General features: G+C 58.7%; 1 protein-coding gene across 4 annotated transcripts; it reads left to right on the top strand.

Moving 5' to 3' along the window:
* Positions 1–43,747: 43,747 nt before the first annotated feature.
* CFAP46 (cilia and flagella associated protein 46) lies at positions 43,748–132,801 on the top strand. 4 transcript variants are annotated; one of them, XM_047703377.1, is made up of 59 exons: positions 43,748–43,831; positions 44,259–44,383; positions 44,577–44,708; positions 45,241–45,305; positions 46,545–46,709; positions 47,557–47,680; positions 48,143–48,237; positions 49,007–49,117; positions 53,197–53,296; positions 64,227–64,325; positions 65,454–65,644; positions 69,162–69,390; positions 69,507–69,627; positions 70,753–70,876; positions 71,069–71,199; positions 71,707–71,834; positions 72,729–72,862; positions 74,025–74,237; positions 75,411–75,576; positions 75,883–76,032; positions 76,550–76,657; positions 76,906–77,072; positions 84,216–84,347; positions 84,715–84,877; positions 88,870–88,954; positions 90,211–90,349; positions 91,147–91,330; positions 93,717–93,876; positions 94,071–94,276; positions 95,117–95,278; positions 95,895–96,044; positions 99,406–99,554; positions 100,341–100,439; positions 100,763–100,895; positions 101,601–101,747; positions 103,506–103,706; positions 103,790–103,896; positions 104,921–105,097; positions 106,159–106,294; positions 110,446–110,628; positions 111,289–111,477; positions 112,819–112,923; positions 113,000–113,179; positions 113,649–113,819; positions 118,682–118,779; positions 119,206–119,282; positions 119,812–119,936; positions 120,412–120,533; positions 121,300–121,382; positions 122,669–122,830; positions 126,988–127,043; positions 127,127–127,187; positions 127,258–127,293; positions 128,036–128,138; positions 129,170–129,282; positions 130,431–130,512; positions 131,065–131,201; positions 131,303–131,383; positions 132,243–132,801. In XM_047703377.1, exons 1-59 carry the CDS (start codon positions 43,783–43,785, stop codon positions 132,365–132,367), a joined length of 7,746 nt encoding a protein of 2,581 aa, XP_047559333.1. In that variant the 5' UTR covers positions 43,748–43,782; the 3' UTR covers positions 132,368–132,801. The 4 variants fall into 4 exon arrangements, with proteins under 4 accessions (XP_047559333.1, XP_047559332.1, XP_047559335.1 ...); XM_047703376.1 differs by having other exon boundaries at positions 126,988–127,052; XM_047703378.1 differs by lacking the exons at positions 43,748–43,831; positions 44,259–44,383; positions 44,577–44,708; positions 45,241–45,305 and adding an exon at positions 46,234–46,544 and having other exon boundaries at positions 46,638–46,709; positions 126,988–127,052.
* The last annotated feature ends 6,732 nt before the right edge of the window (positions 132,802–139,533 follow it).

Below are 139,533 nucleotides of genomic sequence, written 5' to 3'. Positions count from 1 at the left end.
CAGAGACGGAGGCTCAGGGTGCGGGGTCCACCAGAGAACGCCGGGCAAAGTACAGACCTAGAAGTGAAAACGCAGGAGAGTCTTCAGAAACCGGCAAAGTCGTCCTGTCACGTGGAAGGGCAAAGGGCCACAGTAGCCGTTCTTGGAAAAGAACAAAGTGGGGGGTCACACAACCCGGCTTCAGAGGCTGCTACCGTGTGGCCGTCGTCACAGCTCTGTGGCTCTGGCGTGGACAGACGCGTGGATCGCTGCCACGGGATTGGGAGCCAGAGATCCGCCCTCACACTTCGGGCCAATCGACTTTCAGCAAAGGCACAAAAGCAATTAAAAGGGGGGAAAGGATCACCTCAACTCACGAGGCCAGGAGCACTGGGCAGCCCTGTGTAAAAAGAGGGATTTATACGAAAGGGACAAATTTGATCAAAATGGATAAAGGACCTAAATGAACAAACAAGAATTATAAAACTCTTAAAAGAAGGCACGGGAGAGACTCTCGGTGACTTTGGCTCGGGCAGGGATTTCTCGGACGTGACGCACAACGCACGAGTGATTATGGACAACACTGGCTGACAGAGCCTCAGAAGACAGCGTGTACGAAGCGGGAGACGAGCCGCGGACGGGGGAGCCGCGTGCAAGCCCCGCAGCTGGTGGGGGCTCGTGTCTGGACGCGTGAAGAAACCGCCGCTCTGGTAACCCAGTGCTGTGAGCAAACACTGGGGTAGAGACATCACTGGCAGGGGCTGGTCTGTCCCCTTGACACCCATGCCCACGTTTCCTCAGCTGTCCCTGCGGAACCCCCAGACGCATGCTCGGCGTGGCCCTCAGGTCCCGTTTCTGGGAGAACGGCCTCCCTCCATGGGGCTCCTCGGCCGCCCTCCTCCACCGTGACCCCCAAGTCCCGTTCTGCTCACACTTCTGAGCTCGGTGTCCCCTCCCGCCTCTGTCAGAATGTGGTAGGTTTTCCCTTCCTGCCGGTCAGCTTCGGGGCCGACCTGCCCCTCGGTGGAGGCCTGTGCCGCGGTGGCTGGTGGCCAGGCCCCACACTGTCCAGCAAGGGCAGGGCTGGAGGGCCTCTCTCCCGGGCCTCTCTCCCGGGCCTCTCGGCTTCTCTGAGGAAAGAAGGCAGCTGGGTCCCCTCGCCAGTTTCTGGGCCCTGAGGTGGGGGGAGGGCTGGCCACTGTCCTGGTCAAGTGGCCCTCACACCTTCACCACGGCTGCAGTCCCGCAGGCCAAGCCCCTCTGCACGATTCCTCTCCGGATGAAGGTCCTTCCCAGGCTGGGAGGCCCCCGAGCCCCGCACACGCCCGTCGCTGAGACATTCTCTCTCCTGACGCCGCAAACCTTGGATAAAGATCTCGTCTCCCTTGGGTTTACTTTGTTCGGAGTAATAAAGCCAGATTTAGCCCCGCACGTTATCACGCGTCTCACTTCTTCTTGATGCGTGTGGAAGCATTGGTTCATTCTGCCTGAGATGTGTGAGGGGAGCACACCTGTTTGCAGGGGCCCTGGCGGGACAGCTGGGCTGCACGGTGCCCGTCCTGGCGTGTGTGCCTGTGTGTGTGCACACGTGTGCACGTGCATGTGGGCACAGCTGTTCCCGGCGCACACTGGTCCTGGAGGAAGGACCCAAGGTCGTGAGTTCAATGCAGACATGTGGGTCCTGGGGGAGGGGGCGTCCCTTGGAGCGGTGGCCCGAGGAGAGTCTGCTCCGTGGTCATGAACGTCCACCTTGCTGATGAGAGCTCCTAGGACACAGAGGGGCTAGTTAGGACCCCTTTACGGCCCCTGGCAAGCAGCCCCATCAGGTGCAGAGCTGGCCCCGCCGGGCTCCAGGGCAGCTGGGGGTGGACGATGGCCCAGGATTGTTGCGTTTCTCCCAGGGGCTGGCCGGGGCTCCCATGTCCTGCCTGGAGGAGCAGCCCAGAGCCCACAGTTAGAGTGATTTCCTGTCCACTCCTCCCGGAACTGGGGGCTGCTGCCCCGGGGCTGGGGCCCCTCTGAGACCCTCCTGCCGGGACCCCGGGACCCACTTGCCTCCCAGTCACTGTGGAAGGCCCTCCCTCGGCTGTGAGGGGCTCGGCCTGGTGGGGATGGGTGTGCCGCTGCCCCTCGAATGTTCGAGGCTCGAAGGTCACACGGAAAGCAGAGTCCGAGGACGGTCTCCAGAGGAGAAAGACAGGGGTGAGGACAGAGCCCTTTTGAGAGAAGGCAAAACACACTCGTAATGTATTTCTTAAATGTGAACGCTCTTCCTTTTTAAGCCTGCTGGTTTTTTTCCATTTTCTCTGTTTTGATGACAAGTGCTAAGTTGTCCATCTCCCCCCACAAGTCCTATTTTGGGAGACTTCACTGCAGCTTCCCCGCGACTATGAGCAGTTTTTCGTCCTGATTACAATCTGCTGGCTTTGCTTCTGTGAGCTTCTCGCCATACGCGGACAGCCAGGCCGGGTGCCCCGAGGGCGGGGATCTGCTGTGCCTATACTTGGCCAGCGGCAGGCACCCCCTCCTCTGTCAGAGCCCCACTCGGGTCAGCTGAGCTCCCGCATCCTGCAGGAACCCTGTGCCCCCTCCCCGAGTTCATCTCATGGGGCTCTCGCCTGTCTCTGCCCTGCACTCCGGGCCTCTGGGCAGCTTCCTGGCCAGGCCACTTCAGCCCCTGTCCTCCCAAGGGACGGGGGTCACCATGGCCAGGCAAGTCCTCGGTTGCGGGGAGGTCAGGGGAAAGGCACGGGCCTGGGTCTCTATCTGCTCACAGGCGCACCTGCTCAGGGCACAGCTGCTGGGAGGACTGAAGCCTGCGTTTAGCGAAACGGAGCCTGCCCAGGGGAAGGACGGTCTTGTTTTCAGACCAGTGGGGAAGGCAGACTCATTTGAGCGCCACATAAACCGGACCTGCTGTCCCATTTCAGTCTGCAGGAGCTCACCTGCTGTCAGGATAATGAAGGTTCATTAGGAACCTTGCTGTGTCCTTGCTACACGCAGCATTCTCGCTGGGGGCCAGCGTGGTGGGCAGACGGACTGCCGACCGGCCTGTGATCCTCCACACCCATGGTTCCCACGTGGGGCCCCCGACGGTCCGATGCACAATGTCTTGGGTGGGGTAGACTCACGGCCTTGGCTGAGGGTGAGAGCCCAGTCGTCTCGGGCTGGCAACCTAAGATCTCACGCTGGTTAGCACGGACGAGACACACTCCCTCCAACAGACCCAGATCTTGTTGTGAAAACCGCAGGAGGGACCAGGCGGACGGAGGGGCCTCCGTGAGTCCAAATGGACAGGCCGGGCGGTGGGCCATGGGGGCTGCCTCTCTTCTCACTTTCTCTGGTCACCAGAGTCCCCAGGAAGAAACGCCTCGTAGAAAAGAGAGGCTTTCGGGATGCCTGGGTGGCTCAGTTGGTTGGACGACTGCCTTCGGCTCAGGTCATGATCCTGGAGTCCCGGGATCGAGTCCCGCATCGGGCTCCCGGCTCCACGGGGAGTCTGCTTCTCTCTCTGACCTTCTCCTTGCTCATGCTCTCTCTCACTGTCTCTCTCAATAAATAAATAAAATCTTTAAAAAAAAAAAAAAAGAAAAAAAAAAGAAAAAAAAAAAGAAAAGAGAGGCTTTGGCCCTGATGGGGTGGGTGGCAGGATGGGTGCGGGCTTGTGAGGGGGACAGCACTGGGCCCAAGGAACGGCCCTGGGGTTCCTGCTCCTCTGGCGTCTGCTCACACAGCACACAGGCCAGGTCCCAGAAGCCGGGGAGCCCCTCTCCAGGGGTCCTTCGGAGAAGCTGGCTGCGGGCTCTGGGCAGACTTGGAGGGGAGCAGGTGGAGGGGCTCCCAGGAGCTGTGGGGCGGGGGAGGAGCTCTGTATTCCTGTCGGACGGAGTGGGGTTCGGGGCGTGAGGGGGTGAGGAAGGAGGGGCTTGGAACCTCGCTAAGAGCACACAGCCCTCAGCCGTGTGAAGCAGGATTTCTAGGCGGGAGCCGGCGCCCACACTGGACGCTATGGTCGCCTTGCTGGCACGTCCCCATCTCCCACCCATCAGAAACCTCTGCGGGGGTTTGTACAAGTGCTCGGATCTGAGAGCGATCAGCCCTGCACCCGCAAGTGGCGGGCGCTTGCCAGCAGTGCCTGGCAGAGAAACCCAGGTCCTCTGCGGCACCTCCCCGTGCCCACGGACCTCACGCCCGCCTCCTCCGAGGGACCTCCCCGTGCCCGCGGACCTCACGCCCACCTCCTTCGTGCACGGTTTCCAAGCATACGGAGCCACCGTGTCCATTTGAGAGGAAAGCCTTGTGAGTGCTCACCCTGGGTCCCAGAGAAAGGTCAAGCGTGGGCGAGCACATGCGACTGCAGGCCCATCTGGAGAGTGACCGGGTCAGAGTGGCCGCAGCTGCAGGGACGTGCCCGCAGTGTCCTGTCAGCTCATCATGGGTCTCATCCCAGGGTCCCTCTCCCACGGCCGTGTTCACAAGGTGTAGGCACGGCACCTTCTAAAACCCAGGCCCCTTGGCAGACAAAGCCATCTCGGCACATAGGCCAAAGGGCTGGTGCCTCCCCAGCCGGCGAGGATGCTGTGGGTCAGCTGTCCTCGGTCCCCAGGAGCCCCTACTGTAGGGTGCGTGGGGGCTGCGCTCCGTCATCCCTGGGTTCGGGGCAAACCACTGTGGGTCTGAAACCTGCCAGGGACCCTCTATCGTCCGGGTGCCCATGTCTGGGGCAGCCCCAGAGCAGGCAGGGTGTGCCCCCCCAAGGCCCAGGCAGGACTGAGATGCCCCCTCTGCCCCCACTGACAGGATTGCCAGCCCCCGGCGCGGGGCTGCTCCTGTCTCTGCTTCTCCCTCCAGTCCGCACCCTCCAGTCTCCCAGTGACACTCTGTCCCTGCCATGGCGGCTCAGCCACACAAAGGGCGCTTGGGAGCTCTGGCCTCTCGGGGAAGCAGGCGGGCTGGCTCCACCTGCCGGCCACTCCCGGGTCCGTCCTGCGGCCTTTCATGAGCCCCTGGGGGGAGGGGCGGGGGGCGGTGGTGACCACATGGCACGTGTGGCGGCCCACGGTCCCCGCACCCCAGGGGACGGTGGGAGTCGGCCCCCCTCACCACGCCACTCCTCCTGAGGCCCCCAGGGGCCAGATGCTTGGGAAGTGCGCGCCAAGCACAGCGGTGTGACCACCTAATGGCTCGTCTCTGTGCCGAGGCCTGGCCTCCACCCACCCTGAGCCAGCAGGCCCCGGACGGCCCCATGTGCCCACGCGGACCCGGCCTGCCCGTGCCAGGGTCCTCAGCAAGGGAGAGGCCGGCCTTCACCTGTGTTGGCTGCAGCCTGGTGGGCGGGTTGGGGCCAGGAGCACGGTGACCACCCCCCACTTTCACAGGTCAGGGGATCCTTCCGCGACCTTGCAAAGAGCAGAAATGCCTCCCTGTCCTCGTCGGGAGGCTTCCAAGGCTGCCACGAAGGAACCCAGAAAGAGCCAGGCTGACCTGGGGGCACAGTGACAAGGCCTGCGTGGGGACAGCCGCGAGTGGATGAACCCATGTGGATGGATCCAGTCCGCCCCAGAGTGACCAGCGGCGGGGTGACTAGCCTGGAGGGACACACGCAGCCTGGGACAGGCCCATGCTCACAGGGGAACGGCACCCCCAGCCAGCTCCTGGCCTGTCCGTGTGCCGCGTCACCGCAGACTGGACGGCCTCCGTGTCTGCAGGGCCAGTGAGGGTGGGGCTACGGTCTCACCTGCGGCCCCAGGGAAGGAGCTGTTTCTCGCTCCCAGGGCTGGAGGCAGCAAACTGGGGGCTATGGGGCTGGGGCCTCAGTTTCTCACCTACTATCAGCAGGTGGCCTGCAACCCCGCCCTGTGGGCGACCTGGCACCATCACTCAGTACGTCAGCGTCGGGGGTGGGGTGGACAGAGTCTCCCTGCGAGGTCGGCATCGCGACCTGACGTAGCGTAAGCCACACGCGACGTGCCATCCGCCTTGTCGTATTTCACTGCTTACGAGCAAGTCTCGGGCCCCTCACACCCTGGTCAGCCGGAGGCGGAGGCCGTTGGGTGCCGAGCGTGCCCGCCGCACTCTTCCCAACACGGCCGGCGTGGGGCTGGTGTGCTCTCCCTGACGGCGGGCGCGTGTCTGCACGTGAACCACTTCCATGTTCTCGGCTGGACCTGCAGGGGAGACACAGCCGGACACCAGAGAAACAAACAGCCGTGGGGAAACCGAGGCAGGGGAAGACAGAGCCCGGAGCTGGCATCTCCCCACGTGGCCGCCCCTGACCCAAGAGCCTCCTCCTGGGGAGGGGGTGCTGGTGCTGCGGGCGCCAGGGGGCCTTGCTCTCCGTCTGCGTAGCCCAGGCCACCAGAGCACCTGCCATCACCCGGAGACTCCGGCCAGGACCACGGCGGGGGCAATGACCTTTCACACACAACACCAAAAACACCAGCCACGCAAGACGTGCCCGGTCAGCAGGACTTCATTCAAATTAGACTTCTGCTCCCGAAAGACAGTTTGAAGAAAACAAAAGAAGAAGCCACAGAGAGGGAGAAAAAAATTGCAAAGGACACGTCAGGTCAAGGGTCGTTTTCCAAAATATGCAAAGATCTCTTTAAACTCAAGAGTCAGGGGATAAGCTGCTGATAAATTGCCGAAGACCTTCTCAGGCCGTCACAAAGGAGACACCTGCGTAGCCGAGAACACACGCAAGGTGCCCTGCATCGCGTGTCGTCACAGGTTACGGCAACAAGGGGCCACCACTGCGCCCCTGTTCCAGGGCTCGGCGCGCGCCAGCTGCCCGCGGGGGTGACGCAGCGGGACTCCTGCCACGGCCGGGGGCACCAGCAGGGCACAGCCCTCGCAGACGGCACTGCTGCCGTTTCCTGCAGAATCAAACATAGACCCAGCAGTCGTGCTGCTTGCGGTTTACCCAGAGGAGGGGATGCTGGTGTCCACACGGGAATCTGCACACGGATGTTTACAGCGGCTGCCCAGCCGTCCTGCCGCGGGTAACGGGGAGACGCACTGGGGTCTGTCAGGCAGTGGGGTGTCATCGGGGATAAAGGGAACGAGTGCTCCGGCGGGAACGAGCGCGGAGGGCCCTGACACGCACGGGACAAGGTGAAAGGAGCCAGAAGGAGAGCCCGACCCACCGTGCGATTCCACACGCGCGACGCTCCACAGGAGGCTAGCTCCGCACTTGGGAGAGGGTCCGCGGTCGCCAGGGATGGGGGAGCAGGGAGGACGCTCAGGGCAGCAAAGCCATGTGACAGCGCAGGGAAGGACACCCGTCATTGGACACCCGACAGCTGGAGAGTCTTCAACACTGGAGCTGGGAAGAGCCGGGTGCCTCAGCAGAGCTCCAGGGAGGGGCTGGGGGAGCCGAGCGCCCACGGGGCACGGGCCACGAGGCAGGGGCCCGTGGCCGGAGCACTGTTGGTGGCATTTGCAGAAGTGGTCAGTTCTGCCCTGAGAGCCCCCGGCCCAGCTGTGGCCCTGTGTGGCCCCAGGTCATGCGGCGGCCACAGGGCTCCCGGCCCCCACTCCCATCGTGGGCCGAGAATATATGTAGCAGCAAAAGGTGAGAAAAGCATTTGTTCCTTCTCGTGATGAAATTTTGCCTCTTTTCCTCTGTAAGGGTCCGGAGACGCCCTTGCTCTCCGTTTGCGTGTGCGACGCGTGCTCTCGCTGCGCTGCTGATAAAAACAGGAAGAGCCTCCGACCCCTCGGTTCCGCCAGGAACCCTCCCCCGCCCTGGCTTGGACACCGACTCACCCTCCCCTTCTGCGGCACAGACATGCAGACAGAGCTCATGACCCACACATTTCCAGAAGGTTGTCTGTTCCCAATCCTTTCCCAAATACGATATAATCCCCCCCCAGGATCATGATGGAATCAGGTGATTTACCATCGTTCTGAGGGCCGTGTTCTTTTGGTCGAGCTCTGAGCACACCCACGCACGCCCGAGTGAGCTAAGGGAAGGAAGAAGGCCCATGCAGGTCAGGGGCAGCCACTGGTGGGCATCTGAGGACCACCCCAACCCAGCCGTGCCCGGACCCCCTGCTCCTGCCACAGAGCTCACGGTGGCCTCTTTCCTGTCACACTTAATCTGCCAAGAGTCCGGGTTGTGGCCTGCTGTTCGGACGTCTGCAGCGGCATCACCTGCTCCTGGAGAATGCTTCCTCCTGCCCTTCCCTCCCCGGGGGCCTCTGCAGGGATAGCTGCACTGCTGGTGACAGCCATGCAGGACACTGGAGAGAAGCCAGACCCCATATCTTTGCACAATGACAGCAGCGCCGACCACGAGGGCCTCTGCCAGTGGGGACAAGGCCTCAGGGCCACCCCATCATGGGGAACGGTGAGGCCCAGGGCCCCTGCCCATGGCCACAGGGTAGCAGGCCGGGAAGCGTGGCTAGTTCTGGGTGACCGTGGGCTCCCCACGTGGGCCCCTTGCCCAGTCTGGACCAAGTGTTCTCCCAGGATTAGAGGCCTTCCTGGCTCAGGATCTCGGGACCATGTTGTCAAGCGCCGGTTCCCACCTTTGCTCCCTCAGCTCCCAGACAAATCCATTTCTATCACTCAGGGCAATGCTTCCCCGTAGAAGTGGTGGCATCTCGCCCATCACCTGCCCGCTCCTCTCTACGGTTAGAAGGAAGTTCTAGAACGCTGAACAGCCCGGCCACTCAGGGCTCCCACAGCCAGTCATCTGAGCTCAGGAAGCTGGCTGCGGCCTCTGTCTGCCCACCCACCCTCCAAGGTTTGGGACTGGCTCATCCTTTGTGCAATTAATCACAGTCCCAAATTTTAAATCAGAAACAATGCTCATTCACACAGAATCCCAGTCCCTCCCAATCTGCCCCAAAGTGGTCCCAGCTGACCTAGGAACAGGCTGGGATTCAGTGGTGGACACCGTGGAGACCTGTGCCAGCCCTCCTGTCCCTGGGCTCAGTTCACCAGGGAACTGCCATGAGGTTCCCAGTCCCCGCGAGAAGGCGTCCTCTGGGTGGGAGACCTCCTGGGGGACCCACCACGGGGCAGCACTGTCTTCACAGGAGACTGTCCCCTAAGTCTTGCTCTCGGCCTCTCACCTTAAATGAAAGTTGAGTCCAGATGCGTCGCGGGCGTAGATGTGAAGCAGGTACGAAGCCCACATCTGACAGCGGACTGGTACGGAGACGAAGAACTCTCGAAAGTCCACGTAAAAACAGAGACAATCCAATCGGACAAGCAGGGGTGCGGCGAGGCATTCGGAGAAGGCGACAGAAGGCCTGTCAGCACGTGGACGGCAGCCGACGTTGGGAGCCACCAGGAAAACGCACAGTAAAACCGCAGCCTGTTGGCGCGGCCGAAGCGGGACGTGCCCGTGCCGGTGGGTGCCGAGAAACCGGCTCGTGGCGCGGCTGTGACGTGGCTGGGCGCTGGGACGCGGTGCGGAGCTTCCTAAAGCACCGAACACGCGGTTAGTACGACCCACGGCGGCACCCGGAGAAATTGAAGTTTCCTTCACAGAAAATTCCATGCATGGTATTATAACCTTCTATTTTGAAGATTTTATTTATTTATTTGACACAGAGATGGGGGAGAGTGTGCACGAGCAGGGGGAGGGGCAGACGAAGAAGCGGGGTCCCCACCAAGCAGGAAGCCCAGTGCGGGGCTCGATCCCAGGAGCCTGAGACCATGACCTGAGCCGAAGGCAGAGGCTTCACTGACTGAGCCCCCCCGGCGTCCCCGATATAAACTTTTATCCAGAATCGCCCAAATGTGGGACACCTGGTGCTCCTCAGCCAGTTCAACACGCCGGGACCCCCGCACCGTGGCCGCAGCTGCGCAGCGGGTCCCCCAGTGACTCTGCCGGGGACCATGCTGAGGGATAAAGGCCAGTCCCCGGAGGTCACACAGAGGACTCCACTTATGGGACGGCCTTGAAACGGAAAAATGTAGAAACGGACAGACTCAGAAATGCCAGGGGCTGGGGACATGTGTGCGAGCGTATGTGAACGTCTCTGAGTGTGCGTGTGAGTGTGCATGGGGGTAGCTCTGGGCATGTGAGTGTGTCTCAAGTAAGCCCGTTGTGAACGTATGTGTGTGCATGTGTGAGTGTGCGCACACCTGTACGTGCTGGTGTGTATGCACGCGTGGGTGTTCTCCTTTGTGCACACGTGTGTGTCCACCTCAGTCCAGGTGCCTGGCCTGGGACGGACGACCTCATTATGTTCTGGGGTCAGAGTGCCATCCGGTCGAGAGTGTGACTGCAACAGCGCTGGGACAGGGGAAACAGGACCCTGGTCCGAAAGCGTCCGCTGCACTCAGCGTCCCTGGCCCTGCCCTGCCGCGGCTGGAGGGCGCCGTGCAAGCCTGGAGTGCCCGCAGCCCCTGTGGGTCACCGCGGAAGCCGGGTCCCGGCGCCACACTCTCGTGACCTCCTGCTGTGGGGACTGCAAGCTCCTTCTAAATGGAATGTTCGTCCCCAGAACACACGCAGCGTGTCCCTCGACTAACCAAACCCGAGTGACAACTTGTCACAACTGCAGCCATTGCGTCGAGCAAAGCCCACGCCAACCGGGCTCGCATCCTGGGCTGCGGCTAGCTCGGCTTTACTAGCTGCGACCTACCCACCAGCGCTGGACGGGTAGGGCCCCCGTCTGGAAAGCGGCTTGGGAAGGAAAAGACCGTCCTGCCACGTCAGAGCCTGACTGTGTCGTGCCTGAAGACAAACCGTTCACGACGACAGAGCTGATTCCCGTGAATCCCGGAACTTTGGGGCGTTCCTGAAGGGTGTGGAGTCCCTCACGTCTCTCTGTGTACGTCCCTAGTCTGCCCCATGTGGGGCCATGCTGCCACATGGAGACCGCTCTGGGGACACTGCCCCGCCCCACAGGCCGCGCACCTCCGCACAAAGGGCCTGCACCGTGGGGAGTGAGTTGGGGGGACAGAGCTGGACGGCACAGGGCTGCGGGGCTTGTGGGGAGAGTGTCTCCTGGGCTGGGGGGCGTCCTGTGGACAAAGCAGCAGTGACAGGGCCCAGGGGAGACGCAGCTCGGCCAGCAGTGGCCCGGAGCGCTCGGACACAAGGGAGGATGGTGATGCCGCCCTCGAGAGCCGCACGAGGGGACGGAATCGCAGGTCGGAGCCGTCTCTGCCAGATGACCTCGCAGCCGTCAAGTGCTCCTGGGACGCCGGCGGCTGCCGGGAGAACCTGCTACGGGGAGTGACCCTGAGCACCACGCAGCCCCCCAGCGGCAGCAGCCGTTCCTCTGGAGGACGGAAACGGGGCTGGAGCCGGCTCATCCCCTCTGCTGCCCCTGACACCTCCCGCCTCTGCCGCACGGCCAGTCCCGGCCTCCAGCTCCCACCTGGCCCCCGCGGGCAGCAGCCGTGCCGAGGGCACGAAGACGACCCTGGACGAGGGCTGTGGGGCCAGGCAACCTCTACCGGATGCGCTGGCAGCCACCCTGACCCTGAACCTCAGGTCCTCCCAGGGCCGCCAGGAGCCTGCGGGTCTCACGGTCGTGGTTCTGCTCTGACCGACTTTGAAGGCAGCTCAGTCCCGGAGGCTGAGTGGAACACGGCTGGTTTCTCACACAGCGCTACAGAGAAGCCTGGGAGAGCCCCAGACACGTGGGCCAGGGCCACGGACAGCCACGCGCCCCGCTGAGGGGCTGGCATCAGGGTCGGGTGCCAGAGAGCTGGGGGACCAGGGCTCAGAGCTGCCAGCACCTTCCCTCAGAACTTGGTGGCTAATTTTATCCTCAGGAGTTCTGACGACACTTCCGAGCACACATTCGCACAATAGCCCATCATACAGAAAATGAACACCCAGAGCTTGGCCCCTTCAGAGTTCCTGGTACAGTGGCTCTGTCCCTGACCTGCAGACCCCTCGCAGGAGGCCCCGGCCCAGATGCCTGCTGCCCTCCCCCATCCCTGAGCCTGCACCGCCCGGCCCTTTCCTGTGAGCTGCGTCTTGGTCCTGGGGCCTCCTCTCAATGCCAGTCTCCGTCCCCTGTCCCGTCCCCAGCGCAGTAGAGGCCTCAGGCCTGAGCACATGGGCCTTTCTGTGGAAGCCCATGGTCCGTGGCAGAGCCCACGGTGTTGCTCCGGAACACTGGAATAGGGTTCTTCCTTCGGAGCCTCCTGCTTTTACTTTATTAAAACCCGATACCAACGCTTTTCCTCGGGAGAACACTTCGAACCTTCAGTGTGTCCCGCGTGAATACACACACGGCGTGTTGCGAGAATCCGGGCAGCGGCAAGCTGGAAACCCGGAGCAACAGGCCTGCCCGGGAGACCGTGGTCCCGCGGATGATGGTCAGCGATGACGTCCTAGTGCGTTATGACTGAACACCGTCCTCGCTCCTCCCGTGCCCCCCCCACGGCACGCCGTCTGCACCTGTGTCCTCCCGCAGGCAGGGGCTCCTCGAGCGTGGACAGCAGCGCCCACACCGGCCGCTTGTCTTGCACTGACCACCCCTGGCAGTGCTGGCTTCGTCCCGGATTTACAGATGTGGAAACGGAGGCACAGAGCGCTGCAGGGCCCCCGAGGTCACACAGCTGCTGCGTGAGAGCAGGCAATCGGGTTCTGCGGTGGACGGTCAGTGTCGACAGTACCGCCGGCTCTGAGAGCTGCGGTGACAGCGAGACTCTCCCCCTAACGAGGGTGGAATACGGGCCAGACTGCGGTGGACAGAGCTCCCTGCGTCTCAGAGCTTGGAGCCCCCACTCGCTCATGCTGGGGCTTCTCAAGGGCTCTCTTGGGGCCCAGATGTGGGGACGGCCCCGAGCAGCGGCTGCTGGCTTCACTGTATGCCCGGGAGGACCAGTGGCCGCCGTTCACACTTCGACAGCCCAGGCAGGTCAGGTGGGTACAGGAAGGAAGTGTGCAGGGACAGCTGTTCCCCTCCGTCTGTCTGTCTGCCCACCCATCCCATCTATCTGTCCTGTCTTCCCGGGACCTGTCCCCGCTGCACCCGCACACACATGTGCACACTCACATGCGCAGACACTTCTGCACACACACACTCACCTGCACACGCACGCACACTCCCATCCACGAACACTCATCTGTGACACACTCATCCGCACACACGCACACACGCGTCTTATTTCTTCACAACTGCAGGGTGAGGCCAGACTGAACCCGAGCCCCGCCGCATGGCCAGCAGCAGGGCAACGCCGAGATGGGGCAAGGCAGCGGCCGTGGTGGAGGCGTCCGTGGAGCGAACCCGGAGCTGCTGACTCTCCTCACCCAACCGGCACCTTTTTCCTTCTTGTGAAACAGCGAAGTCACCGTCTGTCGGAAGGCGTTCCTTTCTTGGTTTCATGAGTGGTCACCTGTGAAGCATCACAGGGAAGAATTCCTGAAATCCTGCGTGGTTCTCGGCGCCGGCCCCCACGCGGGTGAGAAGACGCATTTCCACGCCGGCAACATGAAGGTGCAGTTCTGGACACTCACCATCCTTCCGTGAAAGTCACGGCTCCCGTGTCGGGCTGCAGACACTTGGGCTCTTCAGGGGCTCAGCGAGAACCACTCTGGAACAGAGGCCCTGTGCTCAGGGCAGTGGAGACCGTGGCCCCCAGCAGGCCTGGCTGCAGCTCGGTCGGGAAGCGGGTGCTCCCTGCCCCACAGTGAACCCCACATGGGCAGGTGTGTCTGCGGTGGGGGCCGTCGACCCACCATCAACAGGGTGCGAGGTTGCCGTGGCCCGGGGTCCTCACAGGACGGGGAGGAGTGGGCTCACATGTGGCCCCAGACACTCCTGCACTCCGCCCCACGCCCGGGCTCGGGGTGTCCCTGGTAAGACCCCCCTGAACTCAGCAAGTTCCTGGAAGCTTCTGCCTAACTACTGACTTTATGTTTTGGAAGCAGACTAAGGACGTGCTGGAACAGGACAGGAAAGGCTTGAGCCCCTGCGCAGACGCACCGGCAGACAGGCAAGCAGGTGCGGCGGCCCTGCCGTGACGTTAGAATCCCTGCCCTGCGAGGGGCGCGAGCTTGGCCGGCACCACACCCAGCTTCACGCCTGCCCACTGTGACACGGAGGCCTCTGCTCTGATTATCCGTCCCAAGCCCTCATTGAAGGAGCTCGCTTATCCGTTCAGTGGTCAACGGCTTTGGAAATTCTCCCCTATGGTCTCCCGGTCTGTACAAATGAAGCTGACCTTGCAGACGACGCCTCTGGTGTGGTCCCTGGGGTAGCTCACACAGGAGCGGGTCCATCCTGGGCCAGAAACAAGGGCTCTTTTATCTTGGCTGCAGGATGTGTCCGTGGGGCATCCACAGCGCGCCGTGCCCATGGTTCCTGCCGGGCCCTACTGGTGGGGTCAGTGGGGACGCCATTCCCACCCTCGCTTCACACACCCAGGAGCACGGACACCTCCCAGGCCAGGGGCTAACGAGGCAGCCGCTGGGCCGGACAACGTGGGGTCTGCGCTTTGTCCCTCCCGCAAGTGATACGGAGAGTCCCTGGGGCCCTGGGAGGTAGTGTCCTCAGGGACAGAGCCTGGCGGGGCCGGTCTGGGGGCAGCTGTGTCCACAGGGCGCCCTGAGTGGGCGGTGCGGCTGGCCTCCAGCCGTGCGGCGGATCTGGGATCTGTAGAAGCCGCCCAGGTTTGTGCAGCCTCCGGGCCTGTGTGTCGTCTGCCTCCTTGTTAACCATCAGCGACCAGACCCAGGGCCTCCCCAGCCCCTCACCGTCTCCTCCTCCAGCCCGACATGCAGCAGCACCGGGGTCAGGACGCCTTCCTCCCAGCGTGTCGGGGGCTCCGGGCCGTGGAAAGCGGCGTCTCAGCCCAGCAGCTGCTCGTTGCTCAGGACTTTGCAAGAGCTCAGAAGACGGCCAGCGGGAATGCCTGGGGCCTGGCTGTGCTGAGCACGGAGGACGGAAGCCCGTAAAGCTCGTCACGAGAGCCCGGGCTGCAGGTCCCTCTCGCTGTGCGCGCTCAGCGCACGAGACGGTAATCGCCAACTTCTTCTACTAGCTCCGGTAGCTGTGCATAGCCCTGGGGAAGGGCCTCCTTTGTCCTGTGTGGTCTTAGCGCACAGACCTTCACCAAGCAGCTGGGAGTTCAGGGCACAGACGCTGCGTGTCTGGAGTCCATAGTCACCGGGTCCTGGTGTGGGCCGGGTCAGACGGCTGGTCACCGTGTGACCCTGATGTCTTGGGGCCTCGCTCGGTGAGCAGGTATCCCTGCAGGGGGAGCTCAGGGAGGGCTTCCTGGAGGAGTCCTTCCCAGAGGCCGCCGCCTGAGGGAGGTCAGTAGAACCTACGTAATCTGCACTGATGTAAGTGAAAAATGAACCAGCACCAAACACGCCACAGCCTGTCCCATGTGGCCGTGCCTCCCTCCCGGGCTGGCTGGCCCTGTGCCCTCTGCCCTCTTCAGCTCAGTGTCCCCTCCCCCCAACCATTGCCCAGGCCACAGAAAGGAGAAATTCAGGTCTCAGGGCGTAAGGCCTCCCCACCCCCTGGGGACGTGGTCGTGGGGAAGGGGGAGGCCCTGGTTTCCCATTTGTTCTCACGTAAGAAGTCCCACCAGGGCCGACCCTGAAACTGCGACAGTGCGCCTTTGCCGCCGGGTACTACCCGGAATGAGCCACCGTGAGCCTCTGTGAGTGGACCCCGGCTTACCGGCTGTGGCCAGGCCTCACGTGCTCTCCACGGCCCCGCTCTCTCGACAACACCCCCAAACTGCCTCAACCTGGCCCTAGCCCTGGGGGGTCTGGCCCTGCCCCTGGAGTCTGGCTCTATTCCTAGGGGTCTGACTCTGTTCCTGGTGGCTGACCCTGTCTCGAGGGTCTGGCTTCACTCTCGGGATCTGGCTCTGTTCCTGGGATCTGACTCCTCCCCTGGGCTAGTCCCTCAGCCTGGTCAGTCCTGGGGCCCTGAGAAGTTGAAGGGCTGGACAACCAGTCAGGCCACAACCCCCACGGTTTCCTTTATCAGAGGCTCACTAGGCACAACTTGGAGCCAGGCCCACTCTGGGAGGGGGCATGGCCCCTGGGCCTGGAGGCAGGTGGCCAGGTCCAGCAGGGAGACCCCCATCTGAGAAGGTGAGCGCAGAGGGGTCTGGTGCCAGGAAGGCCCGAATAGGCATCCAGGACAGAGTCCCCAGGGAGCAAAACCATGTCCTTTGACCCTCTGCCCGACGTTTACGGGCTTAGGGAGCATTAAAACAGCACCAGTGATTCTTACATAAATGGTGGGAATTGGATGTAATTGGATAAAGATGCTCTTGGAAATGTGTTTATTCGACCGACGACACAATCTGGGCGACGTGCCAGCGGCTCCGTCTGCCTTGGGGACACGTGTGTGGGAGTGGCCAGGCTGGCGAAACGAATCGCCCGGAGCCGGGAGGCTTAGACAACACACACTTGTCATCCCAGAAGTGTGACATCGAGGTGTCTGCGCACTGTGCTCCATCCAGAGACCCCAGAGGACACCCCCGTTCCTTCCAGCTTCCCCTGTCCTGGGTGTGCCTCCCCCTGGGCCCCAGCCACCTGCTTCCCCTCCGCCTCTCTTGGGGACACTCGTCACTGGGCTTGGGACTCCCCTAATTCCTTAACTCAATCACACCTTTACAGAACTTTGCCAAGCAAGGTCACATTCACAGGAGCCGAGTAAGGGTGAGGCCTTGGACATATCTTTTTGGGAGACATTATTTAAGTGACTACGATGTGCCTTAACTGTATTTTGCTATAATAAAACAAAGAAAACATCAAGCTCGCAGGACACCACATGGTGAGATTCCGGCCTCTGCAAGCCCCCTCTGGCCTCCTGCCCTTCCTTGTCCAAGAGTGACACTCAACCAACAGAGCAGGTGTCCTCATGGCACACAGGCCCATCGGCGGGCCCCAAGGATGGAGCAAGGCCCTTGCAGACGTCCGGCTTGGAGCCCATCATTCAGAGTGGCCTGCAAAGTGACAGCCTTGCTCTGAGTGAGTTCCATTGATCTCAAAGGGAACATGGTATGAAATTTCAGAAATGCCACTGGCTTCCCAACTCAGGGAAACAGGCTGCTGTGGAAACACCTACAGAACACGGAGCTGATTCGCGGTGCCCAGCAGCGAGAGGAAATCCGTCACTATGGCTCAGGGTGCAGCACCCAGGTCCTGCTCAAGCCTGAGCCCTGCACCCAGGGCAGCGTGGGGACAAGGGGGCTGTTCACACCTCCCCATCCCAGTCCACTGACCCAGTGCTCCACAGAGCTGGAAACCCGCGGTGAGCAATCCAGGGGCAGGGAGGGCAAGGTGCCCGCGGGACCATGGCTGCTAGACCCACAGCTGCTTCCCTTGCTGTCCCACCCTCAGTCCCCAGACCTGCGACAATCCCAGGGCAGGGCTGCCTCAAAGACGCCCCCAGTCCTTCACAAGCCGGCTGTGCTAGTAATCCTCTTCTCCTCTCGCCACCCGCAAAAGAACAAAGCCGTACTCTTAGCTCACGCTGCACATGGAAATTAATTCAAAATGGGTCAGGACCTAAATGTGATAGCTAAGACTCTTGGAAGACAACACAGGGTGAGGTCTCCACGACACGGGCCACGACAGTGATTTCTTGGACATGGTACCAAAGGCACAAGCAACAGAATAAAAAAAAAATAGATAAATCTGATTTTATAAAAAAATTTAAATTTGCGCATCAAAAGACACTATCCACAGAGTAAACAGGCAACCCACGGAATAGGAGAAAGTATTTGCAAATCATATATCTGGTGAGAGACTAGTATCCAGGATATACAGCAAGTTCCTAGAGTTCAACAGCAACAAAAAACCCAGTGAAAATACAAGCAAAGGCCTTGAACAGACATCCCTCCGGAGAAGAGGTGCGGGTGGCCGATCAGGCCGCGGAAAGAGGGTCAGCGTCACTAGTTACCAGGGAAACGCAGATCCAGACCACACTGAGATGTCACCTCACAATCAGGAGGACAGCTAGTTCCAAAGAAGCTGGAAAATATCAAATGTTGGGAGGAGGTAGAGAAAATGGTGGGAACGAAACACAGCACAGTCACTGATAGGCAGAATCGCCACGTGGCCCGGGGATTCCATGTCTGGGTGTGCACCCAAGAGTGGAAAGCAGGATTCAGGGAGATACCTGCACCCTCACGTTCACTCTGGCTCGGTTCATAAGAGCTAAGCCGTGGAAACAAAACGAGCATCTGTCGACTGATTATGGACAAGCAAATGTGGTGTAGGCATGCCCCGGAACGTTATTCAGCCTTAAAAGGACATGAATTCTGCAACAACGTGGCCGGACCTTGAGGACACTATGCTCCGTGAGATAATCCAACCACAAAAAGACAAACACATGATTGCACTTCTAGGAGGTTCTTAGAGTGGTCAGAGTCATGCAGACAGCATGGAGAGAGGTGGTACCAGGGGCTGGGAGAGGGGAGAAGTCCGGGTGTAGTAGGGGCAGAATTTTGTTTTTACAACATGAAAGGCGTTTCAAAGAAGAACGGTCTGTGATGGCTGCACAAGCTAATGTACTGAGTATCATGGAGTCATACACTTAAGAACTGTTAAGATGGTAAATTTTACTTTATTTTTAAATTAACATACAATGTATTATTTGCCCCAGGGGTACAGATCTGTGAATCATCAATCTTATACAATTCACAGCACTTACCATAGCACATACCCTCCCCAGTGTCCATCACCCAGGCACCCCATCTCTTCCTCCCACCAGCAACCTCAGTTTGTTTCCTGAGATTAAGAGTCTCTTATGGTTTGTCTCCCTCCCAATCCCATCTTGTTTCATTTTTCCCTCCTTTCCCCCATGATCCCCCACCCTGCCTCTCAAATTCCTCATGTCAGAGAGATCATATGATAATTGTCTTTCTCTGATTGACTTATTTTGCTCAGCACAATACCCTCTAGTTCCATCCACGTAGTTGCAAATGGCAAGATTTTGGGTTTTGATGGCTGCATAGTATTCCATTGTGTATATACACCACGTCTTCTTTATCCACTCATCTGTCAATGGAACGGATGGAAACTTTGATGCTATGTGTATTATAGCATAGTATTAAAAAGTTGGAAAAAATCCAAACACCTAGTAAGACACTTGAAATGGGTTTTCAATAAGTGATATGCACATTTTTACAAAGACATTCGTGAACAAATAACAACACGACACATACATCCTATCAGTAATCACATTAAATGCAAATGGGTTAAACACATACTCAAAAGGCAGAGATCAATCAAATGGATTTTTCAAGTGACGCAACTCTGCGCCATCTGCAGGAGACACACGTCAGCTTCAAAGACCCGGACGGATTGATCGCAGAAGCGTGGAAGGTGTGCGCCCTGCAGATGGTGACCTGGAGCAGCCGCACTAACGTGAGACGAGATTGAGTTTAAGACAAAAATTGTTACTAGACAGGAAGAAAGACATGTTTAGGTGACAAAAGCCTCAACCCTTCAAACGCACGCATGCCCCACAGCACGGCTCTGAAGACAAGAGCAACAAATGGCAGAGTCAGGGGTCAACATTCGGTGCAGCACTTGGCGCCTGCCCCCGCCATCTACGCTGCATAGGATGGCCAGACAGAGGATCAGCTGGTAAGTGCGGACGGACAGTACAGAGAGCTGCCTAACGGACACCCAGAAACCCCACCCAACAACGGGAGCCATGTTCTTCCCACGTGTTCCTGGCACGTCCTTGAGAACTCTCCAGACTAGGTAGTAAGTTGGGCTCATAATCGTTCCAGGACATTGGAAAGGACCGAACTTGTACAGGCTGTGTTTCTGACTTGGTGATGGAATGAAAATCGAAACTGATAACAGAAGGAATTCCAAATGTCTGGCCGTTGAACAGGACCCTCCTGATAACTTGGGTCAGGGAGGACGGCACATGACAAAGGCCACGAGATGCCACAAAACCCACGCTCTGGGGAATAGGGGTCTTAACAAGGGGAGAGCGTGAAAACCAGTCATCCAGTCTTCTGCCTTCAGAAGCTAGAATAAGAAGAGGAAGGTCAGTGTGGAGCGAGCAGAGGGCAGGCAGGGTGTCTGCCTTCAAAGACGAGAGCACGGAAGTCCAAGTGGGGAGCAGGAGAACAACGGAGAAAATTAGCAAAGCCAAAAACAGTTTCCCTAAGAAGATCAATGATGCTGACACCCTTTAGCTGGAAAGAGAGGATTCCAGTGACTGGCAGAGCCTTGTGGGAATGAAAAGGATGATAAGGAAATGAGAAGAACAGCCACACACGAAAATAACCCAGGTGAGGACGGACATGTCCCTGGGAAGGCAGCCCCTGAAACGGGCTCGAGGGGACAGAGGATCTGGACTACACTACAGCCCAAGGGGGTGGGAGGAACAGCGTGCAAACCTCCAGACAGAAGCCAGCCCAGGTGGCTTCCGGGGAATTCTACCAAACAGTCAAAGCAGAGTTAATTCCAGAATAAATACGGAGGTCCGAGTCTCACCATTGTCCAGCCGACACCCACAGAGCTCCCCCAACGACGGAGGGCGCGCTCCTTTCCAGAACACGTGGGTGTTCGCGGACAGAGCAGCCTCTGGGCCGGAAGGAAGTCTCAGGAAATCCAGCGTGTTCTCCAACTGCTGTGCAGTAAGACCAGATGTTAGTAACAGAAAGGGTTCCGGAAAGTCTGCAGTGTTCAGATGCCTATAGCCGGGAGTCAGCTTCGTGGAGCTGGACACTTCACGGACAGGAGGAGAATCAGCCCTGGTGAGGGGTGAGCGACCCCCGGCTCTCCTGGGGGAGGGGAGCCATCTGGAGGGGACGTGGGCATAGGCTGGGCCCTCAGGGGCTACCAGGGAGCCGGAGGGGCTGTAGGGAAGCTGTGTCCCTGGTGTGGCCTGAGCCCCAAGAGGGGCAGGTTCCTTGGAGAATGACCACAGGTGGGTGATTAACTCACAGCCCAGGAGTAAATGGACAGAGGCCGGGAGGGTCAGCCTGGCTTGCTGCCCCCTGAGTGCTCTTCTCAGCTGAGGACAGAGGCCCCCCAAGGGGCTGAGAGAGGACAAGGAAAGGGGCTGGCTGAACTCCCTGCCGTGCACCCCAGAAGTGACAGTCACCCCGGGGAGCGCAGGATGTGCCCACTCACGGCCCCGAAGCATGTCCCGTAAATCCAACACTCCCACTTAAACCAAGACGTTCCGGTCTCTTGACTCAAGCGCAAATGTGAGACGTGTGTGAGAAGCCGCGCAGTTCCCGCTGGCGGCCGCTGAAGCCTTTGCCCTACGGACAGGTCACTCGCCGGTAAAGAAGGTAACGAGCGTTCGGATACTCGTGTCCAACTGTGGAAGTCAAAAGCTTCCCCCCAAAACCCAACCTTCCAACCAGGCTGGCTGGCAGCCCCACGGGGGGCCCCAGGGCAGGACCGGCAACCTTCCAGACCCACGGACGCCGGTGGCCCCGTGGCCGCGCGTCCTCGGTGCTGGACCCCCACGCCCTGAGGAGCTTGATTCATTCTGGCTTCTAATTATTTTTTTTGGCTTTGTTTTTATTTATTTCCCTCTCTCTCGTTGAAATAAAACAAGCCGTGCGAGCTGCTGAGGACTCCCTTTCCCGGAACGTGTCCGTGGTCGGCCGGAGGGCACCACGGGCGAAGGATCCACGGCGGTTTCCAGCCATCCTGCTGCAGACGTGAGGCACGAAGCTATTTTGGTTCACAGTAAGAGTTTCCAAACGGGATGTGCATTTTTTGTCAGTGAAGCTTCGGTTCCCGGCGGGGAATGTCGCGCATTTGGAAGGTAAACTCCCGAGGCAATGGTTGGCGTGCACCGGAGCGCCTGGGCCGGCAGGAAGGAGGCGGCCCTCTCGGAGAGCGAGTGGCGTGTGCAAAACTGCCGGGCTTTTAACCGATGAGGTGCACAGGGAAGTTCGAGAAATCCCACACTTCAGACTTGCAGTCGGCTCCCCCAGACGTGCTGACTGAGCACTGAGAACGTTCAAGACTCACCTCCCAGAGGACGCGGACGCCAGCCCAGCCCCGGGGCTGTGGGCACACGAGGCCGATGCCCGGCTCCACCGCGAGGACACGGACGCTGCTCCTCACCCTCCCGGCGGCCAGGGCCAGCTGCTGTTACACAAGTCGGCCCTCTGTGGAGGCTCTCAGCCCCGGCCTAGCACCCGACCTTTCCAAGAGCGAGAGGCCAAGGAGGCAAGGCAGGAACCTTTCTGCAGAAGGAACGTCCAATTACGGCGTTGTTAAGCGGCCTGGAGCTTCAACCCCCAGGAAACACGCTTTGCAGTTCTCCCTCCCTGACACTGACGGAAACGTGTGGACGTCTACGCCGCACGCCCACGGGCGAGGAGCGGGCACCAGAGCCAGCTCCAATCGCAGGAAGGAGCTGAGGGCAGGGCCGGACCACGGGCCGCTGTGCCAGGGCTGCGGCAGGTGCCCCCCAGCACCCCGGTCGGAGGCCGCACCTCCCTGGCCTTTTACGAAGTGTGGACTTGGGAAACACAGGGAACAGGAGGAGTGCCCAGTGGGACACCTGGCAGGATGAGGTGCACATCTGGGCCTGTGTAGTGAGGGTTTCTGCTGTCGGGACACATGGAAGCTCCTCGCGGGCCTGCCGTTTGCGGGGCCTTATCTCAGTCACAGGCTGCCCCACTGAGCTCCCGGTGGATCAGAGTCCCAGACCGGGGCTCCGAGTACACCCCCCGGGGCCAGGATTCCAGCCTTGCGGGCCCCAGCAGAAGCATCCCCGTTGGGTCTGCCACGGCCTGGACACAGCGAGGTCCCCTCACCGGGAGCCCACAAGGACCAGACTGCATCTTGAGGAAGGGGTGGGGTGTCCATGCAAAGGGAAGCATCTGGAAAAGGGAGGGGCCCACATCCCGAAAGTTCACAACCCCACCATTGATTTCCCAGGCCACAGGCTACGGCGGAAAACTCCGGAACCACCGAACTGGGAGAGCGCCCATCTACCGGAACCAGCCCAGCAGACCGGCACCCTGTCCCCTCCTGCTCTGACTCTGATACCTGCCCCCCAGGGTGCCCTTTTAGAAGGTGCCTGCGGGACACTGCAGGGGACGTCTTCCGCGTTGCCCACAGGCAAACCAGCTTCGGGTCCAGCAGACACTGGATATTGTTCCCGTGACAACCCCACGTGGCATTGCAGATGACGGGAGTGTAAGTCCTTGCAGAGCCGGGCAGGAAGCCACCGCACTCTGCCGGTTCTCGGGCTGATCCGGTCAAACCCGGGGCCTCGGATGGGCGGCCCCTGAGCGCTGGCTTAGATGGCACACGGCAGCACGCGGACGTGGGACGGTGAGGACGCTGAGAGGCCGTGCATGGCGTCAAGCTCACACGTGGGACCTGCAGGGACGTGGCCTCGGGGAAGTCTGGGCCAGCAACACGTTCTGGGTGCATCTGTGGCTGTGCAGGGCGTCACGCTCTAAACCCCCCAGAGACGGCAGCTTGCCGGCCTCTGCGGTGACGGGTGTCGGGACAGTTCCCAGGGACTCATCACCCCTATCCCCCGGAGCACCGGCGGGAGCGTGGGCCTGGGCAGGCTCTGAGAGCGAGCGTGTGGTGGCCGCTCCCTGCGGCGGCTCAGCATCAAAGGACACAGCCATGCCGAGGGCGGTGGCTTCGGGACCCACAGATCCGCCGTGCATCAGTCTGGACACACATGTGCACGCGTGGCCGTGGAGCCTAGGGCATGGGCCGTGTCGCCCAACTGTCCTCTCAAATCCCCACAGAGGGGACAGCACTGAGTTCAGACGGGCTTCTGGGCAGAGATGCAAAGGGAAGCGGCGAGGGGAGCCAGTGCCGGCTGGAGCCCCCACATCCTGACCCCACGTCCCACAGCCTTTCCGCGTGTCCCTGCAGTTCAGCCGCCGGCTCTCGATGCTTTGGTGTGGGGTCTCTGCGAAGCCCCTGCAGTCCTGACGTCTTCTTTCTGCTGGTTTGGTTCCTGGGATCATGACTTAACAACTGGACCCCCAGGTGCCCCTAAGTCTTTTTAAAAAGAAGATGGACATCTGGTTGGTAAATGTACGTGTTTGCAAACTCCGGTCTGTGGTGAGCCTCAGAAACTCTGGCTGGGCCTCTGTCCATGTCCTCCAGAAGCAAGAGGTTTGGGGTTAAGCTTTGGGGTGTGTGGCCTCTGCGGTGCTGGTCCAGCGGCTCCAGCCCGGCTCACCGAGAGGCCTGCCTTCCCCTCGGCTCATCAACCCACTGCCTCTCCGGCAGGCGTGTTGCTGGGTTTGTGCGTCCGTTGGACTCGGCTCCCTCTGCACCATCACAGTGGGCAGCAGCAGGGGCGGGTCCGAAGCACGTCTTCCCCTGGGCCCACGGGGTACATCGCATTTGGGGACCGAATGTTCCACCTGCCACGTCACCCCGTGTCCTCTGACCTGCCTCAGAGGCCGGGCACAGGGGTGGAGCTGCGCGAGCGCAGGCTGAGAGCGGCCCTCCACCCCTCCTCCCTTCATCCTCAGAGCACCCTGGACACACTCCACAACCAGCTGCCACCCTCTGAAGGTGGCACCAGCTTCCTGACCACGGCCATGAGCTTGGCCACTGCTGCCCTGTGGCCTCCCGGAGCAGAGGCCCTTCACCGGGGCCCACGCTCGATGGCTTTGTCCACCCGGTGCCTTTCTGAAGCGTGGGCTTGGATGGCTTCCTGCCGGAAAGCAGGGTCCACAGCCCCTCCGGAGGCTGGAGGAGAGGCTCAGAGGAGCCCTCTCGCTGCTCCCCGGTAGCCCACTCCTGGGCCACCATGACCCCTCTTGGCTTTCACTACCGAGGACTGTCATTATGGCCCCACGGAGGCAGCGGCCAGGAGCCTCAGGGACGCCACCCCCAGGCTGGCACCTGCCCAGCCCATCATTGGAGCTCCCCTCCCGGAGGTGGAATTTCGAAGCCCCGCTCCCTGCCCCGAGCCCCCCAGATTTGCTCCGTGCGGTGTTTCCAGTTCCAACGTCTGCTTTCGCACTGCGTGGAGGGCCTCAGAAAGCAGAGTCCCTCCCAATAACTGACCGATAATGAATTTACTTCCCTTCTAGTGTCTCCTCCTGCAGGAACAAAATGAATTCAATACGCAGAATAAAATACTCATGTGGAGCTTTTTATTGGGGTTCGAACCAGCAGGAAGAATGGAGACGGGCCGCAGGGCCGCACGGCTCCGGAAAGGAGGCAGCCTGGAAACGGGCCGCGTGCCGGAGAGGGAAGGCTGTGGACGCCTGCCGGACGTGCTGCGTGCAGAGCTTGCCAAAGCCACGGGGCCACGACCCGCCAGCCAGAGGTTCAAACACAGCAGTCCCCTGAGATCTGCGGGGAAGTAACTCCCGCCCTTTTGGATGTCACAGCAGCTCCAGAACCGAGAGTGGCTCTCTGTCCCCCCAGGTGTCCCAGGACATGCAGACACGACTCTCCTCGCGGTGGGTTACACGGACCCACCACAGAGCATCCGTGTCCCACCCAGAGCCGCCTGTGGAGCCCGAAGCCATCCTGTGTGAGCACCAAGTGGTGGTCCTCCCACCGCCCCCAGCTGACCATCGGTGGGAGCCGCGCCCCCACCGGGGCCTTTGTGGCGGAGTCCTCCATCTTGCACAACCGAAGCCTGGAAGTCAGTGCCTCAGGACACACTGCGGTTCACGGCCACGGCCCTGTGGCACCGCTGGTGGACACCCAGAGGCCCGGAGCTCCTCCTGGGGAGCTCGTGGCTCCGGAGCTTCTCTCCTCAGACCAGATGCCCGAGCAGAAGCCCAAGCAGAAGGCTGGTGGTCAGGAAGGAGCAGAGCAAGCCAAGTGCTTCCTGGCCGCCCGGGATCCCTGGATGCCCGGGTGGCTGCGTCTCCAGCACGAAAGACTTCTTCTGCGTCGGGTCCTGACTGGCTCACGTGGAAGCTCACGTTTCCGCGTCTCCAACGGCGGCTCCTTCAGAAGCAGCCACGGCTCCTCGTCTGGGGGTCGGTGCCAAAGGGAAGGGGGCCCTGCACCTTCCCCTTAGCGGCCGGTGCTGCTGGGGCTCCAGCTCTGAGGCGGGACGGCTCAGGGAGGGCGGAGACACTTGATCTCACGGTGACACACGTCTGCTCAGGTTGCAAGAGGGGAGCTTCGTGTACCCGGGGCGATGTGTTGACCGACGTGGGAGAGGGACCTTTGAGAATGAAAGCTGCACATTGTAATCACCCCCATCCGTTCCTTCAGACTCGAGTCGTTCGTTCCCCATTTGCTTGGTTTGGAGCTGGTGGTTTCATGAATCGGTTTCTTGGTCAGAGTCGAAATTCTCACCGGGTTCGAGGGTGTGATCCTAACGTCCCCAGAGGCCGGTGTCTGCGGGACTTGTCAGGGTCCTTTCCCGGACGGCCTGCTGGTGACTGTGAACCCCGTCCGGGAAGAATCGAGAGCGGAACCGCAGTGACGGACAGAGGCTGCGACGGGGCAGATGTGGTGCGGGTTTCCTCATGACACACGATGCACCAGTGCTTGGGATCATAACCATGAGCAACGCGACTGATTACAGGGACAGTAGGAACATGGACAGATTTCTAGGCATTTTGTATAATTTTGTATAATTTCTGAAAGACCCACATTAGTAACAGGAGCCCAAACAAATACCACCAAGAGACGTCCGCCATGACCGGCAGCCCTGCAGCCCCGCCTCAGCCCTGCCCAGCCCGTCTCGTCTGGCGGTGGCGGGGCCCTGCGGGGTTCACGTGCACCGTCCGGCTCGCCTCCGGCAACGAGGCAGCGAGAGCGCCCGGCCTGTCCCCACATTCTGGCAGGTCCCTTCCCGTGTCCTCACCCTGGTCTCTCGCAGCCGCCGGCCCGCAAACGCTGTGTCCCCGGGGTGGGGGTGGGGGGCTCTGCGTGAGTCCCGCAGACCCTGGGCGCCACACCTGCAGGCCGGTGACCGGAGATGCTGGTGGACGCGGGGGCCGGGGGCAGGCAGGACCCCTGGACAGCAAGGCGGACAGCTGCCGTGACGTGGAGGGTGAGGCGCCGTCAGCTCGGGGAAGTCACTGGGACAAAATCCACTCACAGAGCGAGCGGCACAAAACTCTTACGTTTTTCATTTTCGATCACGCTGCACCCGTGAGCCTACTTGGTATTTGCTTTGGGTGGGGAGGTCACTTAAATTTCTAATTTTAATGGCTCAAAAATATGGCTGCTACTGTTGCCTACTTGTGTGTTTTCTTGGAAGAGACTGGAAGCTCCGCCAAGAGACAAGTAAGTCGCTCAGTAAATAATGGAACAAGGCCAACTACGAATGCTTAATTTTTCACGAGTCCATGAATATTTCAGCAAATAACTGGAGGCTCCTTGTGTTGTAATAACAAGGCCTCGGGGGGCCTGCGGGCAGGGGGGCCGGGGTGTAGGCGGGCCAGGCCTCCTTCCCTTGATTCTCTTGGTGTCATTTGTTTAAAATTAAGGCAGGAGTCAGTTTCATTTTCCAATTCAATGAAGAAAGAAATTTATATTCAAGATGACACCTGCGAGGCATCTGTCCTCACCCCTCCCTGCACGGCGAGGCCTGTTCCGCTCCCAGAAGATGCTGCTGGTGTGGCCACTCCTGCTGAGGACGCGGCAAGCGCCCGCTTCACTGTATCCACCTCGCGCCGCACTGACCGTCGGTGTCACCAGCGGCCCACGTGGGAGCGGCTGCCGTCAGTCAGGGCGAGGGGGACCTGCGGGGACCGGATGGCCTGCTTGGGACGCCCATGTGGGGAAGTCGGTCACAGACACACCTGTGCGCTCACACTCACCCACGCTCACAGATGCACACGTGTGCCCACACACGCACTCTCACACTCGTGTGACACGCTCACAGATGCACAGTGCATTCACATTCACACCCACACTCTCAGATGCGTACGTGTGCTCACACTCACCCCCCCACAACACTCGCGAATGCACACGTGTGCTCACACACGCAGCCCACCATCCTCAGAAGCTGGCTGGCCTTCGCCCGGGGTCCCCACAGCACGGGCTGGCAGCTGGTCTCGCTGTGCGTGGAAACATCCACACTCCCGGCTGGTCTTTGTGGAACTTCAGCCCCTCGTGCTTGCTCCAGGCTTTAGGAATGTAAGTAAAGCCAACCTCCGTCCACCCATCTCCAAACTTTCCAGGACCTCTGCTGACGCCGTTAACTAGTGCCCCTCTCCTTCCTACTCTCACAGCTTGAACGTTAAGAGCCCTTCCTGGGTGTCAGGAGCAGGCTTGTCCCCTGGGGGACAGTCCCCCAGCCGGTTGGGGACACAGAAATGTCTCCCAGGCCCCGTCATCCTCCCACGTACCTAGGGCCTGATCTGGACAGTTGGGACTCACACATGTTCCTCAGGGGATGAGCTGCGGTGTCCCTGTGAGGGGGGCCAGGCCCTGGGACCTCCGCAGTGACCGCAGCTGGGGCTTCCCGCTCGCAGGGGCCCCCGTTCCTTGCATTGTGTGGTGAGAGCATGTCAGGACGAGGCTGCTGACACGAGCCAGGCAATCAGGTGGTGCCCGTCCTTGCCGTGAGGGTGGGCAGCTGAGTCCCTCACCCACTCTGAGTTCTGTCCACACTCCCGTTCGCCTACCTGCTCAGCTGCCTGGCCTGATGGGCGGGACGTGGGACCCAGCGGGTCAGACGCGGACGTTGGGGTCGAGGTGGCTGAGCTGGGTCGCCCCAAGGCCAGGGAGCCTCCCCAGGAGGCGCTTGGTTGTGTAGTGGGCTGGCCTGGCCTCAGGCCCCAAGTAAGGTTCCGAGGGCACGTGTTCGGGGGAAGGGCCTTGGGAGCACAACGGGGCAGGCAGGAGGGAGGTGGGGGAGGTAGTCGGCAGCGTAGACGTGGGCTGCTGCTCTGGCCCCAGGGCCGAGTCTTGCTGGGACCCAGGAGACGTGGAGAAGCCTCAGGTTCCACCAGCCTGGGCAAGGGGCTCCCAGCAGCCCGACCCCCTAGGTGGGCAGGCCAACTGCACTTTTGCGTGAACTACAAAAAGCCACCCTCCCAGGATGATTGCAAAGCATCACCCCGGGGCTGACAGGCCCCAGAAGGTGCTGACGCCTTTGTGCTGGGGAGACAGTCCGCCCTGAGCCCCAGCGGCCAGGCAGGCGTGGCCGGGGAGGATGGGCACCTTCTCTCAGGCGGCTGGGTCCTCTCCGCCCGAGGGTGTTGGCCACGTGGCTGCTGCTCCAGGTGCCTCTTGCTTGGGGTTCAGCACCCAAGAACAGGGCCTGGCCCTGACCGCAGAGATCACAGCCGCCCTTCTGCAGAAAACAAGATGCGCCGGGAAGAAGGTTTCAGTCGGGGCCTCTGTCCACGCGGCCACTTGAGAAACGCCGACTCCCCCGACCTCAGGGGATGTTCGTAAGGAAAACCGTGAGGTGACAACCCAGCTCAATCAGCTCCTTTCCTGAGGGGCCCCTGGGCTCGATAATGGGCTCCTGTAGGCTTGACCGACCCGAGCATCCCCGGGACAGGAGCGCGGGACGCCACCACTTTCAGAACCCCAGGTTTGCACGGCTTGCTAGCAATACCCCTGTGGTGGCCGCCGTCCCCGCACCGGCCGGAAGAGGCAGACCCACCCATCACGCCAGCGTCCACCCTGGTCCGGGCCTCAGTGCAGCTGCCAGGACGAGGGGGACGAGCTGAGTCTCTGGGGCTGGGGTGGCCGGGGCCGGGGCCGCACCCCAGGATCCAGTGAGGAGCTGTCTTCGGAGGGTCACAGCGGCTGGGCCACCTCAGAACCCAGGGACAGGCCGTGGAGGCAGAGCCGCAGGCAGGGACAACACCGTCTTCAGGGCCGCGGAGAGCAGCTCCAGCAGCCCCATGAGACTGTTGAGGAACCAACGTGGCTGCGAACCCCCTGAGCACAACGGGGCAGCCTTGGGATGCCCGGCCGTGGACCTGCAGAGGGCTCCAAGTGCGTCCTCATGGCACACCCCAGAGGCTGACAGGTCGCAGAGATCCCTTCCCTGGAGGCAGCAGCTCACCCGCGGGTTGAGGGGCCCCTTCCCAGAGGCTGGGGGTGTCGGGCTTGGGACTACGGCCTCATTAGTGGGGTCTTCGTGTGTGGAAGCCCCTGCAGGGACCAGTGTCCTCGCTGTGAGCCCACCGTGGGCTGTCCAGGGACAGGGCGGGACCTGGTCACAGGTCCGGTGGCATCTGGCGCTCTCACCACAGCTGGACCCTTCCCAGCGTGAATTCCCGCTGGGAGCCTCGTGAACCTTCACTGATCTGCTCACTAGGGCTGCCTCTCTGTGATGCTTGGGAAGCCTTGAGTGGTGCTGTCCCAGCCTTGGGACACTCACGGCCCCTCAGATGTCCCCAGCACGTGGGCAGACTGTCTCTCCCTCAGGTATGGGGATGGAGGCTGGGTGGGGGCCTGGCGCCGGCGTTGACCAGCTTGCTGTTCTTCCCCTCAGCCTCGCGCGGGTCTGCCTGCAGCTCCCAGTCCCCCAGCAATGCCCTCCCTGGTGTGGCTGCCACCTGGGGTGCCCCAGCCCCATCTATAAGGCCGGGGGATAGCACCAGCCCAGTCCAGCAGCATTGCTCCAAGAACGGACAGCAACCCTGGGTGCCCATGAGTCCTGGAGGGGCACTCGGTCCTCATGCTGGGGTCACCTGCTGGACCAGGGGGCTCCATGGCACGCGCCTCGGGGCCAGTCAGGGCCAGGACGACCAGGAGTAGCTGTGCAGCCCGTCCTCTGGGGAGGGCGCGTGGTATCCTTGGGCCGTGGTCCTGGAGGATGGGCTGCCGTGGTCCGTGTTCGAGGACGGTGGGCTCGAGGCTGACACTCCTGTGCGTTCCCAACTTCGGTGAGTGGAACTGTGGAATTTCCTATTTTACCAAGTCGCTGAGTCTCTGTCACAGCCAACTGACCTTCCCTTTGAGCAGCGGCCTGTGGTGTCTCGCACAGGAAGAGAACAGGACAAGCCCGCGAGCCGCAGGACAGCTGGAACACGCAGCCCGCGCCGTTTGGAGGCTCTTCCCTTCCCACCGGAGGGGCGGTCTGTGTGGACAAGAAGAAGGCGAGCTGGAACCCTTTGCAGCTGGACCTCTTGGAGCCCAGGAGCCAGATCCGGACATCTGGGCACCCAAATATCTTAAAGCCACCCGAATACTCCCCACCTCGCACAGATGTCCTCGCCAGCCTCGGTGTGGCCCCCACACTTGCGCAGGGTTCCCAGGTCACAGATGGAGAGACTCAGGCTTGGCGACTGAGTGAGTGGCCTGTAGCCGCCCGGGAGGCATGAGCAGTGTGGGGCCTACGCCCACCGGGTCTGGCTCCAGAGTCCTCACCCAGGCCACCGTCCCACGGTGACTCCCGGGGCTCCCAGGCTCATGGTAGGTCGGAGTTCTGCCCTGTTTGTGGACCCAACGAAGACAGTCCGGCCTCCCGGTTGGAAGGGGCCGGGCCCCCAACGGCACTGGGCAGGAGGGACGAGGCCCAGAGAGGTCCTCCAGGCAGCACTGGTGCAGGTCCTCGCCGGCTCCTTCTCCTCAGTCCCCGGGCCACGGCCACGGCACCTTCCCAAAGTGCATCCCAGGTCCTCAGACCTTGAGGAGCTCGGGTGTCAGAAGAAGGTGCTTCCTGTCCCTGCCACGCCAAGGACTCCGCGAGCTGTTACAGAGGCCGTCAGTCTGGAAGCAGGGAGCGTGGCCTTCATGCGAACAGAAGCCCTCTGCACCACGGATGGAGGCCACGGACTCAGCCAGCCACGTCGTAACTGGCCACTCTGGACATGGAGGGACCAGGGAGGGGCCGTGGGCAGTAAGCCGGGTGAGAGAGAGTGGCAGACCCCTGGAGGGCCAGGCACACGGCCCTGCCTTCCTGAAATAAGTCACTTTACTTCTTTTCCCCACTTTATGCCTCGGATTCCTTTATGTCACCAAATTGCACCAAGGAAATCTTGAGCATCTTCATATTGTTTCTGACTTAGTGGAAGCAACGATACTCTGTCCTTAGGGCGTTGGAAAATGCTCATTTCTTCCTAATCGATGCAGAGCTTTTAGTCAAGAGCAGACGCTGGATTTTATCAAATGCGTTTCAGGCACTTACGGAAATAATCATTATTTCCTGTTTAAACTTGTTACATGCTGGTTTACGGAATCGGTGTCCGAGGGTTGAGCTGCCTTTGAATTTCCAGGATGAGGCCGGCCCCCCTCTTTCCTGTGCTGTTAGATTTTGTGGGCTGACGTCTTCTTTATGGAAGGTTCTGCGTTGACATTCACGGGCAAGACGGGTTTGTACCTTTCACTTTTCTGCTACCTTGTTGTTTCGATGTTGTTCTGTCTTCATAGACACAATTTGTAAGATTTCCTTCTTTTTCTGGGACTGTTTACACAGCGTTAATTATTAATTCTGTTTAAAGGAATTAATATCTCTGTATTATTGAGGGTCTGTATCCAAGAGTACCCGAGTCCCTTGTCCTTTCTCCAGTCTCCTGGGAACAGCTTTCCTGGGGCGATTCTGTGTCCTATGTCCCGTGGTGCTGGGTCTGTGTCTGGGGCACCGGGCTCTGTGTCCTCCATGGCTACCGGCCCATGGAAAGGCCTCTGTCTTCTGGGTGTGCTCCTCCTTCACCTTTTCCTAGAAAAGCACCATAAAAACAAGGTACTCTCCCATGAGTTTTAAGTTTCCATGAGTTTTAAGCTTAAATCTCTATGCAATTCTTCCTTTGTCATTTATTATTTTCTATATTTGTGTTTTTCCCATTTTTCTCAGCTAGCACCGGGCTCCCTGGGAGCTGGGTTTATTTGGTTCCTCTGCTCTACTCTTTCCCGTATCACCGTGTAACTTCCTTCCTTGTGCGCTCATGTTAATGTCATTCCTTCTAACACTTGAGTTGGATGGTTGATGCTCTGGTTCATAATCAGATATTCGTTTTCCCTCGGGGGACCGCTTTTGGCAGGAACACGCGTGCTTCCCTCCGCTTCTGTCTGAGACGGTCTGTGCGACGGGCTTGTTTTCCTTGGGTCTCAGAGTCGGCCGAGACACAGGTGTCTTTCTAGAGCTGTTTGCAGTTGGGTTTTAATGTCTGATTTTGTTGTCATGATCCAACAAGGTTCTCTGCACTGTTTCAACTTTGGGGACTATTTAAGGGTTTTTTGGGAACTTCACTTGGGATCAATAACAGAACATTCTGTGGAAAACAAAAGTTTCGTTCTCTATGTCCAGCGTAAGACACAGATCTCAACCAGATGTCTCCGGCGGAGACAGAGTCTTACACCTGTCCTCTTGGCCCATTTTAGGTAAGACAGAATATGGTTTCTTGTTGTGAATATTTTCCTTTTTTTTTTTTTTTTTTATGCTTTCTAATTTGATTTTAACCTTGCCCGACAGCAGGACTCTCCCTATCTCTCCCTCCCGCCTGGTCCCATCTGTCCGACCTCTCGGGGCCGCTGGGGTGTTGGTGGGTCTGTAGCAACAGGTGACTCATTTGCTTTGTGTTCCAGTTTGTCTTTTTCCATCAACAGATGAGTTTCAGGCCTGCAGCGTCGATGACTTCGGTCTTACTCTATTTGATGTACTTGTATTTATTGGTTTCATTTATGTTTTATGTTTATTCATATTTTTGTATTTTTATGTGATGCTTTCTGTCTTTATTATCTTTAGCTTTTTCTTTCCCCAGATGATCTGTGACTCTGGTGCTGGGGTTCGTGTGGGTCGCGGTAGAGGCTGCGCCCTCGTGGGAGGCTTCTCCCGTGGCCGGCTTCTCCCGTGGCCGGCTTCTCAGGCGGCTGCGCTGGCGTCCCGGGCGCCTCCTGCTTCCTCACCCCTGCCTTGACTTTTTCCTGGCTTTTCCCCCTCAATACATTTTTTTGCAATAATACCTTTTAAGTCTCTGGGGTGAGGTTGAGCCTTGCGGACAGGAGCCTGGGGAGTGGTTGGAGTCCATGCCCGGCACCCTCGGAGCGAGCCCAGAACTGGGGGACCCTCCCGCCCAGTCATTGGGGAAGGACGCCGGTGCCCACAGCTCTGGGACTGTGGCCGTGGGGGCTGCTTGCCCTCCAGCTCCAGGACACACAGCCCGGTTCCCGCCCTCCACAGCGCCGGTCAGGAGGGACCCATCTCTGAGCGGCTCTGTCATCCCATCCACCCCAGGCACACTGGTGGGGGCTGCTCCCCAGCCCCCCAGAACTTTCTGGAGCATCTGAAATCCTCTCTCCCGGGCAAGGTTGTTGGAGCAGCAAGGCCCCTCCTTCCTGGGCCTTCACCCTGCGAGACCCTCCTGCGCAGCCAGCCTGGTTAGATGGGAATCGGTGCCACACGGACTCCCGCGGCAAGGTCCACACCCTCCCCCTTCCTGAATGAGCTCTCCTTCCCAGCAGCTTCGCCCGGCATCACTGCCCATCCCTCTGCTCGGGAGTGGCCAACAGACCGGCACAGAAGGCCCCCTGATGGCCCCTGTCCCGACCTCCAGATGCTCTGGGCCTCAGCCCCTGTGTGCCCGTGCTCCCAGGCCGGCCTGTCCCGTGTGGTCCCCCTTTCCTGAGAGAGCCAGGCCACCTGGCTGTCAGGCCGGACTCCAAGGCCCGGAGCATGGAGACGCGAACACATGAGTAACTATTTGGGGTCTCCTAAAAGAAGCAATGGCCAGAGGACACCAAGTGAGCTGCTCTAGGCCAAGCCTGGGGGCTCCTGAGCCTGGGGTGGGGTGGCATCCTGGCCGGCATCTGCCCAGCCAGCAGGGAGAGGTCAGAGCATCTGAGCCTCGCTCAGAAACCGCACCCCTCCCCCGCCCATGCAGGGTCTGCTTCTGCCCTGGGCGCAGGGGCTCTGCTCCTCTGCCTTCATCCTTGAGTCCCGGCGCACCTGCGTGAGGCCCAGTGCACAGCGAGGGTGCCCAAATGTGGGCTCCAAACTGCTCAAGCGTTCGGGGCTCTGCTTTCCCACGGGCGTCCCAAGTCTGGGCCTGTGAGCATGAGGGTCCCATCCTGCCTGGGCCTCCCAGAAGTTTCTTCCTGGACTTTTCTGCCTAAAGCGCTGGCTGTGACCCAGAGCCCCCTCTCCCTGAGGCACCGGGCATGTGCTGAGCCCCCGGTGCAGACACGCGCCAGCAGATCTCGCTGTTTGTGGACGTTTAAGGTGGGCTGCCCTGCCCCCTCCGCCAGGCCCTGCTGAGGGCAGTGAGAGAGACTTCCCGTTCGAGCAGGTTCTCCTTGTCTTGTGCTTGCACACGATGGAAACCCTTCTGGGAACCCTAGCCCTGACCCCAGCCTCTTTCTCACCCTCAGACGGGAGCCTAAGGGAAAACCCATCCCCCCGGGGCACCACTGCCAGTGTCTTTGGAAGGCAAGGCCTGGGGTCCCAGTGGTTGGGGGAGGGACTGAGTCCCTCCCACAGGGGTGGGTCAGGCGAGAGACCCTCCTCTAGGTTCTGTACAAACAAGACAACACACCCAAAATGGAATCGCTCACCTCGAGCCGCAGGTCACCAACCCGAACCCAGAACTGGATCCTTAGAGCTGCGAGGCGGGAGCAGCCCGGTCAGCCCTGGGTGGGTCACCTGTCCCACAGGCCCCTGCATCCATCCCCTAAAGAAAAGTCCCCATGCCGTGACCCACCTGCGTTTTGCTGCTGTGACGTCCTCGTCCCACCCCCTCCTGCCTGTAATTCCACGTGCAGACCTCCGGGGGCCTCCTATCTGCTGGGTGGGACGCCCGATTTTGTTCTCTGTCTGTTTCTTTTAAGATTTTATTTCTGTATCTGACAGAGAGACAGAGCACAGCAGGGGCTGCCACGGAGGGAGAGGGAGAGGCAGACCCCCCGCTGAGCAGGGAGCCCAACTCGGGGCTCGATTCCGGGACCCTGGGATCATGACCTGAGCCGATGGCAGACGCTTCACCGACTGAGCCCCCCAGGCACCCTCCGATTCTTGAATTACTGAACAAAGCCAATAAGAGCCTTAAAATTTACTTGTTGAGTTTCATTTTTTAGCAGTTCCAGGAGAAGCTGCTGTTTTGGAGCTTGCGTGGGTCCCTGTGCTCAGCTCCCGGGGCGCCTGGGGTGGGAGGGAGGTGTGCGGGGCGACCTGCATCAGAGAGACGCAGAGGTGTAGTCTGCCTCGGTCCTGCCACCAGAAACAACGGGGGCGTCCCCTTTTGGTGTGCAGGGGAGCACGAGGGGCTGGGGGTCGCCGAGCTGGGTGGCGTGGGTGCCTGCTGGAGGCTCGGCAGCTCTGGGCTCACGGGCGGACCACGCACACGGCTGAAAACTGTTAGAAGTGCCAGTTCCTGGGAACAGCCGCGCAAACTCAAGAGGAGCCACGGAGTGTTGGGAACGTGGCCCAGGCTTCCTGGCGGCGGCCAGGGGCTCATTTAGCCACACGGATTCCGTGTGCCACGTCACTACCCACAAGAAGGGGATGGCAAACCCCGCCAGAGATCCAGGGTGGCTGGAACGGTCCCGCACTGCTGGCGGAAATGGAAACAGTGCAGCCTGTGGGAAGCAGCCGGCAGTGTGGACGGAGCCTGTACCCGTCCCGCGTGTCAGCATCTGCCCCAGAGAAGCAAAGGCAAAGTTCCTGCAAACACACGGGACTGGCAGGAGCCGTGTTCATCGCAGCCCCCAGCAGGAGCGCGGGTGCACGAGGCTGGGAGCACAGCTCCCGCTGGGGCGACACAGCCGTGGACTTCTCGAGTCTGGTGCTACACAGATGTCTACACGGTGACATCACTGTGATCTCCTCAAGGACATGTCCCCACTCTAGCTCGCTTTGTGGTCAGGACACAGCAGATGACATGCATCACATGTGTACAAACACATGTGTGTGCGCACGTGTTTGTTAAGGGTAAGTCTGCCAGTGAGCTCGGTGATTCCCGCCGGTCCTGGGATGGAGCCCTGCCTCGGGCTCCCTGCTCGGTGGGGAGTCTGCTTCTCCCCCTTCATGCTCTCTCTCTCTCATTCTCTCCCAAATAAATAAATAAAATCTTAAAAAAAAAAAAAGAGTGACATGTGATTTTCTGCTGCGCGGGGGTCTGAGCCCCTTACCCCAGCCGTTCGGGGTCAGCTACGCTACACAGCGTATTTGGGAACAAGCTTCACGCTCGGCCACGTGCACAGTGTGGAGAGCACCGTGCTGAGTGAGAAGAGCCAGATGCCAGAGAACATTCGGTCAGGTCTCACGCGGAGCAGGATGCCAGGCCAGCCGTGGTGAGGGAAGCAGGGGTGGATGCGGTCCAGGGACGGGGGCAGTGGCTGGGACGGTAGGGGCCTCCATGGGGGGACCGAATGACCCACAAATGCATTTGTCAGAACTCTGAAAATGGGACGTTTAAGGCCAGTGTGTGTCACTGTAGGTGGATGGTGGCACAATAAAGAGGGGGACAGAGGGCTTGAGACCTTACTGTCAGTCAAGGTTGGATGCAAGGCCAAATGCCCTAATGAGACGGGGATGCGCACATTACTGTGACCAAGGGGGCAACCCACAGTGAAGACCGGACGGCCATAAACACCTCTGCGCCCAACTGTACAGAATCGAGTTCACGGAGCCGGGGGCCTGGACGGGAACCTGCCCACGGACAAACGAAAGCAAAGCCGTGGCCCACTCAGCTGATGGCCTGCACAGCCTCGCAAACGTCCATGGACGCTGGGAGCCGAGTGCGCGTCTGGGCCCGGAGGAACCTCAGGGAGCCCCCAGAGCACACGTGGCCAGGCTCCCAGCACCACAGGAAGCAAGAACACCAGCAGAACACAAACACCCCCATCTGGACACCCGGCTTCTTCAGGAAACTGTTGTACCAGAGAAGAAATGAGAGCTCTCGTTACAGGACATCCAGCAAATGACACGGAAAACCGTCCAGAAAAACAGCCGCAACTCGAAAGTCAGCAAGGTGTCGGCGCCGTGACAGTTGACGTCCGCCACACAGACGGCACAGCTCCGGCCCGGATCCTCCGGACGGTGGTCCGACCTGGGGACACAGAGGTCCCCCTGTGGTTTCTGCCCTGACGCCGGGCCCCGGGAGCGCCCCTGTCTCAGTCACCACATCCCACCCCCGCCCGCGGGGGCTTCTCCCCAGACCCAACCCACTGCCGTGCTGCCCGTCTCCTCACTAATGAGGTAAAGGGCACGGGGCCTCGTACTCCCTCTGTATTTGTGTAGAAAACATGTTTCAACAATTTGAGAATTAAACCAGTTTTTGAAAAGCGATTTTGTTTTTAGGTAATCTCTCCACTGAATGTGGGGCTCGAGCCCACGATCCTGAGATCAAGGGCCGCGCGCCGCAGCCACGGAGGCAGTCAGGCACCCGAGAATCAAGCTTTCGCGCTACGTAACCGAAATGACGGGGCCCGCGGCGCTCGGGCAAAGTGCCACACGCCTGCTTAGTTACATTAACTAACGAGAAAAGGGGAAAGTGATGTCAGCAAGCATCCGACTCACGAAGAACTCGAACACACGGCTGAGTTCAGTAACAGAAGGGGAGGGTAAGAATGAAAGAAAAAATAGTGAAAAACAAATTCTAGGATCAATAAATAAACCCGAAAGCTCATTCTTTTTGTTTTTTTAAAGGAAAATAATAAAGTAGAACCTAGCTAGCCTGACCAAGAAGATAAGAAAGAGACACAAAGAAACAGTAGGAAAAGAGCCCAAGATACAGAAGAGTTGGGAGACAAGCACATGTTCACGTCTGTGCGTTCTCAGGTCTGGGTGACACGGACGCTGTTTCAGAAACACACCCACGGGGCTGGGAGGAACCAGTGACTGTCCCACCACCATGCGCACACCCACGCACTCCCGCACACACCCACCGCCACGCGCACACCCACACACGCACAAACTCTCCTGCTCAGAACAAAGAGAACGTGCCAGTTTCCCAGGGGCCAGTGAGCTCGAAGGGACAGCTGCCGTATCGCGGAAGCAGCCGCGTGTGCAGAGGGACGGGTCCGAGGTCTGAAGGGCCCGAGACCCACTTCCTGCGGCACCGTGAGGCAAGGATTCTGAGGAACTGGTTAGCGGCACCAGACCCTTCCCCTGGGCCCCAGGAGGCAGCAGCCCAGCACCCCCAGCTCGCGGACGGCTGGCCCTGGGCTGAGAACGGACACCCCTGCCGTGGGAGCCGCCGTTAGAGCAGCCCGAGCCGATGCGGGCTGCGGGCCCCTGTGTGGAAGAGGGTGACCAAGGTGCTGATTTGAGGGACACGCAGGTGCATGTCAGGGACCTCCTGCTGCAGGTGGGCGCAGGTGCCGTTGGGAGGCCAGCCCGGGAGGCCCAAGGACCGTCCAGGGAAGGGCCGCCCACGCCGAAGCCTTCCTGTGAGGGCGCTGTGTCCCTGCATGGGCAATGCCGTGCCCTCGGCGGGGTGCGTCGGGGCCGCCGTGGCCTGTCCTCGAGGTGTCTGGGGTCAGAGCACCGGCGAGGAGGAGCACCGGCCAGGGAAACGCACAGCACCCCACGAGTTCCACACTCAGTGCGCAGGCGAGAAAAGGGAAAGAGCAGGTTGGGCCTGACCCGAACTGTCTTCACTAATGAAACGCCATCTAGCAAAGAGAGAGAGAGCTCCGCGTCCCTGTCTTCAGGTTTAAGGCTACTGTGTGACTAGAAGAGTGAGTTTTAACATTTAATGCTCTAGGATTTGGAAAATCTCTTACCATGTAACGTTGGGAGATACTTCCTTGGGGGGAATAAGTGTAACCACCGTGCACACGGTGCCACGCGACCCTCTGAGTAAACCCACGTTCGAGGGCGCTCTGGGAGCACACGGCAGCCCACCGACTGGGCCTGAGCCTTCCACCCCTCAGGCGGTGTGCGACTCCAGAGCCCGAGCGGAACGGAGTTGTGGGTTTCAGAATCATGTCTGGGCAGAAGCTATTTTATCAGATATACAAACACACACACATGTGCCACACACTACCGTGTACGCGCATGGGTACACGTGTGTATGTCCTTCGTCATGCTTTGAATTTTAAATCTTATCTAAGAAAATGTACACTCAACACCGACCAGATATCCGCCCCGGGGTCTGCCTGCATCTTAATCTTGAAAATGCAAAATGAAACCCTGGTGAGGACATCAGCTGGGAGTGTCCCAGGGAAAAAGGGGCAGCTTAGGTTTAACAAGAGAAATGTCTGTTTCTTTTTCATGTAAGACCATCCAGGACTGAGCAGCTGCCCCACAGCCGGGAGACCCAGGCTTCTTCGTCCACGTGTGGAGGTCATCACCTCACGGCACAAAATAGCTGCTCAAGCTCCAGCCTTCATGGCCACGTTTCCACCAGCAAGCAAGAGGAGGACCCACCAAGGGGTTGCTCTCCCTGTGAGAATCCTCCCCTAAAATTGCTTTAAAGTGACCAGATCTTGGTCACTTGACCACACTGGCTACAAGGGAGGTGGGAAGTGAGGTAGCCTTCTGCTTGCCAAAAATCGGAGCCTATTCCTGGGGCAGAAGAAGCGGGGGAGAAGGCGTAAAGAGAGACAAACAGAACATGGAGCAGCACGGACTCCCACACGGTCTGGGAGGCGAGGCAACAGGGAGCGCTAACACTTGAACAGCGCTCAACATTCTCTTCTTCCGTCTGCCCTCCCGGGCTCATCCAGCAGCACCCCGACTCCTCCAGGTGCCAGCGGCTCACAGCTACCCCATCCTGGTGCCCCAGGTCGGTGCTCCTCCCCATACAGCCAGGTCTCAGCTCGGTCCCACTGGCCCTGGGACCAGACGCCTCCACGACCGCCTGTGGTATTCTGCCGGCTCTCCGCTGTGAACGGCGACTGCAGGGAGTTTGGGAGGGAGTACAACCATGTGCCTGGTGCTCCAGGAAAGATGAGGGCCCTGCCTGCCCCCTCTTCCCTCTGAGCCGCACCCTGGTCTCCCTGGCCTTTGGTTCCCTCTGCCTGGCCCAGAACCGGGTGGACACGGACTCGCAGAGAGGGCTCCTGCAGGCCCGGTGCCGCTGCCCTCCCTTGTTCACGTGCCTGCACGTTGCTCGTCGGTGCCCTGGCTCGGTCCTCCTGCCCGCAGGGAGGCAGCCCATTGTGCGCCCACACCACACCGGGCTCCCTGCTGGCTACGTGCGCTGTTTCCACTTCAGGGCTAACAGGAACTGAGCTGCTGTGGACATCCTGGAGCACAGCTCTCTGCGGACACGTCATCCGACTTGGGTAAACCCCTAAAAGTACATTGTGGGGCTTTAGGGTAGCAGCTTGTCTAACTTTATTAAAAGCCTTCTGTTTCTCAGCGACTGTACCACGTTTCACTCCCACTGGCCATGGGAGAGGGTCCCCGTGGGTGTATGTCACCGATACTCATCATGGTCAGTCTCTTCCATTTCAGCAGTCCGCGTGGGTCCACAGCAGACTCTCGTGCGAGTTAGATCTGTATTTCCCGATGACTCAGGGTGCCGAGTGCCTTTCCATGTGGCTCACTCAGTGATCTCAGCTCTTCCACTGTCCAGTGCCTGTCCGCATCTTCTGCCCAGTTTTTGGTGTGTTGTCTTTCCTTGCAGATTTATTGGCTTTTAAAACTATGCCCTGGGTGCAGTTTGCACGTCAGATTTATTTGTCGCGATTATTTTCTCCCAATCTGTTCATTTTCTTTACAGTCTTTCGAAGAGCCGGGGTTTTGTTTTTGATGAGGACAGCTCTGTTCTTTTCCTCAATGGCTTCACTCTTTGTGCCCTAGTTAGGACGCTTCCGTCTGCTCCAAGATGGTGCGCTATTTCCTTTCTGTCCCACACACACGGCCTGTGACCTGGCTCTGACGAGGGCTGCGTGGTGGGGCGGGGCACTGCGTGTCCCGTTGCCCACCCACCTCCAGGGTGTCCTGGCACCATGGTGAGAAAAGACCGTCCTTTTCCCTGCATCAGCATGTCGGCCAGATCAGCAGACTCTGGACACGGGATCTGGTTCTAAACTCTGTTCTGCTCCGCTGGTCTACACTGTCTTCTGTACTGTGATGGCCTTACTGTCACTCTTGAAATGATGGAGTGTGAGTCCTCCAGTGCTGCTGTCCCCCTCACGGTCATCTTGGCCCCTCCAGGTCCTTTGTGTTCCCATGGATATGTTAGGGTCAGCTGTTGGTTTCCTGAACAAGGTCTGCTGGGCTTGTCGCTGGGATTCCACCTCCACGGGAAGGACCGCTCCCAAACCCGAGTCTTCCCGCCCTCGATGTCACCCTCTCCCCACTTCTCTCAACCAGGCTTTGCAGTTGTAGTGCCGGGAGAGTCACCTCTTTTGTTAAATTCGTTCCACACTGGTTTATTTTTGATGCTTTTCTCAATGCGGGGGGCTCTGTGCTCTTCTGTTTGTTGCCGGCATTACGGGTCCCATAAACACCCACGTGCTGGTGTTGGGCCCTTCCTGGCTGACTTCACTTTCTCAGCCGCTGCTGGGTCTGGAGATGCCGCAGGACTCTCTACCTCGCCCTCCCATTAACCAATAAAACCATCAACCTGGAAATGTTGGGTCGGCAGCTCCGGGAGTGCAGGAGGAACAATAGAAATGACCGCGGGTCCGCCGTCTTCCAGCCTCCCCCCCCCCTTTCCTTCACCCTTGACTCTCCTGCCAAAAGGATGTATGCCCAGGTCATGTGTCCATAGGTAACCCGATGCCTATGCAGGAAACAGATAAAAGACCCCCACCAACTCCCTCCCAGTGCCACTTCCCCGATTCCCCTTTCCAGAGTCCGGGAACCTCGCCCGAGGGTGCCCACCTCCTCCCCGCGCGACTTTCCTGGCTCCCCGTCTCCTGAGCCCTGAAACTTCGCCGGAGTTGCCTTTAATAAATCTTCCCTTGCGCCCACCTCGCCTGGTGTCGTGTTTATCCCGCCCATAAAACCTTACAGGAAAGGGTTCGACTGTCTTATCCTTTAGAAACAACCCTCCCCAGAAGACCAAGTCCGTGCCTCACCGCTTTCCATCAGAAGCCAAGTTTCGTGGAAAGGTGTGTGCTCCTCTTTGTCTCCACTGCGGACCGCCCTCCCTTACCCACCCCTCCAGTGCCCCCCCCTCCCCCCCCCCCCCCCCCCCCGCTTCAGAAAATGGCTATTCTTGGTCGCTCAAGGCCTCCCCATTGTTAATCCCAACCGCTGCTTTTCAGGGCTCATCTCACAGACCTCTCGGCCACATCTGATGCAGCAGCCCCTCCCCCAACACCCCTCCCTGAGCTCCCTGGGGCCCTGCCCGGCTCTCCCTCCACCTCTCTGCCCCCAACCCAGCTCTTCCCGCGGCTCCTGGCCGAGGGGTCTCCAAGGCTGGGGGGTCTCCAGCCCGGCTCCCCCCGGGGGGTTGTCCACAGCCGCGCGCGCAGAGGCGCGCAGACCACCTCCTGCCCAGCGCAGGCGAGTCCTCCGCCTCCCAGACGCCCAGACGGAGCGGCCGCCCCGGCTCGGGAGCCACAGCTGGGCTCAGCCGGCCAGCGCGGGCGCGACCCTCTCAGGATCCGAGCCCCAGACCCGTATCCACGGTCGCGGCCGCTGCGCCCGCGGCGTCTCCAGGTCGCTCAGCCTCAGCCCAGGCGGGCCGAGCAACGGTGCGCAGGATCCCGGGTCTGCAGAACGCACGAGGACGCACGGAACGGCCCCGGGCCGGAGTCTGGGCAGGAACAGTCGGGCCAGACCCAGGGGCGTCCCCACCTGGGGGCTGCTCGGGCGGGGGCGCGGGGCGGCTGCAGCATCTCCCCGGGAGGGTGGGGGGAGCGGCGCGAGGCGGGGCGCCCGGGCCAGCGTGAGGCCCCGACGCGAGCGCGCCCTGCCCTGGCTCCGCTCCCCGGGCCGCGGGGCCGCGCGCCCGCCCCCACGTCGCTGGCGGGAACCCGCGGGAGAGAGCGCTCAGGGCGGGGCGCGGGCGGCGGTTCGCCTCCGACTAGTGTGGCCCCGTCGCCGACCCGTAGCGCCGGCCGCGTCCCCTGGTCGCTAGGCAACCACCCGCCGCCGGCGGCCGGAGAAAGCCTGCGGCGCTCGGTGCGGCGCCATGGACCTGGTCATCACGCAGGAGCTGGCCCGCGCCCAGAGCCAGCAGGGTGGGCGCGGGTCCCGTCCCCGGCCCGAGGGACCCGGAAGCCCCAGGGCCCTGCCCCCGGGGAGGCGACACACCCGTCCCAGCGGACCGCAGACCCGGGGCGGCCGGGTCCCGCCTGGGGGTTCCCACTGGAGGAGGTCCGGCCCGCGCCCCACCCCCGCCGCAGGACCCCCGCGGCCCGCGTCGTCGTCCTCCACGGGGGCTCGGGATGCCTGCCCCCTGCTGCGGACGCTCCGGCCTGGTGGAGACTGGGCGCGGGGGAGGGGCGCGGCCGCGGGGGGCGGAGCCGGGTCCGAGGGGGGCGGAGCCGGGTCCGCGGGGGGTGGAGCCCGGTCCGCGGGGGGCGGAGGCCGGACAGCAGGCCCCTCCCACACTGGTCCCCGCGCGCAGTGATGCCACGTGCGCTCTCTCCTCTGCGGTCCCGGTAGATGAGGCCGCCCTGGAGAGGGCTTACGAGCTGATTAAGTCGGCCAACCTCGGGAGGTCAGAGTTTGACCCCATGGAAAGCTTCAGCCCCGATCTGTTTGTTTTGTGCGCAGAACAAGCCCTGAAGGTACTGAGTGCGGGCGGGGGGGGGGGGGGGTCGTCGGTGTCCTAGGAGGGTCGCTGTTTCTGGAACCAGGACGCGGAGCCGCAGAGAGCTGGGGCGATGCAGTCCTCTGGTCTGTCTTCAGAGCCGCTGCCTGCCAGGCTCTCTGCAGACGCCCCTTCTGGGGTGTTCATGGCAGGACTGCGGTGTCTTGCAGATGGGGCACCCCGCGATGAGCGATGACTGCCTCCGGATGTACTTCAAGGTGAAGGGGCCTGTCACCCAGTTCCTGGGCCGAGCGCACCTGTGCCGGGCCCAGCTCTGTGCCCCCAAGTCCACCGAAGACCTGGTGAGAGACGCCCCAGAGGGCAGGCCTCCATTTGAGGGTGACGCTTTGGGGGGCACAGCCAGCCCCCCACTGCACCCCCCACGCTAGGTCCCCGTTCCTAAACAAATGCTAAGGGCCTGTGCCGCTCCGGGTTTTCCCTGAGGCTGCCTTGATTCTCCTCAAAATGTTACGTCTTGTGTCAAAAGACTTACAGTCTCACCCGAAAGTGCAGTCGGGGCAGGCAAACCCTCAAGAACTCCAGGGGAAGGTCTGCCAGCGATTCCTTGTCAGTGGTGGGAAACGGGCCTGTTCCCCAAGTCCCTGTCTGACCTTGGGCACCTGCATGCTCGTGCTCTGGTCGTGCCCAGGACAGCTGCCCTGGACCTGGGCCGGGTGCACGTGCGGGCTCGCGAAGTGTCCCGGCTCCGGCTGCTCACACGCAGGCTCCCAGGCCAGTCCGTAGGCGGCTTGATGTCCACGGACGTAGCCACAATGAATGACTGATGTTTCAGTGGCAAATTCAATATAATGATGCATTTTTATGTTGTTTTAGGAGGAATTTGAAAATTGTGTGACTCAGTATATGAAGGCAATAAACTTTGCAAAAGGGGAACCCAGGTAGGCGTAATAGAATCGGCCGTTTCTAACTGGGATTGGATAAAAGGTCCAGGACCAGGATTTACCACATGCTTCTGCCTGTTGAGACTGGGGGGTTGTCCTTGCCGTGCCCTCGCTGAATGCTCTGTCGCTAACGTGTAGGTCTGGGCCGAGCACACGAGTCCCTTGGCCTCACCCTTTTGTCTGTCCTGTGGTTCCTGTGATCACATGGTTTTTGTCTGTGGGAACTTCTCCCTTGGCTGGTCTCCATGGCCCCTTACTCTCTGGGCCTCTGTGGATTCAGCATCAGGGTCCCTCCCTCCCCGGCCCCCGCTCGCCCACATCCCCTCTGGCAGACGGGCCGAGGCCTCACGTGCACAGCGATTCAGCTGCAAGTCCCGCACACTTTCCTACTGAAGGTTTCCTTCATCAAAAAGAAATGTTCTTGAAACCATTACGTTTGCACGCAAAGTGGTAGTAACTCGACCTATTTGAGTAGGATGCACCACTTACGGGAGGAGCAGGTGTGAATCCCGACTCGCTCCCTGGGTCTCCCGATCAGTGCTCTGACAGTCTCCTCCCCAGGCCCCTGGGGCCTTACAAGGCAGAGCTGGCCTCTCAGAGGGGCCGGGAGCAAGAAAGGCCGATTGACCCCTGTGGGACCCTCACTCAGATTCCTCCAGGCTCTGTCCAGCCTTCAGGAAAAAGCCCACCATCTGAGGGGTGTCCCTGCTCCCATCCTCACCCCTCCTCCTGCCCCACTTTGCACTTCATGCTCAGGCATGGGGACTTTGGTCCCCAAAGTTTCTGCTCTTCTTCTTCTTCTTCTTTTTTTTTTTTAACCTGCCAGACCCTTTCCCTACGCTGCTGTCTGGTTTCAGCAGGATGTTCCTTCCTCCAGGAAGCCTTCCTTGATTCCCTCTGCACTTGCCTATTCTTGTCTATCTCTTGGGAACCAAAGGAGACCTTGCTGGCTGGTGCGTTTTCACAGGGAGCCGATCACTTTTGGAATGATCGAATGGGTGAAGGGATCTCTAGTCCGGCCTCAGGACTCACGTGGCCAGGTCATCGTGGCTGGACTTGACCTGTAGCCTCCATGCCCTTCTGCATAGGCCGTGTGGGTGTGATTGGCCCAGAGCGGCTCAGATTGTGCTCTTGCCATCTGCTGGAGACAGAGGACTCAGGGACTCAGGACTGGCTCGCGATGGGCGCCTGGCGGGCTGGGGACCTGCTCTCAGAGGACCTTTGTGCGCCCTGCAGGTACTACTTCCTGGTGTATAACGCATCAGTCCTCTACTGGCAAATGGTGAGGCCGTTTCTCAAGCCGGGCTATCACCACCATCTGCTCTCCAGCCTCTCCCAGATCGTCAGTGTGTTAAACCAGACTGAGGAGGAGGACACGGAGTGGCGAGCAGAGCTGATGCTGTGAGTCCCTAACCAACGCACACACAGCCTCTGACCGCCTGCCCCTCCCGCTCGCTCCTTGCAGGAGGGTCACGTCACAGCGCAGGGCGGATATCACTGCTCTAATCTGTAGCTACAATTACGTTTTGTGTGTGTCTTGTCTGATGAGGTCTGCAGACGAAATCACAGCGTCCTGATCATGGGGGGTTATAACAAGTCGAGTGCTTGGACTCAGAACACAGGAAATGTGAGCTTGGGTCATAATCCTGGCTTGTGGTTTTAACTTGGTTCAATGAATTGTTAATGGGGTAGACATTTTAGCGACGTAAAACTCGGCCAGGATGGCCCTGTTTAAGGAGGTGTGTGCCTAGTGCCTCACCGGAGAGGCAGCCCCGAGAAGCCATGGTGAGTTATGTCAGCGTGTGATCCTTGTGCTGAGGGGGCCAGGGGGCGAGCAGCCAGACTTTTCCTATCTTTGGGGAGCACGACATGCAGGCCAGAGACTGGGGGAGTGTCTGCAAGGGGGACCCAGAGGACGTGCCCTGAACTTGGAATCCAGAATCTATAGGCTTTCCTTTACCTGCCTTATGGCTGTTTAGGGAGCTTTTAGCAGAAAATAAGCATAAATACAATCTTTCTGAAAAATGCTATTTTAAATGTTCGAGGTAGTTACAGTGCAGACATTTCCTGTCCCTGCTGACAAGGGTAGCGCAGCTCGCGGACGCTGGCGCGGTGAGGAGCCGGCTGAGCCGCGTGTCTTTCTGAAGTTTGCGCGACGTAACAAACGCATAATCACCTGGTTACTGGACATCTGCGGTGGGAAACGATTTTATCCGGTTTTAATATCTAGTTGGTTTGTATTCCCCAGGGAGCTCCTGGACTGTTATCTCCAAGCCGGAAAAAAGGAAGAGGCCGCGAAGCTTTGTGCCACCGCGGCACCGTTCATAAAGGCTAACGTGCCGCACAAACACCGACACATCTATTCCATCATGGTGAGCTGGCATGTGGGAGGTGCGGGCAGACGTGACGTTCTTCAACGTCGTCTTTGGGGAGTGCGTGTAACAACGGCCGGGTCCGTCCACCGAGAGAAAAGCACACGTGCGTCGTGCATCCATTGACAAAAAACCAAAATCTTTGCCTTTATTGTGATCTTTGAATATTTCACTCGTAACAGCATTGGATTGAGAACAGGCTAGCGGAAGATTTGTTAAGATTAAGGAATCATAAACCCCAGAACGTGTACGGGGACCGTCCTCCTCTGCTAACTTGGTGTACCGGAAACCAGCTTAGGTTCTCCATGTAAACTAAATGTAAAATATAATTAACGAAGGGGTACTTGTTTGTTATAAGTATTATTTTAAAAGAGAAATGATTGTAAAATAATAACTAATATCTGGATTTCTACCTAATTATTTGTTTACATCAATGGATAATTCTCATCCATTTCGTGACAGGTGCGACATGGACTGGCGGACGAGCTTCAGTTAGCGGAAGAGAAGAAAACCTCCACCAGCCTGGCTGTCACTTACCACATCAATATGCTGAAAGCGTAAGTGGCTTAGGAGTTTTAGGTGCTGACTCAGGGCCTGGGTGGCACCTAGAGGGGATGTGGCTGTGTCGGGGGGTGGTGACGGTGGAACAGTAGGGAGAGGCCTGGGCCCACAGGATGGGACTCTGCCTCCCTTTACTTAGAAGTGGCCAGAGAGGTGGCCAGTGGGTGAGTGTAGCTTCTAAGCCAGCGAGGAAAGTCGTTACAGAGCAGAGGCACTGGCGGGGCGAGCTCTGTCTGATGGGCCCTTCCCGATGAGCCTTCACACTTGACCTTGACATTGAGCAAAACAGGAGGGGTTGACTTGGATAGCACCCTGACGGTAGTGGTTTGAAGTGGAGGAAGAACGGACTCAGGTGCGGGCAGACACCTGCTAGAGCGGCCAGAGGGGATGAAGCTGGAGGACAGCCGCTGTGTGCAAGGGAAGAGCCGTGGGGAGATCCAGAGCGTGTGAGGCGAGGGCCGTGCGGAGACCCTTGTGTGTCTGAGCAGGGGAGGCACGAAGGGCCCAGCCAGCCTGCAGGTTTGCCCTCCTGTGGGTCTGGTTCCGGCAGAGGCCTGTGCGGGGAGAGAGGGCCTGTTTGGGGAGCGAGGGCCGTAAGGAGGCATGAGAAGTCATCTTGGACAGTGAAGGAATGAGGGAGGAGGGCTTTCTAAGGCCTCAGTTCAGCAGGAAACACAGGTTCCTAGACTTTCTGTCTCTCTTAGGATAATTGGAACAAATCTGACATGATATTTTGGTTTTATTTAACGTTTGAATAAATTCTAGGAAATTGGATAAGAATGAGTTACCTGAAGATGTGGACGCAGTTCTGAAGAAGGCCTACGGACGTTTAAGTTCTTACAATCACCAGCGCTCCCCTGCGGCCCGAGAGGAGGAGTAAGTGTTCGGTTCTTCTGCTGCTCCGTCTACGTGGTCATTGTGCCGTAGCAAGGGTCAGCCCCGGCCGAGTGTCTGCTCTTTGCTTTGGCCTTGACGTTCGTGCTGTCTGGGAGCATTCGGGATACGGAACTTCATGTCATACTTTTAAAATCAAATCCAGCTTCCCAGCACAGGTACGTGTCAAGGTGTTGAAACATCGCACAGCTTTCTGAGCAGCAGCGAAACGTGTCCGCGGCTAGACTCCTCTGCCCGCGGACTTCGCTTTTCAGTCCTGCGCCTTCCTGCGTCCCCTGGCGCCGCTGGCGGTTGCAGACATCCCGGACTGGGTTCCCGGGAGCGGAGAGCTGCGCCAGCGGCTGTGGGCCGGAGCGGGAGCGCGCGCTGTCCCCGCAGGGATGACGGGGCGGGCTTCCCTGTCGGGCCGCTGTCCTGTCACGTGCTCACGAGTGCTGACTCGGAGCAAAGAGCACCAGCCCTACCCTGCTGGGGCGGTGGCTGAAATGACCTCCCTGCTCTGGTCCCGTCTGTGTGCCCCGATTACCACGCGGCGGCGTACTGCTCCGCAGTGGGGGCGGGCCTTCTGAACGACGGCCCTTTGCGTTCCCAGTGATTGTCTCCCCTTCCCCACGCTCCCAACACAGGAACCGTTGCGGCCGCGGCCTGTGATCACTACCAGTGTGTTGTGTTACTCTGCCACTCATTCGTTAATTTTGGGGTGTTACGGGTGGAATTGTGTCCCCCAAAAGACCTAGTCAAGCCCCAGCCCTTGCTTCTGGTGAACATGATTTTATTTGGAAACAGGTTTTACAGAGGTTGTCAGGCTCGGGTGGGGTCACGCTGGGTTGGGATGGACCCTCACGGGTGGCTTGCGTCCTCCTAAGGAGAGGGAGGTCTGGGACGCAGATGCTCACGGGGCAGAAGGCCGGGTGACGCCGGAGGCAGAGGTCGGAGCGTTGTAGCCACAAGCCGATGAGCACAAGGCTGCTGGCGACCGGCGGAAGCTGACAGAGCAGGACGGGTCTTGCCCGGGCCTCAGGCTCCTGGCCGCCGAAACTGTACGAGATGAAATCCTGTCGCTCAAGCCCATTAGTGGCTGGTAGCCCATCCCTGCCGCCTCCGGAAACTCGTCTGGGGGTGTGCTAACCAGTCGCCACGTCACAAGTTACCCCAGAGCCAGCGGCGTAGGACACGCGCGCTCATTGTCTAAAGCTGCCTGCGGACCGGCATCCAGGAGCCGCGGCCATCCGGGGGTTGGCGGGGCACAGGGGCTGCTCTGTCGGAGCCAGCTGGGGACCGCTGACCCGCACACGGGGAGTCGGAATTGTGTGGGACGTGGTCAGGCGCCAGGCTGCGCTCTCCTAGAGGGACGGGGTCACACAGGCTGTGAGCACCAGGGAGCAGGGGCCCCGGGCCTCTGGAGGCCGCCGTGGTAGATTGGATGAAGGGGCCCCAGATGTCTCCTGTCCGTGTTGTCACTTCTGGAGGAGCTCCTCCGCGGCTCTTGGATTTATACAGATTTAATGGGCCAGGGGTGGTGTCTATACATATTTTTAAAATTATTTTTATCATTGCGGTGCCTGGGGACGCAGTTGGTTAAACGTCTGACTCTTGGTTTCGGCTCAGGTCACAATGTCAGGGTTGTGAGATCGAGCCCCTCGTCGGGCTTCCTGCTCAGTGCAAACTCCATTCGTGATTTTCTCTCCCTGTGCCCCACCCCGTGCTCACGCCCTCTAAAATAAATGAATCTTTAAATGGGTGGATTCCATCATTTTTCTCTTATTTCAAATTGAACATGCAGTAGTTACAGGGAGTTTGGAAATGGATCAATGTGTACTTCCAGCATGAACGTCTCACAGGTTTTTAACTACTTTTCCCATAGAAATTGTGAGCCTGTTCCTACATCACAGACTGTCTGCAGTGAAGTTCGTAACGTGGGTTTTCCGGCCCTCTGGGGGGTCGGCCGGAGCACTTCGGGTTAGAGAGACCTGGCACGTGTCTGCACGACTGCCGCGTCCCCTCCCGCCTGCCGTGTTACAGCTGGGCCCTCCCCTGTGGTCTCGCTACTGATGGGGCAGCTCCAGGAAGTTTCTAGAAATGGGACTCTGGGGTACTTGAGACATGCTGCAAAAGCCATGTGGAGCCCACCTGTGAAGACCCTGGCCTCTGACCTCTCTGGTCACCTCAGGGCGAGTCGGAGGAGGGGGCGTGCCACTGCTCCCACCCCTCCCTCTGACTGCTACTGTTTTGTCCTGTGTTTCCTGGCATTTTCCCCCTTTATTAGTTTCCTATATGCTTATTTTCCCCAGGTTTTTAATAAGGGTATAAACCATTTCATTACTGACTCGCAGAAGCTTTTTCTGTTTTAAAATTTGGGCCCTCCAGCTCCCGTATGTTTATCCCTTGTCCCAGTTTGTGTACCTTGTAAGTTTTTAACATTAATTTTTGATGTACAGAAATGTTTTATTTAATCTAAGACTAACTCGAACTCACATTTATCCCCCCAGTCCGGGGCCTGTTGCTCAGTCCTTCCCCAACAGCCCCATGAGTCGAGGCTGACCTGGGTCCCCCAGAAGCCCAGGGCTGTGTGCTTCCCCCCAGCGTGAGCCAGCCTTGGCCTTGTGTCTCCACCTCTCCCTCTGTGCCCAGCAAGGCCCTCCCACCCTCCAGGTTTGAAGATGGTCCTTGCCCCTGCGGTGTCGCTCTGGCTTTCCCTTCCCAGGAGCTTCTGCTTTTCCTGCGTGTGGCCCCAGGGGCTGTGCCGCGGCTCCTGACACCGACAGCTGAGTTTCCTCGGCTTCCCGCACCGTCGGCCTTCGCCAGAGGTGCTGCTTGGGCTGGAGGAGGGGGCCCGTCCCGTGCGGCCTGGGCTCCTGTCCCATGGGCCGCAGCTGCCTTCTGTGTGTTCGCTGGGGGTCATTCCTTGTCTGACGGCCTGCGGCTCCAACTCTGAGAGAGGGGCTCTGCTGACCGCCTTCCACCCGGGCTTCTTTGCCCAGAATTCTGGGCGGGAAAAATGTTCTGTTTAAAACTAAAAAAAAAAAAAAAAAAAAAGGACTGAAACTCCATGATTTGTACCTATTTGGGTTCTCCCTCTTAATCTGTGCACTGGGTCCAGGCGGCCAGAGGTCCAGGAGCACCGAGGGGCCGGATGTCAGGAGGCGAGGTCTGCTGGGGCCCTTGGGGCTCCAGGGGCTGAGCAGGTGGAGGAGGCGGTGGGCCGGGACAGTGGGAACGCAGTGGGGAGGGTGGCGACACTGGGTTCGGTTATTACAGCAGACGATCTGCTTGGGGATCGTGCGAAGACTGCGATGGTTCGCTTGCAAAGGGCAGAAGGGGCTCAGGCTTGTCCCAGGAGACGTTTGGCATGTCTGGAGGCCACTGGGGGCCGCGGCAGGGGGCTGCTACTGGCATCTGGTGGCTGCCGCTGAGGGTCCTGGGTGTGCAGGGTCTCCCGAGCCCAATGAAGAACTACCTGGGCCGGGGTGTCAGGTCAAGGGGGGGACCCGGGCCCGTCCTGCTCCAGGCCTGCACTCCTGTGGTCTTCCACTAGTCTCCGATCACACCGTCTGATCTCCAGCCCGTTGCCCCAGCCGTCACGGGTCCTTTGCACTCCCAGACGACGTTAGCACCAGCCTACCACTTTGTGCAGGGACCGGGACCAGCGATGCCTCCGGATGCGTGTCCCGTGGCCAGAGGAAGAGGCTTTGAGTCAGGAAGTTCGTGTCTGTTCCCTGTGTTGCTCCCACAGCTCTGCTGAGTCAGACAGTGACACCGGGGTGCTGATGGCCGTGCGGGGCTGCTTGTCCCCGTCCCCTTCCCTGTGCTTGTCCCCGTCCGAGGGCACAGGAGGAGGAGCAGTTCCCTGAGCAGACCGAGCTCTTCATTTCCGTCAAGTGTGGCTTCAGGACCTGGTGGGGGCCGGGCCTGGGAACCGTGGCCGTAGGAGGTTTGTTTGGTGTTTATCTCCCGCGTGGGGTTAACCAGCGACCGCTGCTTCCCCGTCGGGTAGAGGAGCACGCGGCCGTGCCCCCGGATGCCCCGACCGACGCGGGGCCCGTCTGTTTCTTCTCTCCCAGAATTCTTCTGCTCTTCGAACTGGCCCGGCTTTCTCTGGCCTTGAAGTGCGAGGAGATGGCCTCCGCCTGCCTCTCTGACCTGCAGAGTGTCCACAGCAGAGTAAGCGGCGGGCGGCTGCACGTGCTCGGGGCGGGCCGGGGCGGGAGAGCGGGTCTGAAGCCCTCAGCAGGGGTGTGGTGGCGAAGAGGCACCGTTGTGCAGGGGTGCGGCCCCTTGGCAAGAGGGTGCGGCTCGTGCCCCCAGTCTCGCCGCCCTTGAAGCCGCGGCCCAGGTTGCTGCCGGCCGCCCCACTACTCACCTGAGGGGCTGCCCAGTGTCTCATAGTGTTCCCGACCCACACCCTGTTGCCAGCCCCGGGACCCGACACTTCAGTCCCGTTCCTCTGCTTTCGCAGAAAGGGCTGAAATTAGCATTTTGTACCTCGTGCTTTTACCCGCACTTAAACGTTTTTTATCTATAGTAAATCCACGGACACAAAAGTACTCGGGAATTGCACTTTCAAGATTTAAAAATATGTATTAAAAATTTCCTCCAACGAAAGATTTGCCTCCTGCCCGAGCTTCCCAAGGGTGCGCGCCCCGGCCTGTGCCTTGACTGTGGGGGCCGCGAGGGCTCTTGGCAGAACAGAGGCTCCTTGGCTGCCCGCTCCGTGGAACGCGGCTCCCCGACACCAGCACCCGTGAGAGTGCGAGAGGGGAGGGAGGGGTTGCCCGGACGCTGGGGCCCTTCTACCTCCGTCACTTCCTGTACTTTCCCCCGAGCACCTGCCGTGTTTGGTCCCAGAGTCCCCGTGAGTCTCAGATCTCGGCTGCTTCTCCGATGTTTGCCTCCAAATACAGCCGCAGCGCAGTGCCCCTCTGCGGCGTGGGTCATGAGACAGTTCAGCTGGGAGAGCAGTCACGTTTGTGGTTCTGTTGGTCTGGAAATTGTTCTGAAAACGGAAGGAAAACGTCACCCGGACCTGGACGATCGGTGGTACTTGGACAGCACTGCCGGTTGGGAGGGTGGGACGTGTGGCAGGGCCGCGTGCCACTGAGGCTGGACAGCAGCGCGGCCAGAGAGCGCAGGGGCCGGAACCGGTGGAGGTGCATTTTGGAAGGACTTCAGAGTTCTTCACGGAGCCATTCCCATCTTCTGTTTCCACACACAGTGGCCCAACCTTAGCACTGGGGTCTCCCCCCGCTCAGGCCAGCCTCAGACAGCGACCTCCCACGAGAGGGCCGTTCCCCAGGGCAGTGCTGCTGCGTGGCCTGTGGTATCCGTGGAAACGCCTAGGCTTCTTTCTTAAACGGGGAGCTCCGGTGCCGACAGCCCTGTGAACCGTGCCTCTGGGACCACAGCCCCCTCTCCTCACTGGCCCTTTGCAATGTACTCCGTATTTCTTGTCCCTGGGGTTTGTGGATACTCTGGCGGACTTGGAGAGGATGTCTTCGTTTTTTAAGTGGAGGATTCTGTGTGTATCCATTAAACAGCCTCGGCGTTATTTGGCTCAGATTTTTACGACCATGCTCGTTCTCATCTGTGTGCGGAGAAACGTGTTAGTTAAGTCTCTTCCTACAAATAGGAGTATCTCCGTTTACGTCGTACGTTTGTCCTCTCACATGGGTACTGGTTCATCTCCGTTTGGAATCGTGCTGTTTTCCTGGTAAGTTGTTAGTCACATTATTACGCCTTGACCTGTATGCGTGACGGTGACGTTTGTGTGTCACTTGGTGATCGTCCATTTTCCCTGTGAGGACAGGGACCCTTGGACTCTTGGAGGACAGGGACCCTTGGACTCTTGGGGGACAGGGACCCATCTGACCTGTTTGCCGCGGTGAACCCCCTTCCCAGCATAATGTCCGGCACTCAGGAGGTGCTCGGCAAAGTTTGTTGACCAGGTGAGCGGATGTGAAGGTCATTACGGTCTCTCTGAAGTGGGCGTGTTCACATTTTCAGGGTTTGTCAGCTTTTTCTTCATGGGGTCTCCCTGCAGGGACGGGCCGCATGGTTGGGAAGTCCACGTGCCAGGTCACTCCCAGGGGGTCAGCGCGGGTCAACACCGAGCAAGAGGGCAGAGGCGTCGTGGAGACGGAGACGACTGAGCGGCAGGGTCTGATAGTTCACCATCCTCCGAGGGGTGGTAAACAAAGACAACCGTGTCATTGTATGATAGTTCAGAAGAACGGGAACCTTTCCTTAAAAACGGGAAAGACTATGAAAGTGACATCGTGAAAGAAACGAACTTTTTTTCTGGCCAAGTTGGAGTAAAAGGTCCTCAAGTCTGAAACAACTAAATAAACCCAGCAAAATATGAGACAAAAGTCTTCAAGGGACTGAACAGTGGAGAGTGAAGGAAGGTGAAACTCTAGAGGTGGGAACAAATGCCACCGGGCCTGACCGTCAGCTTACGCCTGCGGACGCTGCAGCTGGGCTCCGGAGCGGAGCGCGGGTGAGGCCCGAGGCAGTAGCTGCTACACGGAGCAGTGGGTCGCCCGGAGGACAGAGCCGCCCCGGTTCACAGGACAGAGCGCCAGGGAGCAGCGAGCAGCACAAGAGGGGAGCTCTGGACAGCCCCGGGGGCCCCCTTCAGGTCTTCAGCTGGGATCCGACCCGGGCCCGTGCATACAGGACCCGCACACGCCGGCGAGGGAGCCACCAACCAGGAGACTGGGAACAGTCTGACCGGGAACACAGGGCTGAGAATCGTTCCTGGAGTAGAATTTTAAGCAGTTCAATCTAGGTCCTGGCTGCCCGGCCGCCACACACACCCACATAACCACAGTGTTGCTTATGTCAGTAGCCAGTGCCCGGGATCCCAGAACCGCCGTTGCTCTGCAAGCCTCCTGACGTGGTCTCCAGCTCTACGGCTGCTCCACAGGCGCCTGTAGGCCAGGGGTCGGGGCCAGCGCTGCTAGAGTGCTTGCAACCCAGCCCTAGTGCCCAAAGAGATCCCCATGGCTGCGACCTCCCCTGTGGGAGAGAAAGGGATTGGGAGGTCCCCAGCAGCCTTCGCCACCAAGGACCCCAATAGACCTTGAAACAAGAGACCAGCAGCCTTGACTGTTGAGGAATCCTACCGTGTCTGCTGAGGCTGACCTCGGCTGGCGGAGCCCCGTGGGGACGATGACACTGGGCCTTCCCCGCACTAGAGCTGCCGGCCACGTCTCCCTGGCTGGCATTCTCACCCGGCCCCACAGGGGAGGGTCTCTCCCTGCCGGAACTGGACTGTACCGCCTGGAAAAGAGACGACTTCATCAGATGCACAGACACCAACACAAGGCTACAACACAGACGCACACAACAAGGAAACACGACACCACCAAAGGGACACAAATTTTCCAGTAAGGTGCTCCGAAGAAACGGAGGTTTGTGAATTGCCAAAGAATTCAAAGTGATTGTTTCCAGGAAGCTCAGCTACGAGAGAACACAGAGACACAAGGAAATCAGGAAAAACAAGGGAACAAAATGAGAAGTTCAGTGGTGACGAAAATTACTTAAAAGCCCGATGGAGTAGAAATCCTGGAGCTGAAGAACAAACACAGTGAATGAAGCGAGAGGCGTAGTGGGGAGCTTCGGTCGGAGGCTTGATCGAGCAGAAAAGAGAATTTGTAAACTGAAAGGTCACTTGAAATTTTTCCAGAAGAAATGAAACAGTACAGGAAGCCGATGTGAATTATGGGAGCCTAGCAAACAAAACAGTGTGTGCGTCCCAGGAGTCCCAGAAGGCAAGGGGAGAGGAAGGGGCAAGAAAACAGGTTTAAAAAAATAACGGTTGAAAATTCCCCGAGTCTGGAGAAGAGGTGGTCGTCCAAGGACACGAGGCTCACAGGCCCCGTAGAGATTCAACCCAGCGAAGACTGCACCGAAGGATCTTACAGTAAAAGTGCCAGACGGTCTGTTGTACGAAGTATTATTATTATAAAGGAGTTTTGAAAGCAGCAGGAGAAACACACTGATCCGTACAAGGGAGTCGCCATGAGGCCATCGGAGGGTTTGTCAGTAGAGACCTCGCAGGCCAGGAAGGGACCGGGTGACACACCCAGAGCGTGGAAGGCAGAAGCTGCTGGGCAGGAGTGTGTTGTCCAGCGACGCTGTCCTTCAGCAGCGGAGGAGGGAGAGAGACGGGAGCGGAGCGAGTTCTTCACGGGAAAGGACAGGACGGGGATTAGCCAGAGGAAGCCGTGCGCCGTCAGAAGCGTACTGGCGGGAGCCCGGCCCATGCGGTCTGGAAGACAGAGTCACCGGGACAACGCACCACAGTGACTGGGTCATGGGCACGAAACATTAAAATTGTAAATTGTGACGTGAGAAACATGCCGTGTAGTGGGGAGTAGTGACAAGGTAGAGTTTTGTGTGGCTGCAGGCGGTTGAGCCCGTGGCGGACGCTCGCCGCCAGGGTGTTTTCTGGAAGGTTCGGCTGCCCACGGTGCACGCACGTGAGAGAGAAGAGCGGGGGTGGTGGGGGGGAGCACGCCACAGAGGGGACTCGTGCGTCACAAAAGGAGATGATGGAACGGCCGGAAAGGAAGACGACGGTGGTGAGTCGTTCCCTGCTCACGGCGACGTTGCGGAGGAACAACCGACTTCTCCCCCGAAGAGACGGGGTGCTGAGTGCACTGCAGGTCGGAGGCGGGCCCGGCTGTCCGCTGCCCACAGGAGGCCACTTCGGGCCTAGGCGGACTGAAAGCGAAGGGTGGGAAGTCGATCCGCAGGACGGTGAGCGCGAGAGCAGGAGCCGCCACACTTACCCGCAGTTGGAACAGACGCAGCGGGACAGAGAACCGTTCCCTGGTGAGAAACTTCGCCCGGTCAGGAGGCTGGGACCATCGTGTGTCCGTGCGTGCCCCGCGTCGGGGCACCCCAGGGCGTGGGCACGTCTCACCACACTTGGAAGCAGAAGTACATGGCAACCCGGTAACCGCAGGGTCTGCGGCCCTTCGCCTTCCCCAGGGACCTGTCACCCACACAGAAAATGACCGGGGACCTGCTGGCTCGAGCTGTCCTCCAGACCTGATGGGCTTCATAGACGCACACAGAACAGAGGCGACTCACGTGAAAGCAGAAGTGGAAGCAGAGACGGTACCGCCGACACTCCGGGGACGTGAAGGGTTATAGGATGGCGCTGGGAGCAGCTGCGCCCCGATGAGACGATAACCTGTGGGGTCTGTTCCCGGAGACACAAACCTACCGAGACAGAACTGCAAGTCACGACCCTGAATGGGCTGACAACTAGCAAGCAGCTTGAGATGGTAAAAAAAATCCCCGATGAAGAAATGCCCAGGACCAGAGGACTTCACTAGGGAATTACACCAGACATTAAAGAACTGATCCCAGTCCTTCACGGAGTCTTCAAAACAAAACAAAAAAACCCCAAAAACTGAAGAGAAAGGAACACTCCCCTGCTCACTTTTAAGGCCACCACCGCTCTGATAGCACAGCCAGGTAAAGACACTGCAAGAGAAGGAAAGTGCGGGCCGGTGTCCCTCATGGACATGGAGGCAAGCTCAGACAGCGCGTCATGGCGATCAGGTGCCCAGAGCGGGTGTGACTTATCCCGAGGATGCAAGGAGGGACTAGCGCAGGCGGATCCGGTAAATGTGGTGCCGCACCTTAACGTAAAGAAGGGTAAAAACCACGTGGTAATCTCAATACAGGCAAGAAAAGCATTTGTCAGAATTCAACATCCTTTCAGGATAGGACGCTCAACAAATGGGACGTGGAGGTGATGTTATCTCCACAGAGGTCGCCTGCGACCAGCCCACAACTCACATCGTACTCTGTGGTGAAAAGCTAAAAGGAAAGTTCCACTAAAAGCTGTCAGAACTAATGAGCAAATTCAGTAAAGTTAGAAAATTCACAATCAACAGAAAGCTGTTGTTTCTGTACACTGAAACTAACTATCCGAAAGAGAACTTGAGAAAGCAACCCCGTCTACGGCAGCACCACGCATAATGAACTGCTCAGGAGTAAGTTTAACCGAGGACATGAGAAACCTGTGTGCCGAGAACCGCACAGTGTTGCTGGGAGACATTGGGGAAGACACAAGTAAATGGAAAGATATTCAATGTTTATGGATTGGAAGAATTAAAATGGTTAAAGTGCCCATACTACCCCAAACCATCTACAGATTCAATGCAATCTCTATCAAAATTCCAATGGCCTTTCTCACAAAAGATTAAAAAAAAAATCTTAAAACTTTTCGAAAATCTGTGGAACCACCAAAGAGTCACAGCACTCTTGAGAAGGACGAATGGAGCTGCAGGCCTCCCGCTTCTTCATCTTCCCATTAAAAACTATAGTAGTAGGAATTATGGGGTACTGGCTTAGAAATAGAGGCGTAGAGCAGCAGAATAGAGTCGGGAGCCCAGAAGTCAGTGCACACACATAATGTCAACTGTTCTTGGGCAAAGCCCCAGTAGCACACATTGGGGAAGCTGGGCGACCTCCTACAGAGGAGGGCAAATGGACCCCACATTACAGCATTCACAAAAACCGACTTGAGATGGATTAAAGACCTTTAAGACCTGAAACCATTAAACCTCTCCCATATGCATACATAGGGAAAAAACTTCTTGACGTGGGTCTTGGCAATGTTTTGACTTTGACAATGAAAGCAAAAGTGAACAAGAGGGACTACATCAAACAGCAGCTTCTGCACAGCACAGGAAATGGTCGACAATGGAGCGGCAACGTATGGCATAGGAGGGAAGCCCTTGCCAACTGAGTTTCTGAGAAGGGGTTGGTACCTAAACTAGACAAGGAGTTCATATAATTCAGTAGCAAAACCCCGAGTACTCTAGTGAATGAAATGAGCTAAAGCCCTGAGTAAACACTTTCTCAAAGAAGAGACCTGGATGGCCAAGCGGTACGTGAAAAGGAAGTTACCATCACTCACTGTCAGGGGCTACAAATGGAAGCCGTGGTGTCCCCTCACAGCCGCTAGAGTCTGTCAGCAAAGACACAGGTGGTAACAGGTGTTGGCTCCCACCCCCCTTCAGATGCCCAAGGATGTGGAGAAAAGGAAACCCTTGTACACTCGAGGTGGGAAAGTGAAGTGGAAAACCCTTACGGGAAACAGTGGGCAAGTTCCTCAGAAACTAAAAACAGACTATGGTAGACCCAGCGATGCTTCTGGGGATATGCCCGAAGGACGTGAACTCAGTCCCTGGATGAGCTGTCTCTGCTCCCTGCTCGTCAGAGTGCTAGTCACGATAGCCACGACAGGGAGACAACCTGAGCACCAGCGGGCAAGTGGATAAAGAAAACGTGTGTGGGGCGCCTGGGTGGCTCAGTGGGTTGAGCCTCTACCTTCGGCTCAGGTCATGATCTCAGGATCCTGGGATCGAGTCCCGCATCGGGCTCTCTGCTCCGCGGGGAGCCTGCTTCCTCCTCTCTCTCTGCCTGCCTCTCTGTCTGCTTGTGTTCTCTGTCTGTCAAATAAATAAATAAAATCTTTACAAAAAAAAAAAAAAAGAAAGAAAATGTGTGTGTGCGTGTATACGTGCGCACACACACACCACACACACCAAACGCACACAGAGGCAATCCTGCCGTTTGTGACAACGTGCACACGTCTAGAGGTGTCGGCCAAGTGAAAGAAGGCAGACGGAGAAACAGAATAAAATGGGCCTTGCGAGGGCCTGGCGTGCAGGGAGGAGGAGATGTTGGTCACGGGGACTGACTTCGTTGTAAGGTGAATGAGTTTGGAGGTGCTCGTGTACAGCTTGATGACGTGGTTAATTACGCTGTGCTGTATGTTGTCAAGTTGCCCAGAGAGTAGATCTCAGGTGTTCTTGCGAAAAGGAAAAAATAAAATATGTGAAATGATTGACTTGTTAATTCACTTCATTAGGTAATAAAATCCTAATGTATACATATATCAAATCATCACATCTACACTCCACATACACAAATTCGTCCATTATACCTCAATAAAAATTTTTAAGAAATAAAGCGGAACTGACATTTCAGAGGAAGAGATTAGCACTACCAGAATGAAGCCGAGGAGAAACACGGAAATAACCGAGCTCCTGCGACTCGTGGGGCAACTTTGGGCAGACTAACGTGTGCGTAGCCGGAGTCCCCGAGGAGAGGAGAGAGAAGGGCGGAGAAGAAAGGACACCGAGAAACGATGGGTCAGAATTCCCAAGGTGGTCATCTTTAAAGAGGGGAAACATCGGGTACTAAGGAGCCCTCGTAAGAACGACAGCCGACTTTTCGTTGGAAACGATGCAAGCCAAGACATGTGAGGTCAACATCTTTAAAATATGAAAAACAGAAAACTACCTGCCTAAAAATCTACGCTCGGAAAGTATCTTTAAAAGCCAGAGGTAAGGGCGCCCGGGGGGCTCAGTCAGGGAAACGTCTGCCTTAGCCCAGGTCATGTTCCTGGGGTCCTGGGATCGAGCCCCTCGACGGGCTCCCTGTTGGTGAGGAGTCTGCTTCTCCCTCTCCTTCTGAAGGCTCATGCTCTCTCACTCTCAAATTTTTAAAAAATATTTAAAAATTTTAAAAAGATCTAAATATTTTTTAAAATATACAAAATCTGAAAGAGTGAGTCAGACTACAGGAAACGTAGGGGAGCTCTTCATGTGGAGGAAAGTGGCGCGGGAGGGAAGTCTGGGTCTGCAGAAAGTGGGGAGGGGCCCGGAAAGGGCCACCACGGGAGCAGTAGCGAAAGACTGGACTGATATTTAAATCTCCTCAGAAGGTCATTGGCTGTTGAGAGGGAAGATGCCGATGTGAATCCCCAGACTCTGTCCAGGTCGACGGCGGCGCTGGCGCCATCCCAAGCAGAGGCCCGGCAGGAGAGCTCCAGAGACGGGCATGCGGGTCACAAAACGTGTGCGGAGACGCGACGGCGCCAAGATCGCCACGCGCAGCGCTGGAACTGCAGGAGGGCATCGAGGACGGCCGCTGCCTCGCCCTCGGGGGGGACGGTGGCGGCGCCCACGTCAGCCGCAGTGGCGCTGGCCTGAAGGACGCGATGTCCACGGGACGAGTCCAGCGTTAGACCCTCGAACGTACGGCCAGTTGCCTTTTGACAGAGGCGTGACGGCGTTCAGTGGCGGAGGAAGTTGTCCCTTACACGGATGGCGCTGGACCAGCCCGCATCCGAGCCGGAACCGAACGGAACCAACAAGCGCACCGGCCCCCACCTCCCACCGCACGCGGACACGAGACCTCACGTGAGACGTGAGCGTCAGGAGACAACTTCCAGAGCAACAACAGCAAATCTTCGTGATTTGGGGTTAGGCAAAGACTTCTTAGATTTGATGTCAAGAGCATAATTCATACAAGAAGTTGATACATTTTGTTACAATGAAGAACCTTTGTTCTTTGATACTGTTCAGAAAACGAAATACCAAGTAGGTCCTGAGTGAAGATGTCCGCGAGTCCCGTGTCTGACCAAGGGCTGCGCCCCAGAATGTGCAGGGAGCTCTCAGTGCTCCAGAAAACAACCAAAAAAAGAAAAAAAAGAAAGAAAAGAAAAAAGAAACTGGAAAGCTCTGGGTAGGCACTTTCCCCAGTGAAGACCGTGGATGGACCGAAGAATGGACTCTGAGAAGCGCCGCTTTCCCCGTCCTCAGCGCTCCTCTCTGCTCTCCCACTGCACGTGCACTTCCCGCACCCCAAGTCTCCGAGACACCTGCTGTGTGTCCTCCTGTTTTAGACAATTCTCATGCTCTCCCTGGGGACAGCACTGGATCCCAAGCTGAAGGACTCAGTCCCACAGAACTGCTCCCCCACTTTGGTGCCAGTGGCGAGTACAAGGCCCCCAAGGTACCCCCAACTTCTGTCCTTTTGGTCTACAAATGAGGGGATCAAACCATTTTCCAGAGCAACTCACAGAACTCAGGGGAACACGTTTACCAATTTATTATATAATAAAGGTGCGGATGAGCGGCCAGATAGAGACGTAGGGGCGAGTTCGGGGGGGGGGGGTCCCGAGCAAGGGCAGAAGCTTCTGTCCCCGTGGAGCTGGGTGGGCCACCCCCCCCAGTATGTGGACGTGTTTACCAACCTGGAGGCTCCCTGGACCCTGTACTATTAGGATTTTATGGGGGTTTTCTCACATAGGCACGATCCAATTAGTGATGCATTTCTGGAGGGTGGGGGTGGGGCTGAGAGCCCTGAGCTTGTCATTAGGGCTTGGCCTTTATGGGACCAGCCCGCAGTCTTTGGAAGGAAGGATGCCCCCCAGTGCTCTAACACTTAGGGCATCACAAGCGTTTCAGGAGCGCTGTGCTGGAAACCGAGGTGGAGACCCGTGTGCGTTCTGGACCAACTCACGGCGACACACGTCCTAGATGGCTGCACGCACAGACCGACCCCACTCAGTGTGGGAGAGGATGTGGGGACGCCACAGCTCTCCGGCCAGCGGGAATGCAGAATGGCACAGCGCCTTTGGAAGAGCTTAGCGGTTTCGTAGAAGCAAAGTGAGGCCCGCGAGACAAATCCTGGGTTCCTAATGCCCACGCCTCTGCCCCTGCCAAGCGGGTGCTCTCATCCCAACCCTGTCAGGGAGTAAGTGAAAGAAAACGTGTTTTCCAAGTGTTATAATAAGAGTTTATCTGAAGTTGGTGTAATTATGTAAAAATTCGATGTCCAGTGAAATTATCTTTTCTTCCCCACGATTAAAAAGGTATCGAAAATGTTGTTTGCTTTCTCAGTTAAAGCTTTGCATTTTGGGGGCGCCTGGGTGGCTCAGTCGTCAAGCCTCTGCCTTCAGCTCAGGTCATGGTCTCAGGGTCCTGGGATCCAGCCCCGCATCGAAGCCCACTTCTCTGTCTCCCACTCCCCCTGCTTATGTTCCCTCTCTCGCTGTGTCTCTGTCAAATAAATAAATAAAACCTTAAAAAAAAAAAGCTTTGCATTTTGGGGGAATATTTAAAGTTTTTGTTGTATGTCTTTGTATTCTCTTGTTTTTGTTGAATTTCTACCTAGTACGTTAGTAGTATTTTAAAATGGTCTTTGAGGTTAATGAATGTGTGATTGCTTCCTTTAAAAATCTCCTGTATATGCAGAAACTGTGTGTGTCCCGCAGGATCCTGGGAAGCTGATTGAAATCGAGTGCCTGGAGTGTGAACTGGAAGCTTTAAGTCTCGAACGTAAACTTAAAGTCTATGTCCGAGCGGCCGTTGAGGTAAATCCCTGAACAGGAGACGGCATCACTCAGCAGTTTTGTGCATTTCCTGGAAGCTGCCGGCCCCTCGGGTGACGGGGACACAAGGGCACCTGCTGTTTAACGCAGTAGGTTTGGACCAGCAGCCCCGGCCGGGAAAGGAATCCAGAGATTGTTTTAGATTACTCGTTAATGAGAATTTTGCAGCTTAAAAGGAAAAGCAAACGGTTGGCACTGAGTAGTGGGGGCTAGTGAGGCTGAGGCGGGAGCTCCTGGGGTTTGCTCGGGACGCCCCAGAGAGCCTTTGCGCCAGAGAGCAGCGGCGGGCCGTGGGGCTCCATCCTCCGCACCTGCAGCAGGCTCTGCGCCTTCCCTGCTGCCTGGCGGACGTCCGTGTTCCTCCTGGACTTGCTCGCGGGGCTTCTCTAGCCCTGAGCCTACCTGGCACCTGGCAGGAGCCTGACCAGGGCAGCGTCGAGGGACAGCGACGGGCATGGTTTCCCGAGCGCCCCAGCCCCACGTCTGGTCGCGGGCTGCAGCAGCATGGGTGGCCCGAGGGGCTGCAGCGGGTGGCTGTGTCAAACTCAGTCCCTCTGCTGCTGCTTACTGGCACCGGTCCGGGCGCATTGGCTGCCCGCTCGGGAGGCAGAGTGAGGGGAGGCCCTGAGGCTGCCAGCAGCCAGAGGCCGTGGGACCGAGCTTCGGGTCAGTGGGCAGCCCCAGGGGGCTCTGAGGAAGCGTGGGCCGTAAGCCGGTTCCCCACATCCTCAGATGTGAGACCAGAGGCTGTCTGGTGGGAAGGGCGCATGTAGCACAGGACAGAGGAGATGGTCTCTGCGTCGTAGACAGAGCCGGCGCAGGCCACAGTGGTCCCTGTACCAGCTCGAGAAATACACACCCTCGGATGGAAGCTGCTTGTGCGAGAGAAGCACTGAGTGGATGTGCAGGGCCCATTCCAGGCCTTTCAGGGAAGTGTCTTACAGACAAGCAGCCCCTTGTAGGAGTGGGGACACAGGCCCTGGCCAGAGACAGACTCAGACACCAGGCCCCGGTCCCCGCAGCCACCCGAGCCTCCAGCTCCCTGTGGGGGGGGGGGGGGGGGCGGGGTTTGCGTCCTGTCGGCACAGGTGGCCCATGGGTCTCATGCAGGTGCAGCTGAGCATAGTACAGAGGCTCGACGTGGCCCTGCAGCGAGCCGTGCGCCTGGGCGAGCCTGGGCTCATCCACGTGGTGTGCGCTACGCAGTGGAACACGTGTCTCCCTCTGCTGCAGCACAACCTGCGGCGCCAGCTGCGGAAGCCACTGAGCAACATCGCCGACGTCCTGGAGAAGGCAGACAGGTAGTCTGTGCCCCCAAGAAGTGGGTGCTCATGCGGGGAGGCCTGGGGTGGATCCCTCAACACCGGGAGGAAGGTGAGGTCCTACTCATGTCCCCTACTCATGCCAGCAGGAAACTCTACCTACATCAGAAAGGACTTGGCCGTTGGTGACAGGGTCATGAGTGTGCCCTGGGCAGGACAGGGTGGCCCTCCCCACTGGCTGGCATAAAGTTAGGGCCAGCCCGCATCCCGGCACCGAGGCTCTGACTGCCTGCCACACGCGGACGGCAGGATTCAGGGCAGGTCCGACCTCCTCTGCAGACCAGTGCCAGTGCCCTGTTGTCTCCGCTCCACGGGCTCTGATGGGAGAGCCTGCCACAGCCATGGTGTGGTGCCCGCTGGCCATGACACCAGGTGCATCATCTGGTGTCTGGGCACTAACGGGTCAGTGCTGAGGTGTGGGACTCCAAGTCTTCTGTCCGCACTGGGTTGGACACATTTGTCACACACTTGCTGAGCACCTGTCCTGGGCCAGGCACAACAGTAGGCCCTAGAGATGTGCTGTGAGGGTGTACAGCTGAGCACCTGTACCTGCACCTGCACCCACACCTACATCTGTCCCCACACCTGCACCTGTACCCACACCTGCATCTGTATGCACACCTGCACCCACACCTGCACCTGTACCCACACCTGCATCTGTACCCACACCTGCACCCACACCTGCACCTGTACGCATACCTGCACCTGTACGCACACCTGCACCCACACCTGCATCTGTCCCCACACCTGCACCTGCACCCACACCTGCACCTGTACCCACACCTGCATCTGTACCCACACCTGCACCCACACCTGCACCTGTACGCATACCTGCACCTGTACGCACACCTGCACCCACACCTGCATCTGTACCCACATCTGCACCTTCGTCTACCTGCACCTGCACCCACATCTGCACCCACACCTGCACCCCCATTCTTTCAGCAGGCCGGCTGTGTTAAGTGCTGGGAAGATAGTAAAGCAGGGAGAAGAGGGGCGGGAGATGCTGTGAGGCACGCATCTGGTGGGCAGCATCCACCCATCTTCCTTTCATCTACTGGGACCATCTGTGGTGCCTGGAGCTCTAGTCCCTCTGTGTTTGGTGTCGCATTGAGCTTGTCTTGACCTCCTTTCTTTCTGCTCGTCCCTTCAGCTTCTGGCTGCTCCTTCCCTGCCTTCCTTGAGGTTGATTTTTAGAATTCGGCTCCACTTCCTTCGCTGGCTCGTGTCTCCACCCTCCCTCCCTCCCAGGGCTGAGGGCTGCTCAAGGGCCCTAATGCAGGTCCTCAGGCAGCAAGGTCCGTGTGGGCCACTCGCACACCCCTCCCCACGTCCTGACGGTAGAGCTCTGCGGCGCCCCTCCCCACTTCCTGCACCCGCTGCCTTTGTGCTGCGCGCTCATGGGTTTCACGTCTGGACGTAGTGCGATGTGGCTCAGGCATGAACAGATCTCCCTCCCCTCGCAGAGCTGCCATCTGGTCTCACAGCCCGCGGATTTGTTTGTTTGCTTGGTTGGTTTTAAGAAAATGACAGAGGAAAACGGTAGTTTCTCACGTTTACCTACTCCGCTGATCCCACTGGCTCTTTCCTTCCTACACATCCCGGTTCCCACATGCTTTGTTTCAACCCGAAGACCTCCCTGCTGGCGATGCACCTTTGCTGGTCTGAGATGACTTTCCCTCACTCTCCTCTTTGAAGACTGTCGTTGCTGGCTGTTGGGTTCTGGGTTTCCAGGTATTTTCTTCTTTGAACAGCTTGACCAGGCTGTTCTAGTTCTTCTGGCCATCCAGATTCCTGATAAAAATGTGCACTGTTTTCAGTGGGGTCGAGCCCTTCGCCATACATCCCTCTGCTCCTTTCTGTTTTCGGAGTTCTGACTGCGGTACCCCTGAGCCTTTAACGCTCCTCGTTGGGTCTGCTGAGATGTGCAGACACGGGACCGGGCCTCTCACCAGGAAGTATTAGCTGTCACCGTTCGTCCTCCCTCTCTGCCTCCTGGGACTTGAGCTTCGCACGTGCCCTGGACATGGCCCCCAAGTCCCAAGCCTCTGCTCATTTTAAAAATCTACCTCAGTCTGTCCCTCCAATGCATGATGTCTAGGCTGTGGCTGGCTCGTTTGCTTTCCAACGTCGCATGTTCCGGTTCTGAGCTCTGGTGTCTCTGTTCCTGCGGGTTCTCCTCTCCCGAGAGTCCGTATCTGTTCCGTCCTTAATATTGTCTTCCTTCAGGTTTTTAAAATACATTTATATTTGCATTTTAATATCTGCATTGAAGGATTTATCTGGCAAACCCAATGCCTGGCCCTTGCCCTATCCGGACTGTGGGTCACATTTTTCCCCTTTCCTCGCGCATCTCGTGTTCCTTGTGTGCCAGACACTGGGGGGATGTGCCACCAGGCGCTGCCTTCTGCCGTCTCGTCCAGAGAAGCGTTCGTTCTTGCTGAGTTAACCGCACAGGCTGCTGCACGTCCTGTCTCCGGCCCCGCGGAGCCCCTCACCCCGTCCCGCCTGCGGCTGCGGCTGCCCAGGCTGCACGGCGATGGCACCTCCTCAGCCCCATGCTCTGCCGGACTGTTCCTGACTGTCCCTCTGCACAGCGCCCCGTGCTGTGTGTGTGCTGTCGGCTTGCCTCAGTCAGCGCCTCGGCTCAGTCAGCCCTGGACGGGTCTCCCGCTGTGGGGTCTGGGCTCCTGCTGCCCAGAGGAGCGCGATTCAGGGTAGGGCCTGTCCCAAACCGTGGCGCATTCTGGGCAGGGTCTGCAGAACCTGGTTCCCTGATGAAGAGCAGGAACCTCAGTCCCACACCAACCAGGGACCCTCACGGGTGTGGGTGAAGCCACAGGCATTCCTTGCCTCCGTGTCCCCAAGATCACAGCCGCATCACATGGCATTTGCACCTCTGTCTGCGCTCAGTCAGCTCACGGGTCCTGCAGAGCTTGTGTTCAGCCGAATCTGTGGGATTTGTTGATGCTGGTGTCCCAGGTGGTGGCTGTGATGTGGGTCTCCGCCTCTTGTTGATGGAAAAGCTCCGAGGACACTTCTGTGACATGTGCAGACACTGGCAGAGGCGGCAGCCAGAGCGGCAGCCAGGCAGGGCCCTTGGGGGGTGTCCCTGAGCTGCTGAGACCAGAGCAGGGCCCCATCCCGGGAGGCAAATAGCAGACTTCTGTCGCGGGCAGCAGGCAGCAGTGGGCACGCAGGTGGGACGGTTCTGATGACCAGAGGCAGTAGCGGCAGCGTCACGAGCCTCCCGTGTCTGCTGAGCCCCTACCCAGCAGGTCCCACCACACGGTTCCCCGTCCGCTGACCTGCTGCTCCTCAGCCCCAGAGCCCAGGCGCTACAGCTACCCTGCAGGGGCCTCCCTGCTTGTCCCCGAACGAGGCCTCCAGGCAAAGCCAGCGGGAGCCGAAGCACGCTGGGAAGCCCAGGCTCCAGGGGGGTCTCACGGCAGGTCAGCGCGCCCAGGCCTGCGTCACACCATGCTGTCCTTCCCAGCCTCATGGTCCTGCTCCGCTGTCAAGTGCACATGGAGATGGCGCACATTGAGGAGGATGAGGACCGGCTGGAGCCGGCCATCCAGCACCTGCAGAAGGCTGTACTCCTGGACAGCCTCGGCCTCTACCAGGACACGCTCACCAGGGCCTTGAACCGGCTGCGCCTGTGCACCATGCTGTACCAGTGCCCCGAGCGTGCCGAGGACAAGGCCATCATGGCCATTGAGCAGGTGCCGACCCGGGCTCCGTGGGGCTGCCCAGGAACGGGGCCGGCCGAGCAGCCTGGGACAGGGTCCGTTCAGGTGATGTGGTAGCCCGCCCGTCACGCCGTGTCTTCCCGCTGCAGGCGAAGAAGGCTGTCCCCAAAGACAGCGTCAGGAGGAAGCGGGCCCTCCTGGTGAACGCGGGCCTGGCGCTGGCCCCAGACACCTTCCAAGTTGTGCTCGACAGCGAGAATGAGGCCAAAGGTACGCGCTGCCTCGCCCGTGGAGCCCAGCGTGTTTCTGCTCAGGAACCGCCCTGAGCCCCCTGCCATCCGCAGGCTGACCACCCCAGCCCAGCATGTGGGGACCAGGCTGCGCCCCACCCAAGGTCTGAACCCGCCCATCCCGGCCTTGACATGCATGCGGTCTGGGTCTCAGCTCGGCCGCTGTCCCCCAGGACCTTGTTCATGGCGGGACTGACCATCATGCGCTGGAGGCTAGGGCTCCTGACGAGGGGTCAGCAGGGCTAGGAGCTACCCCCGGGGCTGGGCGGAGGGTGGCTTCAGCCCCCTTTGGCGTGCAGACGGCCGTCTTCTCTGTGTCTTCACACCATCTCTCCTCTGTACCTGCTTCTCTGGCTCCAGAGTTCCTCCCTTTTAAGGACATCTGTCATAACAGATTAGGGCCGGTCTCACGATCTCATTTTAACTGGATTGCCCCTGTAAAGACACAAATAAGGTCACTAGGGTCCTGGGGTTAGGGCTTCATCGCATAGTTCTGCCCACATCACTGACGTGCCCAGTGCATCACATCCTGTGGATGGCAGGTTCGTGCCTGACTGGGGAGCCCACCCAAGGCTCTGCCCCCGCGGCTGGCATGCCCCAGCGCTGGGGAGAGGACTGCTCTTAGGACGTGGCCTTCTGTTGGCCTCAGGCTTCTCTGGGGACTGGTGGTGCCACCTTGGGTTTCCACCTTGCCCCGGCCAGTGTGGGGCTGTGTTGGCGGTCCTGAGGGCTCCGATGAGGCAGCGTGCTGCCGGCCTGCCAGTGACCCAGCTGAAGAGGGCCCCATGGCCCAGCCTGGTGAGGCCTTCAAGGGGCTCCTCGGGCCAGCTGCCAGCGGTGGCTGGCGTGTTGGCTGTGAGGGGGCAGCACGTGCACACGCCCTGTGCCACTGGGCACGGCCCACCACCCAGCAGACCGCAGGGTTGGGGGGTGGTTGGGCAGGGGCCGGTGTGAGGGAGAGTCCCCCAGACCGCGGAGCCCAGGCTGCTGGGCACGGTGGCTGTGCTCACAGCACAGGGTCCCCAGGACAGAGATACAGCTCCTCCCAGTCCTGTGGTCCCCGAACATTGTGACGTGAGCCTGGCATCTCCCCGTCTACCCTCAGTGTCCATGGGGAAAGTCAGGGGCCGCTTCACCTACCTGTTTGCGAAGGCACGGCACCACATGGTCAGCGTGGACAAAGCCGCTGGGCACCTGCGGCGTCTGGGGACCGAGAACGACAAGGAGAGGTGGGTGACGTGGCGCGGGCGCGGGCCCCGGCTGGGCCGGGCTGTCAGGATGCATCTGTGGGGCAGATGGTCCTGAGGGAAGCACGTGGGGTACCCGCCACCCCATCGCGGGTCCACCGGGCGGCCCCCCGTACTGGGGGGTCCTGATGTCGCCCCTGCTCACGTGTCCACCTCCTCCCGTCCGGTGAGCAGAATCCAGATCTGGGCGGAGCTCGCCAAAGTGTCCCGGAAGCAAGGTGTGTGGGATGTCTGCCGGGCGGCGAGCCGCTTCTGCCTCCTGTATGACAACGTCAAGGTGAAGAAGCTGGCGCGGCTGAAGAAAGGTACCCGGGCCCAGTGCCTCGGAGCTGCGGGCAGTGGCTGGGCAGGGGCTGTCCGCACGGTGCTCAGTGGGACGGGCTCCCGCCAGAGGCCGGGGTCCAGGTCGGTGCGCCCATGCTGGACCCCAGCTCACGGGGACCCGTCGGGCTGGAGGGCAGGGGCGATGTGAAGGTGGGGGCCGATCTGGGCCGGTGGGCTTCTCGGGAGTGTGGGGGCGGCTCCCTGCAGCAGCTCTGGTCTAGGGGACACTTAGGACACAGGGACGTGCCAGGGGTCCCACGTGGTGGGGGACGTGGGTGCCGCAGGCTTGGGGGCAGGGCTTCTCGAGATGCGAGACTGCGTGAGCCAGACCAGGAACGCATTGTCGGTGGGGGGGGCTTTACCACCTCCCCGGGGGGCCGCCCATGAGGGGTTTCCTCCGGCCCCTTCCGGCCGGGAATCCCTGTATGTTGTTTGCTAGTAGAGACGAGCATGTCCGACCAGAGCTCCAGTGTCGCACTCTCCCTCAGGAAAGAAGAGGAGGGGTGGAGACAGCCCGGCCCAGGACGCCGGGGGCCCGTCGGAGGTCACCCTGCAGAGGCAGGCGAGCCCCAGCCTACTGCGCACCTTTGCGGAAGTGGGCTTCATCAGCGCGGAGGTGCGGTCCTGCTCCGCGGCTTGGGCTGCGCACTCAACCCCCCGACTGGCTCCCGAAGCACCGTGCGGAGGAGGGGTGCCTCCCCGGGTTCACAGATGGGTCACGACCTTGTGTCAATCCACGTCCTTCCGTGGAAAGCCCTTTCTTCTGCGTCTGCGGCCGTTTCGTAGGCACGGAGGCGATGGCTGTGCTCTCGGGGCGTCCCCTCAACGGCGCTCTGCGTGAGCTGTGCGTTCCCTCTGCTCGCGCCGGAGCAGGGCTGGACCCTCTGGGGTTCACTGGTGTGTCCCGCAGTGAGCACATGCAGACCCCAGGGTCGGCGCCGGGCCGGGACCGCGGTCTCCACCGCACCGCCTGCCCCTCCTCCCAGGGCGGCATCCCTGCTGACGTTCCATAGCGTCATCGTTCTTGGGACCACCTTGGCCTGTTCGTCTTGGGGTCAGTGGGGGATGTGGCTGGAGCCCTCACTGGATGGTTATGTCTGGGCCATGAGCTGGGGACACAGGGATGCCTGGGGCAGAGCCCGGTGCAGGGGAGCCGACAGCCGGTGGGAGCAGGAGCGTCCCGACCCCACCCCTGTGTGCGGCCCCTCCACCCGTGCCGGTGCCCTCAGCAGCCACCAGTGTCTGTGCACACTCGTGGGGTGACTGGGGGGCAGACGCTCAGAAGTGACGTCCGAGGGATGACGTGACCGGGACGGTGGTCCTAGAACGGGGCCTCCTCTTCCTGAGACGCCGTATGCGTGGGGGACGTGGGGCAGATGGGGGGTGGGGAGGACCCTCTAGAAGACCACGGGTTCATCACAGGGTCTGCCCCCCTCAGGCCTGACTGTGCGTCCCCCCGGCGCCCGGTGCCCTCGCCTGTGACCGCTCGTGCCGCACGCTTCCTTCGCAGGCCACGGTGCACTTGCTGCGCTCCGAGGGTGTGGAGCTGAACAACCGTCCCCGCCCCCCGGAGGACCTGAGCCAGCACTCGGCCGGCTACACGGTCGAGTCCCCGGAGGACAACGCGCAGTGGATCACGTACCAGTAGGTGGCCCGACGGGGCCCAGGCGACCCCCGCAGCTACGGGCATGGCTTGGCCACGGAGTGCGGGCTGGGGGGCCGAGGGCGGCAGGGCCCAGACTCGGGGTGTCTGTGCCCAGACCAGGGCCGTTGCTTGTGTTGCGTGTGACACACGTGGCTCCTCCCAGTCAGTGTGTTACCAGAGACGGGTAGGGGTGCGGAGGGGAGCGGCTCTGCTCACGGGAGGAGCCGTGGTCCGCTCTGCCTATGGCGTCTGGGCCCCAGTCATGGTGCACGTGGACAGGAAGGAGCACTTTGTGTACAAGAGCCCAGAAGATGTGCCACGTGAGCTGCGGCCACGGAAGCATTCGTAGTTCGCAGTGCTGGTTTAACGGTGGTGGGTTGTAGTCACGTTTAGTCTAAAGCTGAGTATTCCTGCAAGAGAACGTGGTACCGAGTGGTACCCTTCTCCCTCACTGGGGGGCCGGTGAGCCCCTCCCCCGCAGGTTCCACACGGTGAACAGGCTCCTGTGGAGGGCGGCCCCCGCGTTTAGCACTCGGAATGTTTGTCTTGGTGTTTGTTACATGGTCGGTGTCTTTGCCTCAGTCCTGGGGGTGTCCCACGGAGCACAGCCCAGGGCCCCGTCCCCGGGAGCCTGCTGCCACGTGGCAGGGGCCTGCCTGTGCTGGAGGAGGCTCAGTATGCCACGGCCCGGGCCACACCCAACCCACGAATGCTTCTGTACAGCCCACGTGCTGAGTGGTTTTGACGTATTAAAAGCCTGTGAAGTAAAATAGAGAAAAATGGGCAACAGAGACTCCATGGCTTACAAAGCCTAGGGTACTTGCCATTTGGCCCCTTACCCTAAGGCGTTGGGGCCACAGGTCCAAGAGAACGGGCCGTCCTGCAGAGGGCGAGGGGCGGCTGGTGGCCTGGACCAAGGTTTGAGGCAGAGTAGGGGTGTGATTTGGGAACTCAGTGCCGAGGGAGGACGTCCAGCTGGGGGACAGGATATGCTGGGCAGGGCAGCGCCCCGGGAGGGAACACGGCGGGTTCCAGCAGGCAGCCCTGGCAGGGGCACCTTTGTGACCCCAGATGCCGCGGAGAGCTGGGCCGTCAGCAAGTGTTGTGTTTGCGTCTGTGACGCCGTCTGAGCAAGGGTTCGGGGGGCTGTGGTGTCCGCAGGACCTGGATTGAGGGTCTGTCGCAGAGCGCCATGAACAGCTGGCTGCGGTCTGCCGAGATCGGACGAGAGCTCCAGGAGGGCTGGATCGTGCAGAACGCGGTGGTCTACGTCCTGAACCACAACTACCACCTCATTGTGGCCGGGAGGCAGAGAGAGCTCGTGGACACCTTGGACCACCTCCTGAGCATTGTCAAGGCCACAGGCCACAGCGGGTAGGTGTGGCCCGTGGATGCTTCATGCACTCCTGACCTCCTGGGCCGTCTCCCTCCTGATGCCCCGAGACTTCGATTCAGGCCTGGCAACTCTGGGGTCACATGTGGGTCTGTTGTGGGGCGGGTGCCCCGAGACCCGCCCCCATGGTCCGTGCCGTCCTTCCAGTGAGCGGTGGGGCTGCGGTTGGCTGGTGTGTGGCGGTGATGGGGACGCGGGGAAACCTGAGGGCTGCTCAAGCCACCGCAGGCTCTGTCTCCGAGCTGCGCGCCCTGAGCAGAGGCTCACCCCTACCCCCACAGCGCCCCGTGCTGAATCCCGCCCGCCTCACTGTTTTCCAAACTGAAGGATTTTAAGGAACATTTGCTGAGACCCGAGTCCCCTGGGAGAATGGACGGAAAGAGCAACCCCATCTAGGAGTCTCGCGCTGGTTTCAGAGAGGGTCGGAGGGTTAGGATCTGTGCCTGTGATTTCTTGTCCAGCTGGACCTGAACGAGGAGCTAAAACGAGACACTGGAAAGCATCAGGTCTGGTCAGAGTTTCTGACAGGGATGACGCTTCTGAACTCTCTTTTCTTGTTGTTGGTTTGGCTTTTGGTTGGAGCAATGAGACGTCAGAGTTTCGCATTGGAGGCTGAGGTAGAGACGTTGCCGTGGGTCCGGACACGGCAGCATGTGTGGATTTTTAAGTGACAAGTAACAAAAGTGGGCCTTGAGACCCAGAGCTGCTCAGCAGGCCCCGGGACGCCCCTCCGACTCAAGCGCCCACCGGGACCCCGTGGACACCCACCTCTCCCCTCTCGGCCGCTCTCCTGCAGATTGCTGTTGTGGACGGGGAGGCCATTTCAACAGTTCTAACCTGAGCCACGACTGGGCCGGTTGGACAGATGTCCCAGCCCTGAGGAGCCCACCCACCTGGCATGGGGGGGGGCCCTTTCAGTGCGAAGGCCACCTGCAGTGGGGGACTGAAGTGTCTCCATTGTGGCCCTCGTCATAGCCAGCGTCCCCTGGACGGTCTGAGAACAGCCCCATGGCCTAGGGCTGGAACCATGAGCGCCTGTCGTTTGGTCCCGTGAGATGGGAGCCGGGACTCCTGAGGTGCCCGTGTCTCCTGAGGCCCCACGTCTGCCTCTGTGCGAGCGGCCGTGCCCTCACCTCCGGCACGTTGCTTTCCAGACACCCCACCGTGCTGGCCATGCTCTGTAACACGCTGGCCCGAGGCCTGATCATTAAGTGGATTCCAGCCCACGTGCCAGAGAAATCGAAAAGACCCGTGCGCTCAAACCTGTTTCACGCCCCACTGGACTCGGTGGCCAGCTCTGAAGTCAGGACCGCTGTGGAGGTAGAAGCACGCCACGCGAGGCCGGGGACCCGCACCCGTTAGCGGAGGTGACAGGTGGCAGAGCAGCTAGCAGCTGGGAGCAGGGTGCGGGCAAGGAGGGGAACGTGCAGAGCCCTGGATGTTCTGGGGGCGCTCCGGGCCCCCGGGTGGAGGGGGTCCGGCCGCCAGCGTCGGGACTGGTGTCTGCTTCAGCCACCGATGCGGCTTGACCGGGAGCCACGTCCACTTGTTTTTAAATCATTTGGGTCTTGGCTCGGGCTTCCCTGTGACATCTGGGCCCGGTGAGCAAGGACCTGTCCGCTTTAGGTCTGCGAGTTTGCCCTGAGCCTGACGGACGGGTCTGTGCCCGAGGAGGTGGTGCCCACCAGTGCCCAGCAGCAGCTTGTCGCCACCTGGGTGAAGGGGAAGCAGCTGCTGCAGCAGCAGGTCGGGCTGCGGCTGGGCGTGGACGAGCAGGTGCCGTGGCCGTGGGGTGCGGGCCAGGGTCGGGGGGGCCCGGGGGCTTGAAGGGGCTGGTCCCCATGCGCCCAGACCTGCTGGGTAGGAGCCTCCTGCTGAAATTTCCCCCACGGGATAGGGGCGCGTGGGGTGGCCTCCCTCATGCTGTAGAGGAGCCCTGCCCTCTGGGAAGGTCTGTCCCCAGTGAGGTCACTGCTGTGGGCCACAACATCCTCTCTTTAGTTCTGTGGCCTTACCTGGAGGTGCACCCAGGCCAGAGGGAGCCACCGAGCTGTGAACCTGAGACTGTGGGAGTGGGGCGGGGGCCTGCAGCCTCTGCTCCCACAGACTCGGACCCTGGGCTGCTGAGCAGTTGGAGCCGCACCCGGCCACGGCCCAGCCCTCCTGCCTGCTGGTGGCTGAACACGGATCTTGGAGAGACCCTCCGGTGGCTCTGGTCGTTGCCGCTGTGCTGCCATGTCCTGGCGTGTCCCGGCACCCCTGGGCTGAAGATGCTTATGCTTCCTTCCCCCAGAGTCCCAACGAGGACATCAACTCGGTGATGCAGGTCCTCATCGCTCTGGAGATGTACTCCTGCAACGGGCTGGGCCTCATGGACTTCACCGTGCCCCCCCTGGCCCAGGTAGGAGTCCCCTGACCTGAGGCCGCTCATTGGAACCTGTGGCTCCAACGTGGAGCCAGGGTCAGGGGGCCTCGCCTGAGGGGGCAGACTGGCGCCCCGGGGCGTGACCCTGTCCTTGCCACAGCACTCAGCACCGGGGTGCGGGGCACCCGGTTTGGGCCCGTGTGGGAGCTCCCCCGAGTGCCTCCTCCGCGCTCGGCGCCGGGCACATAGACGCGCTCACGGACGTGCCTTCCCCCGCCCTGAAGCTGGTGAGGATGGCGTCCGAGTGCAGCTGGTCCGACCCGCTGGTGGAGCTGCAGACCCTGATGCGGCTCACACACTTTGCCCACGCGGCGCACGACTACGAGCTCACCATGCTCTGCTCGCAGAAGGCCACCCAGATGGGCATCAGACACCTGCGGGCGTGCAACCCGTGAGTGCCCTCCCAACCTGACTCGCTGTCCCGGTGACGCTCATTTCCCGGTGGCTGGGGGGGACAGGGACATCCCGTGGAGCCTCTGTGTCGCACGTCAGTGTGCGGGGCCAAGGAGCAAGGCCGGCGGGGGTCACCGAGCGAGACACCCACCCCTTGCCAGCCTCACCAGCTGCGACATGAGGGGCACAGAGGCAGGAAGGGGCTCCCGGCTGCGTCATGTGCCGCTCGCGATGGACCCAGAGCTCTGACTTGGTCCCTGAGTAGGCCACAGGCTGACAGCGGTCCCTGCCTGGTGCCGGCCGTGCTCCCCCAGGCCGCAGGCAAGCGGAGGCCTTCCCTCCCCGTGAGTGCGAGGCTGCCTCACGCCCGCTGCCGTGGTGAAAGTTTCTGAGGTGAGGACGGGTTTCCTTGAGGTTCTTTTCAGGCTCTTTTCTGGAAATGATGAAATCACGGACCCAAGCGTATGAAGACATTCGTGACGGCCAAGCAGCCGGTCTGGCATTCCGAGGCCAAGCGTCAGCTGCGCCTGACAGCTCCACATCCCCGGGCTTGGACTGCGTCCCTGTCGTAGGCTGCCTGCTGCCACAGGCCATTGGGAGCGGTCTGTCCCACACCCCAAATTCCGGGGACGGGGACGGGGACGCGTCTGCCAGAGGTCAGCCGCTCCACGGCCCTCGTCAGACACGCCTGATGCACGTTTGGGGCCACAGGTGAAAGCCACCGAGACGTCTGCACGACGCCGGCCAGCCCGTGGCCAGGGCCTCAGCGCGGGGCTGGCACAGTGCGCCCGAGGGCCCTGCGGCGCTACCTCACTCCCTCCCCGGAGTGGCTCTCTGCTAGGAACCACGGCTCCCACGTTGATGGGAGAAACGGAGGCAGGTCAAGGGCGATTCATGGGCCCTGCCGGCAGGCGCAGAGCCGGGATGGGGCCCCAGCATCTGGCTCTACAAGCCCACGCTCCTAGAGACCACTGGCGCCGCCTCTCGGACGTGAGCACAGCACCCTCTCTGTGAGCAGGAGCACGCTGGCAAGTTCCAGAAGTCAGCCGTGGTCCCTGTGAGTGTGCGTCCCCAAGATGGGCGCCGCGCAAGGTGACTGACGGGACTTCCCGGAATGCGGGGCAGCTGGGGGCAGGAGAGGCCCCCCTCCCATGAGGCAACTCCAAGGGCCTGGGCCCAAGGAACAAGGTCTGATTCTGGAAAGTCCTGGGAAAACCATCTGAATTGGACTAGGAACCCTCGTATCTGGTTAGTTCACATAGTTTCCCCCAGAATCAGACGTCGTGGGGACAGCTCCCGTTCTGAGAACCCGCCGCCCAGCAAACAGAAGACAGGCTCACGCACTCCAGCCGCTGGCTTTCCATTCTACCCCTACCCTGGGGGTGGCCACAGCGTGGTGACCAGGTTGGGACAGCCTAGGCCCCCAGGACCCACCCTCCTCAGATGGGACGGCAGAGGCCTGGTGTGGGGAAGGGGCAGGTCGAGGCAGGAGACCCAACGTGAAGAGGAGCTCTGACCACACAGGGGCACAGGAAGCTCGCTCCTGGGGCAGCCAGGGGGGGACGGGGTAGACACACGGGGACCAAGGGGCGGTCTCAGGCCCTACGGCTTGAGGGCTGCAAGGAGACTCCGCCCACATTGGCTCCTGGGCGGCCTCCATGGAGCACCTACGGGACGTGGGGCCCCAGGAGGGCCCATCCAGCAGCAGGTAGGCCAAAGCCCTGTCCCGAGAGCTCCCCAGCAGCATCCTAGCCACAGGCTTGAATAGAGAGAGTTACTGGGATGCACAATCGCACGATGGTCGGAGGAGAACATCGAGAAAAACCTTCCAGCACGCCGGGAAGGTGCAGCACTTGGAGGTAACGCACAGCATTGCTGTGGGACGGGAGCCGCACAGGATCGAGCTCTGCTGGGCACAAACTCGGTGCAGAAGAAGTGTGAGGAAATGTCATGGGAAATACATGAAAATGGACAGACGTACAGAAAATGTGACAGAAGCTGGAAGACACGTGGGGAGTTTAACTTTCGGAACCGTAGCAGGAGCAGAGCGTGCCCTTGAGAAGTTTGAGATGGGCAGATACCCTACATCGTGAATGGCCCTGCCACCCACGAGCAGCAGGGCAGAGAAGAGACCCTCGCGTGTGGCCCCTGTGGACACGCCGAGTCACCACCGACAGTGTCCAACAAGGTCGCAGGAGACAGAAGGGCCGCAGGCTTCTGAGAACCCATCAATGGAAGGTGGAGGAAAAAATGGAGCTTTCTAGGTGGAAATAATTTTAAAAACCTAGAATTCTTACTCATCCAAACTTTCAGTCAAGTCTGGGTATGGAAAGCCATTTTTAGACGGGCAGAGACCTAGAATATACATGTGCCACACACCTGTTTTTAGAAAGTTCCTTGAAGGATATGCTCCAGAAAAACAAGGGAATAAACCAAAAAAGAAAAATGTGGGATGTTGGAAATAATAGTTTCAACCCAGAAAAGTTGTCAAGCTGTGCTGGCAGCTGAGAGAGCCACCTGTGTAAAGGACAGCGCGGGACAGAGGCGGCCTGGCGAGTCGGGGCAGTGAAGACGGGGACCTGACATGTTGTGCCACAGGAAAATAATACAATGGAGAAAAGCCAGTTGGAAACTCCAGAAGAAACAAGAGCCGTACACAGCTTGACTCCTCGGTGGAAAACATTTGCGTTATCATGGTGTTCACTGATATTTTAGTTTTAGGACTAACGTTTTGACAGAGGAAACCTCTTTGTGGTTATCAGGTCTGACAATACAAAAGTAGAAGTCCTGACGATACACTTTAGCAGGGCAGGGGAGTGTCTGGAAGGGAGGAGAATGGCTGTGGTAACGTCCTTGCTTGAGAAGGTGAGCGGTCCGGGGTCACCGGCTCAGGGTCCGTGAGACCTGGAGCTGCTGTAACATTTTAAGGTACAAAGATGATGAATAGGGGAATTAAAGTCCTGCTATAATCAGCGATACTCCTAAGTTGGGAAGAGGGCAAAGGGGGGTCTGAGTGACTTAAGCTCCCATGGATGGCTGTCAGAGCTCCACAGGTAACGTGTGACGTCGGTCCGCTGGGCAGCAAGTGAGAGGCGAGGGTCCGGAGACCAGCATGTGCCTGCTGGCGGCCAGGGCTAGGTATGTCGCAGTCATTCCCTCCGGGGAGCAGCCCTGGGAGCCAGGTAGGAGGCCCTTCTTCCCAGCCATGTGCAGGTGCCACCTGGATAGAAATTCAGAAGTTGTTTTGAAAAGAGACACTGCGGAGACGTTGTAGGAGTTGGTTTGGGCGAGCTGGTGCCTTGGTCCTCCCGCCGTGGGGCTAAAATGTCCTTCGCTGCTGGCTGAAGGCTGGTCAGGAGGACGCGGCCAGGTAATGAAGGACGTGGGCCCTGGCTTTGCCATTCTGCATCAGTGATTCTTAAATTGAGTTTTATCTTAAAATGACAAATCTTTTACTAAGATAAAAATTAGCTTCCAAAAACTCATTTGTAGAACGTCGCTGCTCTCTAGTGGTAACTGGTGTCACTGCACCCTGTGGACTTGCCTACCCAGGCGCTGGGTTTGACTGCGGTTCTGACTGCAGGTCCAAGCACACGTGGTGCTGGCCGTGTCTGGGCGCGGTACTGGGCGCTAGGAGGCAGGAGAGAGAGACGGGAGCGCCGTGGTTCTGTAAGAGGTGCCACACTTGTAGTGATCTTTCTGGTCACTCAGAGCACTGGACCCTGAACCTGGGCAGGATCCATGGTCACACTCAGCCACACGGCGTGCACTGCAGATGGCTCATTTGTTTTACTTACACATATTTCAAATTTTTGTGCTAATTTTTCCATTTTGCTATTACTTGAAGAAACTGTGGGATTGGTCACAGAGTAATTTTATAAGAGCACTTACATTGAAGAGTAAATGTAATTTTTAGTTCTTAATGAAAAATTTCAGTTGCTAATCAACTCCTATTTTTACCTCCAAGTGTTCAATTACTAGAATAATTTTCACATTCACACTATCAATGTAAACGAATATACATTAATGAGACATTTCATGTGGATCCCTAAAATAGACAGAAAATAGATTAAAAGGAAGTAGTCTAAGAGTATTTGGGACATTTCTACTTTGTTCAGCATTTTTATTTAACATAATCATCAATGTTGGGTCTTTATATAAATTTGAAAGTCCCTTTTCTACCATTTCTGGCCATGGTATAGTTAACAGATATTATAGTCTTATTCTGTGAAAAAACAAAACAAAACAAAACAAAACTGTAAGACTTAACAAAATACATGAAGTAATCATTTTTGGGCACTGGACAACAGATGGTCCAAAGCAGAAATTTTTGCAGGAGGGAACATAAAAGTGGGCTGGCTCCACATTCACACTCGCTCTCTGCCAGGTGGGGTTGCAGGGCTGGCCTAGCCAGCGCTGAGGAGCGGATCCCAGACAGAAGACATACTGGAGTGAAACAGGGATCCGTGCACGGGGCTGCCCGGGCAGCAGGCATTTGCAGGGTGTGATGTGAGAGAGGAGGTTCCTGGACAGAGCACGTGTGCTCACAGGCACTGACATGTGGGCTCTAAGATCAAGAGAGATGGTGGAATTGACCAATAAGGGTCGGGGGGGCTTCACTGAACTTGCCAGGCATTCATAGAGATCACACCTTAAGAATAGGGCTATAAGGGCTACTGTAGACTTGCCCTAAAAAGCCTCCCTCAGATCTTGAGAAGATAAGCGGAACTGCCACTAGATTAACTGCCTGTCAGAAGAAAACCCAGCCTTCCTTTTAAGGAAGGCAACACCACCCACACTCTCACCAGTGTACTCTCAACAATATAGCCCTTAAGTGTCCAACATAAGATAAAAAATTACTAGACACATGGGAAAATGAGAAAATGTCCTTCCATACGGGAGAAAACACAGTCAATAGAATAGAAACAGATGCCTGTGTGGCTTAGTGGGGTTAAGCATCTGTTTTCAGGGCCGGGGACTAAGCCCCACATTGGGCTACCTGCTCAGTGGGAAGTCTGCTCCTCTGTCTCTCTCTGCCTCTCTCCCCTGTTCTTGCCCACATTTTCTCTCTCTGAAATAAAAATAGATCTTTACAAAATTGACTAGAAACAGCCAACAGACCCAGATATGACACAAATTTTGGAATTAGCAGACAACAAATTTAAAATTTAAAACAACTATTATAAATATGAGAATGTATTTTTAGTGGAAAAACTAGTGTACAAGGGGGGAATTTCAACAAAGAAATGAAAAATGTGGAACTAAGTGGAAACTCTAGGACTGACAAATATAGTCTCTGCAAACATTGCTGGGAGAGCTTAGTGTCCAAACACTGAGGAAGTGGCAGTAACTCTGACAGCAGGTCAACACAGCACTGAAGCTAAAGCACAGGGAGAAAAGACAGAAAAGCAAAGTGAACATCACTTTAGCAGCACACAGGGCAGAACCAAGTGGCCCAACACACACCTAATGGGAGTCTCAGGACAGAGGCAAGAAAGCCAGGCAGAAATATACGTACTTACATTTTCTCAAATTCAGTTAAAAACACCAACCCAGAGATCCAAGACTTTCAATGACCCCAGGCAGGATGAACACACAGAAAACCACAGCATGTCCACTGTAGTCAGACTGCTGCAGACCAAAGGTAACGAGAAATCATTAGAAAGGAGTCAGAAGGCAAACAGATGCACTACGTACAGGAAAGCAAGGTCAAAACTGCAGACTTCTCTGCAGAAACAATGCAGACTGCCTAACGCTTTAAGTGCTAAACAAAACAAAACAAAAAAATAAAACACACAAAAACCCCCCAAAACCTGTCCATCCAGAATCCATGTCCAAGAATAACCTTCAGGAAATGAACTCAAAATCAAAATGTTTTAAGATAAACTAAAGGTAAAATAATCCATTCCTAGAAGAGATGCCCAAAGAAATTCTTCAGGCTAAAGGAAGACGATAGCAGGTGGAAAGTTGGCCCAAGGAGCCGCGGAGAGCACCCGTAGTGGTGAAAGTGTGAGCAAACATGAAAGGCTCCCACCTTCAGTTTGTCGGTCCTTTAAAGGACACTTGCCTGTTTAAAACCAAAGTACATTGGATTGTGGGATTATTAAATAAATGTAGAAGTAAAATGCATGACCACGATAGCACAAACAATAGGAATGAGGTACACAGAAGTTTACTGTTCAGAGTTTGGACATCACCCGTGAAATGATAAGACGTTAATTCAAGATAGACTGTGACTAGTTAAGAATGTATGTTGTGATCTCTAGAGCAAGTCCCTAAAAATAATTAAAAAGCATAACTAAAATCCAATAGAGGAGATAAAATGGAATGCCAAAAAATATTCAATTAACCCAAAAAAGTGGAGGAAAGGAAGAACATATGGGACGAAAGGACAGCAAAGCAAAGTGGAAGATTCCACCCCAACTGCATCCATGCATCCACTAAATGTAAGCAGACGAGCTCTCCAGTTAAACTGCAGGGTTCACCCCACTGGATCCAATAAGACAGACCCAACTAGAAGCTGTTTTCAGAGACACTTCAAAAATAGACTCAGGTGGCCCATGGAGGGAGTCTACCTGGGATCCAGTATATTTCTCTTAGAATACATCCAGTACCCCACTAAGTGGAGTTTCAGGGATTTGCTCCCCTCCAGCACTGGACAGGGGTGACCTCTTAGTGTATGTGGTGTTGTATGTGCACAACCCACAGTCTGGCTAAGATAGGAAACCTTGAGGAAGAAGGGATCCCACAGCATTCTTGACGTTGCTTTGAGTTGAAACCGTATAGGACTGGGCTCTCAGCACACAGTGGACAGCCCCTGGGACCAGACACACTGGGGCACACGGGATGGGGCCCATGACTCTGGGTGGCACTTGGCCATCCTACAAGGGCAGGGCCCAGCAGACAGGCTTGTCGTGTTCAATCACTGCTGCTGCACGACAGAGACGTTAGTGAGTCGTTTCAACACCAGTTCATGATTCTTTGTCAAGGTTCCGTGGGTCGACCGGATTCAGCTAGTTAGCTATGGCTTAGGGACTTTCATGAGTTTCCTGTGGATGCCCCCAGGGCTCGTTCACCTTCCTGCAGAGCACCTGTCTCCCCTGAAGGCCGTCCTGCATTTGAGGCCCTTCTCTGTCTCCAGGGTCGAGACTGAACTGGTGGCGGAGATGCTGAGCGCCATAGCCTGCGTCCAGGGCAGGAGCATCATGGAGAACCTGAAGGGGAGAAAGCAGCTGCGCCTGGCGGCCGCCAAGGCCTTCATAGAGAGCGCCAAGTACGCCGTGCCGCGCTCCGGGCTGGTGTTGTGGGGTGCACGCTGCACGTGGGCGATGAGTGGTGACTGCAGTGCCACGAACTGACGAGCACGATGCTCAGTGGGGACTGCCGCTGAGGCCGGCTCTCCCTTGGTGGCCCCATGGCCAGGGCTGTCTCATCCTTTATGGTGACACCCACCCCCCCCACTTGGGCATGAGCAGGTCACCACAGGCCACGTGGCCATCAGAGGGGGGGAGCGCCCGTATGGAGGGCTATTTCACGGCACCCAACCCCACCTCCTCCCCTGTAAATCCAGGAGCCTCACGTGTTGCTGCCGCACTGTCCATCCCTGTCTACACCTGGCCAGGTCGGGGATTCCCTTTCAGGTTCGGGGGCATTGCGAGGAGCCGCGCCCTGGTGATGGCGGCCGTGAGGCGCTACTGGAACACCTGGCTTCCGTTCCTGTCCTCCGCAGCCAGCAGGAGGACAACCAAGAACGTCCTACAGCGGATCATCTGCATCATCAACAAGACAGAAGCGGAAAAGCAGGTGTGCTGTGTGGGGCCACGGCGGGGCAGGCCTCTCCCAGAAAGGGTGGGTGAGATCCCAAGGAGAGGCAGACCCCAGGAGCTCTTGAAACCGGGAACGTGAAGGCCAGCAGAGTGGGGGGCCTGGAGGACAAGGGCATTTCCAAAATCCCAGCTGGGCAAAACCCCACCCCTCCCTCCCTCCTCGCCTAGAGAACACTGACCCGTACCCAGAAAACTCCAGCAGGAGAGAGGAAGGGTCGGAGGAGGTTGGAACAGAGCAGGAGGCTCAGACAGTTGAGGGAAACCACAGAAGAGCCGGCGTCCTGGCCTGGCTCCGCCCCATGCCCCCCCCATCACCAGCATGGGCGGCCTTGGTGAATGCATCGTCCCTGTGTGGCTCCCTCTGTCCACCAGCCCCTCAGGCTGGCAGAGCTGGGCCCAGACCCAGTTTGAGAGGGTGTGTGCAGGTCAGTGAGGACTGTCCCACTCACCTGCTGACCACGAGTGTCCTCTGCCCATCCTGGAGACTCCCAGCCCTAGGCCTCGGCTCCCCACAGGGCTTCCAGCACCTTTCCTGTCTGCCAGGGAAGCCACACTTCTACCTGTAAACCCGCAGTTTTCAGCGGGATCCTTCCGAAACGAAGGCCTGCAGGTCCAAGTCGTTGGCAGACAGAGGTCGGTGCTCAGAGCGTGCAGGAGCCCATGAGCACGGCCTCTTGAGCCTTCAGCCCAGGGCCCAGTGACGCCTCCAAGCCAGCGGACAGACAGGCTCTGGGAGGTTTGGCGGGGACCAAAGTCAGAACGAAGTCAGATGTTTGACTGACTGAGCCCCCCGGGGGCCCCTGTACCTCATTGTGGTTTTGATTTGATTTTTCTCTTACAACTAAGGATAGAGCATCTTTTCATGTGCTTATTTTCTGCATATTTTCTTTGGGGAAGTCTTTTCAAGTTCCTTGCCCTTTTTTGAATTGGTTTGTTTTTTGTTGAGTTGTAAAGAGTTCTCTGCACATTCTGGATATTAATTCCTTATCAGACATAAGATTTGCAGATTTTTTTTCTCCATTTGTTTGACTGCCTTTTCACTCCCTTGGTGGAATCTTTTGATGCACAGAGGTTCTTAATTTTGATGAAATTCAAATATTTTTTTTCTTTTTGCCCATGTTTTGGTGTCACATCCACGGAGCCATTGTCAAATCTAATGTCATGAAGAATTTTTCCAGTGTGTTCTTCTAAGAGTTTTATAGCTTCACCTCTTGTGTTCAGGGTTCCCCCCCCACCTGAGTTAATTTTGGTATACGCTGTAAAGCAGGGGGACAGCTTTGTTCCATCCTGTGTGAAAATCCCATGTCCCAGCACCAGTTGTTGAAAAAGTTGTTCTTTTCCCATTGAATGATCTTGGCGTCCTTGTCAAAACTCATTTCACCATTTACGGAAGAGTTTACTTCTGGGGTCTGTCTTCTATTCCACTGGTCTGTGTGTCTGTCGTAATGCCAGGGCCACACTGATTTGACAACTGTAGCTTTGTGACAAATTTCGGAGTCAGGAGCTAGGAGCCTTGCAAGTTTATTAATCCTTTTTGAGATTGTTGTGGCTGCTTGGGGCCTCCTTGCAATTCCACATGAATTTGAGGATTGGCTTTTCCATTTCTTCTAAAAACGGTGTTGGAGTTTTGAGGCGGGTGTGTTGAATCTTTAGATCACTTTGGGTAATACGTACAGTTGAACATGTTAAAGCCTTTCTATCCATGAACATGGATGTTTTCCCATTCATATAGGTCTTCCTTAATTTCTTTCAGGGATGTTTTCATCGTTTTTGGCAGATACGTCTTTTACCTCTTTGGAAGTATTTAATTCCTTTAGGTGCTAGTGTAAATGAATTTGCTTTCTGTCTTAGCTCTGGTTGCTGTAACAACACGCGGCATGACTGGCGGCTTACCCAACAGAAGTTTGTGTCGTGTTCTTCGGGAGTCTGGAATTCTGAGACCAGGGAACCAGCGTGGCCCGGTTCTGCTGAAGGCCCTCTTCTGTCTTGCATCCATCTGCCTTCTTGCTGTGTCCTCCTCTGGGGGCAATGTGGGGACAGAGCAAGATCTCTTCTGTCTCATCTTATGGTCTTATGAAGGACCCTTCCCCTCATGACCTCATCTAATCCTAATTACCCCCCAAATAGCAGCACAATGGGGACGAAGACTTCTACACGTGAATGCGGTAGTGGTGGGGGACACAAGTAAGTGCACAGCACGTTCCTAGTTTCCTTTCTGGATTGTTAGTTGCTGGTATATAGAAAAACCACAAACTGTTATATTGTGTCCTACAGGTTTTCTAAGTTGATTTATTAGCTCTAATGATTTTCTTGGGAACTTTTTGGGATTCTTTTATATATAGGATCATATCATCCGTGAATGGAGAGAGTTTCACCTCTTCTTTACATTTGGGAAACTTTTTATTCTTTTTCTTGTCTTGTTACTCTGGCTGGAATTCCAGTAGAATTTTGAACAGCAGCAGGGAAAGCATCTTCATCTCGTTCCTGGTCTTAGGGGAGGCATTTCAGTTGCTTACCACTGAGCACAACGTCAGCTGTGGGGTTTGATTAATACCCTTCATGCGTTCAGAAATGTTCCTATCTTTCCCAGTTTTCTGAGATTTTATGAGAAGCTGTTGGATTTTGTCTAATGCTTTTCTCCATCAGTTGAGATGATTGTGGAGTTTTTCTCCGTTCTATTAACGTGATGTCTTACATTGATTGATGTTACGTGGAAGCACTCTCGTACTCCTGGGATGAACCCCACGTGGTCATGGATTTGATTTGCTAAATTTTGTTGAGGATTTTTCCCTCATCTAAATTCCTAATGGGTATTGGTCTATGATTTTTCTAGCTGTGTGTTTGTCTAGATTGCTCTCAAGGTAATGGTGTCAGAATCACTTTGGAAGTATTTCTTCCACTTCAGTGTTTGAAAAGTTGAGGAAGATTATTGTCGATTGTGTAGACATTTGGTAGAATCCAACCACGAGCTATTGGGTCCGGGACTTTTCTTTATTGGGTGGTTTCTGATGATTGGTTCAGTTGTTACTTGTGTACATCTGTTGAGATTTTCCATTTCTTGTGGAGTCAGTGTAGGCAGTGTGCATGTTCCAAGGTATTTGCCCGTTTCCTCCAGTCTTGTAGTTGGTTGGTGTGTGCTAGCCCACAGGGTTCTCCTAGAACCCTTATCTCTCCAGGGCTGGTGTTGAAATTCCCACTTTCACTTCTGATTTTAGTTATTCGTGTCTTCTTTTTCTCCTTGCTAGTCTTGCTAAAGGTTTGTGAATTTACTTGATCTTTTCATTGATTTTCTCTGTTATTTTTCCAACCTCTGTTTTGTCGATTACTTTATTCTACCTGCCTTCATTACCACCTGCCTTCTGCTGGCTTTGGGACTAGTTTGTTCTTTTTCTAGTTCCTCCAGGTGGAAATTCCGGTTGTTCACTTGACATCTTTCTTCTTTTTCCATGTAGGCCTTTGCAGCTGTAAACTTGCCTCTGAGCACTGCGTTTGCATCTCCTACGAGTCATTTGTGTTTGTTTAGAGCACGCAGGAGCAGGCAGGGACAGAGAGAATCCTAAGAAGACTCCCTGCTGAGCATGGAGCCTGACGTGGGGCTCGATCCCAGGACCCTGAGATCAGGACGGAGCCAAAACCGAAGTCAGACTCTTAACTGACTGGGCCACCCAGGCATCCTTCTTAATAAGCTTTTTCTAATGTGCTTTTGACCCCACTGATTTCAGTCTCTAAAATGGATTTGGACACTTCATGTCATTGGAAAAGCTGCTGTGTTGGGGGTGGTCTCTGTGTACGGGCTCATGGGCTGGGAGATTCTTCTCCTGGGTGAAATGTGACTTCGCTTTTCATGACTTAGTATTTCAGAAATTTAGTTGCAATTTCTGCAATTAGGTACTGAGCCAAATAAACCTCAAAACGGTGAAAGAGTAACTCACAACTTGCTGTATGTACGTCTCCTTGTTTCGACTGCAGGGAAAAGGGAAAGTGCTGCTTCTTCACCAGTGGCCTACGGCGGACTCCCACAGTGGAGGGATGACAGAAGGTCACTTTCTCCCAGGTTTGTAGACACAAGACAGACCCGGCCACAGGCACGAGGAGAGGCAAGTGCTCTGAGCCGTGAATTCCGGCAGCCTTGCATGAAGCCTGCTTAATCCGGACGGAGACCACAGGGAGTGTCGGCTCCTCACTTGGGGTGTGATGGGCAACAACCTCATGGAGCCCCCATGGTGTGCTCAAGGACACCAACTAGGGGCCCGTCCTGGATGCCCTGGGGTCAGGGCCCGCTCGCTCAGCCTCGTGGCTGCTGTGGGACCCAGCCCCTGGGATACCCGGCAGATTGGTCACAGTCTTGCACTTCCACACAAGGTGGAGATGTTGTCTTGCAAAACCAAACCAAAACACAAACTGAACTAGGACGTAAAACCATATTTAAGAATTCATGTTTAATTCTGCTGAGAAAAATAATCATCCGTATATCTGGCAGTATCTGCTGGGGAGTGTAAATGCTGGGGACAGTCTCCAGTCCCCGAGAAGTTCCCGTCTGTCGGAGAGAGAAACTTGATTTAAAATAATGAACGAAAAGTAGGACCACGTGTTACTGACTTCGGAGCACTGAGCCTGACAGTTCCCACAGGCTCCGGCCGAAGAGCGCACGGGGGCTCCTGGGCTCCTGGCGCGGAGGGAAGAGACGTGGGGCACAGGGCAGGGCCCCCAGCCCCTCAGGCCTGAAAGGATAGGCAGGAGCAGCCCTTGTGGCCCAGTCCCAGAAGCTGACCAGCATCTCGGTCCCGCTGCTGGGTGTGGGCGGCAGGGACCCTGCATACTGAGAACCTGCGCTGGCGGTGCAGAGGCCATGGGGGTGCACAGGTCCCACGCAGTGGGTGCTGGCGCCAGCAGTGTCCCCGGCCATGGCCTTCGTCTGCTCCGGGGCCCACCATGCAAACGGAGCCCCCGCGGGTCCTGCACCCACGGCGGGGCCTCTGCTCAGGTGGGACCCCGGCGTGCGGAAGCTGGGGCGCGCCCTGGGGTGTGCAGTGGCAAGTCCACAGGACAGTTTTGTCTCCGTCCCTCCGCAGGCCGCTTCCACACCTAAGGGCGCTGCCCCGGCCGCCTGATCTGTAGAGCCGCAGAGGAGGGACCCCAGCAGGACCTGGGGTCGGGGCGCCGAGTCCGAGCTCAGCGGGGGCGGGCGGCGCTCAGGAGGCACCTGCGGGCGGAGGAAGCTCCGTGGGGCTCAGCCAGGCCGACTGGGCTTGGTGGGGGGGCCCCGGGCCGCCCAGCCTGGCCCCCGCACACCGGCCCCTCCCGCCACAGGTGCCGAGGACGACCTGACGCTGCGCGCTGCGCTCTACGGGCTGCTGTTCCACTGCCACGCGGACCACGGAGACTGGGAGGGCGGCCTCAAGGTGCTGGACGAGGCCGTGCAGGCGCTGCCGCGGACAGCCCACCGCCTGTGAGCCTCGGCGGCCCTCCCCCGCCCCTCCCTCCTCTCCTCCCTCCTCTCCCCTCCCCCCCCCCCCCTCCCCTCCTCCCTCCTCTCCCCTTCCCCTCCCCTCCTCCCTCCTCTCCCCTCCCCCCACCCCCTCCCCTCCTCCCTCCTCTCCCCTTCCCCTCCCCTCCTCCCTCCTCTCCCCTCCTCTCCTCTCCCCTTCCCCTCCCCTCCTCCCTCCTCTCCCCTCCCCCCCCCCCTCCCCTCCTCCCTCCTCTCCCCTTCCCCTCCCCTCCTCCCTCCTCTCCCCTCCTCTCCCCTCCCCCCACCCCTCCCCTCCTCCCTCCTCACCCTTCCCCTCCCTCTCCCTCCCCTCCCCTCCCCCCACCCCTCCCCTCCTCCCTCCTCACCCCTTCCCCTCCCCTCCTCCCTCCTCTCCCCTCCTCTCCCCCCCTCCCCTCCTCTCCCCCCTCCCCTCCTCTCCCCCCTCCCCTCCTCCCTCCTCCCCTCCTCCTCACCTCCCCCTCCCCACCCCCTCCCTTCCCCTCCCCTCCTCCCTTCTCTCCCCTCCCCTCCCCCCAGGACATCCCCCCCCACCCAGAACCTCCCTCCTCGGCTCTGGCTCTGCGGCCTTCCCAAGTGCGCTCTCTTTCCCCACCGGAGGGAAATCAGCTGCACACAGATGCGAGGAACTGGGCTCCGTTGTTTGTCTTTTGTCTTTGTCTTTAGGAAAAGGACACGAATTCCTTAGTTTCAGATGCATCATCTATATTTAATTGTTTTTCCTTCAAGCACTAATTTTTTCTTTTGCTTTTTTTAAGCTTGATTTTTAAACATATGGTCATTGTGAAAGCCAGACTTGGTCAGAACTTCACAATGGAAATCCAGAAGTTCAAGGACGAGAGGGAAGATTATCAGGCACACATGTGGCGCCGTCTGGCCTGGAACTCAAGGAGCGTGTCCGGGCAGCTGGTCTGCCACCACAACGCCATCCGGGCCCTGCAGGTCTGACCGGGGCTTCGGGGCTTCGGGTGCTTGCAACTCAGCTTCTGGGGTAGAGACGTGACCCGTGGTGGGAGGCTGAGCCCCTCCTCGTCCAGCAGAGGAGTTGAGGGAGGGCATGTGCCCTTCTGATGAGTCAAGGGCGCTTGACAGACCGCTCTCTTCTATCGCACCTTCCCAGCGTGGAGGAACGCACCTGGCAGGTGGGGCGTCCTGTTCTGCAGGGGAGTCCACCCGAGGAGGGGATGCCCGAGGCTGGACTGGGCTGCGGAGGGAGCAGGGCTCTGCAGCCTTCTGAGACTCCCCATGCCAACAAGAACCGAACAGACTGGGAGTGACACGGGGGCAGAATCGGGGGAGGGGAGGTGCCTGGTGCAGAGCAGGTGGGACTCAGGGAAGGACAAGGAAGCCCTGGCAGGGGGGGACTGAGGTTGTCCTGAAGACGCTCCCCGGCCCCAAATACCTGTTCCAGAGAGCATCTCTCGTATCTCTCTCGTGGAGCATGTCCTGCTGGGAGGGTTCTTGACTGAGCCAGGGTCCCGGGGTGGGGCGAATCTCGGGAAGGAGTTAACTGGGACGGGTCAGGACACTGCTCTGTGTGGTCAATGCTGAGTGGTCGGTGAAGACCAAGGTCCCCATCAGGTTCACCAGGGCCAGGCAGCGTGGCCCCCACTGCTTCAGAGAAAGGCACCAGCCTTCTTGCAAAGGCTGTCCATTCCCACTGACCCCAAGTCCCCTCCTCCCGTGCTCCCTGTTCCTCAGGGGTACGAGATGTTTTTAGTAATTCACAAGGTCACACAGCCATCACCACAGTCAACGGTACAATATTTCATCGCCACCCGGAAACCCCATAGGTCTGTTCTCACTGTCCTTCCCACCCACCGCCAGCCCCAGTGAGCCACCAGTCCACTGTCTGCCTGTAAAGGTTTTTCTGTCTGGACATGTCATGCAAGTGCAGTTGCACAAGGTGTGTCCGCTGTGACCGGCTTCTTCCACGCAGTGTAAGGTGTCCAGACCTCGTGTGTGAGGCTGTGTGCGTGCTTTCGCCTGCTCAGGGCTGCTGCTCTCCCATCACACGGGTGTCTGTGTTCTTCCCGTGGGGACACACGGTCACGTTTCTCTTAGGCTCTGCCCGAGCAGCGTAACTGCGGGGCCCCGCGGGGTCTCCCCACCTAACCTTCCAGGAGTGCTTTCCCACCAGCTGGGTGAGGGCTCCAGTCTCTCCATGCCCGGGTGACACTGTCACCTGGCCGCCTGGTTCTAGCATCCTGGCGGCGACGGAGCTATCTCATTGCATTTCCCGGGTGACTGATGCATGCATTTTCATACATGTATTGGCCATTTGTCTATCCTTTTTGGAAAAATGTCTGTTCTGATGCTTTGCCTAAGTTTTCATTTGGTTCTTCTTATCGTTGAGCTATAGGACTTCCTCGTGCATCCCGGGCACACTTTTTCTCTCCTTCCGTGCATTGTTTTTTTTTCAGCCTCCCCCCCCACCACTTACTGAGTGGGGTGGCGGGGGCTCAGGGCCCGGCTTCCCTCCCTCCACAAGCCTTCCTCCCTGATGATCTCAGCCAGGCTCCTAGGCTGAACGCCCCCTCCCCCCCCAGTCGCCTCACAGTTTAGTGTTGAGCCTGGACCCCTCTCCCCTCGCCTCCCACGCCCCGCTGCCCGCCCGCGCCCCTTCCATCTCACGATGCGTCCGCCCAACACCTGAGGTCAAACTCCTGCTCCTCGGCGCCCCCCTCCTCCTCCCTGCCTTTCCCGCCCCACGGACGGCAGTGCCCCCTCCACTCGCTGGGGGTCAGGCATGGGGCGTGGGGCACAGCAGGCGGGAAGCAGAGGGGCCACTGGCCGGGCTGGCTCTGCTCTGGGAGGGCGGGGGCAGCTCCACTGCCGCGTGCCGTGGTTTGTGACCTAGTCTGTGCAAGGGCCGGGCCTCGGGCTGGGCTCTGGGGCTGCCCGGGGGATGGAGCAGCGTCTTCCCTGGCTCTGCAGCTTTGCTGAACCTCAGAACCATCCAGAGCGTGCCTCCCATACAGGTTTGAAGGCCCCTCTGCGGAAACAAAGCCGCTCACGGACCAAAGACAGCCCGACTGAGGAGGCGGGGCGGGGGGGCTGGGAGGGGCAGGCGGGCACAGGCCGGGGACTGGAGGACCCGGAGAGACTGTGCCAGGCTTTGGTCTTGGGACAAAACTATGAGCCACAGAAAGGTCCTAACGAGTGTGGGCGGCAGATGTCCTGCTCGCGGGTCCTGCCGCGTGGAGGCGGGGTGAAGGCCCACCACTGGCTTCCAGAAAAGGAAGCAGCGGACGCCGCCCTTCTCAGCGTTTGGGATGCTGAGTGGTAAGCGCGTGTCTCTTCTGTCTTTTTTTGCTTCGTCTCAAAGAAACCAGAGAATGAGTGGCAGAAAGTTGAGTACATCCTGGAGCTCAGCGAATGGCTGTACTACAAGCAGTTTCCTATGGAAGACGTGATTTTCCACCTGAAGTGGGCGGTCGACATCCTGATGCTGATCACCCCAGCCAGGGACACACCTGAGGGGGCAGGTGAGGGTGCGGTCTGCTTTGATTCGGGGCCGGCCCGGCATGGACGTATCCTCGCGGCCTCTGCTGGGACCTGTGGCCGGGGCAGGAGCCCTGGGACAGTATCCCTGAGGCCGGCCTGGCCCCTGATGGCAGAGGATGCCTTCTAGAAGGGCCCGGTCAGGACGGCTCATGGCTGGGGCACCCCTGTGTTGCAGAGGAGCCACTGTCCACTCAGGAAGCCCCAGAAAGCATGGTGTCCAAGGACATGGGGACAGTCCCCATGGAGAAGCTCCGGAACGTGAGACAGCTGGAGGCGCTGGCTCGGGCCTACACCCTGCTGGCGCTGATGGTGTCCCCGAGTGCCGCTGGCTATGAGGAATATTGCCTCCTGGCCTACATGTGCCTCAGGCGCATCTGGCAGGTGAGGTGCCAGGCTCCTCGCTGCCCCGTCCCCAGCTCTTGGCAGGCGCCGACACCTCCCCTGCAGCCCACGGGCCTCGCCAGCTGGTGCAACCCACAGACAACAGCCTTGCTCCACTGCAGTGGCCAGGGACACTCTTCCCTGCAACGCGCCACCACCCCGGCCCATCCGCCACGAAGTACCCCAGGGCAACGGTGTGTGGGGGGACAGCCAGCCCATGCTTGCCTCTGCCTGCCCCTTGGCACTCTGGCACTCCGCTTCCAGAATCTTCTTCTGTGCATCCCCCATCCCCACCATCTCTTTACAGGGTCCTCCCAGGGCAGCTCTTGGAGCTTCTGGTTCTCAAGGACATTTGAGGGCAATGCCCCTGACCCTCCCAGCAGTGTGCCTGGGGGACAGTGGGACTGTCACCCCTTGGCAGTGGGAAGAATGAGACAGACTGGGAAGGCATCCTTGGTCTTCAAGATGCCCCAGCCCACTCTCCCACCATCCACAAAACAAGGATTCTTTAACACTTCTTTTAGGAGAACAGCTAAAATTTCTACGTGTTCTCAATTAGAGACGTGAACTCACTTCATGGAGGTGACAGGCACTCCTTGGAGGTCGGCTCTGTGTCCCCGCTGGTCCAGCATCCTGGAGACTGTAATGTCCCATCCACTGAGGGACACTACAGTCCCCTGTGCTTGGGGCAGGCTCACTGGTGTGGCCCTGGTGCCCGAGTAGACAGCAGGTTGCCCCTCAGAGCCGTAGGACCACTAGCCGCCCCTCAGACCTGAGCAGGTGCAGGAACGTGTACACGGCTGCTCTTAACGGTGCGAATCCGGATTTCATTTTCCGCAGGTGTCTCTATTAACAGCAGGAAAAGCAATTTCAGAAAGTAAAATTCTAGAAGCAACAGTCAGCTCACCTTTGTTATTGCCTAAGAAAGAGAAGGAGAAGAAGAAGGGGAAGGAAAAAGAGAAGGAGGACAAGGACAGAGAGAAGAGCAGAGACCCCAAGCAGGTACCACGCACACATTCAAGTGTGGGACGTGTCTGGGCCCCCCAACAGCAGAAGGCCAGGGCCACAGACTGGGTCCACGTGGCTGGGCCTGGACACACCCAGGCTGTGGGGCCTGACAGACCCCCTGTTCCTCAGTGTCCTCTTCCGTAAAGTGGAGGACACCCCCGGGCTGTTAGGAGGGTGACCCAGGACGCGTGTCTCCTCTCTGGTCGCAGGCGTGTGGGTGGGAGGCCGGCTCTCTGGAGCAGAGGGGAAGCGCCAGCATCCCGGGGTGGCCGTGCGGAGCTGGCCTCCCCCTGGGCTCCGGCACCACGTCCTCCGAGCGCAGGGTGGCAGGCGCTGGCTCTCCGGGAAGACTCTGTCCATGCACACGGCCAACAGCGTCCGCTTTGCACTCTCGCAAGTGATGTCAGAGCGCGTTCGGCTGTGACAGTGAACGTGGCTGTGGTGTGGGTCACAGGGAGGGTGGCCACGAGCAGGGGTGCCATCAGGGCGGGGGGGGGGCCCAGATCCAGGCAGCGCTGGGCCCCCGAAGGCAGCGCCCTCTCCGGGTTCAGCCCCTGCCGGCTCAGGCTGTGCGGGGTTCCGAAGCGAGTCCCGCCTTCCTGCTTCGCAGCAGCAAACCGCCACCGCAGCCAAGCAGCTCCAAGACGCGCCGGCCAGCGTGGAAGAGTGGGCTTCCTACTGCTGCCCCGAAGGAGTGGTGTCGCTGTTCAGACACGATAACAGCGACTTTACCATTAACCCGTCAAGCATCCGGAAGCCGGTAAGGCGACTTCGAGGGGCGGGTGCCGGCCGGCGTCCCGAGCCCCAACTCCCCACCCCGTAGCCGTTGTGTCGTGAAGTACATCCAGAAAGAGGGCATGTAAGCAGGGCCTGGCCTCGTGCCTCATTGAGGACGCACCTGTGCGTGGCCTCCCAGGCCTCCGCCGTCCTGGCCGCCACCGTCCCCAGGCGACCTCCAGTGTCAGTGGGAAGCACGTACTCCCTCTCGTCGTGTGGTGCCCTCCCCGCCGGGAGCGTGCCCAGATGTGGAAACGCCACCGGTGGCCCTGTCTGTGGCTGCTGTGGTGGCGAGCACAGCCGTCCCCCATCGCCGGCTCCGACTCTGGGCCCACCTGGGTAACCCCACGGAAACGCTCCGCCTCTGGGTTTCCGCCGGCCACGCTGGCAAGGAAGCGTTTGCTGTGAGGTCCCAGGGGTTAGACCCAATGACCTGGGACCTTCATTGCCCAGCGCCTTCCTCCCATCTTTTGTGCTTAACAACGTGGGAATCGTCCGTGTATCCCTCCCGTGTTTGGAATCGCCCGCGTCTACGGTGCGGGGCCCTAGGCCACCTGCACGGCCGTCTGATGCGGCTGCGCGTTGGAGGTTCCCCTGACGCCCCGGTGCAGGGTTGGCCATTTGCTAGTGCGGCTCACGGAACTCAGGGAGACACCGTGTCTTCTAGATCACCGCGTTGTTAGCAAGGACGCGAGCGAGCAGCCGCGTGGAGAGGTCCTCGGGTCGAGGTCTGGGCGGGTGCCGAGCACGGGAGCTCCTACACGCCTGGCACCGGGGGCGCCGCCCGCGTGCGGATGTGTTCAGCACCCGGACACGCGCCTCGCTGCTCCGTGTGGGGCTTTAGGGAGGTTCCGCGACGCAGGCGCGAGTGAGGGGATCTTCGGCCGTTGGTGACTTATTCTGCCTCCGGGCACCAGGGGGCGGGACCAGACCTCCAGCCTCTGGTCACAGGGTTGGGTCCCCGGCACGCAGCCCCCATCCCGAGCCGTCCGGGGGCCGCCCGGAGTCCCCTCGCGGGGACAAACTCAGCTGCTCGGAAGGGCCTCCTGGGTCTCGAGGTCGCAAGGGTTGTCGGAGCTCGGTGCCAGCAGCGGGGACAGAGGCCAAGGGTCCGTGTCCCTGGGTCACAATGTCACACTGACCCTTGCATCAGTTAGGAAGTGTCCTAACCTCCCCACTTCTTTTTCTTTTCTTTTTTTTTTTTTTAAGATTTTATTTATTTATTTGACAAACGGAGATCACAAGCAGGCAGAGAGGCAGGCAGAGAGAGGAGGAAGCAGGCTTCCCGCTGAGCAGAGAGCCCGACTCTGGGCTCGATCCCAGGACCCTGAGATCATGACCTGAGCGGAAGGCAGAGGCTTAACCCACTGATCCACCCAGGTGCCCCCCGTTCTTTTTCTTGAAGGGCTTTGTGCTTCTACTGATACTTATTTTTTTACAAAGTCTGGAATGTGACAAAATACCAGTGGTTTTTTATTTATTCTGTCCATTAATAACTAATATTTGAGAACATTTTAATGTTAATGGAACGTGATCTAAGAAAAGTTTAATTTGTTTACGTTTCAATATTAGGGTATTAACAAGAGATAATAAAAATAATTATGGTCAAAATTACTACATCAAAACAATAAATGCTTGATATTAGTCTACGTACAATTTAGTTTTTGGCTTAAAGTTCTTTGTAAGAGAGAGCACTAGATTCACACGGCTCGTGGGGGCACCTCCCGCTGCTGGGGCGGCCGCTTCTCGGTGCCCCTGTGCGGAGGCCCTCAGCATAGTTGTCTGCGGTTGTGGGGATGGGGTGCAGTGGAGAGGCACTCGCCGCCTCCGTTCTAAGTAAGAGCACATCACCGATTACCGTAGAAATGGGGAGGCAGACAGGAGCGCAGCTGCCCCATGTGTTTGAGGCCTTTGGTCAAGCCTAAGGAGTTGGGTCAAGGCACGGGCATGACAGTTGGCACAGGAAAGGGCGCAAAGCCAACCTGGGGGCCTGAGAAAAGAACAAAGCCATGTCACTCTTTCCGGCAACGGTGACAGTGTTCTTTCTACCATTTTCCCTGTGACTTTAGATAATCTTTGCTGGCCTGGGGGCACAAGGGGTGCATGGGGCCAGGACACGTGGGTCGCCACCGCAGATGGTCCCCCACCTTTATTTTTCTTTATTCTTGGGGAGGTTTGTAAAAGATTATTTGTTCTTTCTTCTTTAAATTTGGGAGAGTTCCCTGGTGGGAACTTCTGGACCTTTTCTTCTTTGTGGGAAGATCATAAGTTATGATTCAGTTTACTTTGTAGTTCAAGAGCTTTTCTGATTTTCTGTTTCTCTTATAATTTGGTGGATTGTGTTTTTTAGGGTATTTCCACTTAACATAAAATTTCAAGTTTATAAAATAATGTTGTTCTCAATGTCCTTTTATGATCTTGTAGTGTCTGTAGGGTCTGTAGGATGTGAGCCTTCCCACCCCAGCTTCCTGACCAGCCTCACCAGGAGTTATCGGTATTAATCTCTCAAAGAAAACGCATGTTCTCCAGGCCACCCAAAGCCACTGGCTTTTGGGGTGTCCCTGAGACGGCTGCTTTGCACGTAGATCACCCTGAACCCTAAGGTGCAGGCCTTTGGGGACCCAGCTGGTCGTGTAGCTTACAGTGGGCCCTCCACGCGGCTGGTTGTCTCCCCGCTACAGGGAAAACCCCAAACAAGCAGACAAAAACCAGAAGCGCCCGCCACCCAGCCTCCCAGCCGCCTCTTGAATCCTCAGAAACCCCCAGGACACGTGCACCCCAATGTGGTTTCCTTCTCGAGACCCCATTGTCTTCTGGCCCAGTAACGGCCCCAGCACCACCCAGTGACCTGCACTTCAGGCACGTTGCTAAACGCTTGGTCCAGCTTCTCGAATTTTCCATCCCAGAGTAATAATGATGTCGAACCCAGTCTGTCTTTATGAGTCCTAGTTGGTCTCTACCCGTACTCGGTTTTAAGGCAGTTGTATGTGTTCATAGAGAGACTCTGTTTTCAATGGATCAGCAGTTCCTAGTGGATGAAATCTGACAAAAACATTAATTTGAGTAAATATGTGAATGGATTGTTTCCTGTGAGGACTTTTATCTGTATTGGGTGTGGCGTTTAGGGGTGATCGCACATGACAAGATGAAAGCTATGCGTGAGGGAGAGAAGGGGGAGAGCACATCGTCCATTCACTCAGCAAACACGGCTCAGTCCCAGGTGTGCGTCGGGACCTGTGGGTGGCGTGGAGAAGGGCGGAGGCTGCTGACGGAAGACCTTATGAGCTGGTGGCCTGCCGTCCCTCCCGTCCTTGACCTTGCACGTCTGTTGTGTGTTTATGTAGACGTACACTTTGTACTATCTGGACCATTTGGTCAGAGCCCTGCAGAAGCTGTCCCTTCACGAGCTCACCGTCCCGCTCCTGCAGCTGGGCGCAGTCGTCGCGGCCGCTGTGGTGGACAGCAAGAGCCTCGGAGACCTCTACCACCTGCGGTCAGTATGGCTGATGCACATTCAGGGAAACTGGGGAACACTTGGGAGGCTAAAGGGGAAAACTCCAAAGCAATGCAAGAGAAACAGCATTTCCAAATACTAATTCTGTGGTTGGCTAATTCCATAAGTAATAGCCCACTGATTTGTAAAACCAAATAAATCAGCATACTTGATCATGAAAATACTCTTTTTGTTTTAAAATTAGACTGGGTCCTTAAGGGAAGATTGTTGTTCTAAGGAAATGTACGCTGATGTATTAGAATGAAGGGCCGCTGCGTGGCCTACTCTCCAATCATCCAGAAAAAATACTTACAGGGTGGCGGGGGACAGGGAGACAACCAGTGAAGCAGGTACGGTGAGCGCTTGCGCCCAGGGCTCTGGCAAGGGACGTGCAGTCGGGCTCTGCAGTGCTCTGGCAGCTCTTCTGTAAGCTTGAAACCCTTTCCCACGACACCGTCTCATGCCGGAACCGAAGCAGACCTTGCCCTTGTCGCGGAGCTCAGGGCCCCGCCCGCGGTGCCTTGTTTTTCCCTCTGAGGGTGACCTAGACGGTGAGTCCGGTCGCAGTCTGGTGTATGAGTGAGTGTGAACATTCTTTCTGCCTGAAGTTCGCAAGAGGCACCTGTGTCGTTTTGCTTAGGTCTGAATATTACTGAAAACATCACTAAATTATCCATTCTTTTCTCGTTTACCAGTTTTTATGAGGCCCACGGAGCCCAGTGCAGCCTGGCCCTTACCCACACGTCCCGTGTGACCATGTGCTTGCTCTGCTGCCCCTTCCCCTAGACTTGCCCTTGCTTGTTCCGACTTGAAATTGAGAGAAGCAGCTACTCACCACGAGGAGCAGGCCGGGCAGACGTACATCTACGATCTGGAGCAGGCGAGGTGCGCCCCCCCAACCCCGCGGTCCCCTGTAAACAAGGAAGGATTTGGCCAACACGGAGCTGCTCCCGGCTGTGTCCTCTCCAACCCCAGGCCCATCCTGCATCACAAACAGCCAGACAGTGGGGGTGGGAGGATGCTTGGCCTGGGGGGGCAGTGCCGGGGGTCAGGGGCAGCGCCGGGGGCAGTCATGGGAGTTCTGTGTCATCTCTGAACATGTGAGTGATTGGGGGCTGTTTTAATTTGCGTTTCTGGATCACTAATGACATTGAACATTTCCAGACAAAGACGTTTCTTTGGCATGTCACCTATGTCACTTACATTAGCTGCAGAAAGGAAATTGCCTTGAGAAAGGAGAAGAATAAGGAAGCGGTCTTAGACGACAGTGTGCCGACTCCGGCTGAGCCCGTAACTGCAGTGTCGCCCCCAGAGACGAAGCCCCTCGTGGCCCAAGACAAGGTACCCACGCTCCGCCAGCAGCACCGTGTCCCCGAGCCACAGCTCGGCCCCTAGTGGGACAAGACTTCACCGCGAACTGTGTACAGACCCTCATGCCGGGTTCCCTGGGAAAACCGGGGTGTGTTCCCTCCCCGTGCGCCCTGGGTGTCTCTGGGGAGATCGGGGCTACAGATCACTTCAGAGTGCACCCACCAGGGGCCTGGGCAGGATTCAGAGAAGACAGGTGGGGGCAGCACAGAGGGATTCCCAGGAAGGGTGGCCAAGGCCGGGGCAGCTGGAGAGTTGCCCCAGAGGTCTGACCACTGTCCACACGGCGGGATCACTGGTGCGGGCTCGTGCCTCAAGAAAAGCAGCCGTCCGGCCACCACGCTCTGAATACCTGTCACCACAGGGCTGCCAGCCTTGGGCCTCCATTTGCGAGCTCCCGGCGTCAACCATCTGGGAGGCACGGTAGGAACGTGCCAGGCCCCCGTGCGTCTTGAGGAATTCAGGGGCTCACTGACACCTCACACGCCGGTCTGGGTGCCACCTGGTACCGGAGACCCGGGTCGCAGAGCGCGGGGCAGCGGCCGGAGCAGCACAGGACCCGCTCTGACACCCCCGGGGGTGGGCTGTCGGTGAGAAGAGACGCTGTCCCAGGAGACGGCTCGCTGCACAGGTCGGGGGCCCCAGCCTCCGGCGCAGACCTGCCGCCCTGCCTTCCAGCTCCTGACGGTGAACGGAGACACCGGGAGGGGCCTGGAAGGGACGTCCTTCCCCCAGCTGTGGCTGCTCAAAGCTGATGTGCTGCTGGAGATGGACATGTACCAGCCTGCGAGGCTGCTGCTGGCAGAGGCCTGCCTGGCCTTCCAGGTGAGGGGCCGCCGGGCCCTGGGTCAGGGCGGGGGGCGCCTGCGCACCACGACGGCTCTCTGGGATGCAGGCCGTCTGTGCGGAAGCTGGCTGGGCTCTCGCCGTTCTGCAACGTCCATCCTGGACTTGGATCTAAGTCTCTGCCCTTTGCCTGTGGTTTCTCTGGTTTTCGTCCAGTCTGTGGAGAGTTTGCTGAAGTCTTTGCTTCCTGCGGCGGCTGCGGGTCTGACCCCGCGGGTGTTTCCTGATGTCGTGTGCAGGGGCTGAGAGACTGGAGGGCTCCTCGCTGTGGGCCCAGCCCAGGTGTCCGTGGTCTCTCGGGGGCCTTGCCGGAAGCCTGAGGTTTTCTGAGCCCCCAAGAGGCTTGCACTCCGGCCTGGCTGTTCAGACCTTCGCTCAGCCCCCAGGCCCCCGTCACCCCCGTCTGCCGTGCCCCTTGGACCTGCCCTGCCCCCAGCACACATCTTCAGGTGCCCCCATGATTGGCGTCTAGTGCCCGCAGCTGGAGGCCCCAACGCCCCAGCTATGTCCTTCTGAGCTCCGTCCCCCGTGAGAAAGGTTGCCCGTGTGTGCGTCCCTCCCCACAGAGAAGGGTGTGCCCGGGGTAGGCGGTTCTATCGGCGTCCGGCTCGGAGAACCGCATTCACTGGGGGGCAAGGCAAAGCTACAGGACCAGACGGGCTGTCACGGGTTTTAAAGGACTCCAGAGAGAGAAGGACCTTAACAGCACAGAATTCAAGGCCGTGGGAAATTCAGGCCGTGGGCAGGGCGCTTGTCCAGCACAGATGGCTGCGTGCGGGCCCAACAGCGGAGGGGCGAGGTGGGGGCAGAAGGGGGAGTGCCCGGGCGGGACGGAGAGGCTGCACTCTGCTGGTGGCGGCCTCTTCTGAGACCAGCGGGCCGAGGAGCCGGCCGCCAGAGAGCTCCTGGGGAGTGTCCGTGCCCAGGTGGTGGCTGGGGCACCTTTGCATCCTCCAGACGCCACACTGCCCCTCCTGAGCCTTCTGTCCCATGTCCCACACACATGGACGGTGCCTTGCCCACGGGCTTTTCCTTCCTGCCCTGAACCACATCTCCATGGGGCCGTAGCGGTCAGAGCCTGGCAATGTCTCCCTGGGGCGTCTGCCCGCCCCAGCCCCTGCGACCATCCACAGCTGTCCGCCGTCCGCCTCTTTGCTGTGGCTGCCCCCACTGCCCCCATCAGCGTGTCTGCCTCCTGTGAGCGCCTGGCTCTCCTTGCCTCCAGCCTGCCCTGGCTTCTGGGGCCTTAGCTGTTGGGACCACGGGCCCCAGGCTCAGCAGGCCCCACTTCAGTGTCTTCGAGCTGCGTGCTCGCTGCTCTGTCCAGAGCCGGCCACCGTGGACTCCTGCCCTTCCTGCCTGAGCGCCCAGTGTCCTCCTGCCCGGGTGGGGTTCAGAGGCCGACAGCACGCCCAGGCTCCCTGCGACCACGTGTGATGGACGGGGGATGAGGCAGCCCTGGCTGGCTTGGGTGCAAATGTCCGCCGTCCGTGCCCAGCGTCTGGACGGCGGCTCCTAGAAGGACACTGGGGACCGCTGCCAAGGGCGGGCTCAGGGACCCTGGAAGTGGACATTAGCACATGCACAGGCCTCAAGTCCACCCAGCCCCGGGCCCTGAGGGCCCTTCAGAGGTGAGGGAGCTGCCCAGTGGCCACTGTGTGGGGCGAGGCCTGGTGCCCGGAGCTGCTGTCACGCTGTCCTGCTCCCGCACACTCTGCTCACACACGTCTGTTTCAGGAGCTTGGTGACCCTCATGCGGAGGCAAAGTGCCTGCACCTTCTAGCGCAGCTGGCGAACAAGGAGAAAAACCACGCACGTGCCCTGAAGCTGGTGGAGCAGGCCCGGCGTCTGGGGGGGGATGAGGAGTTCTGGCACGGCTCAGCGCTGACCCTGGCAGACGCGCTCCTGGCCAAGGGAGGCGAAGGCAGCAAAGTGATGGTAGAGCTGCCCCGGCCCTCGGTGGGGGGGGTGGCGGGTCCCCATGGCCCAGAGCCACCCGCAGACATCGCCGCCCTCCTCAGGCCTGCCGGGAGTTCCAGAGACTCATCGACGTCTTCAGGGACCTGCAGAGGGAGAGACCAAACAGAGCGCCCGTCCTGGAATTTATGAGCACAGACCTGGAAGCCAGGTAGTTCTCTGTGAGGACAACTGTGAATTCACACGAGGTCGGGGCTGACTGCTCCTCACGCGGCTTCCCAGACCTCTGAGGTGCAGAGAGTCACACAACACCCCTGACCCAGCTGGCCTCCTCCGAAGCGGAGCCTTCCACCTGGGGACCCTTGTCCACAGCCCATGGCCCCGGGGGGCAGGGGCCCGGGGAGGTCGCCAGAGACTAACCTTCAGCCTTCTGGCTCCCGGGGACAGTGTCTCTTCCTTTCCAACGTGCCTTTTCTCGGGACAAGGATGCAGGTGGCTCGTTTGGTTCTTACATTCTCTGGGGACAAGTCTGAGCTACCCCAGGAGCGTGTGGACCCCCTCGGGGTGAGGGGCAGGCACAGCCCCGGCAGGGTCTGGCCGCGGGATTTTCTCCCCCCCGCACCCCGTGATGGTGTGACCTTCGTCCCCTGAGCATGTGCCTCCGTGGGATCTGTCCTGTCTGCGTCAGTGGCAGGCGCTTTGGGAAAAGAGCTCAGAGACCAGCACTCGTCTCCCAGGCTTAGGGGTCCTTCGGATGTCTGGCCTCTTTGTGGCATTTTGTGTTCTTCCAGAAAATTGTGAACTCTGGGTGTGTCTGTTTCTGGACTCTTTTCCTGTAACGTCACAGTCTCTGTCACAGGTCTGTCCCCTGCCCGTGCCCACCTTCTCCTCAGTCAGACTTGTGCATCGTCTCCCGCCGACCTTAACAAAGTGGCAGCTGAGGCTTGTCCTCGCCGTTTCCCCTTGTTTTCCGCCTTGTGTGTGTTCAGTTCTGGGTTCTTCGTCGGAGGGGCGGTTCGGGCTCCCGGGGCTCCAGCTGGCGGCACCCGCGCGTCATCCTGGGTTCCCGCGTGGGTTCTGCCCCCGAGCCACAGGAGGGCGGTGCCGGGGCAGGACAGTCTCGCGGTGGAAGCACGTGCCCCGTGTGCTTTCTGGTCCGCGGGAAGCGCGCTCCGTGTCGGGGTGACACAGGCCAGACTGCGGTGGCCACATGGGATGGTCCCCGCCGTCCGCAGATGTGTGAGCCTCCGGATCAGGGCCGTCGAGGACCTCGCTGGCTGTGAGCCTCCCGAATGCTTGTTCCTGCTGACCGAGCTGCACGATCGTTTGACAGAGATTGAGAAAAAGCTGACCGCCTGGGGCTACAAAGAGCAGTGTGTGGACATAAAACTAGAGCGCGCAAAGATAAAGAGGTGAGCAGCCCTGCGGGGGGGGCCGGGGGGGGGCTGAGGGTCTGTCCCTGAGCTCCCACTCCCTAGCCCCTGCCCCCCTGTCCCATGTCCTGACCCCGTGCCTGGCTCTCCTCCTGGCTCAGGACTCCCCGGCCCCCTTGTGTCCCAGCAGAGCCTCCTCCTGGCCCTGTGGCTGGCTGCACATCCCTCCAGGACAGCGGCATGGGGGGAGGGGTTGTCCGCACTCTTGTCCTGCCCCCTCGGTGTCCCCCCCTGCCCCCCACGGCGTCTCAGCAAACACAGCGGACGTGTACCTCCCAGCTCCACACACACTCCCCCACAGTGTTCATGCTCTGGTCACGCTCGTGCAGACACACATCACACCCGTGTGTGCACATTACCTGTGGTCACTCACAGCCACACACGTCGGCCTCGTGTGCCCCTGCGTGTGCTCACCCTCGCTGGCCCTGCAGTGGCCCGCAGTCAACCTCCCTCGTGCCACCTCTCGAAGTCCCCACTGTCTTCGAGGGCAGGGGCTGACCCAGAGACAGAGGAAGGAGGCCAAGCCTCAGCGGACGGTCTCCCCCTCCCACCTCCCCTCCATCCCCCCGGCCCCGGGCCACCCACCTGCTTGGGGTGCGCACAGGCATTTCCAAGCACAACAAGCAACTCTTGTGTAGAAGGTGTTAAAAACAGCCTTTATGAGGAAAAAGCCACCTGGGCACGTGGGGTGTAACTTTGATCCTGTGATTACAGAATCGATATGTGGTCATTGTCGAACTTTAAAAAATGCAGAAAAGCATGAACAGGAAAACAAGGCAGTTAAATCAGCACAATTAACGTCATGGCGTTGGTTCATTGGATAGATTTAATTTTACAAAAATAGAATAAAGCGCATATGTATTTTTGGGCCAAGATATAGTGACGATATCTTTACATATAGAACATCCAATCATAAAACTTGAAGTACTAATAAAGATACAGTATAATTATTTAAAATGTATACGCTGTGCAGTTTGTTACTACTGATGGAATAATGCTTAAGGTTTTTGTTCTAAATCCCACTCTTCCATCTTCTAAAGATTATGTGCCCGAAACGAGAGAGGGGAAGAGCAGAGAATGGCGTATCACCTGGAGGCCTACGACTTGGTCCAGAGCGCCGTGGCCGAGGCAGAGGCACTGTTTCTCAGCGTGCAGGGCTTACTGTCCTCGCAGGAGGTAAGTCTGGGTCCCGGGTCCCTGGTCCCTCCCCGGAGCCCTGAGCACCCCTCGGCACACACAGACGCACCCCGCACTTGCCCTAGAAAGGCAGCCTGCCTCCTTGCAGTTTGGCTGGGAGGCAGCGTCACAACAAGATTCGCCCCTCCCTTCCAAAGTAATCAAAGAGTAGACAAAAATGTGAAACAGATTTTCAACACCCTAGATGCCCACATGGGCACCGTCATCCCTGAGCACAGGTGGCCCCACCCCGGCCCGCACTCACCATGGAAGCAGGGGGCCCTCAGGAAGGTGTTAGGCCCCCACTCAGGCTTGGAGCAGCACCTGCTCCCGCCAGCCAGACGGGACAACCTCGTGACCCCAGGCGCTGCGCCAAGCAGACAGAAGGTCTTGTCTCAGTTGGGGATGATCCGTCCAGGATGAGCTCTGCCCTGGGTCGGCCTGCACAGTCGGAGACCTGGGAGGACCACAGGGTCTGCAGACGGCTGTCCCAGAGTGAAGGCAAACCAGCAGCTCAAGTGTCCCCTGCCAGAAGAGGAGGACGCACAATGTCTGGCAACCAGTGAGAAGCACCACGCCAGAAAGCAGGGAAAATATACTTCCCAACATGTGGAACAGTCCGTCCGGACCGACCGGGAACCGGCGTGGACGTCAGAACGCAAGGACAAGGACAGGGACAGGGACAAGGGTACAAGTGACTCAGAAGTCACTCTGAGGACAATGTGTGTGTCAAGACCAGGATGAGATTAAAGTAGAAATCAAAAAGCAACATAAAAGAAGAGTTAAGTCCATAGATACAGAAAGCTGATTAGTGGTTGTAGGGGAGGGGATCGGGGAGGGGCTTAAGACAAGGCTGTTGAGTCGGGTGGGGGTTCCCTTTTGGAGGGACGAAATCATGAGGGTGAGGCTGCACAAGGTGGGGAGAGCACTAAGGGCCACTGCGTTGTACACTTTCAAACGGTGGTTTTGTGTCATATGAATTTTACCTCGATTAAAAACACCAGAAAGCTATGGGTGAAATACCCAAATATTTGGAAAGTAAATAGCGTCCGTCGGAATAACTACGAGCCAGAGAACAAATCAAAAGGGAAAGTATTTCTGAACTGAAGGCGGAAAACAACTCAGAGTTTTCATGACGTCTCTAATTGCAATGCTTAGGGGAAGATTTGTAGCGCTGTATAACCATACGACAAAAGAAAAAAGATCCCAGACTAATGACCTTGGCCTTCATTGTAAGGAAACAGAAGAGCCAACTGCAAATGAGCAGAAAAAAGGGGATTGAAGATCTAAGCAGCGATCAGTGAAATCGGAGACATAAAAATAAAAGGTAAAATCAATAAAACCACAGGTTGTTATTTGAGATAAAAAAAGTTCCTACACTTCTGTCCAGACCGATCAGGGGAAGAAAAGGACATAAACGCTCAATATCTGAAATAAGAGTTGTAGCATCACCAGGGAGCCTACGCGTAGTAAAACAATACAGGGGAATATTCTGAGCAACTTTGTGACGATATAGAACAACTCCTCAATGGACACAAACAACCAAAATTCACTCAAAAAGAAATAGATTACTTGAACAGCCCTTCATCTGTTAACGAAACAGAATTTTTAGTAATCTTTCCACAAAGAAAACATCAGAGCCAGACTGTTTTACTGGTGATTCCTAGCAAACATTTAAGGAGAACATAACACCAATTCAACACAGAGTCTTCTAGAAAATTGAGAAGGAGAGAACCCATCCCCATCTGTAAGGCTAGTATGACTGTGATACCAAAACAAAACCTACAGATTCATGAGCACAGAAAAAATATGATCACCTCAGTAGACAAAACCCAACACTCATTCCTGATTGGGGGTGGGGGGAGACTCTTAGCAAACTATTACCAGAAGGAAAGCTCTTCCAGCTGATAGACTGCATCTGTGAAAACACTAGGACTCACGTCACACTTAGTGGGGAAAGCAAAGCAGTAAGATGGCAGTGCTCCCTCCCCCCACCTTCATTCTGAATTGTACTTGAGTTTGTCAACTCAGTAAGTAAGAGCAAGAAACCAAAAATGCCCAGTCTAGAAGAAGGAAAACTGTCTTTGCGTACAGAGGGCGTGACCACCTGTGCAGAAAATCTCATGCAGGGGCACGTGGGTGGCTTAGTGGGTTGAGCGTCTGACTCTTGATTTTCGGCTCTGATCCTGATCTCAGGGTCGTGAGATGGAGCCCTGAGTTGGGCTCCACGCTGGGTGAGAAGCCTATTTAAGATTCTTTTTTTCTGGGGCACCTGGGTGGCTCAGTGGGTTGAGCCTCTGCCTTCGGCCCAGGTCCTGATCTCAGGGTCCTGGGATCGAGCCCCGCATTGGACTCTCTGCTCAGCAGGGAGCCTGCTTCCTCCTCTCTCTCTGCCTGCCTCTCTGCCTACTCGTGATCTCTGCCTGTCAAATAAACAAATAAAATCTTAAAAAAAAAAAGATAGATTCTCTTTACTTCTCCCAATGCCCCTCCCCTACCCGCTCGCACACTTGAGCGCTCTTAGAAAAGAAAAAGAAGAAAGACTCTCATGCAATCTACAAAAATGGTAATGTACTAGGACTAACAAGTTATTACAGTAAAGCTTAGGACACAAGAACAATATGAAAAATTAATTTTATATTTGTATATACTCACAATTGATCAGATATTAAAAATTCAAAAACATAACCACTGGATAGCATAAAAATGAAATTTGACAAAAAAAGGGAGAATTTACCCCTGAGAACTAGAAAATTTCATTGAGAGAAGAAGACTTAAGTAGATAGCGAGGTATACCATGTTCATGGACCAGAAGACTTGCTGTAATCCTGACCAAGAAGCTGCAGGCTTTTCATAAAAATTTGAAAAAAAAAATTTTTAAATTCATTTGAAACTACAAAAGATGTAGCATAGCAAACAACTTAAGAAAAACTGAGTTGGAGATCTAACACTACCTGATTGTAAGCCTTATTGTAAAGTGACAGGAACCAAAGCCGTGTGGTTTTAGTGTATAAGTAAGACGAGCAGACCAATGGCACATAACAGTGAATCCGGAAATAGAAGATTGCTTTTCAACAAAACAGCAAAGGCAGTTCAATGAAGACTGGCCACTGTGTATGGCAGTGGTTTGGGAGCCACTGGAAACCCAGACGGCTTCAGTGCATTCCTCACACCAGACGCCAGATTCAACCCAAGAGGACGGGAGATCTGAAGGTGAGAGCCTGCAAGACTTCTGGAGGAAAACACCTCAGGGACCTTGGGTTCAGCAAAGATTCCTTACACACGGCTCTAGGGGAGAGTGACAAACTGAGAGATTGGCACCTGCTCTTCAAAAGACACTATTCAGGGCATGCAAAGACCAGGCACAAGCCAGTAGAAAATATTTGCAAACCATGTGATGGACAAGGTCTTGTATCCAGAATATAAAACCCTCTTAAAACTTAGTACTAAGAGAAACACTCCCATAAAAAGTGGGCAAAGAGTTAAGCAGACATTTCTCCAAAGAGGACATGTGGCTGATGAAGAATTCCATGAGGGGATGATGAACTTACCAGTGAGTCAGGGAAACCACCGCACACCGCCTAAAACGCCTGCTGCTTAGAAGACGGGGCGTGGCAGGTGTTAGCAAGGACGAAGAGGGACCGAACTCTCATCGCTGCTTGGGGGGCTGAAGCACGAACAGCAGCTTGGTCATTAAACAGGGCCCCGGAGGAGCCAGCACCCCACACCCAGGAATTTGCTTGCGAAAGGTGAAAGCCCACGTCCACGCAGAAGCCCGTGCACATGTGTTCACAGCTGTTGTGTTTGCAGCAGCCCCGCGTGTGAGTGGGTACTCGTGCTGGGCCCACCTGGACTACAGGTGCTCTGTGTCCATGGACACGTGTCCGTGGACAGATGTGAGCGCAGCAGCAGCGTGGGCGGGTCTGAGTAATCACATGAGTGGCATCAGCCAGAGAGAGCACACACCGTGTGATGGTGTCCGTGCGGACCCTTGAACCTGCGAATGGGCTCGTGGGGTGGAGTGTGGCCCTGGCCTGGGTGGGCGGGAGGGACCAGCTAGAAAGGGGGCGTGAGGATGTGGGGCACAAGGACACGGGCGTGGCCTTCCCTGTGGCGCTCTGACCGCGTGTGTCCGGCCTGCCCGGCTGCAGAGCGTCAGCACGCCCCTGACGAGGAAGCTGGCGGGGCTGCGGCTCCACCTGGCCGAGGCGTCCCTGGACCTGCTGCAGCTCACGTGGGCGGAGGCGCAGGCCCGGCGGCTGGGGCAGGGCTCGGCGGACAGGCTGCTGGCCGACTACCTGCAGAGCCTGAGCGACGTCACCTCCGTGGACCTGGTAACCAGCCCGAGAGCCAGCGCCCCAGGGCTCTGGGTCCTGCCTGTGGGGCACCGGGGGCGTGGGGGGGGCACGGCAGGACCGACCAGGGGATGGCGGGGCTGGAGCCCTCTGACCGCGGGTGTGTCCTCAGCCCCTGGGGCTCCCCGCCCGCCCCCACCCTGGTCGGACAGCCTTGGGGGGCTCCTGGGGGGTGTTCCTGGGCTCCGCAGGGGTGAGGGCTCAGCAGGGGTGAGGGCTCAGCAGGGGTGAGGGCGTTCGTTAAAGAAGTTGAGGTTGAAAATCTCTGAAGGGCGCACCTGCCATTTCAGTCGCTTTCTCAGACCTCACACACTGTGAACCAGAGTGACTCGATGTAACCGCAGATACACCAAAGATAACCCTAAAATTGAACTCGCCATGAGCTTATCTATTTGTCAGTGAGTCCCAAGCCAAGGTTCTCTAAGCGGATTTTAGTGACTCCCCAGCACCTAATCCCTGGAGACCGCCCCACTCCCCCCCACAGAGGCCAGAGGGTGCATTTCTCACCTGGGACGTCGCCACTCCTGGGGGTGTCAGACCAGGGAGCTCAGGGACGGGACGGGGTGGTGGGGAAGGCCAGGGTGTCGGGGAGCCTCTGCTGTTGCTCAGGGCAACCCCAAGGCGCTCGTCTCCCCACAGAAATGGTTCACGCTGCGGCGGACCCTGGCCCACGTGGCGCTGGCACAGCTGGGGAGCCTGCACTCGCTGTCCGCGGGCCACGTGGAGATCCGGGCGCAGGTCCTGGGTCTGGCGGGGAAGGCCCTCCGCCTGCTGGCTGTGCACACGGACCCCGAGCACCCCACCTGCTACTGGGAGGATGGCCTCTCGGTACGTGCTCACCCGCAGCCCCTCAGGAAGGAGGGCGATATGAGACGGGCCTCGAACTGTCCCTGATTGAGAAGGGTCGTGTAGCCTGGAAAAGCAAGAAAAAGGCGAGTAGCCTGTCCCGCGTGAGCAGTGGGTGGGAAAGAAACACGGACTTGTGGGGACAGACTCTGGAGAGAAGCGGGGAGCAAGCACATACAGAATTCAAGGGTAAGACGCCCCAGCCCCCAATGTGGGTGTCCCGTCTGCATCTCCGCAGCTTTCCTCCAGGAGTCTGGGGTCTGCCTGAGTGCTGGGTGCGGAGAAGCCCCCTCCTCATGTGCCGCAGGGGACCCCAAGCCCCCTTCCACCACCCACAGCGTCTGGTGTCCTCTGCTTCTCCGGAGCCCCCTGCAAGGCTGCCCAGGCAGGCCTGGTGGTCGCAGGGCAGCTCCGCAGCCAGGAAGGAAGGCTGTAGACCCTGCCAGCTGCCGTCCTAAGTGCATTCTTCTGTCTGGAGGGCACCTGCTCAGAGGCAAAGTCAGGCTTGTTCCCCCGGACTCCGCTCTTTTAGGAAGACCCCAGCCCCAAGCAGCAGGGTCCCATACTCCTGTGTGAGCGCCGCTCCTGATGCCTCAAGGGTCTGGATCCCAGGACCTGGGACTGGGCCCACACGCGGATGACATGACGGAGCTCCGGCCCCTCCCTCCGTCCATGTCCCTTGAGCACCTGCACCGGCGGCTCCGAGGCAGGAGGGGCCAGGGTCCTTGCCTACGGAACGGCACTGGCGATGCTCCCTCTCAGAGGCCATCAGGGAAACACACACAAGCGGCTTCCAAGAAGTGTGCCCCCGCAGCCCCGGCCCGGCCCCCAGCCAGGCTTTCCCCTGCTGCTCCCTGCCGTGACCGCATAGACCCAGGGGTTCCCCTGTGCCTGCTGCCGCCCCCCGGCAGAGTCCCCTGGCCCTCCGGAGGACCTCGTCCACGTGGCTGGTCCTGTGGTCCCTGGGGCGGGCGGGGACCTGACGTGCTCAGTCCGGGCTGCACGGTGCTGGCCGCTGCCCATACTTGGGGAGGTGATTTTGAAGGACTGAGGGAAAGTAAGCACAGAATTCGATTGTCCTGAGACCGGGGACACTCAGACTTGCTTCTCTAGAGCTGCTTCCCCACACCTGCAGGCTGCACCTGCCAGCCGCTGGGGATTCTGGGCCAGGGCCTCGGGGGTCAACCCGGTTGGCGAGAGGCCTGACCGCTACCTGCAGCACATCTCACCGAAGGGTCCCACGGAGATGCCCTAAGTGCGCCAGGCACACCCAGGCTCGGCGGTGGGATGAGCGCTGGCTGATAGGAGGTACCTTCTCCGTAGGCCACCGCTGAGCTGAGCGGCTTTAAGCATCTGGAGACCGTCCCCGAGGATGGGGCCGGCAGGGGTCACTACGAGGAGCACAGCAGGAAGGGCTCAGACCAGCAGGTACGGCCACTCAACCCCCGCCCCGTGATTCTGGGCCCACAGAGCCCCCCTGACCCCGAGCCCTGCGCCCCCACAGAGGAGGATGGTGCTGGCCCAGCGGTTCCTGGCCCAGGCCTCCGAGCTGCTGCTGCAGGGACTGCAGATCGCCCTGCGCAGCCGCCTCCTGGACATCGCTGCTGCCGCCAGCCTGGAAATGGTGGAGTGTACCGGCGCCCTGGACCCCGCGGTCACCTGCCAGTTCCTGGCGCTTTCTCAGGTCTGGTCTGCTCAGCGCCCCTGCCTAAGGCCTTTCTCGGCCACCTGGGAAGGGGGCGTTCCCGGAGTACCCGGCACTCGCTCCTACTGGTGGGCTGGCCAGCCGGGACGCAGCCGGCCTCTCTGCCTCGGGAGCGTGGCGCTCCGCTGGAAGAGGATGCCTCCGGAAGAAGGGAGGGCTGCCTTATGCTCTGGAGAGTCCCCTGGCCCATCCCCGTTACTGACAGCCTGTGGGTCCACCAAGCCTCATGCCCTTGAGGCTCAGAGCAGAGAAGTGGGCAGGTGCCAGGTCACCATGGGGAAGGGCCTGGTGGCAGCCAGTGGCCAGGAGAAGCACGGCATCCAAGAAGCTGGTGCCGCGAGATGCTGAGCAGCCCCTGGCCACCCCCTCCTCCTCCCCCACCTCAACAGGGGCGCCCATAGGCCCTGGCAGGGCTCAGCCTCTTAGCCCTGTCCTGTGTCTGCTTCAGAGCTGCTTGGCTTCAGAGATGATGCGGGACGTCCTGGCCACAGCCACGGCCCACACCAGCAGCTCGCAGCTGGCAGCCCTCCTGCACCTCGAGCACCAGCTGAGGCAGAAGGGGAGGACATCCACAAGCTTGTCTGCGAGTGTGGAGCAGAGGCTGGAAGTCATCTCCAAGGTGAGCGGCGAGCCGTCCATGCCTGCCCTGGCCACGCAGCCCTCCGGCGCCACCGTGTCACCAGCCTGAAGATAGCTCCAGCGTGGCCTCTTGCCAGCTGTGTGGTTCTGGGGGTGTCCCTCGCCCTCCCTGATCTCCGCCCCCTCGAGGGCCTCCTGGTGACCATAAGTGCCCAGGCCTGCAGCAGGTCAGGGGGGCACAGGGCCCCTGAGGGTCTTCTGGAGGGGACGCACTTCCTTCAGTCACAGCAGAACGCCGTGGACACTAGCACGCCCTCCTTTGCTTGGAGGAGCAGGTGTGAGCAGGAGTGTTTAGAGAAACAGACCTCGATGAAATGCAGTGGATCAGGACGGCAGCCTGGATGCTCTGAGGGATCCCCTGCTCCCCCTTGCTTCTCTGGGCGCACCTGTGTGGGTGTGACCTCAGCCCTTCCTCCAAGGCTGCTCTCCTCCCTCTGATGCTTGGGGTCAGGCTGTGGTGGAGCATCCTGGGCACCGTGGGTACTCTCCACATGCTGGTGGCCCTGCCCCAGCTGCGACCACTTTCAGGTCCCCAGAATCACCCCCAGCTGAGACCAGTGCACTGAAGAGCTGTGCAGGCTGTCACAGGCGCGGAGACGAGCAGGCCAGGCCACCAGGAGAAGCAGCACAGCCCAGGCCCCCACTCTTGGAGGACACATCCATGTGTGTCTACTGAAGTTGGGGTGGGTCTAGCCCAGCGCTCATCTCCTAGGGAAATTGAGGGACCAGACACACTGACGCACGTGCAGTGCTGAGGATGAGGCCGGATGCTGGGGGGCTCAGGGGTGGGTCAGCAGCAGGGCGGGTCTGCGGCCAACTCCATCCCGGGTGTTGTGATGGCTCCGCTGCCTCCTGCTGTTTCAAGAGGATCCTCGTGGAAGACCCATGTTGACTCAGTCGGGGGCACAGACCAGTCACGGACTTGGGGGTCAGCTGCCCATGGGGGTAGGGGCACAGACCACAGCCAGACCCCCACAGGCAGGCGCGGCAGGAGCCCGGCGACCAGCAGAAAGTGCTTTCATTAAAGTCTCTGCTGTGGATGGGGGGTGCAGGTCGAGCTATAGCCTCTGAGAGGGGAAGCTGTCCACAGTGACCTGTCCCCACTGCCCCCCCTGCGTGACAGGCTGGGACACCAGCTGGCCTGTGACAACCCACCTAGGGACTGCAACTACATCCTGGGCTTCGGGGAGTTGGCCTGAAAGCTCGTGGACGGCGGTGAGATCCCTCGTGGTTCTCATGGCACCTGGGAAATAAGGACCATCCTGGGAGGAGGTGGCCTCAAGGACACTGGGTCTGGAGAGACAGCACATGAGGGCTCCTCAGAGAGCATGAGCCCGAGTGCCCGCCGAACCTGTCTCCCAGGGCCAGGAGAGCATGACATGGAGCTGAGACAACAGTGATGCGACACGACGGCTGCAGTTTCCCCAGACTCAAGAGGCCAAAGGCTCAGAGCACTGGCCTCCCCACACAGGAGAAACATGAGAAAGCGGCAGTGCCCCACAGGCCCGGGACAGACACCCCGAGGACAGCCAGCAAGCAGCCATGGGCGCCTGCGAGCGTCCAGGAGACTGCTACCCACCACGGCCGCCCAGAGACACGTTTAGATGCGCCTGGTGGTCCACACACCGAGGGTGTGGACCACCAGGCGTCCTGCAGCACAAGAAGCTGGGGGAGGGGCCGGGCAGAAACAGTGAGCGCACGAGACAGCTGGGAACAGCACAGGGCAAACAGGTGCAAGGAAATAAATTCTAAGAGTGTAAAACCGTCATTTTAACACCTTGTGGAATTGAGCTTATTTTGTGGAAGATGACACAGAAAGCCGGAAGGATTAGAGCTTACAAAGTATGGGTTCTATCACTCCTAAGGAAGGTTAAAATTACATCTTTATTAGATCACAGTAAGCCAAAGACGAATGTCATGGTCCCTAGGGTAACCACTAGAATAATGTGTAAGTAAGGTAGTAAAAAGAGGAAAATCAAATGGTAGCATTTTATTATCCCAAAGACAAGCAAAAAGAGTGGGGGGAGAGAATATAAAAACGTAACAGTCCCAGTAGGAAAAAGCAGGAAGAAAGCAGTTAGAAACCCAAATATAAATATAGAATTACAATAAATGTAAATCAACCAAACCCTATAGGTTAAAAACCAAGATTGTCAGATTGGCTGAGAAGAAAAACAAAATTGAATTATATGCCGCTTAAGAGAGATATGCTTCACATATAAGGACACAGAAATGTCAGAAGGAAAAGCTGAGAGATAGTATCTAAGTCATGAAGATACTCGTCCAATGAAAGCCAGGTGACCTGAGGACCAGTCAGCAGGGAATCCGCGTTCTTGGTCTGTACGTACCATCATCAAGCTTCACAGGCACGAAACAGAAGTGACGGGAATAAAGGAATGCTGGACAGGACATCCACACCGCCTCGGCTTCCCGTGGAAGCCATGGACCCTATATAGATCAGTAAGCATGCAGGGACGTGTAGGAGAGCCGTTCGCATGCGGGTCTGCCCGGACATCCACAGAGACATCCCCTGAGCCCAGTGCTGACTATGACTGGGGTCTCTTCTTTCCAAGCTTGCAGGGAGCGTGTGCGCTATGGACCAGTGCTGGCCACAGCAAAGCCTGAAGACTCTCCAACTGAGGGAAATCGTTCCCTTTGTCATCCTGCCACAATGCAATTAAATTAGAAATCAACAACTGAAAGATAAAATTAATTTGAAACTAAACAATATCCTTACCATCATCAATCAGTCAAAGGAAAAATCACAATGAAATTTAGAAAATATTTTAAGCTGACTTAGAGAATGAAAATATCATATGTCAAAACCTATGAGACTTATCTAAAGCAGGGCTTAGAGGAAAAATACAGCCTTGAATACAGGGAGAAAATCTTACAAACAGTAATTTAGGTTTTGACTTCTAGAAGCTAGAATAAGAACACCTCTAAGAAAAATAAAGGGTAGTAAGAACTACAATAGGAACAATGGAATTAAAATGGTAGAGGACACCAGCAGTGGTAGAAGGGTTCCAAAGAGAAGACTAATGAAATTGATGAACATTTAGAAGATCTGAAAAAGAGAAAAAGAAAGAAAGAAAGAAAACCCAAAATTCCACTATCAGTAATAAAAAGACCTCACAGAGCACCTTCAGACTTCCCAAAGCCATTAGGAAATATTCTATATAACCAAACTCCAGCAAAGTTTGACAATCTGGATGGAATAGAGAAATTTCTCAAAAAATAAAAATTACCAAAGCTGATAGAACAGAAAATCTGAGTAATTCATTATCTGTTAAAGAAATTGAATCTTTTATTAAAAACCCTGCAAAGAAAAATCCCAGCCCACTTGGTGAGGATGTGGAGAAAGGGGACCTTCTTATTATGCTGCTGGTGGAATGCGAGCTGGTGGCCACCCTGGAAAACTGTATGGAGGTCCTGCAGACGAACTGCAAATACCACTTCCATATGACCCAGGGCTTGCACGATGGGGTATTTACCCAAGAAATATGGAAACACCAATTCAAAGGGACACATGAACCCCGATGTTCAGAGCAGCATTATTTACAGTAGACGAGATATGGAAGCCACCCAAGTGTCCCCTGATGAATGGAGAAAGGAGAGAGGGTCTGTGTATACAATGGAGAATTATTAAGCCATAAGAATGAAATCTCTCCATTTACAACGACAAGGATGGGGCTAGACAGTATTGTGCTAAGCAAAGGAAGTCAGAGAAAAACAGATACCATATGATTTCACCCATATGTGGAATTTAAGAAACAAAATGACCCGACAGAAAAAGACAAGCCAAGGGACAGACTGTTAACTCTAAAGAATGGGCTGATGATCACCAGCGGGGAGTGGGGGGGACGGTTAGGAGACGGGATGGAGGCGTGCCCTTGTGCTGAGCTCGGGAGACGTGTGCAAGTGTTGGATCATGATGCTGTGCACCTGAGACTAGTACAACGCCATGTCAGCTGTACTGCAGTTAAAATAAAAACCTAAACAATGAGCGAACCCCCGAGGAGACTCCCGAAGCACGTGTTCTGTGCTCCCTTCAATAAGAGGAAGACAGACGCTCCCACAGACGGGAACGAACAAAAGATAGCCAAAGGTCCGTAAACATTCCGAATGGCGCCCGGCTTCATTAGTTCCCGGGGAAGTGCCCAGAGGAAGGCGGCTTCAGTCACGGCCGGACCAGCCGGACAGCTGCCACAGGCAGGTGCGGCGGCACCAGCGGGTGCAGGGATGGAAGAGCCTCGGCACCCCAGCGGGCGGCCTGCCCCCGGCACAGGTGCTCCCCGGTCCCCAGGGCCCGTCCAGTGGCTTCGGCCAAAGCAGATATGGCCCAGAGTGGACACAGGCCACGGGCGCCCACGGACAGCCCAGGACTCTGCGCCTGCGACTCCCGGCTTCTCATCCGCGCTGACGGTGCCACCGGCTGAGGGTTTTGGGTGAGGACACCCGCGCGCCCCGAGCGCACTTGCAAACGCAAAGCTGGTTTCATCAGCAAGTGGGGAGCGGTGCTTGGGGGCACGGGCAGAGGGCGGGGGGGGGGCGCGAGTTGGCTGGACAGGCTTCCCGCTGCTACTTGCTGGGCTTCTCAGGCTCCGCTGGCGCCCGCAGGTCAGCTTTGTGCGGGAGACCCAGGGGATCCCGCGGGATTCCTCGTGCGCCGTCTGCCCCCTTGTGGCGGCCGCGAGTCCTGCAGGGGTCGCGCCCCAGCCCGGCTACGGGGCACCCGGTCTGAGCACCCCACCCCCTGCACAAAGCCTCTGCGGACTTCTCGGACTTCTCGGCGAGGGGCCTGCCCCGGTGCGGTCAGTGATTGCTGTCGGTCACCCCCAGGCTTGGCAGAATCTCAGGGTCACGGAGCAGCACTTGACCCTCCTGAACGAAATCCCGCCCAGCTTTCGGGTCCTCACTCTGCAGCACTCGCCGGACAGGTGCGCCTTCCCGCCCCGTTCTGGGGCCGCTCCCCACCCTGCTAGCATGTCTGGCAGCGCGGTGCGAACCCAGCACCGGGGCTGCCAGGCCGGAGGGCATGTGGGGTGGACGGAAGGCCCCGGGGCTGGCCGAGGCTCCCAGCTGAGATGGGTGGGGCAGCACGCCCCTGGGCGAGGCCAGCTGGCACCTGCTGTCCACAGCATGGCGCCAGGGCAGGCGGCTGCAGGCCGCCCTCACCGTGGAGCAGAAGGCTCGCCGGGTGCAGCGCGGATGGGCCTATGTCAGTTCTGGCTCCCGACGTGGCCACGGCGATCCTGGGGAGGGGCTCCGGCCGGGATGGAGGTATGCGGTTCACTGAGTCTGCATCTCTGGGGCTCATCTGGGACCCCACGGTCTGGTGACCCCGCCCTGCGTCCTGCCCACAGGACGCATCTGTACTGCGCTGCCTATGAGAGACCCAGGCCCGTTCCCGCGGCCAAAGGGAAGTTGCTCCAAGTGGGAGGTAAGTTCTGCCACAGGCCTCATCTGCAGCCCCGGGGGTGCGCACATGGCCCGGGGACATGTGCTGCAGGCGGGTCCACGACCCACACTTGGGGCCCAGCCCTTCCTGTTGAGCCCATGAGAGACCGGGAAGGAGGTGGGGTGTGTGCTTCCTGGACCCCCACAGCCCTTGGGGCCAGTGACGCACAGATATGGACCAGCTGCCCCTCCCCCTCCAGGGTTTCTTCTCCCAAAAAAATACTACATTCCCACTTTCTTCCTTACGTCTCAGGCATATAATTCCACTTAACATTTCATGTAAAGCAGTAGAGGCTGTGGAACGGAGACATCTGTCTGTGTCCCCCCTTCTGCCAGCCCTCCTGAGCGTCCCCAAGCCAGCTGTGTCCACAGCCAGGGACCTTCTTCTCACGTGGAGAAGCCCCGTGCCCGCCCTCTGCTCATGCTTCCCACTCCCCGTGCCCATGCACACCCCCCAGGGGGCGGTCTGTTAGGCCGTGGGGTGGGGACAGGAAGGGTGTCGCTCTCCACAGGCTCCTGCAAGGTGGCACGGGTGGCCGTGAATCCAGACACCCTCTCCTGCCTATTGGCCAGTGCCCAGCAGTGCAGGGAGATGGCCAAGGTCAACAACGAAGACCCGGCCCCCAGCTCAGGCTTGGTGAGGCCCCTGAGCCCAACTCCCAGGGTGCCGCGGCCACAGTGCAGGAGGCCGGTCCCGGTCCGGCTGCAGCAGGGTGGGGCAGGGAGGGCTAGGTGAGTGGCACCCGCCATCCAGACCCCGGGCACTGATGGACGCCCAGGTGGGGGTTCCCACACGTAGCCGATTCTCGGAATCCTTGAGCTTGGCTCCCTCCCGCTGTCAGCAGAGACACTGCCAGGTGGGGCGCGGGGGGCGGGGGGCCTCGAGGAGGACCCGGCAGGCAGAGGCGGCGAGGAGCACGGTCTGCGGGGGCTCAGGTGGGCCCTGGTGGTGGAGCAGGCGGGGGTGCAGGGAGCCCAGGTTTTGGGGGGAAGGGCAGGTTTGAGGGCTCCGCAGGGCCCTTCCCACTCTTTGCTCTACCCGGGTCGGGGGTTATGAGCCTCCCCAGCCCTCAGACGCTCCTGATCCCGGGGTGACGTCTGGGTCGGCACAGGAATTGGAAAGTGCGTGCCCGGAAAGGGAAGGACGGTCTCTGCAGCGATTCAGTGACGTCCTTGCGTCCACGGAGGATTACCTGAGGCCGCTGTTCCCAGTGCTCAGCTGCCCTGAGGCCAGGTGCCTGCTGTGGGCTGCCAGCTCCGAGGGCAGAGTCTGCGGGGGGCGAGGGAGGGGCCGGCCACATCTCCTGGTTGGGGGTGGGCTTCGGGCCCCAAGTTGGCATCCTTCTTGGTACAGACAGGAGGGTCACCATCTCTCTGTCCCCAGCAGGGCCTTGAAATGCTGGGAGCAGTCAGGGATAGGGTGCCTGGGAGCCGGGGCGGACAGGGTGGGGGGCTCAGCCTGCAGGCCCCCTCTGCTGCCTCCCTGAATCCTGGAAGGAGCCGGCTGTGGCATGGGGACGCTGTTACCACGTGGACGTCCAAGCCTCGAATGCCATGAAGCTGAGTCAGGCCGTGCAGAATTCGCATCCACGACGCCCAACTTGGGACGCTCTGTCGTCGGGATCAAGCCCTCGTGCTGCTCCAAGTCTTCTCTGGGGGCGCGTCCTGGCCATTCTGGTCCCCTCTGCTGCTGCCGGCAGGGGCGGTGGGGGGCGCGGCCCAGGTCCCGAGTCCCTGTGATTTAGGCTCGGTAGAGGAGGAGTTGGAGGGCTTGGGCACGTGGTAGTTTTGAGACTTGCCAGGAGGTCGGAGACAACCTTGAGCCCCGTTTGTTCCTGCCTGTGCCGTTATCGCCGGCCCCCAGCACAGGGAGACCGGTCCCCGAGAGTGAGCCATGAAAAGGGCCTCGTGGCACTCACTGCCCTGATGTCCCTCCTATTCTTAGTATGTGTGATGTTTACATGTTTGTAAGAACCTGAGGACATGCCTTTGACTTCCAGAACACAGATTCCCACGGCCGCTGCAGATTCCCACGGGAAATCAAAGGGCAAAGACAAGGAAAGCAAAGTGTCCCTGTCCCATGGTGAGTGGGGGCCTGAGGGGAGCTTCTGCTGGAGAACTTGGGCTGGGATTTGCCCGTTCCTCTGGGAGAGCCCAGGCGGAATGGGAACAGGCCTCCCCAGAGGGGCTCCCAGAGAGGTGGGAGGTCCCCTGTGTGGGGGTTTGGGGCCTCTGCCGACAGCCCCGCCGATCCTGGCGTGTTCGCCCTTCCTGGGGAAGTGGCAGCCTAGGGTGCTCGTGGCAGTGACCGTGTGTGCTGTTTGTTCGCTGTCCCACTGCCCGCCTCCATCCTGAGTGTCTGCACCCCCGATGACACGAGGGGCAGAGAGCTTCTGTGTGCGCGATCCGCTGACCTTGAAGGAAGGGTGGGTGTGCCCGGTGCCGCCGCTGCTGGGCTGTGGCCTGTCCGAGCGGGTTCAGCGGCTCAACCCAGCACCTGCCATTTTATAAATCACTTTCTCAAGGGCATTTTCATTGGTTTATTTTTTGTCGCCCGCACGGAATTATTCAATAGAAGAGAAAGGCAGGCTGCTCTATCCAAGGGTGTTCTGATTCCCAAAAGCACCTGGTGGTGGCTTCGGGCCAGCAGCATGCCCCAGACATGGCTGCTCCAGCTCCCACGCCAGGGCACCAGCCCCCTGAGGCCGGCCCTAAGGGTGAGGGGCCAGAGTTTGCCCACCTGAGATCACTTTCATGAATGAAATTCTGCCCTAAAAATTCCCCAGATTAAGGCCTTTGATCACTTTGAAGTAATTTGCTTTTACTTTGTGCGTATAGTGAATCCAGTCCCGGTGTAGTGGCCTGGCCCCTTGTCCCCTTACACCTGCCACAAAGAGCAGGTTTTCTCTCAGGCTAGGCAGGTCCAATAGCTGCTCCAAGGGCTGCATGGCCCCTGGAGAGCCTGCCATATTGTGGGGTGCAAGTCCTTTAGCTTATATGTCTTCATTCTTTGAAAGGGGGGCTCCGAGGTTGGGAGGAGTCATGACATTCCTGGACCTGCCCTGGGAACTGGCTGCCCCAGTGGGGGCAGGTCCTTGAAACACGGAGGACCCGATGGCCCTGTGACATGGGCCCTGCCTGGGTCTGAACTGTGACTCAGCCTGAACCAGCGTCCATCCTCCCAGAGAGTCCTGGCGCGCCCCAGGCCCCACTCTTCAATGCCAAGCCCAGCCCAGACTTCTCCCAGTGTGTGCGATCCAGCAGCCGCCCCGCAGACAGACGGACCCAGTCAGACCCACCCAGGGGTTTGCCCATCCGTGGGAGCGTGTCTCCTGCTGCCTTTGTAGCTGGTGTCCCCCCGGTCTACAGTTCAGCTTGACGCTGCAGACAACGTCGTCCTCATTGTGGACAAGCATCTTCTGGAGCTGCCGCTGGAAGGTCTTCCTGTGTTCGAGGAGGGGACGGTCTCCGCTCTGTCCCGAGACTTCTCCCTGCAGATGCTGTGCAACCGCCTCCGTAAGGAGGAGACAGGTAAGGGGCGCCCCGGGCCACGCTCACACTGACCCTTCGTCCGGGCCCGTCTGAAGTACCTCGCGTGCGCTCCTGTCAGACGCCGCTTGTCCCGCCCTTTTCCAGGCCCTTGTCCGCTCGGAGGTGGTCAGAGAGCCCCTGCTATGCGCCCAGTGTCTGCGAGGGGCTAAAGGCTGAAGGGGACACAACACATTGTTCTTGCCTCACAAAGCTCTGTTCAAAGGCGGGGATGGGTGTGACCCACCACAGGGCTCCTCCTTTACTAGGTGGTGAGAGGCAGTGAGGGAGGGGACCAGGAGGACAGAGGGCACTCAGGCCGGGGGCAGCCGCGCACTCGGGCTGACCGTGCGTGTCCCGGGGGCTGTTTGCGCCCACGTGCCCAGTGCCGGACGCCTGTGCTCTGTGCCGGCAGTGGTTCAGTTAAAGACAACTAGCTTGGACTTTGGCTTCCATCAGGAGGAGGTAGCAGGGACTGGATTTGCCCTCCAGCGGGACAAGTGAAGACCAGAATAGGTAGAGCGTGGGTTTCAGACAGCGGAGGACAGGCCGCGTGGAGCCCAGTCCCTGAGAACACGGCCGACCCACGGAGGACGGGCCGTGCGCCCAGAGGAGCTGACCACCTGGTGTCAGGAGCCCTCGGAGGGGGACACAGGAATTAGTAATTCTGATGATCTGATGAAAACCGTAAGCCCATGTGTCCAGAAGTTTCCATAAACCCCAGACAGAGGAAGCGGAGAGGAGAGTCCAGGGAAGGTGTTCAGAGGGACAAGAACTCAGCAGCAGCCACGGGCCACGCAGAAGCGAGGGCAGGAGAGACCCCAGCTTCCAACGGAGACAGCCCGGTGGCGAGCGACAGCCTCCTGTCCCCCACACACCGTGAAGGCAAGGGGAGCACAAAGCTCAAGAGAATGTGGAAAAAAGGCAGGAAAAGAGGGAGAGCGGCACGAAGAGCGGAGGCGTCGGGGGGAGACGGACAGCGGCACATGCACCCTCCTCGGACAGTTTCGGCTGCGACCAGCAGGGAGGGCCCTCCGTGGGCGAGCTCGCGGGGTCCGAGACCCCCTCAAACAGCAGGACGGCAACATGCCGTCCCACGCTCCGGGCTACGTTGTAGACTTGGTCGTGTCCGTGTCTAGGGCCAAGTTTTGCCAGTTTTCTGGTTTTTGTTCTTTTCGGTTTGTGGGGTTCCATAGGTTCCATCTGGATCTTCTCATTTAAGTGAGGGACAGAGGCCGCCTCCCACTCTGTAGCCTGTCCCTTCACGGGCCTATGTGGTCCCTTTCCAGCACGATGTTCTAATAGAGCCAAAGCGTCAACCTTCTTCTCACTTGCTGGGGCTTTGGGTCTTTTTTAAAACTTGTTTTCTTACCTCACGGCATGAAGCTACTCTCCCATGACGCCGCATAAGTACATCTGCTTTCCCTGCCCCACAGCGGGAGGTGCGGCTCCGCTTCTCCCCGCGTGAGCACCCTCGACGGAGTGTCCTTTCTCCTCGGCTCCGCGTGGCCAAGGTCGGTGGCAGCGGCAGAGAAGAGTCACCCCGGGGTGGCGGGCGGAGTGGTGGCCTGGACGTGTGCACACCCTGCTTGCTGGAATCTGGGAGTGGGACCTGGGGACCGAGCTGACACAGGACAGTGTCCTGGATGAGCCGGGAGGCCCGAGGACAGCACCGGCTCCTCCCAAGACGGAGGCAGGAGGGTCACGGAGACTCGGGAGGAGGCTGGGCGGGCTGCTGCCTCTGAGGACGGGGAGGCCCCGCCGTGGCCACCAGAGGCTGCAGGAGACCGAACCCGATTCTCCCCAGCGCCTCACCCACACCCTGATTGTCGCCCAGGGGGACCCCGTCCGACCCTGACCTCCAGGTCTGTGAGACCCCACACGTGTGGGGTGATTTGTTGCAGCAGCTACGGGAAATGCCGGCCGAGTGTGAGCTCAGGGTCTGCACGCGTTGCCGAGCGCTGAGTGCCAGGGCCCTGCACACCCCGAGGCCAGGAGCTGCTCTGGCGCAGGCATGTTTGAGGGTGAAACGTTCCTGGTAGGTCTTTCAGGAGAACCTCCAGAAACAGAACCGGTGTTTGAACTCCAGACCAACAGAGGAGACCGTCAGGGAGAACAACCGATGCGGACAGCTCGCCCGAGCGGCAAGCAGGCAGCGAGAGACGAGTGGGAAGAATAAAACTCAAAGGGCGACGCGGTGGGACTGAGTCCACGCGGGTCAGAAGTAAGTACGTGGCCGCACCAGCCAGCTACGTGACCGCGTGACGAGGCCGTCACGCGAACCAGACCGACCACAGGCGCACGGTCAGGGCTGGGCTCATTCCCAGGTGACAAAGGTCGGGTCACCAGCAGGATAAACGCTCTGCGCCTCACAGCATCTGAAGCAGGGAGCAGCCCACGCCCAGGGCAGGACGGGCGGCCCGGCCCGCTGAGGTAGAGCGCGCTCACCCACGCGTCCCGCCGGCTGCACAAACAGGGGAAGCGGAGAGGGTCTGAGCCGGGCCTGGACAGACAGACACAGGCTCGCGCAGCAACTGGGACGTTCTCCGTCTGCCCGGACCGTGGCGTACATCGGCCCCGCCACAGCCACCTCAGGACAGAAGCCACGACCAGGAGGCCGATGCGCGTGCAAACTAGAAACCGGCTTCTGCAGGTGTCCCGGGACTCAGGAGACGTGACCACAGGAAGCCCGAGACCGGTGTGAGAGCAGCAGGTGCGAAGGGCCTCGCAGCTCGGACGTTTGTGTCAGAGCAGGGGGGGCTGGAGGTGCGCGAGCTGAGCCCCGGCTTCCCGCAGCTGGAGCAAGGACAGCAAACGAAACGGGAGAAAAACCCAACCCCAATAGCACGTGACCAGACAACAACAAAATAGAAAACAATTTGCATTTTTAAAATACATTATTTATTTATTTGACAGAGAGGGAGAGAGCACAGTGGGGGGAGGGAGAGGGAGAAGCAGACTCCCCACCGAGCGGGGAGCCCGATGCGGGACGCGATCCCAGGATCCCAGTACAGCATCTGAAGCAAGGAGCGGCCCACGCCCAGGACAGGACCCCGGGACCATGATGTGAGCCGAAGGCAGATGCTTAACAACTGAGCCCCCCCCGGCATCTGGAAATAAACATTTTTAAAAACTCATAAAATAGACACATTCTGGTAAGAATGACCAAGAAAAAAAGCGGATGGGGCACAAATACACAAAGTTAGGAATGAAGACACCAACTCAAAGATGCATCAGAGACTTAAGAGATCCTAAGAGCCCTGAGGACAGCGTATTCGAACCCTGAGGCAAAGCGGACCAAGTCCTGTGGAAAAACAGCTCCCAGACTCAAGAGGGAAAAGCCCGCGTTCCTGGAACCGGCCCGGAAAGGAGAGGACAGAGCGGCTCCTTTGAGATCATCAGACTTTCCAGAAACAGTTCACATGAGTCTCAACAGCCCTCCCTGAGAGGGGGGAGAGGGGACAACCCGTCCCAGGCTTCTGTTGGCCCCCGACACCCCAATGGCCAAGAGCAGCGCAAGAAAGAAAAACAACTCGCGCCGCCCAGCCTGCCCTCGAGCTCCCAGGGGTCGTCACATCGGGTTCCGGGAAAGCGGACGTGTACGCGGGGTCCAGTGTGCTTCGTGACAGACGTTCTCCGCGAGCGGGACACACGGAACACCCCGCGCCCCGGGGCAGCCCGTGCAGACCCGGGGCGGTCGGCACAGCCAGGGAGCTGCCCCGGCAGAAAGGAGCGGCGGGGGCGGGAAGAAGGGAAGGGGACTGTCCTGGGTTTTGGGCCGACCGCGGTTCTGCCGCAGAATCCGGCAGCCGCTGGAACGAGACGCGCACGTCCGCCCGCGGCAAGCACAGGAGCCGCTGGGCCCGGGGCCTCTGACTGAGCCGCCGCGGGCGCGCTGGGCGGACGGACAGCCAGGCCGGCCGCGGGGCCTCCGGTGACTGTTCTGCCCCGGGCCTCGCGCCTTCACGTTTCAGAAACTCCGGCTCTCCCGGCTTTACGAACCTGAAAGCCAGTTGTTCTCAACACTTTACGCATTTTTCTATTAAGGTGAAAAAATTAACCATTTTAAAGTGAACCGTTCAGGGGCATTTTGTGTGTTCAGAATGCTGGTGCCACCGCCTGTGCCAGCCCCAAACACCCCCTTCTTCTGCTGTCCACAGCCGAGGGGGCCGTGAGGAAGGAGGGCCGAGGCAGGAAGAGGAGCCCCGCGAAGAAGGGACAGAAGGTGGCAGGTGGGCACGGGGGGTGGGGCCCCCACCGCAGGACCCAGGCCCCCAACGACCCTTGTCTCTGGTGCAGGACGCCCCGACCCGGCTCCTCCCCCATGACTGCATCGTCGTCGACACCGACAACTTCAAGTGTATCCTTTATGGCCCCCGCTGCCCGGGACACCCCAGGGCGAGCGCTGTTTCTCCTTAACCCAGACCTAGTCATCGTGGACCCCTACGAGGAGGCGCGGGGCATCGGTGAGCGCCTCCCACGGGCCCTCGACGCGCACACATGTGCACACACACGCCACATGCCACCCTCCGGGCTCTGCCCTCGGCTGCCTCCCGTTCCACGGACCACAGGGGGTGGGGGCAGTGGGGTCCTGTGGCCTGTGGCCATCACAGCCAAGTCAGGACGATATGGTAGGAAAAGTGAACCCTGAAGTGAGGTATGCTGCCCCCTTCCCAGAGCCGGACACCCCCCCCCCACCCTCTGTAGCCTAAGTGTCTAATTCCTGTGGTTCTTTTCTAAATGGGTTTTTTTTTAATTTTTTTATTTTTTATTTTGAATATTTTATTTATTTGGCAGAGAGATCACAAGCAGGCAGAGAGGCAGGCAGACAGAGGGGGAAGCATGTTCCCTGCTGAGCAGAGATCCTGATGTGGGACTCGATCCCAGGGCCCTGGGATCGTGACCTGAGCCGAAGGCAGAGGCTTAACCCACTGAGCCATCCAGGCGCCCCTCTAAACGGGTTTTTAAAATTTCTTTCCATCACTTCTCGGCCTTTTGGCCAAGATCAAGTGTAAAATCTCTTTACAAAGGAGGGAGGGAGCACGGGCATTTGCACAAGCACCAAACACCGACTCCAGCACGTCTGGTATCCCCACGCCAGGGGCCACGCCAGGGGCCACGCCAGGGGCTGCCTGCTGCCCACGCCCCTCAGAGTCCCACCTGTGAGACGAGCTCCCGTGTTTTGTGTCCGTTCAATTCCTGCTGCAGAAAAGCTGACTCCTGTCTTCGTCACGCGGGACATCTTGGAAAGATACCGAGACTCGCTCACTGCACTCTGGGTGGGGCATCTGGGAAGCAAGCACGTCCCCAGGTTGGTGTCGGGGCGTCTGGGGACCCTGTCCGCAGCCAGCAGGTCCATGTGAGCTGGCTGGGGAGTGCTGCACGCACGGTGGGAGGTTCTGCTGTCCTCCGCCTCCCCCTCGTCCCTCTTTCCTCTTTCCCTCAGGCTCCCCCCAACCCTGACCCCCCCATTCTGTCCTGTCAAGCCCCCCCCACCCCATCCGTAGAGGATCCCAGTGTCTGGCCTTCCTTCATCACACAGTAGGCTCCTTGGTCCTCATGGCGCCTGCATGGAGGCCTCACTGTCCCCATCCCCGCTTCACAGATGAGGACCTGGCCCCTGGGAGTGTGTGGCTGCCCCGGGGTCCCCCAGCCAGTCCTGTCCAGGGCGTGCCCCTGGCTCCCCGGACTTGAGACTTGCAGAGGCGGGTGGGGAGGTGGGAGGGGTGGAGGGGTGTGTGTGAGGGAGAACCTGCTAGAGAGGGACGGACTGCCGGACTGTGGACTGCGAGAGAAAGAGAGAGAGAGAGAGAGAGAGAAGGTGGGGCACCCATGGGGCGGGGCTGCGGGAGGGAAGGACGGGGCCCGTGGGGCGGGGCCTGTGAGTGGAGAAGGGACAGCATCGCAGAGGGGCCTGCTGGAGAAGGGCAGGGTGGCACGCGGGCGGGGCCTGCTGGGGGCAGGGACGCTCCCCCGTGTGTTCTCTCAGAAACCTGGGGGTGGTTGGCCATCAGGGAAGAGTCCTTCCAGCCCTTTCCAGAGCCACTGCTCAGTGAGAGGAGAGAGCATTGCGGGTACCCAAGGTCCATTCTCGGGAGAACCGGGGGCTAGAACCGGAGGTTGACGCTGCTGCAGGAGGGTGGGCGTTAGTCTTGTCCTGGCAGGGGTGGGGCGGGGAGTGAAGAGCACAGGGCAGGCTGTGCTTTCAGAGCACGTCCTGAGGGTCGGTCCGGCCTGCTGCTGAGGGCCAGATGTGGTCCGGGCCCCAGCGCCCCGGGGGCACCCTGACTCCCGCTGCCTGCCTCCCGCCCCACCCGCCGGGCACCCTGCTTCCCTCCGCAGCCAGGCCGAGTGGGAGCAGCTCCTGGGCAGCTGCAGCGGCTTCTTCTTCTACGGGATGGAGAGCTTCCTGTCCCACGTCCTGGTGGAGCGCTTGGCTGCCATGAACCTACAAGGTGAGACGGTCCCTCGGGGCCCCCAGCAGCCTCCGAAGTACGTGAGACGCGTCCACTCAGGGACAGAGCAAGGCCCCTGTGTCCCCATCGGTCACTGTCTGGAGAAGGGCTCAGGGGGCCCGGGCAAGCACAACGCGGCTCTGGGGGATGTCCCCTCCTGCTCCCGTCCCGCTCCTCCATTTCTCAGAGACCCAGTTCAGAATATCAGACCTGGCCGGTACAGCCAGAGGCAGGAGCTGGGAGGGTCACCCGCAGAGCTGGGCCTGCAGAGTCCAGGAAGGCTCGGTGGGCATTTCCAGAACACACTGATCAGAGCCCCCCCCCCCACCGTAAACATGGGCACTCTAGGCCTTGCGGTCCCTCTGGCTGCCCCCTGAGGACTTCTGAGTGGGCGGTCTGGCTCGCTCTTGAGTGACCTTGTCCCGAGGCAGGGGCTGACCGGCCGCACCACACCGTCGCCAGGAGAGCCTTTTCAGGGACCCTCAAGAGGCATGTAGCCCAGTGACAAGAGCACAACAAGCACGTGGACATGTGTCCCATGGTCAGGGCACCTGACCACCCTCACATCATTATCTACGGTCTGGCTCCCTCTCGGCCCCCTGGGGACGGGCCATGCAAAAGCCCGCCCAGCCCCGGAAGGAAGCCTGCCAGCGGCGCGTTCCTTGCCCCAAGTGGACATAGAAACGAGGCCTTCTCAGATGTGGGGGGTCGGAGGAATTCGTAGGCCCAGCAGGCTCCTGCGGGAGCAACAGCGCTCCTGGAGCCCCTGTTCCCAACTGAGGCTGATCCCGGTGCCTGTCCTCAGGCCACTGCAGGAAGGGGGGAGTCAACTCTGCGCGCGTGGGGCTCCCGGCTTGCCCACGGCTGAGTGTTGCCGTGAGCCTGCGACCATCCCCGGCAGGCTGGGGAGCCGGAGCTGAGCCAGTTGCACGAGATGACTGGAAGGGTGTGGGGTTCCCGAGGCAGAGAATGTCCCCGTGTGCTGGTGCGGCCGGTGGGTCTTGGGAAAGGGTGTATGGACGTCAGGACTGAGCCTCGGGCATATTGGGCTGCGTTTCCCTGACCACACCCCGGGCAACACCCCGGGCCGCACTGGCCTCCTGCTCCTGGGAGTGCCACTGCAGGACTGTCCCTCCTGTGCCCCGCAGAGTGCCAGATGATGGTCCTGCTGGACCTGACGCGGTCCTACGAGAGCATGCAGCGGCATATGGAGAACTCCGAGAAGAAAAGGTGCCTGCCAGCCCCCTATGCCAGCTGGAGCCAGCAGCCTGGCCTCCACACACTGAATGGGGGTGTCCAGGGCCTACGACTGATGAATGTGCTTCCCTGGGGGGGCGGGGAACACAGTGTCCCTGTGTCCCATGGGCGGAGCCATTTGCCCCCAGTCTCTTTCCAGGAAGAGTCTTGTGGGGGGGGGTGTGCAGTGGAGGAGGGAGGGGAGCTCCAGCGGCAAACCAAGGCCTGTGGGGACTGGGCCAGGGGGCAGAGCGCTGGCAGCTGTGGGGTGTCCTGGCTTCCAAGCTCCCCACATCCCACGCACCCCAGGGCCTATGTGGGCTGCCAAGGTGGCTGAGCCGGGGCCCGTCTCACCGTGATGCTTTGTCTTCTGATTCCACCACAAGGCTGGGAGTGGGTCCCGAAGCTCCGGAAGCCTTGTTTTGTTAAATGGCATTTCAAGCGGGCAGGGGGCGGGGGGGACGTGGTTCTTGAGTCTTTTAAGAACCTGAAGAGTTGTCAGTCTGATACTTGGTGCCAGTTGGGCTGGACCTCGATCCCCCCCAGTGTACCCCAGCTGTCCTTGGAGGACCCCATCAAGACCGCCGTCCTTCTGAGTCTGGTGGGGGTCAGGAGCATCCTGGCAAACCAGTGGCCAACATTCCTGCAGGACAACGCGCTGCGGGCCAGCATCCTGTGGGAAAGTGAGTGGGCACGGGTGTCCTAGGTCCGTCCCCAGCCCTATGGGCCTCTCTTGAAGCCTGCCAGCAGTGCCCCGGCCAGTCTGAGAATGTTTCCTTCCTAGACATGCTGACTGTTGGCCGGCCGATCGGGAGAGCAGTCCGTCTCCTTCAGAGAATGGGAGCTGGTGACCCGAGGAACCACGGTAATGGAAGCTTATCCCCCATCCCCCGTCCCCACTGCTGCTCAGGCTGTGCAGGGCCACCTCCCAGCCAGCGTCCCCGCGGCACTGCAGGGCTGGGGTGCCCGCCACTTCCAGGCCACTTCTGGGGCTCAGCACGTGCTGCCCGAGAGCACAGCCTCCCTAGTGAGTGCCAGCAGCACAGGTCCTCAGGGCCAAACACACCAGGCGTTGGAAAGGCTCAAGGTGCCCACGTTCTGGAAGGCCAGGCGTGCTCTCTGGGGCGGGAGCATGAAACCTTCAAAACGCACCGCGCAAAAGGAGCTGAAAACTTAGAAGTGACATGGTCCACAGTGCCCAGAACGCGTCCACCAAACAGTAGAGGCTGTTGAACGCCTGTGGGAGGGTGGGAGGAAGGGAGGGAGGGCCTGGCGTTGGCCGGTGCCTGAAGAAGGGGGGACGGCAAGAGGAGTCCGTGGGGTGAGGAGCTGCTAGGGAGTCACTTTGGGGACAGAAGAAGGGGAAGCCACGGCGCTCACATGGCCTATGTCGTCCCACGTGGATGTGCACTGAAAGGAAGGGACAAAACCTTGGCTGTCATGCAGGCCCCTCCACCGTCAGGGTGGTTGTCAGCTGGTGGCCAGAGAGGCCCAGAGCGGGCAGGATCTTCCGGCCCATGGCCCGCAGGGCTGGGAGTGGTGTGGAGGGGGAGGAGGGCCAGGTCCCTCCCTGGCCAGGTGCCACCGCCTGTGGGCCTCTGTGTCTGTGGGTGTAGACGCGTGGCAGGTCCACAGGTGGGGCTGCGTCTGGAGGCAGGAGCAGGAGCACCCTTGTCCACGGCAAGCCCTACCCCAGTGAGCCGCGCTGCCCCACTCTCCCTCAGGTGAGCCTCCATGGGCCTCCAGGGACAAGCAGCTGTCCCTCCCGCCGCAGCTTAGCGACTCTGAGCGGCTGTCCGTCGTCCTCAACTTGGTCCTGTACGGGCTGCCGCACCTGGCCATCGGGTGACTCCCCCGCAGGGAAGGACGTGGACTGCCCCTCCCAGGACCCACCACCAGCCCTGCCCACCTACAGGTGCCCTTCCTGCGGTGGCCCTGCACCCGGACCCCAGTTCTGTTCAGTCACACCAGGGCCCTCCTGAGTCTGATTTGCTCTGGTGCCTCCTCCTCAGCTTCCTCCTGCCCGGCCCGCATGGGGCCCCTTTGCGGGGTGAGGAGCGTCTCTGTGGGGCTCTGCCTGGGGGCTGACCACACAGCAGCCAGGACCCCCAGAACCCTCCCCTGCCCTGTGCATTCCCTCGGGTCCCAGTGGTGGGGGAGCCGCCTGTATTTGGGGGAGGGGCTGGCCCTGGGGCTGAGGCTCTCGGTCCCTTGAGGCCCACGGTGGTCCCCGGACAAAGAACGCCATCGTGTTTGGTGTAAGCGCTTTAGTAAATGATGACATCAAGTATCTGCATCACGTGTCTGTGCTGTGGTCTGTGACCCTGGGTGCGTGGCAAGGCTTGAGTCCCCAGAAGGGGTCACTAGCTGTCCAGTGCTGTGCCAGGTGGCCCTCAGCCACCTCATTTGCCGAATGAGTGAGTGTGTGAAATCCAGCCCCAGGGCCCGTGGACGCCCCCCAGGAGAGGACCAGAAGCTCCATGGAGAGCCACAGTGTGTGCACTAGAGGCCAGAAGTGGGTCTCCGAGGCCCCCAGGGCAGAGCGTGCCGCAGCCGCCTGTGGGCACCACGGCGGACCAGGGGAGCCTGGGGAGAAGCCACTGTCCTCAGAGCTGGACGCTCAGCCAGACTTGAGGGTGATCGTAGGAAGAAGACATGCCCTGGTCCCCAGGAGGCGTTCTCCCACCGGGCCCCAAGCCTTGCTGGCCCACATGGAGATCAGGGCAAGGTACTAGGAGGTACTAGGAGCCTGTGTCCCAAGAGTTTCCCGGCCTGGTGGCCAAGGGACAGGGAGAGCTAGCTCCAGGTCTCTCTCCGGTGGAGCCAGTGCCATTAGAGAGCCCATGGGCTGGGGGACAAGCGGGTTGAAGTGTCTTCAGGCACTGGGTCCTGGCAAGCAGCCCCTCAGACATCAGCCAGGGCAGGCCACAGAACGCCCTGGGCCCCAGGAAGCCTGTGGCAAGGCCTGGGGACGCTGGCCCTGGGGGCTGCTAGGATGGCTCTTCCCAGGCCCCCGACACGGCAAGGTGTCCACCCAGAGGTCATGTCTTCTGCCTGCCTCACCTGGAGACTTCTGGCCTCTAAGCACCAGCTCTGGGGCCCCCAGGGAGCCAGAGACAGTGACCCACAGGCCAGAGGGTGTCAGGCCTCAGGTCCGGTGCCCACTGGTCCCCTCTGGGCTGTGAGAACCAGGAGCTAAGTGGATGGGAGACAGCACACGTCCGTGAGGCACACGTGAGGGGGTGTGGATGGTGGGGTTTCATCCTGATGTGTCCTGGACTTGGGGGAGGGAGGGAAGCCCACACTGCAGCCTCCCTGCCCTGAGTCAGACGGACCAGCCCTGGGTCCTCCTGGTCAGAGCCAGGCCAGGCCACACGGTGAGAAATCGGACTACAACAAGGTATCCCAGTGCACCCCTAAAGCCGCTGAAGTAGACACCAGCACCTACACGGTGTGCTGGGGAAGGTGGGGAGCACCCAGGCCCGCATCCGTCCTTGCTGGGACTGTGAAAGCACGCGGGCCACAGGAGGACCGTCAGACGGGTTCTCAGGAACTCTGCCTGTGACAAGCCTATGAGCGGGCCTGCGTCCCCAGGCATGTGTCCCAGAGAAGCACGTAGGGGCGCGTCCGCAGCGGCCTTACTCCCCCAGAGCAAGCCCTAAAATCAAGAGGGTCCTTCGCCGGGGACGGCTGAGCCAGCTCCGGTCCACGAGTCAGCAGGACTCCACGAGGAGAAGCCGTGGACGATGGCCCCCAGATGGCTCCAGGGGCACGAGGCCGTGAGCAAGGGCCAGGATGGCAAGGTCACACGCGGATGATGTCATCGTCATCTCTGCAGGTTCCGCGGATGTCAAAGCCGCAGACGGGGAGAGCGGGCTGGCGTCGCGGGCACAGCATGGGGGGGCAGGAGGGAGCCCCCACAGCCACAGGCCAGAGATCCGCGTGTGGCCTGTGCACATGGCGGACGGAGCACGGTCTGCTGTCGGTGCGTGGCACTGTGCCGGGGGTTCCCACAGGGCCCCGGGGCGCGTCCACAGCGCTCTTTCTGCTACTTCTTGCACGTCTGTAACCAGCTCCACAGGAGGAATTTAAAAGCAGCTCGTCACTGACAGCGTCGAAGCATGGCGACTCCCTCCTTCTTGGTTAATTTTTTCCCTTTTGTCAAACATGTACACATACTTCTTCCAGTTTAGAAAAAAAGAGCTAACTAATGATCAGGGAATAAATTCAAGTCGGAGCCGCCGTGGACAGATGAGCTCCCTTCTAGAGCGGTGCTGGCTCCCACCCAAACAGCGAGAATAAAAGCCTCTGGGAATATTTCATCTGTACAACCCACATTTTTTACCTCACACCGTGTCTGCTCGTGTGAGAAATATGAAGCGCGAGTGCTGGTCCGCGTATCGGAGGCTTTGAAATAACTTTCTGAATTATGCCTCAGCCACATGACGAATCACATTATCAATTAGCTTCTGTAACAGACGTGGCATTCCGTAATATATTCAAGCACGGAAAATTGCATAGGGGGGATTTATGGAACCCTAAAAACTATAAGGAGAAAAAAGATGGCTTGGAATTTATTGGTAATAATAGACAGTACGTAATTAGAACGGTGGCAGCCCTAAGAGGAAGGGTGATCAGATCTGCAATGTCACGAGGGCCCGGGGGGCTCCAGGAGACCGCCCTCCCCGCACCGGTGACCCGTATGTGTGCGGTGGCCGTGGGAGCCCTTGGCTGGAGCCAGGCTTCCTGACCTGAGCCCCTCGCTCGTGAGCCCCGGCCTCAGCTGCCCAGGCCTGGGGCCTGCAGGGGACTGGAGGGACCCGACTGCCTGTGTAGGCCCAGCTCAGCGTGGCGGGGCCCCTCGCTCGTAACCCCAGATGTTCTCTGTGTGCGTGTCACCACCTTTTTAAAAAGTGGCATCCACTTTACTAATTTAAGTCTTGAAAATAGTGATTTCTGGGGTGCCTGGGTGGCTCAGTGGGTTGGGGCCTCTGACTTCTGCTCGGGTCATGGTCCCAGGGTCCTGGGATCGAGCCCCGCATCGGGCTCCCTGCTCCGCGGGGAGCCTGCTTCCTCCTCTCTCTCTCTCTCTGCCTCTCTGCCTACTTGTGATCTCTGTCTGTCAAATAAATAAATAAAATCTTAAAAAAAAAAAGAAAATAGTGATTTCCATATTTTTTCAAGACTCATGTATCATAGAGAGGTGGGGGAGGGACAGAGGGCATGAGAACCCCCAGCAGACTTGCCGCTGAGCGCAGAGGCGGGGCTGGATCTCAGGACCCCGAGATCATGACCTCAGCTGAATCCGAGTCCCATGCTCAACCTGCTGAGTCGCCCAGGCGCCCCGTGATTTCTATATTTTTTTAAAAAGGACTTTTTTTTTTTAAACTCTATGTCTTCTTGTAGGAAATTTGGAGAATAAAAACAAAGGGAAAAATGTACTCCCAGCCCACACCCGAGGTCAGTGTTTGGATGGATTTCTGGATTTCTCCGCCCGCGTTCCTATGCTCAGTCCGCCACCCGTGTGGTCACTCAGCAGGAGTTCCCATTTACAGATGTTTGAGTCAGAAGTCTTGAAAGCACCTCTGGCCTCCAGGGGACACTTGCCCACGTGGGAGCCCAGTGCGCCAACACCGAGGGTTCTCTGGGCCTGGAGGGCGGGCCCCTGCAGATCAGGCGGGCAGTATGGGGGTGTACCCCTCCGCCCTGGGGAGGTGAGCCTGAGGATGAGTGGGCTGGGGGCTCGGGTCACGTGGCTCTGAGCCGGGCCAGCCGGGGTCAGTACCTTGCTCTGGCCAGGACACCCAGGGGGTCACAGTCACGTGGCCCGTAAGGTGGGTTGCCCCAGCTTAACACTTCACATCCCTGCCTCAGTCCCCGTGGAGCAGCGTCACCCGGCCACACCCAAGGTCCCCCTCTGTGACGCGGCCCTCACACACCCCACTGCCTCTGCTGAGTGGGAGACCCTGGCCTCCGCCCATCCTGGCCGGCGTACGCGCCTCCTGGGGCAGGTGCTCTGGGCTCCTGGGTACCCCCCCGCCCCCAGCGGCTCCCAGCAGGTGCTCCTGGGACAGCGAGTGTGGGGTCCGCGGGCACCTGTGTGCCAGGCCCTCCGCAAGCAGTAAGCCCAGTCACGGCTGAAGCAGGCTCCCCAATGGATCCAGGTTAAGAAATTAGGCGGGTTAATAAAGCTAAAACGCTCACAGATGCTTGTGTATAAATTTCTATTAAGTTCTGTCTTCCAGCACCAGTCTCCAATAGTTTAATTTCTATATTAAATAATTAAAACTCTATTTTCAATTGCTGTGAACAATTGTTTTCCTTAATGATCTTCCCAGAGGAGCCAGTAATTTTCTATCTTGTAAAAATGATTAACTGGCGTCATTATCCCGTTTCTCTGAAATATAACCGAGCCGCTCCAGGAAGGCCATCTGTATTCAATTAATGCTCCCTTGCATTAAGACGGACAATATTACTTCATGCCATGCGCAACCCTGCTGTCCCCTCGTTTTATTATGACGATGATGGAGATAGAAACAACCAGTTTAATTATCCCATTTCCAGCAGAAATCAATTTTCAACACGTCTTCACCCTTACACAGAGGAAGAAGCCGGCAGAGCCACTCTAGGGCCGGGCTGGCCGCCTGGGCGCTCAACGGGGCCGCCGCCAGACCGTCTCGGCTCGCAGCCCGGGGTGGGGTGATCGGGGCCCGGACCCCACACGCTGGGGACACCCCTCAGGGAGAAGTGGCCCATGAGGGTCTACGCACTGGGTGAATGTGCTGCCCCTCCCTTGGGGTCAGCCCCCAGGGGCTGCCCGCTCCCATCTCCCTCAGCATCGACCCCCCACCCCACCACCCGTCCCCCAGGCCCCAGTCTGGGTCTGCTGGGACCTGTGCCCGCTGCAAAGGGGGGGGTTCAGGGGGATTTGTCGCCCTGTGCCGTGGCTGCCTTTGTCAGGGTGATTCAGGGGACGTGCCCTGCCTCGCCGCTCAATCACGCCGCGCTGTTGGCCAGCGTAATCTAATTGTTTGACATTTTTATCACAATTCATTGAGGCTGGAGGGAGAGGACGAGATGAAGGCCCCCTGCTTGGCTAAGGGCCGGGACGAAGCTGATGGGCCAAATGACGTGGGGCTCTGAGATCTTCTTGTTATAGATTTTAATTCTTTGTGACAAGTGGCAGGACGTGGTATTGGGATAATCGTGGAGGCGGCTGCCCCTTTCCCCGCATCCCTTACTGCCCCCAAATGGCCCCTGGGGCAGTCCCAGGAGTCCTCGCTGAAACCCATGTCTCTGAAATGAGTCCTCGAACAAGGACACATGAGATGTGGGCCTCACAGGCCCAGACATGGGGTTCAGCTCTGTCCAAGGGGACCACCATGTCTGGGCACAGGTGATGCGTCCTGCATTCGGGCCCAGGGTGTGGGTCACCCCTGTAATGCTGCTCGGAACCACCCACCTCTCCCCTGCATGTGCCACACAGCCCTCGGCCCCGGAGGTGGGGGGTCCCGCAGCCCCCAGCACCGCAGTCTGTCTGTGCCGTGGGACAGAGGATCAAGGTGACTGTGACCCTGAGGGACTCAGTGAGAAGCTCTGGAACCACGTGCCTCCTGCAGCTGAAGCCCACGCCTCCCAACAGCCTCTCCGGCTGGCCCTTCTCCTGGGTCCTGGCTCAGCCGTGGTGATGCCCGTCCTTGGGGACACCCTGACAAGTGTCTGTCCAGCCGGCCAGAGCTTGCTGCACTGTAGCAAGAGCTGGACGCTGACCAGCGACCTACAGCCCCCGAGTGGAGGATGGGTCCCCTCCTGCCTGCCTTCTCACAGAGCCACTATACAGGGCTCACTCCTGGCCGGCCCTTTCCAAACGCTTCTCACGGACTGGACTGACCAGGGCTGAGCACCAAAGAACCCTGAGCCTTCCATGGCCAGGCCTGACGGTGGAGGCCAGCCCCACGGCGACCCTTGCCACCCATTCCCGCACTGCTTGTGAGCCACTGGGACCCCAGGCCTCATCTTCCTAGGTGCGTCCAGCCTGGAGTCCCAGGAACAGTGGCAGTACTTGCTGAGGCCGGGCTGCCCAGCCTCTGAGTCCCCGGGAACGTCCTGCCTCGCCCGGTGCAGGACTGACCAGGTCAGACTCCTTCATGGAGGACGTTTAGAAAGTCATGTAATTAGGCTGTTAAAGAAAAAAGTAACCCTAGAGACGCCTAAGCCAGGATGTAGTGGTCCTACCATCTGCCTCATGCCAGACACGAGTTCTAAACCAAAAACTGCTCGGGGCTGTAGTCTGTCTCGGCAGTCACCCTGCTCAAGACGGCACGAGGGCTTTGGTGGGACGGTCCGGCTCGCCTCCTTCCCTGTGGCCCGGCACTCGCGGCTGTTAGCCCAATCACAGGGACACCGTTTTCTGAGATGCAGATTTAGCACGAAAGCAAATCCACAGAGCCACCACATTCACAGCACAAGGAAGACCAGATTGGGTTTGTATTTTCTTTTTTACTTTTCCAAATTTTTCTTACTTCTACAGGTGTATGAGCGGTTAATAGATCAACACTGTTTCTGCAAGCCAGTTGGAAAGAGATCTCACACTAATAAAATTTTAATAGACCTTATAATCAGCTTAATGTCCCCCAGAGGCAGACACGTTCTATCAGTTCGTTTGGTCTGGAATGCATTTATGCAACGGAGCCTGCCTCCGGCTCCTGCAGAAGCTGGAGGACAAGGCGAGCAGCAGTGAAGGTCTCATTGGGACGGGGGTCAGCAACAGAAACAAAGACGGGAGAGTCTCCTAGAAAGCCCTGAGCGGGACCCTGAGTGCCCTGAATTCCCAGGATGCTCTTTGAGCGCCACTCTCACAGCCAGGCTGGAAACCCTGTCTTCATTCTCCTTTTAAAATCCCTAAGGGGCATAATGTGGAGTAATTTCATCATCCGGAGCCCTGAACATGACCACTGCTCGCTGGGGATTTGACTGCTTTGTGTCCTGGCACTTCCCTTGGGAAGAGTTAGCCAG

Source organism: Lutra lutra, chromosome 14 (assembly GCF_902655055.1).
Source record: "Lutra lutra chromosome 14, mLutLut1.2, whole genome shotgun sequence".
NCBI classification, from domain to species: domain Eukaryota; kingdom Metazoa; phylum Chordata; class Mammalia; order Carnivora; family Mustelidae; genus Lutra; species Lutra lutra.
Note: the sequence above shows the minus strand (reverse complement) of the source record. Positions and strands in the feature narration are given on the sequence as shown.

Excerpts from the sequence above, each read along its gene's own strand:
- CFAP46 (XM_047703376.1), top strand. The coding sequence starts at position 43,783 with ATGGACCTGGTCATCACGCAGGAGCTGGCCCGCGCCCAGAGCCAGCAG. Across the intron at positions 47,681-48,142 it reads GACACATCTATTCCATCATG|GTGCGACATGGACTGGCGGA; the intron begins GTGAGCTGGCAT and ends ATTTCGTGACAG. Across the intron at positions 105,098-106,158 it reads GAGCGCGCAAAGATAAAGAG|ATTATGTGCCCGAAACGAGA; the intron begins GTGAGCAGCCCT and ends CATCTTCTAAAG.